Genomic DNA, 144,179 nt, shown 5'->3' on the forward strand with positions numbered 1-144,179 from the left:
TTTAGGGAATGTTGTATGCGCATACTTGATTGTACAGGATGTGATTGAATACACTTTGGCTATTTTCCTTTATTTTTTTATTTTTTCATAATTTTTTCTGAAAACCTTGGACGATTTTCAAAACTCTTATTTTCTATTTTCTCATATTTTTTTATTTCTACAAAGATGCTATAAAACTCTAGATGATTTTTCAGAAAACTCTTCTATTTTTCCTCAAAACTCTAGGCGATTTTCATCCTTCTGTTCATCTGGATCTCGAGTTCCAGCCTTATTTTGATCCTGCCTGCAAAATTTTTTTTCAAAAAAAATGTGTGCATTTCTCAAGACTTATCTTGATTTTCTCTTTATTTTTCAGTTTGTCCTGATGGCATCCAGTCAGCTTGATTCAGTCTTTTCTGAGGGCTATATCTCTTACGAAGTGTGGCAATGTCTCCTTGAACACCGGACCTTTTTTTCTCCGATGGTACTATTCCTTGCTGAAAAACTTCTCCCGTATGTTCCCAGACCATCTAAGCGACTGCGGATTGGAACTGGCATCATAAGTAGGAGAGTAGATCATCAACGACAATTTGATTCAAGCGTTACAAAGCTGTGGAATTCATGCACTTGTACCTTATAGTTCCCATGGGGAGAGATGACTCTATTACTGGATGAATTTTCAGAGATTATAGGTCTACTTGAGTCAGCTGGTCAGCCAAAGGATCCATTAGAGTAGCAGTTTCTGATCAATGTCAAGGGACTCAACCCTCGAGATGCTTTAGCTCTTATGACTGGACGCAGATCCTGGCTGCTAATAGAAGTCTATGATACTCAATGTGTCGACTTGTTTGAGCTATACCGGCAGTATGGAACGTTTGAAGAAGTCGATTCCTTATCCTAAGCAACGCGAGAAAAGATTCAACATATAATGGTCTTATGCACAATAGGACTAGCCTTCTTCTAGGATGGACAAAACTACATTGATATCAGAATAATACAACTTTTGTGAAGATGGGGAAGTTGGTAGACTAACCGTCTCTCGATCGCCATGACAACACTTGCCTTCTTATACCGTGGATTGACCTGCTTCATGTTCAAAGATTTGATCTTAGTAGAAGGGTGCATCTATGCATTGCAGTCTTGGTTCTTCCAGCACGTGCCAACTTGAGCAATTTCATTCAGATATAACGGTAAGGAGCCACTATCTACTTCTCAGTACAGATTCTTGATCGAAAACCTTCATGAAGAAGAAATCGTATGGTATTACTTCGACCATCGAGAGTCACCCCCTCGATACACTTATGCGCATGGTAAACAACTCAAGTTACTTAGACCATTCTTTTCTATCTATTACCAGCTAGAGCGATGCGTCCGGTAGTTCTCACAAAGGCAGAAGTGAATTGATGCTCGATTATTATCAAGCATTGTGCTAGAGTTCGATCTAAAGTCTGCTCAGTGGTCTGGAACATATCATTCCGCTAAATATAGTTGGGATTTTTTTGTTGTCCTTACTGTTTTTCCTGGTCCTCAAGTGTCCTTTGATTATCTTGAGTGTTGGCAGATTGTTTGTCCACCCCCTATTTGTCAAGTCTTATCAATAAAAAAACATTTCCTTTTAATAACTTTTCATCTTATCATGGTTTGACGACCTCGCCTAGGTAACAAGGCTTATCTTAGTGGCTTACTTCTTTCATCAAGGTAACAACACAATTGTCGCAATTCCAGCGATGACCCAATCCCTGGTAATGGGATATTCTTCAAATTCTTGACCTGATCTTCACCAGATATTTTCCCTCTATTTTTATCCTAAATCGTTCTTCAAATCTAATCGTCTGTCTTATCCTGTAGAGAGCATTCATGATTCCATATGGTTCAAACAAGGTCCGGCAAGAAAATCACACCCGTCCAGCATATCAGCTACTCTTTCGCGTTTGAATAAGAAATGACCTCTCTGCGATCTGTCAGGGACCAAAGTCAACAAGCCAACGATGACATTGATCCTCATATGTACTCGTTGTTCCAAAAGATTATGAATAAGACGATGACTGAGCAGACAGGGGCCGGTTCAGGTAAGGTTTCTGCTAAAAAGAAGGTCAAGGGTCGTACTGTGAAAAAATATTTAAAAATCTCGAAGAAATGGGTTTAGTACGAGGACACCTCTGACGAATCTGAATTAGTGAATGACACCGATGAAGAGTGTAAGGCTCAGCAGAAATTTTAGAAGTCGATTCAAAGGCAAGGGTCGGCCAACAAGCTAAAAGACTAATCTGTGGATGACCCAGTTCAGGCACAGCTGAAGGAAATGGCCAAGATGGTAAAAGATCTGCAGGTTCATGATAAGGGCAAGAAGGTCTTCACGAGTGAGGACTTTTATGATGGTTTGGAAGGAGATGACAGTCTCGAAGACCTTCCCAATAAATTTATCAAGTTCGATGGGATTGGCAATCCCAAGATCCATCTTGCAATGTTCTTCGTCGAGTGCACTAAGTTTCGAAGAAACAATAGCACTCTCTTTCGATGTTTTCTGTACATTTTTGAGGGTATAACTATCAAATGGTACTCAAAGCACATCAACCCCATTGATTTAAGGGAGTTCGACAAGGTGGTCAATCTATTTATTAAATATTTTTTGTTCAACACCGAAGCACTGCCAACATTAAATCATCTGTGCAGTCTGAAGCAAAAAGACAATGAGAAAGCCAAAAACTTCATTTGCAGGTGGAGAATCACCTGCAGCAAAATGAGAACCCCCATTTCAGATGAGAACGCACTCCAGATTATCCTAAACAACTTCTCACAACCTCTCAGAAGTCTTATTTTCACCTCACCCTCAAAGTCTTTCATTGAGCTCGCTAAACGAGCCGAATGGCTCGAGATGGGAATGAAGAACGAGGTCTATGAGGGCAATACCATTGCAAAAAGCAGTCAAGATGCCAAGAAGAAGACTCACTTCACTCTTTCTGCCAATTCCTCCAACAGTAACAAAGACAAAAAGAATAATTGTGATAACAATTCAGAGAGATTCAAAGGCCAAAAAGGAAAGTTCTTCAACAATGATAAGTCTCTCCAATCTAGTCCACAAAATAAAGAGAAAGATCAACAAAAACCAAAGTGCAAGGACTGGAGTACTAATCGAAAGTTCACTCCTCTGGACCAGACACTCAAGAATATCAGCGAGAGATATGATTGTAAAACCCACGGTTTTAAAAAATAATAAAAATAAATAAAAAATAAATAAAATAGTATCGGACCCGACCCGGGCCCATTCTTGATAGGGTTTTAAAACCTGACACAGGAGAAAGGGTTTTGAGAAAACCCTTTCCCCTGTGCGCCGCAACCACCCGCGCCTTCGACCCGATAAGGGAAGCCAATCGGGGTTTCCCCGATTTTTCGCCCCCTCGAGCTCTTTAAGAGCACTGCAGGAGGGCAAGGGGAGGCACGCCGCCCTTCGAGTTTCCTCCTCCTCGCTCTCTTCATGCCAGCCATTCCTTCGTTCCCTGCGCACGCCGTCGACATCGATCACCGCCGCCGCGACAACCACTACCGACCGACGACACCAGCGATACTCTTCCTAGGTACGTCATTTTCTCCCTTCACCTCCCTCTCTGTCACCTCGTCGGAAGGCACGACAGGAGTCTGATGGCCCCTGTCGTGCCCTCCCTCTTCACCCTGTTCTTGATGGTTCGTCGGGAGGCCGACAGGCGGTGCACGGCCTCTGCCGTGCCCTCCCACTTCCTCGGTGCCCATCGGAGGCCCGACAAGTGGTCTACGGGGCCCCTGTCGTCCCCTTTTCTCTCTGGGGGGTCGCCGGAGTGCTGGTAGGGGACCAATGGCCCCTGCGACACCCCCCTCTCCTCTGCAGGTGATCGGGCAACTGACAGGAGGTCGGTCGTCCCCCTGTCACCCCTCCTCTGTGGCCTCCGAAAGGGTCGGCAGGAGGTTGGTGGCTCCTGTCGCCCCGGTCTCTCTCTCTCTGGCAGGGGTTAGTCCCCCTGCCGCCTCTCGATCTCCAGTAAGCAGGGGCAGTGCCTCTGCCTCTTCCTGGATCTCGGCAGGCAAGGGCTAGTCCCCTGCTGCCCTCGTGTTTCTGTAAACACCCCAAATTTTCACTCACCTCCTTGACATCTCCATTAATCATCACATTTCAGTTCTCTGAGATCACTGAAGGGCAAAATGGTCATTTTTTTAGATTGGACCTTACAGAAACTCCAAAAATTCATTCCCAAGTCTCAAAATTTTTCTATTTAGGCTCAGAAATATCTTCAAGCTGCAATTTTTCAAAATCCTATTCTTGACAAGAAACTAGAATTTCCAATTCTTGATTCAGAGTGGCATTTCATGAGACATGTCTTTGCATATCATCGCATGAGCATTTCATATCATTTCACTGCACAGCATGTCATTTCGAGATCCAGAACTCTCGATTTTCAAAATTATCAAATCCAGATTCGGATTTTAACTCTTTCAAAATTGATTTCAAATCCTTGGGTTTTTCAAAATTGTCAGTTTCCCTCGTCTTAACCCCCAGGACTCCAAACTACAAAAGTTTTCTCAGGAAACCAATCTGGATATTTTGATATTGATTTTAAAATTTTGTCAGTTGGAAAGAAGGGGACACAATTCTAAATTTAGAAGACTTTATTTCAAACTTTTGCAAAAGGGCTCTGAATTTCTTTATAAAATCTCTGCACTTTTTTTATGTTGCCCTGAAGGACCATTTTTTTCTTCTAAATCTTTGAAATCAAACCAATTTTTTACTTCATATTTTCTAAACTAGCCCACAATTATAAAAATCCCAAAAAGAATTTATTGCACTTTTACTTCAAAATGACGTGGGACCCACCCTGAAGCGGCGTCACACTCAAATTCTCAAGTATTTCTCTTATTTTCAAACAACGCCCATCCGGAGGTGGCATCAATTTATAAAACCCTCTTTTTATTTTTTATTTATTTATTTTAATAAAATAATCAGTGGGCCCACACATAGGTGGCACCTCACTAAAGCTCCTTGCCAAGAAAAACATTTTTTTTTCAAAAGGTTTTCAAATCCGGTTGAGGTGGCACCACCTTAAAAAAAAGGGAAAACAAAATTCGTACTTTGGACTATGGCCCTTGGACAGGGAAGGATCAACCCAAATAGGTGGCCCAGTTGTGAGGCTTTGTCCCGAACTATAGTTCTGGAAGAAAGCCCAGCAACGTGGTGGCCAGGTAAAAGTAGGTGGGGTTGTTTTTGAAATATGATCAACATGCAAGAAAACAGAAGGCTCTAATAACCTAAAGAAGTAGATTTTTGAAAAAATTATGAGAAGCAAACATTGTTTTCAATCAAATCCTAGATTGAGGAGGATTGTATTAGACCTAGGTCTAAGTGAGCATGAATAGTGCCTCCTCAATCAGTCCTATCAAACCATGCCTATGTCTACATGTTTCCATGTCAGTTGGGTTTGATTCTAGGCTCCTAGGTTCACAAGATATAAAGTTCACATTATAGAACACGATTTTGACAAGTTAAATAGAACAAAGAACTAGATTGATCAAGCAAAGACAGGTCTCATCTTGGTCACCAAACCTGCTATTATTGCAAAATTTTACTTTTACAAGTCAGACTAACCTTTGAAAAAGATTTTGAAAATAACATGCCTCCATTTTAAAATACAGGATAATTTTGAGGAATGGGACTCGCCTGTTGGTACGAGGTTCAACCATTCCAGGCACCATAACCAGGGGTAATTGAACCAAGGATCAACCATGTGTTTTGCTTTGCTTTACTCAACTTGTCTAAATCGATGTTCTATTCTTAAATACACAATAAATCAGGCATGTGCTATGACTTAGAAAGATTTTGACTTAAAAAACATGATGTATGCTTGAAATACTTTGAAATATTTAGAAAAGGGAACACCTTAAAAATCGTGAACGATGTTGAGAGAACCTTTTTGAAGAAATCTTGATGTGTTGTGAAAATCAATTTCTGAGGAAAATTTAGCAACTTTGAGAAAATTGATTTCTCTAAGACGAATTTGTGAAGTAAATCAGAAGAAGGGGCGTGTGACCCTATGAGATATTTTCATGATGCAATCTAACCTAGATGAATGAATAAATGAAATTTGAGAAAGTATTTTCTGAAGAATTTAAGAAAATCATTTGAAAAAAGAATTTATATGCCTTATAGAATTTTGATGAAATAAATTCTTTACATATCCCTGACTATGGCCACAAATATGTATTGAATAATATCTCATTTGGTTCTAAAAGAAGAAAATACTTGAAAAACTTTGAAATATGCAATGATTTTTTAAGATGCCTAAGAGTGTAGGTCATTTGTGGCTTAGAAAAAGATGATAAATCTGGATTTTGTTCGTATTCTGACTATGACCACAAATATGAAACCCACCGAGTTTATCAACTCCTTAGAAGCGTGGGTGCGTGCCATTCGTGTAGACCATGGTGAGTTTAAATATGCATGAATCATCATCCATCATACATTGGCATTTATATGAAAAATAAATAAATAAACTATATGTAATACAACCTTGTTTTAAGCAGGAAAAGTAAATTCTTATTCTAAATTTATATTTAATTTACATCACTAATTGAATTGAAATAAAAGAAAATGAAAATAAATACAATCTTGAATATCCTTGCAAAACTAGAAAACTTGTTAGTGGAAATATGTCAGCTTTTCTGGATTTATCCAATAATATCTGGAAATTACTAGATTTATCCAAATATAAGCCTTTTTCCATGTTTTCTTGAGATAAATATAATAAAATATGATATAAAATTAAATAAATAATAAAAACAAATAACTTTAAAATTTGGAATTTTGAGAAAAATGACAAAAATACCCCTAAAAACAAAACTATGGTCTTAAAATCAGGGTTTTCAGAAAAGATTTTTGTAAAACTTTGGATTTAAGGATTATTTAGATTCAAATAAACACCAAATTGGGTGTGAAGCACCCTAGCATGATTATAAACATGATAAAACATTAAAAACATGAATTTTTTTATAAAAAAATTGAAATATCATAAAAATAGTGATTTTTGCTGGTGTTTTACTCGAACCGGGACTCCGCGGGCACCCTATTTTCATGATTTAATCAAATAATATATCAAATGAATTCAAAAATCTGTAAAAATCGACATGGATAGTTATGATAACCCTAAAATTAAACTTCATTCAAAAAAATATGCTTTTGACATTATTTTAATATGAAAATTAAATAAAACCCTAAAATACGTGATTTTGACTATAGGCATGTACCAGTCATAGTGTCAGACTCGAATCGGGTATCAAATCACCATGGAAATTTATAAACTTTTACAAAAAGATATTAGACAAATAAACAGAACTTTTTCATTTTACATATTGGAAAAATCATCTTCGGTTAGGGAGATATCATTCTAGCAATATACGTTTGATTCCAGTGAATAAATAATAAGTTGAAATAAATACATCCAGTTTTGGGTGCAAGGAAATATATCAGACTGTGTTCAAAAATTATGAAATTTTAGCAGATGATAGTAGATACACAGATGAAAACACTCCTTTTTACGGATTATTGATCGTATCTTTAGTGAGGGAGATACGATCGATACAAGTCGATCTAGGGTTTAGATAATGCATAACAGGCTCTATGAAACCGATTCTGATTTCTGTCAGAAGAAAAATAGCAAACAAATATATAAAACTATGAAAGTTTTACAGAAATACTAGACATGATAACGAAGATACTGAAACTTACGGATCTTCGACGAGGGAGATATCACCTTGGCAAGTCATTCTCGAATCCATATAGCGTTTTTGTGGGTCAAAAATCAGGGTTCGGTTTTCTGTTTTTTTGACAGGGTTTCAGAACCCAAAATAATCCATTTTTTTTATAAAAAAATTCTGACATGTTCACGGTTTAACCCTGAAAAATTTATACTTTTTTTATAGAAAATCAAGTATGAAATAATGTCGTTCCTGCATGCCCGGTATTGAAATTCATGGATTATCGATAAAGCATTAAAAATCCTAATCTAAGCATGAAAAATAATAATAAAACTTGCAAATAACATCACGAATTTGGATTTGATGTTTTAATGGATAGAATAAACATGAATATGATAAAAAAATAAAAAAAGTCAGGGAATACATGGTTAGAATTTGATTTAGCCTTTAAAAATAGGAATTTGACCCATTGAATGGGCGAATCTCTTCTTTTATTTGGCTTAAACATAAAACATGATAGTTCAAATGATTTCAACGGTTTGAAATCATGAAATATGCCCTCACACAGCATTAGATTTCTTTCTTGAATCAATTCCATGATTCTTGAATGAAAACTAAGTTTGAAATCCATATGCAAGGGGCGGCAAGGGTGAAAATATAAAAAAAAAACAAGTAATGAAAGTAATAAAAAGCATGAACTTACCTTGGAGGTTGCTGCACCAATGGAGGAAGGAAGGTTGTTGGAGGAGAGCAAAGAAGCAAGAAAATAATAGGGGAGAGAGAGCATGGGTTGACCCCCTATGCCCCCCTTTTTATAATATTTTTCAAAAGCTATTAATTAAGGATAATTAATGCCTTTTGACTTTTTCAAAATTTTATCTAATGAGGCTAACTAAAGGGGGTGATTTTTGATAAACTCCTAAACTAGGTGGGATACTAACCTAATTAGATTAACTGACTCCTAACTAAACCTTAAAACTCCATCAAATGTGGCGCCATCCATGGGACCCACATTTGGTTTCTTTAAAACTTTTAATTTAAAGGTTTAAATGAGTTTAAAAATGCTAAGGTGAAAATGGACTTTTAAAAAACCAAATTTGACTCTTTTAGACAACTAACCTAATTGGAACACTAACCAACCCTAGGCTAACCCTAACTCTTTCAAATGTGGCACCACCCAGAGTGGGTTCCACTTGATTCTTCAAAAGGATTTTAAAATTTGAAAATATAGGTTTTCAAAAAGAGGTTTGAAATGAATTTGGCTTTGAAATTGAAAGTTTTGAATCCATCAGAGTTTTGAATGGATCAGGACTCTTCCAGATGTGGCGCCAACTGTGTGGGCCCCACATCAGGGTTTTGAAAATTGAAATAAAGACTAAAAAGGGTTTTAAAACAAGGTTGAAAACATCAAATGACAATCGAAGGTTTTAAAAATAGAGTCCTAAATGAACTAAAACTCTAGATTGAGAGTCCTAAACCAACTAAGACTCTGAAATTTAGGTTTATGATTGTCAAACAAAGAAGTTTTTTGAAGGATTTTCTCAAAACTAATGAAAATAAGTCAGAAAATGCAGTCAAGGTTAGATTCATAATTCAATCGAAACTCTGAAGTAGAGTCCTGAATCAACTGGGACTCTGCAAATGGACTAATTTTTTGAAAGTTGAATGAAAAGATTTTCAAAACAAGTGGAATTGAAAGTGAAAATAAGATTCATAATAGAATCTTAACCCGATTAGGACTTTGGAACATAGACCTGAAATTTTGAAACTCTTTATTTTTTGGGGTTTTGAAATAAAATAAAGAGGTTTTGAAAGATTTGTTCTTAAACTTGTGAAGATTAGCAAAATACGAGACCAGGGTTAGAGTCCTGATCAACTGGGACTCTATTATAGAGTCTTAGAATTTTAAATCTCTATGATAAAATTATAGCAATTTTGAAATTTAGTTTCTGAAAAGATAAATAAAGAGATTTTTGAAAAATTCTCTCAAAATTGAAGTCAGGGTCAGAGTCCTAATTCAACTAGGACTCTTGAATAGAGTCCTAGTTTGACTAAAACTCTAAGATTTTGACTTTTTTGAAAGATTTTACAAGGTTTCCTCAAAAATAGGTGAAAACAATAATGAAAGATAGAGTCCTAATCCGACTGAAACTCTGAAGTAGAGTCCCAGTCCAACTAAAACTCTAGAATTTTGACCAAAATAAAAGATTTTGACAAATTTTGTTGAAAATAAGTAAAAATAGAGATGAAAGACAGAGTCCTAGTCTGACTGAAACTCTGGGATAGAGTCCTAGTTCGACTGAAACTCTAAGATTTTGGCTCTTTTGAAAGTCAGATGATAAGATTTTCGAAAACAAGTGAAAAACAACAATAAAGGATGAAATCAGGATAGAATCGTAATCCAACTGAAACTCTGGGATAGAGACCTAGTCCAACTGAAACTCTAAAATTTTGGCCAAAATGAAAGATTTTGAAAAGTTTTCTCAAAAATAGACAAAAATAGAAGTAAGAGGTAGAGTCCTGATTCGACAGAAACTCTGAAAAAAAATCTTAATCCAACTGGGACTCTAAGATTTTGGCAAAAATAAAAGGAATGGACAAGGGGTAGGATTACTTCTAGTTTAAAACAGAAATGGGATTTTAGAAAAGGCTTAAAAAGGTGAAAAGACAGAGTCCCGATTCAATTAGGACTCTGAAATTTTGAGAAATCTAGATGAAAGAAGTAATCTGAAAGCGACACCACCTAGATGGGTCTCATCCGAGAATTAAGACCAGTTAAAATTGAGTTTAAAATGAATCCATATCATTTTCTAAGAAAAATATTTTGAAAAATAAGATCCTGGGGGTTAACAAATGGCAAAATATCGATTTAAAACCTCAGGTTTTGAAATTGATTTCGAAAGAAAGGTTTTAAAATCCAAATCTGGATTGAAAGGTTTTGAAAGACTAGAGTGATGGATCTCAAAAATGAGATACAATGCAATAAAATTACATGCAATTACATACAATGATACGAGATGATATGAAATGAGATGCAAAAGGCAAACCCTGGATGAGGGATTTGAAGTTTCGGACCCTTGGTGGAAACAAAGAGTTGAACATTTCTGTTCGGAGATAAAGATTGATGATTAAAATTGAGCCATAATGGAGATTATCTTTTGGAATATTTGAATTTGGGGTAAAATTCAGGCTCTGAATAGCCCTGGCTCAGATATCGACCAACTGGTTCCCTGAAGGATTTAGAGAGTGGGTTCCAGTGGTAAGATGAAAGGGTTTATGAGCGAAGGTGAAAATTTTGGGGTGTTTACACACGGCAGGCTGGCCTCAGGTCAGATGGTGGACGAGAGAGAGAGATAAAGATCAAGGAATTAACAGCGATCGATGGTACCCTAAAATCACAAAAAGGGAGAATCTCGGCTTTCGATAGGAACCGACCCACAACAAGAAAGTGAGAGTGAGAGAGCGTCGGCTAGGCAGTCGTCCAATCAAGGTCTTGGCAATGATGGCGTCGCTGGTGGCGTCGACTGTGGGGGGGGGGGGGGGGTCGCAGCAGTGGCGGCCTCTGGTCGTCACCTGAATGGGGAAGAGAAAAGGAGAAGGGAAGGGAAAGAAGGTGATGAGTTGCGAATAGTGAAAGGAAAAGAAACAAAAAAAAGAAACGGGGATTTAGGGTTTTTTTACCGCGTGAAGGGTAGTGGGTCTGGATCGAACCCGGTTCGGTCCCAACCCTAAAGACCCAAACAAAAATATGTGTGTGTATATATATATATATATAATAGAGAAATAAAACCTAGACCTATTTAACGAATAAGAATATATTTTTAGACAAAAGTTTTGGTTCTAAAACAATAATTTATTCAATTAAAATATTTCCCTTAGTTAGTTTTATGATTAAAATACCCTTTTTATGAAATTATTATGAGAACCATCAAAATGTATTATGTTACATTCAAAACACCTCAACAACTTTTAAATGGGTTTGTGATTCATTAAAATGATTAAATTTGATACTTTAATGATATTTTATTTACCATAATGATTTAAAATGACCATTTTACCCTTCTTTATCAGAAACATAAAATTAAACATATAAAACATACAAAATTGACAATAAAAGATAAAAACACATTTTTATCTCAAATTAAATTAATGCTTTTATTTATTTTCTCTTAAAACTTTACCGATTTTACAGATGTGCTTACCGAAATATCTCGTTGCCGATTATATCCCGAATGCTAAAAAGTCATCGATGAAGTGCCACAAAAAATAGTTACTCAAAAAAAGCCAAAAAAATTGTCAAAGAAAACATGATGGGGCAAAAGGGGTTGGGGACCACAAACAAAGCCCTAAAATAAGAAAAAAAACCTAAAAAATGAACCATCACTTTTTAAATATCGAAGTGTCACATTTAATGCTAGTACAAACATTCATAATAAAATGGAGATATTCACATTTAAGTCTTTCGAAAAAATATGAATCTCATATCCAATGTACGAATATTTAAAAAGTTTGCAAATGAGGCACAAGATCCATATATACAAATATTTGTGAATGTAAGCACACGTTTGTGTATCTCCTCAAGAAATATTTACATAACAGAGGTTCATAAGTTATATTTGCAAAATTTATACTGTAATTGCAAAGTTTGTCTTATATTTGGGGACCTCCTCGAGGAGTATTTACTTAAAGGAGGTTCACATGTTATATTCATAAAGGTCGTATTATATTTGTAGACTTTGTGAAAGACTTTTTGAGGTAGTAGGATTCACATCCCTTATGGAGATATTTTGTGTTGCAATCCCTCTTGTTTTGTTGCCAACTCTGATGCCTTCTTTTGGGTTGCCTCAATTTTTTTCTTCTTCCTCATTTTCTTATATTAATTGATCATATTCTTCCTATACTTTGCTGCATCAACTTGAAAAAATGGTTATTACCAAATAACTAATTAGCTAATATCACAAAAATAATTCAAAACAAGACAAACATGTACCTACATAAAATTGAAGTTCATATTTCTACCCAAGTATAGCATGTACATCATGACAAATATACCATAATCTTTGTTGTAACAGTCATATAAAAAGTCAACAATATGTACAAGTATGTATTGAGTTTGGACAATCAATACAAATATATCATAATCTTTGTTGTAACAATCATATGAAAGGTTAACTTTTATGAGTACATATTGAATTTAGACACATGTGCAAAGTAATTACTCATTTTATTGTTGCGGAATACCATTTATAGGACAATCCATCCAATCTGAGTAAGTGTTGTAGTTAAAACACCCTGCAAAAAATTTAACCTATAACCCAACATTAATCATACCTAATATGAGAGAAAAATAAAGACAGTATTGAATAAGTAATAAGTTCATACTAGATTTTTGATATTGGTATCTACATTATATACGGATCCCATGGAATTATAGATCCTGAACTTCTTTTATTTCATGGTCATCTTCTACAAAACCTAGTGTTCATTGTCCCAATTGAGAGAAATTAAGATTTGCAACATATATCGAGTTCAAGACATAAGTATTTGATCTATACGCAAACATAAATATAAGTATGCATTATTGTTCAATAGATACCTTGTCGCATTCCTGAAAAGGATACAACATGTTTTGATTCTTCAAGAAAGTATGAGCCCCTTCTTTCATGTTAGGACATTCGACCATTTGTTGTGAATAATGTTAAGCAGTTAGTTACTCTTAGTCGATAAAAAACAAGAGGACTATCAGTTTGGAGAGTTATCAAAAAATAAGAGGCAAGGTAAATGGTGTTTGTTTGTTTGTTTCTTGTTGTCATGTCCTGATTATGATTTTAAATGTCTTTCTATGAATATATACAGATGTTACACAATCATCATATGTGATACATTCATGTTATATTCAAATCAGTCTACGTACAAACATAATAAAAAAACAAACAAACACATAAACCTAACACTTACATTAAAAGTCATGCTCGGGCTTATCTACAGACAGACTCTTTCCATATGGCTGGTTGTCATCAACCTTTTTTTTTTCTTTTTGTTGTCATGTTTCTCTTTAAGTATCATATCATGAAAGGCTTAAAAAACACATAAGATATTAGAGCAGTTAATTAAAAAACTCTCGATAAATACATAGAAGGAAACCATTCTTAACAAATACATATACACATACAAACACACACTCATTTCGCAACAATAGGAATTTCAACATACTTTTATGTGTGCTTTTGCCTGTTGTGGCTAACCTCACTACATATATTGCACTTGTATGACACATTCTTTGTTGTTGTTATCTGTCTCTTTACCTTAGGTCGCACTGATTTACGCATCACCTTTGATTGATAGACTGAAATAAGAGTAAACAGAGTGTTGTCTAGGACACTATCTGTCATAGAAAGGAAATAAAATATATGATTCAACTTTGAAGTACTCATCACAGTAATCCTCTGGTAGCTTTACCTCATACAAAATGCATGCAACCACATGTTCATATGGAATCTCAGTCACTTGCCACTCTTCATAAGGGCATGTATCTTCTCAAGATCAATACTGTAATTATAAGATTGATCATGGGTCTTGTATAAATGTCAATGGCAATGTATAACAACCACACATAGTTGTGTCTTTCTCTTTCGTGCCTCTATATTTTTTTATCATAGATACAACGCCTGACATTTTCTGCTTGATATTCTTTCTTTTCTCAAATAGTGTCATCAACATGAGACAAAGCCTCTATAAGAGGCACTAGGGGATTGTTACGTATAAGAAGAATTCAGGAACTGAAGTACTCTACTATACTAAATGTCAAACACCTATACCTTTTTCTTGGAAAGTGAGATATAGCCCAAAACTCTGGTTTCACGTAGGTGGTAATCATATATGTTTGTATCTTTCTCCTAGTTTTTTTAAGAAAATATGTGCATTGTGGTTTCATGGTTGATCGAGTTGCCCTCCACCAAAGTGCACTGAGTAATGAACCAAATTTCTTAGAAAAGTTTTATGTTAAGTTTTTATATAATATTCAACATGTCATTTAGAAAAGATATGGGGGACTGCATACAATAACCCATGGGGCCTATCTGAGATAATAGTTAATTTTGTTCTCTCTAAACTTGTCGAAGTGTATGAATTTGTGCTTTAAATGCTAAAAAACCCTCAGACACTAAAAAATTATGCCTATGAATCCTTCGACTCTTTATCTAGAACTACAAACGCTGCTAGAAACATCTCACTATAAGGATCAATATTATTAGCCGACAATAATATACTCATGTATTTTTCTTTTATGAATGTACTATCTATTATAAGAATTGGAGGGCACCCTTTTAGAAATCCATCGATGTATAGACAAAAGAATAACAATATATACTTAAATTAATTTTTTTCATCGATCTTAATGAACCCTATCATTCTTTAGTTTCTCTTCATCAAATGATCCAAATAGATAGGAAGCTTGTTGAAAGAGTTTATATAAACCACATAGCTCTTCTTTTGTGTGTTCACATCCATGCCATACTTGTTTATAACTAATCTCCACACATTTTTCATGATTAATGTCATTGATGATTTCTATTAGAGTCATCTTTGGGTTATCATGCATGTGTTTGTGAATAACACTTGCAATCCATATTGTAGACTATTTTTTTACTCAAAGGTTGCCCGATGATCTATCATATATACGCTCTTTCATACTTCTTCAATTGAAAGAACGTTGCTTCGTGCACATTTGTGGAATGGATCTTCTAGGAAAAATCGTTCATAGTTTGCGAGTTCTTTCTCGTGCATACAATAATTACTCTATTATTGTTTCTCCTCATGAATTTTGATTTATAGTTATTTTTTATTACATGATCTTTTAATAACTTACAATAGCACTTTAGATCATTAAACATTTGCCCAACAATAATGACTCCATCATTTGAGCTCGTTGTTCGACATTAAAGAGTCTTGATCATTAAGTTTTTCGTTACACAACTCGTTAATCAACTTAGATGCCTATGCTTAGATGATTTTCAATTGTTGTTTATTGTATGAAAATCCATTGAATGATAACATATTCAACCACATCCTATTAGTATAAAATAGAAAACAATTCTATTGTCCAATAAATGTTCATATAGTTTGTACAACATATCAATGATTCGACTTTTTAATTATCATTTGTGCATTATTTTTATGTGTCATTAATTATCACATGTCATCAGTGTATTCGTCTTCTTCTATTTTTTATGAGTTATAATTATCTGACATGGTATAGTCATCATCTCATTTTTCATTGTCAATGTGATCGCTTCTATGATTAATTGATTATTTATATGCACAAACTAAATCAAGTCACTATATTATTTAGCACTTCATTTGCTTTCATGCATGCAACATTCTTGCATTTTCAAATTATATGATTAACCATAGAAATAACACCTTCATCATCACACCTATATTTCAAGCATAAATTACAAAGTCTAACTTATACCTAGTCATGTCATCTACATTCTTTGCAGTGATCCTATAATTATGTACAACATCAATTATTTGTCAAGGTTCTTCATTGTCTGCACGTCAAACATCTATATCCCTAATTGGTTCGGTTTGCATGCCCTCCGCGTGCATATTAAGAACAAAAATATTGCCTATTGTTTGGGATAGTTAAGAACAAAAATATTGTCTACTATTTGGGATAGTTAAATGTTCATCAAATGAATGTGCTCAATAGACAGTGTCTGAGATAGGTGCACATTCTCTACAAGATTACCATCATTCTCATCAGCAACTGCTCCTTGTTTAACTTTGTGAGCCTTCAAGTAAACATCACTATTAAATAATATCAATTCTACATCATCATTATTCAAAACATCAATTCATATTTGTTGATTTTCTATATTTGAATAATAACTACACCGGAGGTTCAATAACTCTTCCTCATGTATAATTTTTTGAGAAATCAAAGCCATAAATTATTTAAAGCTATTGTTTTTTAAGACCATTATAGACCTCTAATTAGAATAATCAGACTTACGATAGTATACTTTGTTGAGAAACTAGGTTTTGATGACACATAATATGATATACTGTCATATAGGCTTTAATATGATATGATAATATGCCTTCATGAATAATGTTATATTATGACTGGATATGATTTGTCATGTATTTAACGAGTATTTGATGCAAGGTTATTTCACCCAAAAAGGATGGAGACCTCCTGCTCAAGTACAACCTTTGGTACAATCATACTCTCTGAAGAAAAAGCTTGATGGGCCATTCATTCTTAAAGATCATCCAAGGAGATCGGCTACTTCAAGATAAAGATTTTTTTCTTCTTTAGAGTCATATCTAACAGAACCTTCAGAAGGATGCATAGTGCATATTTCATATTGCATGCTTTATCATACAAAGCCATCTATTTACAAAAGCTATGTTTCATAAAAGCATACGATATTTCAAAAAGCACCTTTTTGAAAACTAATCATTGTACTTTCGTACAAACTTTTATTTTGACAAGATATAATAGCTCATGATTTCAAAAGCATTAATTGTACCTTCTAACATGCATTTATGAATAAGACAACTTGAAAAGAAATAAAAACTAATGATTTCAAGTATGAAAGAAAAAGACAAAATGAATTTAAGTCATAATATAAAATCATCTACCTTGAATTGACAATGTAAGAAAACTAATATCATTATATTATGTTTGGAAAAGACTTTAGTTACTTTATAAAACTCAAGAATGTTGACTTATTTAAAGTCATCATTCTTTCTGTAAACATTAAATACCACCTCAAAAGCATTTAAGAAATAACTATTTATTTAATCCCTACTCAAGAATGTCGACTTACTTAAAGTCATCGTTTTTTCTGTAGAGATTAAATAACACCTCATAAAGCATTTTGAGAAATGACCATTTACAAATAATGTACTCAACAAAGCATTTATTATACTTACATACATTTAAGTAAAGAAGTGACGATTTCTAATAAAAATACTAATATACTACAAATCATTAAATTGAATAAAGACAAAACTGCATAATGATTTGCAATCCAACGTTCAATGTACTACAAATCATTTATTATAAGAATAGACCTTTTACAAAATATATCACACCTTTAATACTACAACAAATAGTGTACCCCAAATGCTACACTTATAGAAAGAAGACTTTTTCAAAAATATAATACAGTACACATATTTTTTTACACAAAGTTGTTTTTGAAATGACTTGACATCTCACATTCCAAAAGGACAATCATTTCAAAAAGGCAACGACTATTTTCTGGAGGCCATATAAACACAAACAAAATAGTTTTTCACAACAAGACATGTGAGCTTATAACGAGAAAAATTCTTATTCGATATTTGAAAAAGAGAGCCTAGAAAAAAAAAGAGAAAAAGTCAAGAATAGCTCTTTGACAAAGAGTATTATTTGAGTGAAAAGAACATAACATTCTGAGAATCCTTCATTCGTGCATTCATATCATTTTGAAGGTTCTATAGGAAGTATTGTAACTTTCTGTTATTCACTGTATCCCTTCTCTGTTGAGAGAAATAGACCTCTGTGAAAGAGGGTGTTTTCCTTCTCTGGTGAGAGAAGTAGACCTCTGGGAAAGAGGGTGTTTTCCTTCTCTGTTGAGAGAAGACCTCTGTGAAAGAGGGTGTGTTTCTTCTCTGTTGAGAGAAGAAGACCTCTGAGGAAGAGGGTGTTGTACTATTTATCCGATAACTCGGATGTTATAGTGAAAGGCTCAAGTGTTTTGCTTGGGGACTGGATGTAGGTCAGTGACATGACCGAACCAGTATAAATCTTGTGTTTTGTGTGTTGTGCCTTATTGCATTAATATCCTTTTAATTTATCGATATATTTCATATTTCACTATTCACCCCCACCCCTCTAGTGGAATTTCATTTGATATCAGAGCAGGTTTGCTGGTTTCGACATAACAAGTCTTCCAGCACTTATGTCCTCAACCTCTTATGCTTGTGATATTGAAGGTCAACACGCATCTCGTCCTCCTTTCTTCAACGGCTCCAACTATGGATACTGGAAATGCAGAATGGCTATATTTCTAAAGTTCATAGATTTTGCAGTATGGAAAATTGTTGAACATCCATACACATCTCCATCCTCAGACTATAGTTTATGGTCTGATGAAGAAAAGAAGATGGCCAATCTAAATGCAAAGGTTATGAATGCTTTGTATTGTGCCATTGATCAAAATAAATTCAACAGAATATCTATTTGTGAATCTGCTCATGATATTTGGCATTCTCTAGAGGTTATTCATGAAGGAACCAACAAAGTGAAAGAAGCTAAAATCTCATCTCTAGTTCGAAAATATGAGTTGTTCAAAATGAACAACGATGAACCCATCACAGAGATGTTTACAAGATTAACCAACATCACCAACAACCTGAAATCTCTGAGAGAAACTTATTCTCAGACAGATAAGGTGAAGAAAATCTTGAGATCTCTCACAACTGATTGGGAGAAAAAGACAACAACAATTGAAGAAGCTCAAGATTTATCCAAGCTTACTCTGGATGACTTAATAGGCAATCTTATGGCCTATGAAGTCCATATGAAGGAAAGAAGGGAAGAGAAACAACCTACAAAGAAAACTCTAGCCTTCTGAGCCCTTTCTGAGAATGAGGACTCAGAAAAAGAATCTGAAATTGCGCTACTCACTAGAAAATTCCAGCGCTTCATAAGAAAGAACTGGCTTCCAAATAAGCACAAGGAAAGAAAAGACTCTAAGGAAGACACCATGTACTATCAATGTAATAAGCCAGGTCACATGAGACGTGAGTGTCCTCTTCTAAAAAGAAAATCCAAAACCGAAGAACCAAAGAAAAGGTTCTTCAAGAAAAAGGCTTTGCATGCTCAATGGGATGATTCAAAACCATCCACAAGTGATGATGAAGCTGAAACCGCCAACATGTGCTTCATGGCAGAAAGCTCTATAAGTGAATCTCTCAATTTTTCTTTCGAAGAACTTCAAAATGCTTTTCAAGAACTTTTTGAAAAATCAAGAAAAACGATTCTCAAAAATAAAAATTTGAAATCTGAAAATCTAGAGCTTGTGCAGAAAAATGAAAAACTCAGTATTGAAATTTCTGAGTTGAAAAAGAAAAATTTTATGATTACTTCTGAAATCTCTTCTACTAGCACCAAGACTAAAAAATCTTCAAGTAGAAATTTCAGAATTAAAAAGTAAAACTGAAAACCTTATGAAAACGGTTTTCAAGTTTACCAACGGAAAAGAGAACCTGGATAAACTCCTATTCTCTCAAAAATTCTCTTTTTACAAAAATGGTATTGGTTACTCTCACATGAATAAACCTTCTTGTTTAAATAAAAAGACTGTTTTTGTCAAAGGTTCTGTTGAACCTAAGCAGGAGTATTACAACTTTCATGCTATGTACTCCTCTAAAGTTATAGACAAACCCAAATCAAAATAGATATGGGTTCGGAAGTCTAACAAAAAGGGACCCAATTGGGTACCACAAAGAATTTTTACTTGATGTTTTGCAGACTCCAAAGAAGAACAGATGGATACTAGACAGTGGATGTTCAAAACACATAACAGGACATCCAGATCTTTTTACTGTTCTCCATCATAAAGAAGGAGGAACCGTCACCTTTGGAGATAACAACAAAGGTCTGATAATTGGTATTGGCAATATTGGTAATATCAATAAACCTCTTATCAAAGATATTCTCCTTGTTAAAGTCTTAAAACATAACCTCTTAAGTATAAGTCAAATGTGTGACACAGGTTATAATGTTAGCTTTAAACATGATGTATGCCTTATAGCAGACACCAACGAAAATATCATCTTAAAAGGAATAAGAAAAAATAATATTTATGAATTATACCTAGAGAATATTATTGAACACTGCCTTATAGCTAATAATGACACTCAAAATTTATGGCACATGAGAATGGGTCATGTCAACTCAAAATACATGTCTAAATTAGCTAAAAACAATTTAGTACGTGGGTTACCTAAAATATCATTTAAAAAGGACTATTTTTGTGATGCATGTCAACTAGGAAAATTGTCAAAATCATCCTTCAAATCAAAAATTATTGTTTCAAGTAAAAGACCTTTAGAGCTTCTCCACCTGGATCTTTTTGGTCCTTCTAGAGTAGCTAGTCTTAATCATAATAAATATGCTTTTGTCATTGTAGATGATTACTCAAGATTTACTTGGGTAATATTTTTGAAAAATAAAAGTGATACGTTTTGTGAATTTGAAATTTTATGTAAAAAGTTACAAAATAAAAAATCTTCTTCTATTATCAAAATTCGTAGTGACCATGGAGGAGAATTTGATAATGATCTTTTTGTAAATTTTTGTAACTTGCATGGTATATCACATAATTTTGCCCTTCCTAGAGCTGCACTTCAAAATGGTGCAGTAGAAAGAAAGAATAGAACCCTTCAGAAATCTGTTAGAACTATGCTCCAACATAATAACCTTGCTAAATATTTTTGGGCAGAAGCTGTTAATACTGCATGCTATATATCAAATAGAGTTCTTATCATGCCCTTATTAAATAGAACTCCTTATGAATTATTCTATGACAAAACTTCAAGGATAGACTACTTTAAAGTCTTTGGGTGTAAATGCTTTATCCTTAACACAAAAGATAGCCTTGATAAATTTGATGCTAAATCTGTTGAAGGCATATTCTTAGGATATTCAAGTCATAGTAAAGCAAACAGAGTTTTTAATAAGAGTTCAAATACTATTGAAGAATCTATGCATGTCAGTTTTTGTGAATCTATTGATCAATCTGTTCATAAGCAGACTAACGATGATGATGTTGAAAGTACAGATTTATTCTTAGATAACACAGCTAAACCCAATGAAGATAATCTTCAAAGAACTTTTGCTGAAATCAGAGATCATCCTCAAAAGCATATTTTGAGAGACCTGACCAAGGGGGTTCAAACTAGAGCTCAGCTGGAACGGATTGCAAACATGGCATTCATTTCTCAACTTGAACCAAAGAAGATTGATGAATCCATCATCGATGAGTTCTGGATGCTAGCCATGACTGAAGAACTGAATCAATTCCAAAGAAATGATGTTTGGGATCTTGTACCAAGACCAAAAGATCATCAGATCATTGGGACAAGATGGATCTTCAGAAACAAGCTAGATGAAACAGGTAATGTTATAAGAAACAAGACAAGGCTAGTAGCTCAAGGATACAACCAGGAGGAAGGTATTGATTTTGATTAAACATTTGTTCCTGTTGCTAGACTTGAATCTATTAGAATGTTTTTAGCATATGCAAGCTATATGGATTTCAAACTATATCAAATGGATGTTAAAAGTGTTTTTCTAAATGGTTTTATAAATGAAGAAGTTTATGTAAAACAACCTCCAGGTTTTGAAAATGAACAATTTTCTGATCATGTTTTCAAACTAAAACGTGCTTTATATGGATTAAAACAAGCACCTCGTGCTTGGTATGACAGACTTAAAACCTTTTTATTAAAAATTGGATTTTCTGTAGGCAAAGCAGATTCTACTCTATTTGTAAAAATAGTGAATGATCATACTCTAATCGTTCAAATTTATGTGGACGATATCATCTTTGGATCTACTAACAGCAGTCTTTGTGAAGAATTTTCTAAGTCCATGCAGAAAGAATTCGAAATGAGTATGATGGGAGAACTCACCTACTTTCTTGGACTGCATATTAAGCAAACCAAGGATGGAGTCTTCATCAATTAGTCTAAGTATGCTCATGAACTTCTGAAAAGGTTCAACATGAACTCAATTGCTTCAAAGAATACTCCTATGAGCACAACTATTGTATTGGACAGAGATGAAGATGGTAAGACTGTGGATACAAAGTTATACAGAGGTATGATAGAATTACTACTGTATTTAACTGCTAGCCGTCCATATATCATGTTCAGTGTTTGCTTGTGTGCTAGATTTTAGTCAAATTCAAAAGAATCACATCTTAAAGTTGTAAAAAGAATAATGAGATATCTAAAAGACAGTTGATTTTGGGTTATTTTATTCAAAATCATCTACATTTGATTTAATCTCATACAGTGATGCTGACTTCGCTGAAAGTAAATCTGACAGAAAAAACACAAGTGAAACATGTCATATGCTAGGGCACTCACTAGTTTCATGGTTCAGTAAGAAACAAAACTGTGTATCATTATCAACTACTAAAGCTAAATACATAGCTACAAGCCTAGCATGTACACAGGTCATTTGGATGAAACAAACCTTAAAAGATTTTGGTTTAAAATTTGAAAATACAACTATTTTCTGTGACAATACCAGTGCTATAAACTTATCTAAAAATCCTATTTTACATTCTCGAACTAAGCACATTCAAATTAGACACCACTTTTTAAGAGAACAAGTCCTAAACAACATAATCAAACTAGAATTTATTCCCACTAATAAACAATTAGCAGACATTTTCACTAAACCATTAAAAACTGAAGACTTTATAAGAATTAGGAGAGAATTAGGAATATGTAAATTAAGTGATTTATAAAATGTAGAAGGATTAGTCTACTCGAGTTCACCTTTACAAAATATTAAAATATAATCTTTACTTGACAAAATTCATCTTAACCAAAGATTAACAAGTAAGAATGATAAAAACACTTTATGTGAAATCTTGTTTTCTTTTACAAATTATTTTTGTCATAATCGAGTGTTTGCATTTCTTACTATTTTTTATTTTGTCATCGTTCCATTCACCACCTTTTTCAAAGTTGAAAAAGAGTCTTTCATATTTCACGTACATCATAAAGTTTTTCTTTTAAATTAATGCTTTATGTCATCTTTTATATATCATATCTCAAAGTACAATCTACTTTTTGTCCTATCATCTTTCACACTTTTCTATAAAAATATATATATATAATCCATAAAAAGACTCCTTCTCGACAAACTTGTCTTTCATTTTCTTTTTTAATTATTAAATGTTCTTTTCATTAGTACTATTAGTACCATCTTTCTCTCTCTCTCTCATACGAAATGTGCCTCCATTCTTTTCAATTTGTGACTTTGACTCCTTTACAAGTTTAGAAAAACTTAATTTTATTCTTCAAAAACTATGAACTCCCTCCAATCGAGTTTCTTTAAAAATATGTTTATCAAATAAACATTAATTCATGTCAATCATAACTTTACTTTATGTCATTTATCTCATATCAATCATGAATTTTTTTTATTTTATTTTTTGTCCTTTCCTATCCTACTCGAAAATCCATATATGTCATCACTTTTTTCTTTATGTCTACTCTTACTCCTTCCACGCATATCCATAAAAACTACTTCTTATATAAACAATCATTACCTTTCACTCATGAATTTCTTTTGGCTTCTTCTAAATTCATCTCTCACGAATATAGAATTTATTCTCATAAAGTAAAAATATTGTTTAAAGTTGTTTGTTCTATTAGGCCATTATTCATCTCACATGATAACACTCTTACACTCCTTCCTTTCACGAATTTTTTATCTCATCACATCTTCACATAAAAACCTTTAAAATCCATGGATCATAATTCACATTGTGAAACACACCTCTTTGACTCTATTCTTCTATCATATTTTTATCACACTTCACAATTCGATGGACTTTCCTCTATCAAAAATCTCCTTATATAGAAACTTTTTTTAACTATGTTCTTGTCATATACTCTCATCAACACTATCTTCCAAAGAATGATTTGATCTATCATTCACAAGAGTCTTAAGTTACAACTCACGAATTCTCTTTTTAACTAAAATCTAAATTTCATTCACTTCAAGTGTCACTCATTTCTTCTCATAATAATTTTCTTCTCTCTATTTAATGAAATGATTCTTTTCTCACCAATTCGTTCGAATACTTCTAAGTTCTTATTTCCATCAAAACTTCTTACTCTCTCAAGATTACTTGAAATGGCATTCTCTTCAACATCCTTCGATGTCAACATGATTGAAGCAGCTGAATTGAGATATCCATATCTCATTCACCACTTTCACTCTATCAACTCTGCCAATTCAAACCGGTAAACTAGTTCACCTTGAAGCATTCCTTTCATTTGACCTACAAACCTCCCTTTCGGATTTTGTTCATATTTTAGCATCTTCCCAATCTATGACCCTTTATCCTCAACTTATCAAAATTTTCTATACAAATCTTTCAGTCGACCATGATCATTCAACTATCAATTCCATGGTTCATGGAAAAATCATTTCTTTCAGCATTCCTCAATTAGGTTGCATTCTCAATATTACTTCTTATGGCATTGAACTCCCCAACATAGTTCCTATAGATCGGACTGTGTTTAACACCACAACAAAGTCGCGGATTAGCAATGACCACATTCCATCGCTAACAGGTTTAGCGACGACTAGGCGACGGTATGCTTATATCGCGAATTTTTCGACGCTAACTGGCGATGAAATAAATTCGTCGCCAGATCCGTCGCTAATTGCGACGGAATAACGAGCGATATATTCCATCGCCAATCTGCCGGTACTAAACGGCGACCACGGCTTGGCGACGGATTTACGTCTGTCGCTAAGCCGTCGCTAGATTTATATGCATAGCGACGGATGGTTCTGTCGCTAATCCGTCGCAAACACGAAAAAAAATAAAAAAATTTATTTGAAAATTAAATACCGAGAACGGTACAATTTATATTTCCTGTAGAATTTATATTTCCTGTAAATAAAAAACAAACCACACAAAAAAAATCATATAAAAGGAATCTACAACAATTAATCGTTTCGCCTTAAAATTAACAAGTTCAATTAACTATAATTCAATAATTACATTTAAGAAACAAAAAAGAATAGAACTTCAACACAGTTCTCTAATCATCACCAAGATTTTGTGTGTCCTCTTCTTCATTGCCTTTATCTGTCCCTTCAGCTCCGCTACGCTGATTATCGCTAGCAGCCTACACAAGAAAAGAACAATCAGTATTGATAAACAAAATATAATGAAATAAATTACACACTATATGTGATTCTATCATGTGCTCATATGTGTTCTAAGGCAATAAAAAAACTTTATATGTGATTCTATCATGCTCATATGTGCTCTAAGGCAGGCAAAAAACTATATATGTGATTCGATCATGCTCATATGTGTGCTAAGGCAGTCAAAAAATTGAATATGTGATTATAGCATGCTCACATGTGTTGTAAGGCAGACAGAAAAACTCTATATGTGATTCTATCATGCTCATATATGCTCTAAGGCAGGCAAAACAAAAAACTTTATATGTGAATATATCATGAATGATATATGTTCTAAGGCAGTAAAAAAATTCTATATATGATTTTGGCATGCTCATATGTGTTCTCAGGCAGTCAAAAAACTGAATATGTGATTATAACATGCTCATATGTGTTCTCAGGCAGTCAAAAAACTAAATATGTGATTATAGCATGCTCATATGTGTTCTAAGGCAGTCAAAAAAACTTTACATATGATTCTATCATGCTCATATGTACTCTAAGGCAGACAAAAAACTTTATATGTGATTATAGCATGCTCATATGTGCTCTAAGGCAGGCAAAAAACTCTATATGTGATTCTATCATGCTCATATGTGCTTTAAGGCAATCAAAAAAACTTTATACGTGATTCTATCATGCTCATATGTGCTCTAAGGCAAGCAAAAAACTTTATATGTGATTATAGCATGCTCATATGTGCTCTAAGGCAGGCAAAAAACTATATATGTGATTCTATCATGCTCATATGTGCTTTAAAGCAGGCAAAAAGTTATATATGTGATTTGATTATGCTCATATGTGTTCTAAGGCAGACAGACAAAAAACTGAATATGTAATTATACCTGAGAGGGACCTACAATCGAAGATCCCCTGTTCAGCACAAGATTGTTGATCTCATCTCGAAGAAAGGGGGCGACAGTGTCATGGAAGTAGTCATTCATTGTGTCCTTAATGATCTGGCGTACATCATCACCGGAAAGAATATGCTGCTGCTTGGAGCTTATGTCAGCGGAAGAAGTCTGTGAGCCGTAACTGGAAGAAGCAATAACTGGTGAAGTGTTCAGATTACTCCCAAACCCGAACACGCGACCTTTTTTGGGTTCACCTGCTGCAGGATCAAATGATGGATGCTGAGTAGCGTCATTGCCATATCGCTCTACCATCTGATGCTCATATGCCTCCTACAAAATAATGTTTAAAGTATGCATTAATAATTAATGATAACATTATGATAACTTGCCTATTGCAATGATTATTAATAGAATAAATACATACCCTTGTCGTTCTCGCCTTTTCTGATACGAAGATTCCCGTGGTCTTCCGTTTATGTGTTTCAACAAACACATCCTTACATGGTACAATGCCTCCTTTTTTTGCTTCCTACGAAGTTAAAGGATAAAAGATTTAGTTCACAAGTTTGCAACAATACTTATAAAATTAATATGATATATTGATGAGTTACCATTTTCTTCAGGTGGCTCCCAAATGTCTTAGATCCACTTGTGTGTAGATGGGCTTCGGGCATTTTCGCTCGATTTTGTGCAGCCTTCGCAGAGCGATTTTGAAATGCATCTCCCGCGCACTTATCGCACATTTCATCCCAATAATCTCGCCTGATAGTAATAGGGCCATGGACCTTCCACTGTAGTGGATCATCTATTACGCCAGATGTTTTTTTTGCTGCAGTCTTCATATTATGCAGCATGTCTGCAAATCGATTGGCAGCCACCTTCTGCCACACCTTTCTTGCATCATTTTCTTTCATCGTAGTTGCGAAGCGATTCGAAACCTACAAATATTTTCAGAAAGTTAGTAGACATTACTTAAATAAATTAAATATGAAACACATTAACTATGAGAAACAACTGTATACCATGAATGAGGACCACAATCTGTCTAACACCTCCTTTGGGTACTCTTTCCATTGAGCCACCAGTCCTGGTAGATGTTGAAAAAATGAATTCTTAATCTCCCGTACTACTTCTTTTGGCTCAAACCTCGTATTGCGCATGAATTGGTACACAAGAAATATAAATATAAAATATTTATAAGATATGCAATAATTGAAAACGAAATACTTACGGTCGATTATCGATATACACTATTCGAATGAGTCTTCTTGTGCCAGACTTAGAAGACCCTACTTCCTGTGTTGGCTCATGACTTGTGTGATCAACTGGTGTAGGTGGGTCGTGTACAGGCGAAACATCATCTATAAAAAAATACATTAGACTTTCTCAGAATACGCATTTGAACTAATCAAGCATCCAATTAGTTAAATGATATACATATCACAGGAGCCCATGAAGATGAAGGCTGGGCCTGGCTACTACTAGATGAGCGACCATTGTAACCTCCACGAACCATATTCTAACAAATAACATGTCATACAATACTTTCAAATAATTCACATCAAGTATTACAATACATTCAAGTCATTCGCATCAAGTATTACAATAATTCAAATCATTTGCATCAAGTATTGCAATACATTTAAATGATTCACATCAAGTATTACAATACATTCAAATCATTCATATCAGGTACTGCAATGCATTCAAGTCATTCACATCAAGCATGGCAATGCATTCAAATCATTTGCATCAAGTATTACAATGCATTCAAATAATTCAAATCATTCACATCAAGTATTGCAATAATTCAAATCATTTGTTGCATAAATTACAATACATTCACATCAAGTATTGCAATGCATTTGAATCATTCGTATCAAGTATTACAATACATTCAAATAATTCAAATCATTCACATCAAGTATTACAATGCATTCAAATAATTCGTATCAAGTATTATAATACATTCAAATAAAATTTTTAATCATTCACATCAAGTATTGCAATACAACTCATTCATTCGCATCAAGTATTACAATACATTCAAATAATTCAAATCATTCACATCAAGTATTGCAATGCATTTAAATAGAGGTTTGTATTACAAGATTTTGCTCACTAGCTTGAGAATTCTTCCTCGTCACTTGTTTGACTTTCTTCTTCTTCTTCTTCTTCTTCTTCTTCTTCTTCTTCTTCTTCTTCTTCTTTTTCTTCTTCTTCATTGTTTGCCCATCCACTTGGTACATCATTTGGATCACATTCCTCTATGAATGTTTCATCGGCCAATGGAGATATGACATGCATATCATGCGCAACATCGTGACCATAAGCGAAGTCATAGACATCATTTGATTGATAGTAATCATTGTCTTCAGCTAACTCATCTTCATGTAACTGATCATACTCAGGGTATAGTTTGGACTTCACCTTGCAAACTGCCCACCATTCATTTCTATCTGACTTTTTTATACTCGGATATGAAGTATAATAAACTTGTTGAGCTTGCGAGGCTAATATGAATGGTTCATATGTTCCAAATCTGGATTTATGATTCACCTCCACAATGCCTGAAGCTTTGTCGAGTCTTGTTGCAGTTGGATCAAACCAATGACACTTGAATAAAGTTACCCTCTTATTTATGCCTAAGTAAGTCAACTTCATTATTTCCTCTATAACACTATAGTAATCATGTTCATTTTCACTGTAGCTGCTACCCTTGACACACACGCCACTATTCATCGTTGATTTGTTTATACCGTAATCTTTTGTATGGAATCGATAACCATTTACGATGTACCCGTTGTAGCATTGCACAACTTTGGTCGGACCATTTTCTAAATCACATATTCCTTGATCTTTAACATCACCATGGCGGACCTACGCACAGACATAAACAATGATTGTGATCACGATCAATTAAGTAACTTAGTGTTGTTTATAAGTACAAAATTTATGTTAGCTTCTTTACTAATTGTTTCAACCACTCCACAAACTTAGTTTCACGTTCCTTTTGTACTTCTGCATCAGTGAGATGTGAAACTTCTCTTTGCAACTCCAGATCAAATCGTCTGCAAACCACAAATACTTATATTACCGAGCCATGTATCCACATATAAAACATAAAAGGATTTATAATTGTGTTGCGTCTACATATACTTACTCGATGTATATGTAGATACATTGTTAACCCTCTGCCGCGGTCGACCCCCTGCTGGAAAGGCAGGGGTTAAACCCCCTGTTGTTCCGGCAAGGGGTTAACCCCCTGCGCTATTTTCGTAAACTTCATTAATTATAGAGACGGATGTTTGTCGCCCGTTAATCTGTCGCTAACTAGCGACGAAAAGATTCCATCGCTAACGTCCGTCGCTAACAACGTATTTTCTTGTAGTGTAAGAAGATTCTCCTCTCCACTCGTTCAACCCATTTTCCGTGGCATACAAGCAACTTGAAGCCCCATGCTCTGTTATTGTCACAGATCCTCTCATCCAACGTATTCCCTAAATCGCCATCCAAGGGATTCATTGCTAATGAAATCTCTCTTCTTCTCTATGCAATTTTTTGTGCCTTTCCCATAAACTGGTCCAGTATCATCTTTAACAACATGATTAACTTTCGTTCTTTTCGCTATCTTCCTTTCGGGTATTTCATCTCCCTTATTCTTCAATACTTTCAAGTGCCCCTCCGAACCGATGTCGTCTACTACTCCATCCATACTTTTGATGACTCCTCCCTCCCTGGGGAAGGATCAACTCAACACTTATCTGATGACGAAGGCCATGAAGAAGCAGATCCAGCAGTAACTTCTCAACTGGACATCTTTTCAGCAATTGTCGATGTCCAGAACACCCAGAATCTCCTTCTGAAGAGTCAAGCCTCTTTGCATCAAGCCTTCGAATCTTTGAAGATCGCCCAAGATGCTTTGCTTCGGAAGTTTCATCCCACATCCGACTCTAAATGAACATTTTCTATTCATTGGTCTGTAATAACTTTTTTATATACTCTAATCCCCTCCTTTTTGTCCATGACAAAGGGGGAGAAAAACCTATCTCCTATGATGGAGAAAAATACTCTTGCTTTATTTTTTTTTAAACTTAAAACTTTTATGTTTTATGCATTTTTATAATATCATTATTATTATTATGCATATGACTAGTTGACAGGGGGAGCATATTTTGTCATCATCAAAAAGGGGAAGAATGTTGAGAAACTAGGTTTTGATGACACATAATATGATATACTATCATATAGGCTTTAATATGATATGATAATATGCCTTCATGAATAATGTTATATTATGACTCGATATGATTTGTCATGTATTTAACGAGTATTTGATGCAAGGTTATTTCACCCAAAAAGGATGGAGACCTCCTGCTCAAGTACAACCTTTGGTACAATCATACTCTCTGAAGAAAAAGCTTGATGGGCCATTCATTCTTAAAGATCATCCAAGGAGATCGGCTACATCAAGATGAAGATTTTTTTCTTCTTTAGAGTCATATGTAACAGAACATTCAGAAGGATGCATAGTGCATATTTCATATTGCATGCTTTATCATACAAAGCCATCTATTTACAAAATCTATGTTTCATAAAAGCATACGATATTTCAAAAAGCACCTTTTTGAAAACTAATCATTGTACTTTCGTACAAACTTTTATTTTGACAAGATATAATAGCTCATGATTTCAAAAGCATTAATTGTACCTTCTAACATGCATTTATGAATAAGACAACTTGAAAATAAATAAAAACTAATGATTTCAAGTATGAAAGAAAAAGACAAAATGAATTTAAGTCATAATACAAAATCGTCTACCTTGAATTGACATTGTAAGAAAACTAATATTATTATATTATGTTTGAAAAAGACTTTAGTTACTTTTTAAAACTCAAGAATGTCGACTTATTTAAAGTCATCATTCTTTCTGTAAACATTAAATATCACTTCAAAAGCATTTAAGAAATAACTATTTATTTAATCTCCACTCAAGAATGTCGATTTCTTAAAGTCATCATTCTTTCTGTAGACATTAAATAACACCTCATAAAGCATTTTGAGAAATGACCATTTACAAATAGTGTACTCAACAAAGCATTTATTGTACTTACATACATTTAAGTAAAGAAGTGACGATTTCTAATAAAAATACTAATATACTATAAATCATTAAATTGAATAAAGACAAAACTGCATAATGATTTACAATCCAACGTTCAATGTACTACAAATCATTTATTATAAGAATAGACCTTTTATAAAATATATCACACCTAAAATACTATAACGAATAGTGTACCCCAAATGCTACACTTATAGAAAGAAGACTTTTTCGAAAATACAATACAGTACACATATCTTTTTACACAAAGTTGTTTTTGAAATGACTTGACATCTCACATCCCAAAAGGACAATCATTTCAAAAAGGAAATGACTATTTTTTGGAGGCCATATAAACACAAACAAAATAGTTTTTCACAACAAGACATGTGAGCTTACAACGAGAAAAATTCCTATTCGATATTTGAAAAAGAGAGCCTAGAAAAAGAAAGAGAAAAAGTCAAGAATAGCTCTTTGACAAAGAGTATTATTTGAGTGAAAAGAACAAAACATTCTGAGAATCCTTCATTCGTGCATTCATATCATTCTGAAGGTTTTATAGGAAGTATTGTAACTTTCTGTTATTCACTGTATCCCTTCTCTGTTGAGAGAAGTAGACCTCTGTGAAAGAGGGTGTTTTCCTTCTTTTTTGAGAGAAGTAGACCTCTAGGAAAGAGGGTGTTTTCCTTCTCTGTTGAGAGAAGAAGACCTCTGTGAAAGAGGGTGTGTTCCTTCTCTGTTGAGAGAAGAAGACCTCTGAGGAAGAGGGTGTTGTACTATTTATCCGGTAATTCGGATGTTATAGTGAAAGGCTCAAGTGTTTTGCTTGGGGACTGGATGTAGGTCAGTGACGTGACTGAACCAGTATAAATCTTGTGTTTTGTGTGTTGTGCCTTATTGCATTAATATCCTTTTAATTTATCGATATATTTCATATTTCACTATTCACCCCCCCCCCTCTAGTGGAATTTCATACTTTAGCCCTTTCAGACATCATCATTAACTATTTATATCAACTACACAATATATCATTTATTTAATAAAAATAGTATGTGACAAAAAGGTCATTCATATATCCTTCATACATTCAATTAATAATAAAAATCCTAACCCATAATAAATGCTTGTGCACAGTCAACCCTTCTCCTATCACACTGATTAAATGCTTATGTACAATCAACCCTAAACTCATTACCCCAAGAGAAAACCATCAAATATTAAATCAAAGATAAAAAACAAACATAAGTTATATACAACACCAACAAATATATATAATCATCTATAACACCAATAAATATATATCTATAAAAAGCCCAAAAATAGTAAACTTTAAATGGAAAATCCAATGCTAAATATTAAATAAAATACATGCAAACATACATAAATGTATGATCAATTTAAAATGCAATGCATAGCATGCTTAAAAGTCAAAAATATTTAAAAAGAGAGTGCCAAAAAAATGTGCTTACTGAAAAAAAGAATGACAAAATAACATAAGCAGGCAAAATATGAATCAATTTTTAAAACTGTATATTTATTTATTCATTTAAATGCCAAAATAGCTTATTCATGCCAATGTTTAGTTAAAACTACGGAGGTTTCATAAAAGTCACGGACATTCACAACATGTTTACGAATGTCACACACATTTGTGGAGCTCCTCGAATAGTATTTTCAGGTTATCTTCGTGAAGTTTGTGTTGTATTTGTGAATGTTGTACTGTATTTGCAGGTGTTGGCATAATCTTTTTTATTGAAGAGTAGTGAACTTCCTACAACATAGCTATATATCGCATGAACTTTATCAAGTTTGTATGTAAGAAGAGCAACAATGTCATAAAAAGTTAAGAATCTGTGATTTTGGATATGCGAAGGATTTTGTCAAATTGCTAGATATTTCGAGAAACACATCATTTTGCAATGACATCATGATCATTTTTCATTTTGGGGGGTAGGCTAAGGTTTTCCGCATCACCAACCGCATATTGGCAAGCCTTCGATTGTAAAACCTTTGAGGTCTCCATTGCCTACCGAAGAGTACAACTAGATTCCACTTTGTGGCAAGGGACACTCCCTATGGGTTTCGAGCTTGTAGTGTCATGTCAACTTGGTGACATCTACAAGAAGCCCATGCGTGGAGCCCTTGTGGGATTTTGACAAGAAAACTTCTAATAAAAGTCTAGCCACAAAAATGCAGGCTCTCTTGGCTCTTATAAAGTTTTAAGCACTTCAATTGGGCATAAACAAACATAACAATTCAGATTAATTTTTCATTTTCTACTGCTATTTTTTACAAAAAATGATAGTACTGCCCTTGTAAAATGGTGTATTCTCCATAATGCCTCACAATTTTCCACAATCCTCCCCATATCCATAATTATGATTCTCAAAATTTTTACCCTTTGCCAACCTCCTTCACACACACACACACACACACACACACACACATATATATATATATATATATTTGCAAACCCCTTTTGAGGTTCGCACAAATATGTGGTAAACCTCCCAACGTTTGAACAAATATATTGCTAACTTAGATATTAGCACAAATATGTTGCTGATCTCTTCTATGATTTGTAACATACCACACAAATATATTCGAAGGTTCACAATATATTTGTGTGAATGTCAAAAAGTTGTGTAATCATCAAGAGGTTTGCAAAATATTTGTGCAATTATCAAGAGGTTCGCATGCGAACGTCAAGAGGTTCATAATATATTTGTGCAAATGTAAGGTGGTTAACCACATATTTGTGCAAACCTCACTAGGAGGTTTGCAACATATTTGTAAGAACATCAGTAGGAGGTTCGCAAATATATATATATATATATATATATATATATATATATATATATATATATATATATATATGGGAATGTCAGTAAGAGGTTGTCATGCGACCGTAAGAAGAGACAAATACATGTGAATGTTAGTAAGGGTAAAAATGTCTTTAAAAATGAAAACTAGAATTTTGGATTTTGGCAAATTGTGAGGCATTTCAAAGAACCCACCATTTTGCAAGGTCAATACAGTCGATTTTTGTATTTTAATTCCCACAAATAATGATACTTTACATCAGAATTGCCATCATATAAATGTAGATGGCAATGTACATGCGGACTAAAATGAAATTCTTGAGCATCTTTTATTGCAAAAGGATTTCTCCTATTCATAGATGCAACTTACAGCACAATCATTCTCACAGCTTATTGGTCTTTTTTCTTCATTTTAATCTCAAGAACCATCATATACAAGTAAGCAGATTCCAAATAAGGTAACAGGTCCGCCCATCAGCAGATAAATAAAAACACCAATAACAAAACAAGTTAACGTACAAGGTTCCAAAAAGATGATAAGCAACAATGTATATGCAGATCTGAATAACCGCAGGATATATCTCCCCAAGAGAAAGCCCGTTTATTTGTTGTCATCACCACCATACTGAGTAGAATTCCCATTCCAAAATGCATTTCTGTCACGGAATGGAGCGTCTTCATCCTCATGTCCCAATGTATGAACATTACCTCTCAAATGTGAGGTTGCCTTCTTCCCCTTGTTGCCAATCGTTTCACCTGAGGAAGGCATACCAGCGCTGAACGAGGAGCTCTGGAAAGATCTTCCTGAAGTTAGTGGTGCATTTCGGAGAGCAGGATCAGGTCCTATGAACAAGAAAAATAATGTGATTAAGAAGATGGTACTTTACAAAATGAAAATGAACTTAAAGTACAAATAGAAATAACATCTTTAAGCACGGGACAGCTTGAAGGTTTCTCCTTTCAAACTGCTGCAATGATTACATACCAGGAAATCAAAGAGCAGTCTTCCAATATTAGAGAAACTATAAAAAATGGTATGGTCTAGAACAATGGAATTGACAGCATGGTTGATCATTCAACAAATTCTATGTTTGCCCTAGGAGGATTGGCATAGTGAGGTGGGGCCTTAGCTGCTTGACGGGCGGCCAAGGTTCAATTCCCATGGGTGTCCCTCCCTTGTGCAAGTTGATGCCCAGCATAGGCCCAGGGGCAGGCATCGTGCGTATTATGCCACCAGCATGACAACCATAGGTATGGCAGGTTGAGCCTGTGCAATCAGGTCTTCATGCCAGGTGTGGTTTCTTTGGGTTACTAATGAAAAAAAAAATTATGTTTGCACCTAGTATCACTATCCCACTAACTACCACCAAGTGTACCTCCAGTGAACTTACATAACATCTTTGGCCACCATCATGTGCAAACACAAGGACCACTTATAGTTACCATGTCAACCATAATCCCCACCACTGCTTTCACCTCCCACAAGCTCCCTTGCACTACTCACAGAATAACTCGAAAAAGGAAAAAGAAAAGAAAAGAACATTTGGAAAAAACAAAATGACTTACGATATTGTGGCTGTTCCTGATCTGGGTTGGCAGAACCATTGAAATACGAAAAGGGATTGAAGTATGACAATATCTTCCAGGCAAATCCAAATTGCCCTCCACTGTTATTAACTGGTTCAGAAGGGTTTGCAGTGCTGGTGGCAGAAACTGATTCTCTTTGATGAGTCATGTTGGAATTGTGACGTGGAACAACTATTAGTGCTTCTCTGCCAACTAATCCTAATTCCGATAATTCTTTGCTCATATCTGCACCAAGCAAGAAAAATGTCTAATAGAAAGGAAAAAAAGAAAAGGTCCATGTTTCATACAAGAGTACTGGATTAATGGTTGCATGATCATGGACACATACTGAAAATTCTGGTGAAGTGCAAGACTGATAATGACATTTAAAGCAGTGTATCACATTCATAGCCTTATGACATGGACTTCAAAAAAATATTTTGAATGTAAAGGAGGATATAATGCTTTAAAGTAATGTATCAATATTCATAGCCAGATGACATGGTCTTCAAAAAAACATTGTGAAAGTAAAGGATAAATTGTTCAGAATTGTAGTGGTGAAACTGATCAAACATTATAAACTTTCATAGAGCTACAATATTAGACAGTCCACCAGCCCGTAGCAGTCAAACCATCTTAACACGCCATCAAGTCAAACAGACCCATGCAAGAATGAAAATAAGATGACATTAAAGAACTATTGCAAAAAATAATTGGTCACCCAGCATAGCAACTCTCAGTAATGGGATGATACAAGCTTTCGAACTAGTAGCTTGGAACCTGACCACATTATTTCCTGTCACCTACTGCCTAGTTGTAGTCTTGGTCATCATTTCATTCGAGGCTCCATGCTTTAGATTGGGCTGGGCAGAATTGGAGCTTGACTTGAACCTCACCACGTTATTTCCTGTCACCTACTGCCTAGTTGTAGTCCTGGTCATCATTTCATTCAAGGGCCCATGCTTTAGCTTGGGCTGGGCAGAATTGGAGCTCGACTTGTGAGTGTGCTATTGGGAACCTTCTTAGGAGGAGCTCAATCTTGGGGCTGACCTTGATTTTTTCTCCCTTTGTATTCACTCTGATTCAACCTCAAAATATTCACATGTCCTTTCCCATTTTAACTAGCAGAGGATGAAGGAAATCTTGACAGTATTAATCATAAAATCCAATTAACTTCACTTGGATAAGAAATAGAAGTAAAAACCTCCCCATCTTTCTATGATATGCTTTTACAAGATTGATTTATACATCATGATCAATTTCTAGAATTTCTGGTCCATTCAGCCCACTTTGCAGAGGAATGAGACAACTATAACTTAGTTGAGACTGAAGTAGTCCATTTTGTTCATGTAGTCAGGAGCACACAAGGAGAGCACATACTGAACAAATTTATATTTTACGATATTAGAGTTAGCTTTCTTCCATAGCTGAAAGGAAAATATTGCAGTAATAAGAAAGCAACATTCATCAAAGATTTAAGAATTCTGAAAAGCAGTCTTTTATCCAAATAAAAAAAACTAAGCAAATAAACAGTGACTGCTCATCAAATGTCGCTATGGAAAGAACCGTGAAAGAAAGCCACCGGATTTATGATCACAAAAGGCCTTTTTTAAGCAATCTACTACTTGAGGTCTTCATCTCTCTGCTTGTGCTGAAGTATGGCAGAGTCCAACGTTGCAAACACCATACTGCTCTGTGCCACCAAAATATGCACCGTGTTGTCTTAATCCACAATCCGCCTGAACAACCATCCAAGCTAGGTGTAACTGAGAGGGATAAAAGGCATCTAACAGATCTACTCCTCTATTCTGCAAATTTTCAAGCTTGAACCCCTACAGTAATGAGACAAACAATGAAAATGATGCTCAATCGCAATGGTGCTCTGCATGGGAAGCAATTTGCTAACTCAGTGATATTCTTTTTTGAAGGTACATATTATTTTCATTTAGGAGTCAGTCTACTTTCTGGCATGGGCCAGTGGCCAGGCAAACTTTTTGGCCCATGGAAAAGGCCTAAACATCCTATATTTCTCAAAAGAGGACCAAGAAAAACTATTAATGTATTTGTCAAAATTGGACTCCCCAGCACCCAATTGATACAGCTGGCTGTAATCTACCAACCTAACCTCCATGTACATTCCCCAAAATAGGCTGAAAGAACCAATTAATTCTCAAGATTTATATACCACTAGTTCCTTCTCTGTTCTTGGCATGAAAAATCCAGTCTCTCAATTCATCTGCTGATGGTCCTAACTCTTGGTGTTCATAGCAGCTAAAAGTTTTTCAAAATGAATAACCCCTCAAACAGCAGTTGAGCAGGGCTCCATCCATAATCCAATTAGATCGACTACACCCTAAACAGAAAGTTGTTGGCAAGATGTAGGTCATGTTTGCTTTGCCGACCACAATTCCAAATCACATTTGATTTTGAATGGTATGAACCAGAACCACAATGGGTCCCTTGTGATTCTATTTCTGGTGGAAATTGAGAAGACTCTTATTTGAGAGTCGTTTTCTCATGCTCCATTCTCTCAAGTTTGTTTTAAGGTGAGAGAATGGAGCCAATGATAATCATTCTCTCATTTGGGAGAGAGATTGATTCTCACCAGGGTTAGACAAATGTCCCTATAGATTCTGTATTCTACCAACCCTTCCATAAACTGGTCACATTATAGATAAGCCTCTACTTTAAAATATATAGGGATTGTAAAGCCTATTTGCATTTAGCAATTCACAAACACAAATTTTTACTAAGGCCAATCTTCAGAACCACTATGAGAGGAGATCAAGATTGAAAGTGGAAATTCTATAGGAATGCCAGCGTCACCATGTTCCATGGTCAATGAACCATGGCATTGATAGCACTTACTAAACTGTATTGGCATTCCATTGATATATTCATTGGTAAAAGGACCAAATGGAGACAACCTTGGCCACCCTCCCTAAGAGGAATACTTTGTACAGAAAATCTCGTGTAGGGACAGAATCGTGATATTGCCCTAATGGCTAAGAATGTGTTGTTTCAGTTTCAGTGGTTTCATACACCTTGTGGACACTTCTTCATGTGATGAGTATGGTGAAGTACAGTTACAAATGAAAAACCAGTAGCCTTTAATTGATTTGGATATTTTGAGTTAGGATCAAAAAGCTTCAGCCAATATGTTACAGGTCCAAAACAAGAGAATGGCCTCAACAACTCTTGGTACAAAGCAATGCAGTCTGCATCCTAGTGAATTAGCAGGTTGGCCCCACTAGATGCAGCTACAAGAAATAAAAAAGTTGAGGACTCACTCATCTGCATCAAGGACCAAGCCCAGGGCCGAGTCCCATATTTCCCATTGTTTGGCAAGCATGCAGGTTTCATTGTATCATTAAATTTAACAAAATTTGAAACATATCAACGTAAGAAACAACATTATGTTTTTGTAAGCAATATATCTAGGAAATCTATTATTCGTTCTAAGAGGTATTATGCTTTGGTGAGTGATTATATGACCATCTGTTGGAAGCTTGAATAGAGCAATTTGTTCACACAAGAAGAGTAATCATCTGCCAATGTATAAGTGAGTAATTTGAACAGCACATATGAAGGAAAGCAAGGACCTGAAATTTGATGGCTTCCAAAAGCTACCAATATGCATAAAAGTTTATAAAAACCAAGTTCAAAAGCATACCTTGTTCACTGAATAGTTTTCGAGGATAAGGAGTCCCAAGAGAATAAGGGCCACTATCATCTGTTCGGTTTTTATCAACATAATCCTTGACCATTCTCAAGGTATCTTTGGTTGAGAAGGTCCCTCTAATGCTGGCACCATTTGGCAATCGAATATTCAGATGAATTTCACTTAACACTTTAGAGGTTCTGATCAATTTTTCACCTTCAGAATCTTGAACAATGGAGCTGGTTGGATCACTTTCAGCAACATGAGGCACTGTCTCTGAAGAAAACCCTGAATTATGACCAAGAGTTGCCATTGATACAGACTCCTTTATTCCATCAGTGAGGAAGACATCAGAAATTACTCTCTCCTGAAGTGCTGGAGAACTGGGTCCAACATTAAAGGACCGAGTATCACATTCTGAGCATTCTATATCTTTCGCAGGGCTGGGTAAAAGGTTAGCATTTAAACTGATCAAACCCAGGCCATCAGTACCACAATGTGGCTGATCATTATGGGGCAATTCTGAGGGAGGTGCTCCACTAAATTTGCCATTGCTCTGACCAAAAATAAAAAATAACAGACAATGCTCATAACTAATATGTTAATATATTTAAAGTTGATAGATCAGTAATTTACGAGACAGTACCTCAGTTCCAGATGTGCAATCTCCACTTCCAGATGTCGACTCTGAGAATTGCATGGCCTCCACTCCATCAATTACTCTACTGTCTGAAGATGATATATTAACTGCCTCTGGGCTTTCATTTCTGAGTACAGAGGCATCCACACTACTACAACCGGAGTCCATGGGCCTATTTGATACCAATGCTGCCGTCAAGACTGTTGCAGCTGTTTCCTGTAATCCACCCAGACAAATGCTTTAAAAGCATGTACATTCAAAAAGGAAGCAGAAGGCAAATTGAGATATCTTCAAATGCATGAAAAAACTGTAATATACTAGCATATTATAGCCTGTATTACAACTACCTGAAAATGCAGGTCCTGCCTTGCCTTCTGGATTCCAGTTAACAGCTCTTCAACAGTGGCATAACCTTCTACACAATATGAAAAGGAAGAGTTATTAAAAACAAAGCATATATCCATGTACAACTAAACCATGAAAACTGTTCTAAGTGGAAGTCAGTAAGTACCATTCTGCCAAAGTAACACTCCATTATAGCCAACAGCTGATATACATGGTACAGAATTTGTGGGATCTATTAATGTTTGCATCAAGGATTACATAACTAATAGAACTGCTACTTACTATTAACATCAACTAAATGGAGATGAACTTGCAACTAGCATACAGCAAAACAAGAAACTTGTAGGTTTTAGAGATTGCAGAACTATATCTGGACTCAACAAAAAGAACAGGATGCCAAACTTGGGCATAAACTCAATAGCTCAGAAAAGAAATTCAGCCATGCTTAATCCCGTGCCTCAATAAAAAAATCCAAGGAGGGCTGGCAAACGAGATGAGTCACTTGACAAATATATTTTACATTTATTTTATGTTGAAGACTGCATATGGGTGTTTGGCTTGCAAGCAATGAGTTTAAAGTTCAAATCCTATTGCTTACAACTTTGAAACAACAACAACTACGCCTTCATCCCAAAACAATTGGGGTCGGCGATATGAACCAAAAAAGAAAATCATTCTGGGTCTTCCACATGAATCCTTCTCCTCCAATCATTTCTATCCAATGCCATGTCCTCGGTGAGGTTCAAAGCATTCAACTTTTTTGTAAATGAGCCAGTTTGACTTGGTCAGTAGGTTTAGAGTCCAACAATCATGAAATATGCATTTTTCTTGTAAACGAGACAGTTCGACCTTGGCCCATTTAACTTGGGCTTGCCATAACCTCAAGCTCGGCTGGGCTGTTAAAATACACATGTAATCAATATATTTATATATATATATATATATATATATATAAATATATATATATAAGTATATTCACCCATACCCGATAAGGGGTATTTCTGTAAAATCGCCCAATAGGGGCAGTATAGTCTTTTTCCTTTATTTTTTACTTTTTCTTTTCTTTTTCCTTTTTCTCTTTTTCTTATTTTTTCTTTTTCTTTTTTGTGCATTAAATGCACTTTCATTGGGCCCCCAACGGTCACAATTGTGACCGTTGGGAGCCCAACGACACCTTGTTGGGTCTCCCAATGGTGCCTTTCCCTCTCTCTTCTCTAAACCCTCTCTCACTCCTCTCTTGCCTATAAATAAGTGGGGTCTCCCCCTTTGTAAGGTGGTGGCTTCTTCAAGCCCTTTAGTGCATTTATAAGATTTTATGCTTTCTAGCCATTATTGGCTTTTGTGTATGTCCTCTTTTGGACTTGTTCTTTGATTTCTATATGTGAATGTCCATTGTAGGACATACATTTCTTTTCCGCATATTTCATTACATGGTATCAGAGCCTTGGTTGTGCTCTTGATTCATATTGCTAGTTGTCTTGTTCTATCTCTCTTTGCTTGTCCTCCATTGTTGATTATATAATGGAAGGAGAACAAAAGATTGATCTCTCCTTCAAGCTCAATGGTACTAACTACATGATGTGGGCCGCCGCCATGGAGAACAACCTCAAAGGTAAAAATCTTTGGGGATACGTTATGGGCACCATTAGGGAACCTCAACTTCAACTTACAAAAATAGATGGTGATCAAGAAAAAACTCTAAAAGGAAATGCTCACATGAAGGCTATTGAAGATCACTAATCCAAGGTAGAAGATTGGGAAAGTAAGCATGCAAAAATTCTTGCATGGTTCATGAACAACGTGGAGCTAAAGATTTGCGCCAACATTGCTAAATTCCGCCTAGCAAATGAAGCATGGTTCTTTATGAAAGGTATGTATATCCAAAAAGACCTTGCTCGTCAATTCTTTATCCAAGAGAAAATCCGTACCATTAAGCAAGGTGAAATGAGTGTAAGAGATTACTATAGCACTCTTGGCCCTTTGTGGGATGAGCTATCCCTTCTTGAACCCAAATGGGTATCAAGTGAAGATGTGGAAATGCGAAGAGAACAAATAGAGAAAGAACACTTTTTTCAATTTTTACATGGGCTTAGGCCCGAATATGAACAAGTGAGGTCCTCCCTCCTTCATAGATCCAAACCACTTCCTTTGGAAGATGCCATAGCCGAAATATGCCAAGAAGAAACACGTATTGGCATGATTAAAGGAGGAGATGAAGTTCTTGCCGTGTCTAAACCCGGCAATCATATGAAAGCCTACAAGCCTCCACACTTTGGGAGGCAAAATAACTATAATGGCAATCATAGGAAAGCCATTTGCCATCATTGTCAAGAACCGGGTCATATAAGACCTAATTGTCCAAAGATAAATGAACCTCCAAAAGGTAAAGTTGCTATTATTGAAGAAATCCTGGTACGCCATTGCCTCAACTTCGGGATCCGCCATTGCCTCTTCTTCTCCTCCAGGTACGCCTTCTTGGATTCTTGACTCTGGAGCATCTTTTCATATGACCCCAAATGAAAATGGACTATCCAATGTATGTAGCAACTCCAAAAATTCTTTTGTTTCCACCGCCGATGGTACCTCTTTACAAGTTAAAAGTTTTGGAACCTTAGATTTTTCAAAAGATTTTTTTGTGCCAAATGTAAGAGTAGTACCTCAACTTAATTTAAATCTTTTATCTGTCTCTCAAATATGTGATCATGGATGTGAAATCTCCTTCTCAACCAAAGATTGCTCTATACAGGATCTCCAGTCCGGGAAGCGGATTGGGCAAGGCCATAGGAGGGGAGATCTCTACTACATGACCAATTTGAAACTTCCTACTAACTCATTTTGTAATCATGTCCAGGATAAAAATATAGAAACTTGGCATCAAAGACTTGGACATCCAAGCTTCTCAAAAATGTACTCCTTTCCTTTTGAAAAGAAATTTTGTAATGAGAAACATTTTGTTTGTAAGAGTTGTATTTTTGGAAAAATGAAATCCACCCCCTTTCCAAAGAGAACATTTGTGTCAAAAAGACCTTTTGAACTAGTTCATTCGGATGTTTGGGGTCCTTCTCCGGTCATATCAAAAGGAGGATACTCATATTATGTTACTTTCATTGATGATTTCACTCAATATGTGTGGATCTATTTTCTTAATCTAAAATCCGAAGTTTTTAACTTCTTTAAAAAATTTCATATGATTGTCAAAAATCAATTTTCAACTAATATCTCCATTCTTCGATCCGATTCCGGTGGAGAATATCTATCAAATGAATTTCAAGAATATTTGGAAACCAATGGAATTTGTCATCAAAGGTCATGTCCTAGGACTCCCCAACAAAACGGTCTAGCCGAAAGAAAGCATAGACACATCTTGGAAACCACTAGGACTCTTCTCATTTCCAAAGAAATTCCAAAATGCTATTGGGCCGAAGCCGCCTTAACCTCCACTTATTTGATAAATAGAATGATATCCTCATCTCTACAAAATATATCTCCATATGAAAAACTTTTTGAAAAAACACCCGATTTTAATAGATTAAGAATTTTTGGGTGTAAGTGTTTTGTCCTTACACATAAAAGAGATAAGTTATCCCCCAAAGCTATCGAATGTGTGTTCTTAGGATACGGAGAAAATCAAAAGGGTTTTAGGTGCTTCGATCCCAAAAGCAACAAACTATATGTATCCAAAGATGTTACCTTTTTAGAAAATGAGAACGGTTTTGAAAAAAATAAAGACATTGATGAAAGCGAATATGCTTTCTTATTTGATCTTCTCTCTCAAGAAGATGTAACTCCCTACGTAGAGGAGGTTTCTAATGATTTAGAGGATATTCCTCTTAGTAATGTTGAAAATGGAAGTAATGATGTTGAAAATAGGTCAATTCAAACCTATGCTAGGCGAGGTCAAGAAACTCCCATTAGTGCGTTAGAAAAATATTCTCAAAGTTCCAACATAGAGGAAACCTCTTTAAGGAGATCTAGCCGGATCTCCAATCCACCAAATAGGTTTGTTTCCTATGAGTCCCTAACACCTAAATATAGGGCATGCCTAATTGCATTACACTCTTATCATGAACCATCACACTATAATGAAGCCAAAAACATTCCTTAATGGGTTGAAGTCATGAAACTAGAACTTAGTGCCCTTGAAAAGGCTAAAACTTGGGAAATAACTTCATTACCCACTAGAAAGAAGTCTATTGGATGTAGATGGGTCTTCAAAATTAAAACTAAAAGTGATGGGTCATTAGAACGTTATAAAGCTAGGTTGGTAGCCAAAGGGTATGCTCAAGAGTACGGAATAGACTATGAAGAAACCTTCGCTCCCGTAGCTAGAATGACTAGTGTTAGGACTCTTATTGCGGTTGCATCCGTTAAAAAATGGCCTATCTATCAATTGGATGTTAAGAATGCATTTCTTAATGGCGAATTAAGTGAAGAGGTCTATATGGATCCTCCACCAGGAGTATCTATTGGTGAAAACAAAATTCTTAAACTAAACAAGGCACTATATGGGCTAAAACAAGCTCCGAAAGCTTGGCATGACAGATTTAGCAGTGTAATGACTGGTTTGAATTTTCGTTCATGTTATACTGACACTGCGTTGTTTGTGAAAAGTGCAGGATCTTCAGTAGTGATTTTACTACTATATGTTGATGATATGATCATCACTGGAAGTGATGGACAAGGAATCCATGATATTAAGAAAGTTTTAAAAGAAAATTTTGATATGTCTGACCTTGGTTTCTTAAGATATTTTTTAGGTATTGAAGTAGCCTACTCTCCCCGAGGGTATATTCTCTCTCAGATGAAACTTGTTGCTGACATTTGTTCTAAATCTGGAATTTCCGATGATAAGAAGGCAGACACCCCTGAGGTCATCAATGCAAAGTTAAGGTTAGAAGATGGAACACTTCTCGAGAATCCTACTCTCTATCGTCAACTTGTTGGGGCTCTGACATACTTATCCATCACTCGGCCAGACATAGCTCATGCAGTTCACTCAGTCAGTCAGTTTCAACATGCACCTACATCTGTGCACATGAGTGCAGTCTTAAGAATAGTCAGATACATTAAAAACACCATAACTAAGGGAGTTTTTATTTCCTCTTCATCATCTCTTGATTTAATTGCTTATACTGATGCTGATTGGGGAGGAAATCCTAATGATAGAGTCTCAACTACAGGTTTTTGTGTTTTCTTAGGTGACTCTATGATCTCTTGGAGATGCAAGAAGCAGCAAAAGGTGTCATTATCCTCAACTGAAGCGGAATATCGTGCAATGGCCACTACAACCATGGAGCTTGTGTGGCTTAGAAGTCTCCTCAAGGATATGGGCATAATCATCTCTAATCCTTCGAAGATGTGTTGTGATAACAAAAACGTCATTTACATTGCAAGCAATCACACCTTCCATGAACGAACTAAACACATAGAGATGGACTGTCACTATGTTCGAGATGAATACTTAAAAGGAACCATCGCACTGCCCTACGTTACATCCGAGTACCAGTTGGCGGATTTCTTCACTAAAGCTCTTGCTGCTCCTCGTTTTATGTTTCTTCTCAACAAGCTTTCGGTTGTATCCCCGTAAAGCTTGAGGGGGGTGTTAAAATACACATGTAATCAATATATTTATATATATATATATATAAGTATATTCACCCATACCCGATAAGGGGTATTTCTGTAAAATCGCCCAATAGGGGCAGTATAGTTTTTTTTCCTTTATTTTTTACTTTTTCTTTTCTTTTTCCTTTTTCTCTTTTTCTTATTTTTTCTTTTTCTTTTTTGTGCATTAAATGCACTTTCATTGGGGGCCCCAACAAAGAGTCGTTGGGCCCCCAACGGTCACAATTGTGACCGTTGGGAGCCCAACGACACCTTGTTGGGTCTCCCAATGGTGCCTTTCCCTCTCTCTTCTCTAAACCCTCTCTCACTCCTCTCTTGCCTATAAATAAGTGGGGTCTCCCCCTTTGTAAGGTGGTGGCTTCTTCAAGCCCTTTAGTGCATTTATAAGATTTTATGCTTTCTAGCCATTATTGGCTTTTGTGTATGTCCTCTTTTGGACTTGTTCTTTGATTTCTATGTGTGAATGTCCATTGTAGGACATACATTTCTTTTCCGCATATTTCATTACATGGGCACCCAGTTAAATATATATATATATATATATATATATCATGTTGCTTGGTTTGTAATAGATTATGCCCTCTAGAGGGCATTTTGGTCTTTTTGTATGGTTGTAAGAGGTCTTGCCCATTAGGGGCAGATTTGATTTTTTTTTTTTGTGTGTAGGGGCTTTATGGTCTTTTGACCATATAGCCATTGGGGCTCCCCAATGGCTATATTTCTAGCTGCTGGAAGCTCCCATCGGCTAGAATGGGCTCTCTTTAGCACTTGTGTTTGGTCTATAAAAGGGACCTCTTGTTTACATTTCATGTATGCTTTTCTTAAGCATTCTCTCAAGTGAATAAAGATTATATTTTTTATTTTTGTGCTCCTTTGAGTGATATTTGTGGTGTGTGCCCATTAGTGGCTTTGTACTTATGCTTGCATTAAGGCTTCATTACATGGTAGCAGAGCTCCTTGGTGATTACACCCTCGAGCCTTATTGATAGTAGTGCTCATGGAGATCGTGTTGGTGGTGATCGTGTTTGTTGGCATTCTTTCACATCGCTTCTTCTCTTATCTCATCTCTTTGTCAAGGCCGAAAAAGACTCAAAGATTGAGCTTTCTTTTAAGTTTAACGGATCAAACTATATGATGTGGGCAGCCGCAATGGAGAACCACCACAAAGGAAGAAAACTTTGGGGTTATGTATGTGACACAGTTCTCAAGTCACAACTCAAGCTCACCAAAAAATGAGATCAAGAGAAGGCTCTTAGTGGAAAAGAAAGAGAAAGAGCTATTCAAAAATATAAAATAAAGATAAAAAACTGAGAAAGTGAGCATGCCAAGATATTGACATGGTTTAAGAGCAATGTTGAGCTAAAAATTTGTATCAACCTTGTCAAGTTCAAAACGCCAATGAGGCTTGGATTTTTATGAAAAACATATACATTCAAAAAGATTTTGCTAGGCAATATTTTTTGCAAGAAAAAATAAGATCCACTAAGCAAGGAGACATGAGTGTACGTGATTATTATAGTATTTTATCCCCATTGTGGGATGAGCTTGCACTACATGAACCTCAATGGGAAGGAGCAGTCACTTACTTGAGGCAACGATAAATCAAGGAGTATTTCTTTCAATTCCTTCATGGTCTTTGCCTAGAAAGAGCATGTTCAAGCTTCTTTACCTCATAGAACTTCTCATGCTCTAAATGAAGCATTAGCCGAGTTATGTCATGAAGAGACTCGTCTATCAATGACAAAGGAGGGAGATGAGGTACATGTGGTTTCGAGACCGGGGAACAATCTAAGAACATATAAGCCTTCTCATTTTGGGAGGCCAAACAATGGAGGTACAAAGAAAATCATGTCACTTTTGTAATGAGTCAAGACATATCAAACCCAATTGTCCTAAACACAAAAAAAAGTGGCCACCAATGGAGGAAAACCAACCAAATCAAGTGAAGATTCAAAGAAATAAGATCTTAAAGACTTATTCATTGTGCAATTGGCAAAAACTCCCGAACAAATTTTAAAATCCAATACCACTACACCATCCACGTCCGGAACCACAGTCTCATCCTCAACTCCTCCTGATATATCTTTATGGATACTTGATTCAAGTGCTTCTTTTCCCATGACACTTAACACATACCTACTATCTGATTAATGCACCAACTCTCATACGGTCATACCTTTTTTGTTTTAACTACCGATGGAACATCTTTGAAAATAAAGGGAATTGAAAATTTTAAAAAGATTTTGAACTCTAAAGAATTTTTTGTTCCTAAAGTTAGAGTGATTCCAAAATTAAATTTAAATTTATTTTTTGTTTCTCAAATTTTCGACTATGATTATAGAGTTTTTTTTTCACCTACAGATTGCTCTGTACAGAATCTTGAGTCAGGGAAGCTGACTGGGCAAGGCCAAAGGAGAGGAGACCTCTACTATATGGATTTTTTGTCTCGCATATCTAAATATTTTTGTAATCACGTTCAAAACAAGGATATAGCTACTTGGCACAAAAGACTTGGTCATCTTAGTGTCTCAAAATTGTACATTTTTCCTTTTTTGGAGACATTTTGTAATGGAAAAGAGTTTATTTGTAATAATTGCATTCTTGGTAAAATGTGTACTCCTTTTCCAAATAGTAACTTTGTTTCTAAAAGACCTTTCAAGTTGGTGCATTCAGATGTATGGGGACTGGCGCTCAAAAAGGAGGATATTATTATGTTATTTTTGTTGGTGACTACGCTAGATATGCATGGATCTACTTCCTTAGGTTTAAATATAATGTTTTCTCTTTTTTTAAATATTTTCACATGCTTGTCAAAAATCAATTACAAACCAATATCCTATTCTTCGATCGGATTCGGGTGGAGACTATATGTTAAATGAATTTCAAAATTATTTGAAATAAAATAGGATTATACACTAAAGGTTTTGTCCAAAAACTCCACAACAAAATGGCCATGTGGAAAGAAGGCATAAGCATATAATTGAAACAACTAGAACTTAAATCATTTAAAAAGATGTTCCAAAAAAAATTTGGGTTGAAGCCGCGCTTAGCGCTATTGAGAATGAAATGTACGGGTATGGTTCTAGACCTATAATGTCTTTCTTGTTTTATATTTGCAAGTTGATATTATTGGATCTGGGCCGACAGACCCGATCCAATTTATATTGCTTATATAACACTGAAGTAGGGCACGATAGTTTTTGTGTGCATCGTGATATCCACTACCGCCTCCCCTCCTTCCAATCCTTCTTTCTCTTCTGCAGTGTACGAGGTTCAGGCTGAAGGTACATGATTTCTCACATGGTATCAGAGCAGGGTGAGGTCCTCTAAATTCCAGGTTAGGATTCCCTTCTTCCCTTCCTCTATTCTAAATCTGATCTCGTTAGATCAGATTTCATCCTCTTTTGTAAAAAAAAATGATCTCTCAATATTGGGTTGAATCTCTTTTCTTCCTTAAAACCTTTACTTAAATTTCTTTCTTCCTCAAGATTCTGCTTTCTTCTTCCTCAATATTAAATTTGAACTTGTCGAACAATCTGTTCACGTCAGACCAGATCTGTTTCCTTGAAAATCCAAAAAAAAAACGTTATCAATAAGATCGGATTTGTGTTTCTCCTCTCTGTTTCTCTTCTCCTCTTCTCCTCTCTGACGCTAGTGCTTTCGTTTCAAGCTAGACCAAATTGAATTTGGTTGTGACAGACTGATTCTCTTTCTTCAACAGGATTAAATCGAAATCTGATCGTATAAGATCATATTTGTGTTTCTCTCTAATTTCCCTTGTCTTCAAGTTCATTTTTATTCTTCAAAATCTTTGTTGGATTATTTCTTTTTGTTCAGACCATTGAATCAGATCTGAATAAGATTTCAACGCCTCAAAGTGAAATCTGACCTAATCGAGTTCTTTGTTTAAAGGTGATTTTTTTTTTCTCATCTTCATGTTTGTTCCTTCTAAACCCTATTCAAAGTTCCGTTTCAAAAAAAAAATCACGTCATTGTCTTCTATTACTAATTTCTCCGGACTGTTTACAGCAATATAATTTTTGCAGCAAAAAAGAGTTTTATATTGCTGAAATCAGACTGTTGGTCAGTGTATTTTTTTGTTATCATTCCACATGGATTATCCTTCCCTTCCTTCCAGCTTCCTTGGACAACTCATATCTGAGAAATTGAACTCAAACTACTTGACCTGGAAGCGGCAAATTTTGCCTTTTATTAAGAGCTTGGACCTCTCTGGATATCTTGATGGAACAATTCATGTGCCACCAGAATTTGTCCTGCAGGAAGAGCGAGATGATAAAGGGGAGGTTTCCAGCAAATTAGTTAGAAATTCAGAGTTTGCAACATGAAAAAGAAAAAATCAGGCGGTTGTGGCCTACATTACTTCTACTCTTTCCCAAGAGGTATTAGTGGCTATTCCAGATGAATGTTCACCCAAAGAGTTGTGGCAAATATTAGCTCAGACCTATTCTCAGATTTCAGAAGCTAGGATTTTGCATTTAAAGAGAGAATTTCAGCTCTTAAAGAAAGAGGGTTTATCGGTTACAGCGTACATGAACAAAGTCAAGAGCATCACAGATCAACTAGCCATGGTGGGTTGCGTAATTCCTGACAAAGAAAAGGTTCAACTAGCATTGAATGGTTTGGGATCTGACTACCACATGCTAGTCACCTCTCTTCTTTGTCTCCCTTTATTAGTCAGTTTTGAAGATCTACGGGCTAAGCTTCTGCAATATGAAGTCACCATTAGAGGTGAGGAAGCGGCTCTGAACTTCAACAATCATGAGGTTCTTCTCAAAGGAGTAGCATCAGGGCGAGGACGTGTGGGTTTTAGAGGTGGACGTGGATATGGAAGAGGCAACCACGGAGGTCGTGGGCTACTTCCCACACCCAACATGTCACTCAATTCATATCCAGGGAATCAATACTCCAGAAATATACCGACATGTTTTCAGTGAAATAAAAGAGGGTACATTAAAGTGAATTGTTGGCATAATCCGCAAAACAAAGGCAAATTTAATGGTGTCGGGCCTTCTAATAGAGGACAAGCAGGGGACGGTCTTAAAGGTGATAAAAAGGAAAATGTGAAGAATCTCTTGATTTCTGCTCTTTCAGAATTAAGCTTTAAACAAACTGAGCAAGGGACTTGGTATATTAACTCAGGGGCTGCTACACATGTGACAGGTGATGTTGGTAAGATTTTGAAACCCATACCTTGTCATGGTAAATTTAGTATTAAAACTGGAGATAGTACTCTTCATCCTATCTCTCATGTTAGAAATATTTCACTTCCACTCCTCGGTTCCTCGTTACCTTTATTAGATGCTTACCATTCTCCTAGCATCGTTAAAAATATTGTTTCTGTTTCTAAACTTGTCGATGATACTAATTCTTTTGTCGAATTTACTCCTTTTGTATGTGTCAAGGACCTTCTCACGAAGAAGACGCTCGTTGAAGGAGTACGACAGGGAAACATGTATGTCTTCAAGGAGTCTCCTCCAGTTCGTGGTGCATCAATAAATTCTCAGCATGTTCATCCAGTGTCATTCAAAAATTATTTCAGTTTATCTCAATGTAATAAGCCAGAGATTTGGCATCGTCGTCTTGGTCATTGTAATCATTCATTTATTGAGAAACTTGCGTTCAGAGGATTTTTTCCGCAGTCTAATATGAATGTTGAAGTTGATCTTCATCTTTGTTCTAGTTGTCAATTATGTAAGAGTTATATTCTTCCATTTCATTCAATAAATCAAAGAGTTTTTGTGCCTTTTGAAATTGTTTATTCTGATGTTTGGGGACCTGCACGCAAATTTCTTTATCGGGCAGTCGTTACTATGTTACTTTCATTGACAGTTACTCTAGATACACTTGGATTTATTTTATGAAACATAAATCTGAAGTTTTCAAGTTTTTCTCCTCGTTCTGTACCTTAGTTGGCAATCAATTTTCAACTAAAATTCAAAATTTTCATTATGACGGTAGAGGAGAGTACCTATCAAAAGAATTTACTGAATTTCTCTAAGATAATGGGATAGGTCATCGAATATCGTGTCCACACACACCACAACAAAATGGTGTGGCGAAAAGCAAACACAGGCATATTATAGAAAGTGCGTTGAGTATATTACATGACACTCGTATTCCTTTAAATTTATGGACGGAAGCCTTTCATTCAGTTGTCTATGTCATAAATCGACCGCCGATGAAATTGCTAGCGGATCAGTCTCCTTTACACTCTTTGGGGTTCATCCTGACTACAATGAATTGCGCGTGTTTGGCTGCATATGCTATGTTCACATTGACAATTCTCAACGTCATAAGTTTCATAACAAGGCATGCAGGTGTAGGTTTATTGGATATGCTTATCAGTATAGAGGATTTCAGTGTTATGATCCCATCACCAGCCGCATCAAAGTTTCACGAAATGTCGTGTTTGACGAGACTATTATTGATGATTCAGAAAGCGCAAAGGGACACAGTAAGGATGCTAAAAGTTATCAGCCATGGCTTGTTACCGAGGTGCTTGATCAAATGACCACACATGACGTACCCTCATGTCATACACCATCCGCAGAACGAGATAGTACAAATGTACGCCAAGAAGAGGAAAGGTCGGCAAACACACAAGATACTAATATGCCTGTAGTTTCAGATGTTACCAAGTTTCAAGGGATTACCTATGTGCGGCGAAACAAAGACAATGTTCAGCAGCGACCCATTATGCAACCCAAGAGGCTTGAGAGGATTCGTCATCCTATTGAAAGATGGGTAAGTTATGATAACTTCTCTACAGACTTACAGCGGTTCATTTCCCATATTGAAAAGCATGATGAACCAATCAGTTTCTCACAAGCATCTATGTCAATCAAATGGGTTGAGGCCATGAATGAAGAAATGCAAGCTTTACATGAGTGTGGGACTTGGGAGATTGTTCCCAGACCATCGAAGAAGAATGTTGTAGGATCTAGATGGGTCTATAAAATCAAGTATAAACCCGATGGATCCATTGAACGCTATAAGGTGAGGCTTGTAGCGAAAGGGTTCACTCAAGAATATGGGCAAGATGACGATGAAACCTTTAGTCCTGTGATTAAGATGGGAACTATTCGATTAGTTTTGTACGTATCAGTTCAGTATGGATGGACTCTAAGCCAACTTGATGTCAAAAATGTTTTTTTGCATGGCAGTCACAAAGAAGAGGTGTATATGGAGCAACCCGCTGGTTATACAGAACATAACCCCGATACATATGTGTGCAAGCTACGAAGAGTCATCTATGGGTTAAAAGAGGCCTCCCGCTCATGGTTTGATAGTTTCTCTGTTGAAGTTCAGAGACATGGATTCATTCGATCTCATCTTGATCGTCAGGTACGCACCTTGATTCTTATATATGTGGACGATATCATTATTACTAGGAACTCTGATAAACATATAGAAGCTACCAAGATTTTACTGAGTCACCAGTTTAAAATGAAAGATTTGGGGGTTTTACATTATTTCTGGGGGGTTGAGGTAGATCAATAAGATGAAAACCTCTCATTAACTCAACACAAATATACTTTAGACCTATTGGATAAGGCCGACATGAAGGATTGTAAACCCCTATCCACTCCTAGTGTCCTCAATCATAAACTTGGTTCTCAAGACGGGGAAGCATATGAAGATTCCAAACAATAACGGAGCCTTATGGGTATGCTTCAATATCTCACCTTCACTAGACCAGACATTGTATATGCAGTGAATCAAGTCTCTCAATTCATGCATGACCCACGAACGGAGCATATGAATGTTGTCAAGAGAATTCTTCGATACTTAAAAGGAACTCTTGGAGATGGTCTAGTTTATCATCAATCCAAGTCCAAAGGAGAACAACATCAACTGAATGTATACACAGATGCAGATTAGGCTGGAGATCCAGATCACAGGCGGTCGGTTTCTGGCTATTGTGTCTTTCTTGATGGGAACTTGATAGCGTGGAGTAGTAAGAAACAACGTGTAGTTGCACGATCCAATGCAGAAGTTGAGTATCGATCTATGGCAGCCGCTACAGCAAAGGCCACATGACTGAGGCATCTTTTGACTGAAGTCGGAGAATCTATTCTACCCACCACTCTCTTCTGTGATAATCAGAGTGCCATACATATTGCGTTTAATCCCATTCACCATAGTCACACAAAGCATATAGAGATCGATCAACACTTCATTCGACAAAAAATAGAAGATAGAGAAGTTGATCCTGCTTATGTTCCTACAGCTGATCAAGTGGCAGATTTATTCACTAAGGGTCTTACCAGTATGCGCTTTTGGTTCTTGAAGAGCAAGTTGTCCATGGTGCAAGACCATGCACAACTTGAAGGGGAGTATTGAGAATAAAATGTATGGGTCTGGTTCTAGACCCATAATGTCTTTCTTGTTTTATATTTGCAGGTTGGTATTATTGGATCTGGGCCGATAGACCCGATCCAATTTATATTGTTTATATAACACTAAAGTAGGGCACGATAGTTTTAGTGTGCATCGTGATATCCACTGTCGTCTCCCCTCCTTCCAATCCTTCTCTCTCTTCTGCAGTGTACGAGGTTCAGGCTGAAGGTATGTGATTTCTCACAACCGCTATATATCTAATCAATAGAATGCCTTTCTCTTTTCTAAAAAAATGTCACTTTTTGAAAAATTATTCAAAATATCTCTAGATTTTAAAAGATTAAGAGTTTTTGGATGCAAGTGTTTTGTTCTCTTTCAAGAAAATGACAAATTTTAACTAAAAGCCAGTGAGTGCATTTATTGGTTATGGAGAAAATAGAAATGGATATAGATGTTATGCTTTTAAAAATGATAAATTATATATCTCTAAATGTTATATTTTTTGAAGATCAAAATGGGTTTGATAAAAGTAAACCTGAGGAAGTCGACTACTCTTTCCTATTTGATTTATTACCTAGGAAGGGTATCGAAGCATCTAGTATAAATAATTGTGATAATGTTGAATGTTTTAATAAGGAAATCTCTATTGATATGAAGGGGGATAATCCCCTTAATAAAACCTCTAATGAGATTTGTGTTTATACTCCACGTGAAAGTGAGGATCAACAATATGCTTTTGAAAAATACTCACAAGGTCAATCATTAGAACCTATATTAGAAAACTTACCTAGAAAGACCCTCTAAATAAATTGTGTTATATGAATCATTTTCCCCAAAATATAAGGCTTGCTTAAAGACTATTCATGCTTATCATGAACCTTCTAATTACAATGAGGCTACACAACGCTCCCAATGGATAGATGCAATGAACTTGGAATTAGATGCTCTTCGTAGAACCAACACTTGGGAAATTGTAGCCTATAGGGAAAAGGGTCATAGGTTGTAGATGGGTAAGTCAAGACCAAGGGTGATGATTTCTTAGAAAGGTATAAAGCTAGATTGGTTGCTAAAGGATATTCACATGGGATTAATTATGAAAAAACTTTTGCTGTTGTTGCTAGGATAACTAGTATCAGAACCTTAATTGCCTTAGCATCTATCAAATAGTGGCATATTTAGCAGTTAGATATCAAGAATGCATTTCTTAATGGTGACCTTTGTGAAGAGGTTTATATGGATCCTCCGCTCGGGTTTAACATTGAAAAGAGTAAAGTTTTCAAACTTAGAAAGGTTTTTTATGGTCTTAAACATGTCGCAAAGGCCTCTTATGATTGGTTTAGTAAACTTATTATTGACAGTGGATCTGTTTCATGTTATATTGACACTGCTATTTTTTTTAGAAATGCAAGAATCGGTATAATTGTCTTATTATTGTATGTTGATGATATGATTATTGTTGGAAGTGATAAAAGGGGTAAAGATGAAATTAAAAATATTCCTAAAAAAAATTGATATGTCTAATCTTGGTTTTATGAGGTATTTTTTAGGGATCAAGGTTGCCTATTTCACAAGAGGATATGCGCTTTCTCTGATAAAACTGACATCAGAAGTAATTGCTAAATCAGGTCTAACGAATAAAAAGGTATTGGATACTCTAAAAAGTGTTCAATGCAAAGATGAGGGCTAATGATAGCACTCCATTAGAAGATCCTACTCCGTGTTGTCAATTAATTGGATATCTTACATATTTATCTATAATTCGACCTAATATAGCATATACAATTCACAATGCAAGTCAGTTTCAGCATGCCCTTACTTTAGTCCATATGGCAGCAGTTACGAGGATTATCAGATATTTAAAGGGTAATCTAACTAAGGTTTTTTTTATCCTCTTCTTCTTCCCTTAATCTAATTGCATATAATGATTCAAACTAGAGAGGCAATCTTAACGATCGTATTTCTACTACAGGTTATTATGTGTTTTTTGGTGACTCGTTTATGTCATGGAGGTGTAAGAAGTAACAAAAGTTGTCACTCTCATCCATTGAAGTCGAGTACACGACAACGACAACTACCACCACTGAGATTGTTTGGCTATGAAGTCTGCTCAAAGATATAGGTATCACCATCTCCACTCCATCGAAGATGTATTGCGACAACAAAATTGTTATTTATATTGCTAGCAATCACGCATTTCATGAATGAACAAATCACATAGAGATGGATTGCCAATATGTTCGAGAGGAGTTTCTTAAGGGCACTATTGGCATTCCTTATGTCACATCGGAATACCAACTTGCAGACTTCTTCACCAAGGCCTTGTCGTCACCTCAATTTTCTTTTCTCTTTAGCAAACTTTCGGTTATCTCACCGTCAGTTTGAGGGAGGTGTTATATATATAATGAAACTAGAGTGTGCACAAGGAAATGGCACTTAATGGCTACAAGATACAAAGTGTGCACAAATACAAAGTCACACAAGGCAAATACAAAGAGCCACAAAGGCATATACAAAACAATCACAAAAGAGAGCTCACAAGTAAAAAATAAACAAGAATGTATTCATAAAATGCTTAAGTTTATCATACCCAAAGAGGGGGGCAAAGGCCCCTTTAAATAGGCAACATATGAAGGGCTTGGGAGGCTCATAAAGCTGTTGAGAAGCTCCCAACGGACCTATGGTCATTTGACCAAAAAGCCCTAAGTCCAAAAGTAAAGAAAAAAGAAAGAAGAAAAATAAAAATAAAAAAGGACAAATCTGCCTCTAATGGCTAGAACCTATTACACATGTAAAATGACCAAAATGCACATATAGGGCATGAGCTATTACATTTGTACATACATGATATATACATATACACTCCCCCTAAAACTTACATTGTGATCACCAAAATTTTGCTAAAGAAACACATGAAGCAAGGTAAAAGAAGTGCTCTAGTGAAGAAATCTGAAAGCTGACATTCTAAAGTCACATACGGCAACTCAATTGTCCCTATAACGCCCCGAAATTTCTCAACTTGAAGAGTAAAGTTTCTCTGAAAGAATTCTCTTAAAACTTGAACTCTGCCTTTTTGAAAGCCTTTCAAAAGTATCTTTCTATTTTAAGAATCAAGTTTGTCAAATCCCAGGCACGTTAGCTCGACAAACCAAAAGTGACAACAACGGAAGATAGTAGAAAGTTGAAAAGAGTGCTAAATCCTTAATTTCAAAATGTTAGTGTACAATGAAAAACAGGAGGCCCAACCCCTATTAAAGCAAAAACCCAAAACTTAAAACCCTGCAACGGCGGCCAGAAATCTGAAAGGAAGAGTACAGCCTCGAGCCACGTCGCATGCACCATTGACTGTCTGCTGCCGCTACTCGTCACCTGCCCATAAAACGGGTCAGTCTTGTAAAAAACTAATAGGAGTGTAAAAGAATAAGAACAACTAACAGCTAAAGCAGCTAAGCATACTACAAGATCAACAGTGAGAAGACACAATATGATGCACAAGAAACTCACATGTATGCTAGCACGTGATACCACAAGTACGCAAAAACAACAGTTGAAGGACGAGCATGTTTAATTTAGTTATCATTTGTTAACCGGCCATGCAGGTACGTACATGGCACACGAGCCGAAACAGCCAAGACCAATCCGAGGGTTTATTATGTTATGTATTTTAAGATACCTCAGTTGATTGACTGAATCCTAACCTAAGGGGGCGTCCGGTGGTCGAGAAAGCAAGCCCCCAAAGGCCCAGTAGGGATGCATCCAACTTTTGCAGAAGTGTTAGGCTATTTATTGCAGCCCCTTTCCCCTAACCTCCGATGACTGGGGAAGCCAAGTCTTTTGCCCGTATATAGCCATTAATGGTCTGTCCATCGGAGTTGGTACCCTTCGTCCTCCCTCTTGGCAAAGCTAAGTCAAATCGAGTGCGACGGGGGTTTCTTAACCGCTTCCTCATTCTTCATGCTCTGATCCATTAGACCCAAACGAGCATCTTGCCTGTGAAGGCGCCTGAGACCATTTATGTGTGTTTTTAAGCTAGTGCACTTGCAAGATTGAGGTCTTATCTACCTCGTGGTACTCATTGCACCGTGCCAATCATATTAGCGCTGCAATTGTACCAAAACCCAATCATTTAGGGAAAATGAGTATCTCATTTTGTAACTCACTGCGGAGTTTGAACGTTGATACTTGCGCTCTTATCTTTGGCTAAGTTGTCAATCCTGCCAACAACAGCAGTGGTTGAGACTACTACAACAAAAAGAAGTGACATTTGCTATATATATATAAAAGAAATAGCTAAGGCAATAACGAATGAAATCAACAGTGACCAGGATCGCGAAACCGCATCCTGGATGTAAAGGCGTACATAAAAACATGTGTCAAGGCGCAAAGCGCGAGGCTAAGACAGAAAGTACAATAGATAAGGATCAGGATCGCGAAACCGCATCCTGAAAGTAAAAGCGCACATAAAAACATCTGACAAGGCGCAAAGCACAAGGCTAAGAAAGAATAGACAGAAAGTACAATAGACAAGGACCAAGATCGCGAAACCGCGTTCTGGAAGTAAATGAACAAGCATGCGTGAATAATTGCCACAGCGCAAAGCGCGGGGCGGAAGGAAATTAAAAGACTGGAAAGGAAAGAGCGAAAGCAAAGGACTAGGAACGCGAAACCGCGTCCCAGAAGTAAAAGGCAAGAAAGGAAAGTACGAAAAGGAAAGCCTTGGCACATATAGCGCGACGGCAATGAAAAGTAAAATGCAGAAAGGGAAAAGGACAAGGATCGTAAAATCACGTCCTGAAAGTAAAGACGTACATATTTATATATATATATATAATGTCTTAATTTCTTTGTTAAGTCCTTTGCTTTTCAGTAGTTCATTGTTCCAGTCCTTTTTGTGCAAACCCCTACCTAGAAGGGGTGCGAGGGTTTGTACGCTTGCGAGCGTAAGTGAGCACTGTCTCGGGTCGCATAGCACGAGAAGACTCTGTGGTGCAACCTGCAAAACCATTTTGTCAATACGTCGCACGGTATAAAGATAACCTCATTAGGTCGCCGAGGGCGCCCAAGTCAAAACGAGAACAAACTGAATAAAGCAGGGGCTTGCCCCTTGCCGAAAAGCAAACAAGGCAGGGGGGCTTCCCCCTGCCGAGAGCAGACAGGGCAGGGGCCCTGTCCCCTGCTAAACACAAACCAGGCAGGGGGGGCTGCCCCCTGCCGAAAGCAGACAGGGCAGGGCCCTGCCTTGCCCCCTGCTGAAGACCAACAGGGCAGGGGGCCTCCCCCCTGCCGAAACCGATCGAGGCAGGGGGGGCTTGCCCACTGCCGGAAAAACCTCAAGGCAGGGGGGGTCATGCCCCCCTTGCCGGAGACCCAGCAAGGCAGGGAGTACACCCCCTGCCGAAAATCAAACAAGGCAGGGGGGCCATCCCCTGCCGAAAATCAAACAAGGCAAGGGGGCTACCCCCTACCTGAAACAAAATGAGGCAAGGGGGCACCCCTTGCCAAAGAAGAAGCAAGACAGGAGGTGCCACCCCCTTGCCGAAAACAAGGCAGGGGGGGCACCCCCTGCCAGAAAACAAGCGAGGCAAGGGGGTGCCACCCCTTACCGGAGAAAACAACAAGACAGGGGGGGGGCACCCCCCTGCCGAAGAACACAACAAGGCAGGGGGGGCACCCCCCTACCGGAAAACACAAGGCAGGCGGGGGGGGCACCCCCCTGCCGGAGAACACAACAAGGCAAGGGGGGCACCCCCCAAACGGAAAACACAACAAGGCAGGGGGGGGCACCCCCCTGCCGGAAACACAAGACAGGCGGGGGGGCACCCCCCTGCCGAAAAACAAAATGAGGCAGGGGCCCCGCCCTCTACCGACAAAACAACAGGGTAGGGGACCATTCGACCCCCTGCCGAAAAACCACGAAGGGCAATGGGGGCTTCGTCCCCCCTGTCGTAGAAAGAAAAAGGGGCAGGGGCCCTTCCCCCTTGCCAGAAAACAAACAGGGCAAGGGGACACCGTCCCCCTGCCGCCAAACAGAGGGAAAGGGGGGCCTGCCCCCTTCCCTTGCCCGAAAACCCCAAGGCAGGGGGGCACGCCCCCTGCCGGAGCAGGCAAAGGGGGGGTTTGTTCCCCTCTGCCGGAAGACTGGAAGACGAGGGAGAGGGAGACTTATACCTGGAAGTCGCCGGCAGTCGGGGACGTTGGGGACGGACAGAGGCGAACGACACCGGACAAAGGCGAACAACGAGAAGGAGAGGGAGCCAGAGGTGAGGAGAGAGAGAGAGGGGCGAGGGGCTTTTTGCCCCTCGCACAGCCTCGCCTGAGCCTTTTAAAGGCTCAGGTGAAGGTTCTGGAGACCGGGTCCGAGTCGAACCCGATCCGACCTGGACCCGACCTCTCTCGGATCCGCCCAGATCCGGATCGTGTCCAGCACACAGAGTCTGGTGTGTTGGACACGCGACGCGTCTGACACGACACGCGATTTTTTTTTCTTCACGGTTTTTACAGTCCCTCTCAGATATTCTTCTCGTACATAATGACAATCTTTTTCTATGTGCTTTGTTCGCTCATGTAAGATGTTTTTGTTGACAATGTAGATGGTGTTTTTGTTGTCGTAACACATCTTTGAAGGTTTAAAGATGACAACACCCATGTCTCTAAGAAGGCTTCTTAACCATACAAGCTTGAGAGTTGTCATACTCATGGCACGTTACTCAGCTTCGGTTGAAGATAATGAGACTTGTTGTTGCTTTTTGCATCTCTAAGATATTAAAGAATCCCCTAAAAATACACAAAAACCAATTTTTGAGATTCTATCATTAAGGTTTTCTCTTCAATTTGCATATATATATATAAGCCATTAATTATAAAGAAGAAGATGAGGATAGGAAAAGCCCTTGGTTATGAAATTTTTAATATATCTGATGATCCCTAAGATTGCACTTATATGAACAGTGGTTGGTGTGTGTTAAAATTGGCTTGTTGAGTGCTGCATGAGCTATATCTGGGCTTAAGATGGGCAAGTAGGTGAGAGATCCGAATTGACAACTTTTTGAGTATTTACTTTCTTGTCATAAAAAATAATTGATTTAGCAACAATATCAGCAACAAGCTTCATTTGAGATAAAATGTACCCTCTAGGTGAGTTGCCACCTCTATAACTAGAAAATATCTCAAATAATTCATGTGAGACATATCAATTTTTTTTAAGAATAGTTTTGATTTCATCAACTCCCCTTTTGTCACTCCCAGTAATTATCATATCACCTACGTACAACAAGAGAATAGCAATGTCAGTACATGTATTCTTGATAAAAAGAGTAGTGTCAGTACTACAAGATCAATAACTCAAACTTATCATAATTGTAATAAATTTATCATCCTAGGCTTTAGGGGCTTTTTTAAGCCCATATAGTGTTTTTATGAATTTGAGAGTTTTACCTTTTTCAACATCAAAACTCAACAGAGGATCCATATATACTTCTTCATTAAGTTCACTGTTAACCGTTAAAAAATGCATTTTTAACAACTAATTGATAAATAGGTCATTGTTGAACAAAAGCAACAACTATTAAGGTTCTCACACTAGTCATTATTACATGTGCAAAGGTCTCTTCATAATTGATTCAATACTCTTATGAATACCCCTTAGCAATTGTTACAACACGAATTTCAAAAAATGATGCAGATCCGAGCTCCAGGATCCCACATGACTTTCTTATAATGAAATTAGCAGAAAATAAATACAAGCCAACTAAGGGCATACAAACACACAATACAATGTGCACAACCACAAATCCACTTAAGAATAACACAATAAGCCCATTAGGGCTTGCAACACAATGTAAAAAATATAGATTTTATTGATAAAATGCTTAATGAGAAGCATAAAATAAATGGGGACAATGTATCCCTATTTATACACAATACAAGAGAGAGGGAGCCTTGGGAGCTCTCATAGAGACGTTGGGAGCTCCCAACGGCTATATTTATAGCCGTTGGGTGCAGCCCCAATGTCTCTATGGGTAATCCCCATAGAGCCCGTTATAGCTATTAAAAAATACATTTATTTAAAAAAGTAAAAAACTATCTAACCTATTTCTATTGAAAAGTTGCATATGAGGACAAATGACAGAATACTTCTAATTTATACGTGTATATATATATATATATGCTTTCAACTCAAGGACGCAGTTTTGTGTATTCTTGTCCATTTAAAATTTATGTCATTTACTTTGTCGTCGCGTTGTTACGTTCACAGGCTACTGCTTACGCAATTTACTAAGCCGATGTATGATTTCATACATCGTGCACTGCTTATGCAATTTATTTAGCCGATATACGATTTCGTACATCATGCATCGCTTATGCAGTTTATTAGCTCGATGTGTAGTTTCGCACATCGAGTCTGGCTTTATGTATGGTTTTGTACATCGTGCATTGTTTACGCAATTTATTTAACCGATGTACGGTTTCGTACATCATGCATGGCTGACGTAGTTTATTTAGCTTAATGTGTGGTTTCATATATCGAGTTTGACTTTATGTCATTTACATTGTTGTTGCGCTGTAATGTGTACAGACTTATGCTTTGATATATATATAACTTGGTAAGGTAAGCAATTTTGCATACTCCTGCCTACTTTGCCTCACACTTGCATTTAAAGACACAGATTTGTGCATACTCGCCAAGTCTTTAAAGAAAAAGGGGATTTCACATGCGAAATTCTAAAGCTCATAATATTCGTTGTTTCGAAAAGCAAAAACAAATATTTGGCATTTGCATATTCGCAATCAAGTCTTTCCATCAACCCTGGGTAACGAAAGAGCTTGGACTGCATAGCCCTAAGTGGTACGTACGGTTCTTTGTATTGATATCTGAAATGACTCGGATATCCCTGGCCTAAAGCACGAGAATTTGAGATTTCTAAAGAATGTTGGAGTTTCTTTCTGAGAAACTGATACCCCTCTCATCGTAACGGTACTATCAGGCATGCACAGCATATTACTACTACGATGATTGGATGAGAGGTTTATGGTAACCTCGTAGCGTGCAAAATGCACAATGATGAAAAGAAAATCATATAAATGGTGATACTTGCCTTCTTAGGCAAGATGCTCGAGTGGTTTAAAAGACCAGAGCATGTAAAGTTCTCAGTAAAATAGAGCCTGACTTATCCATTCGTCTCTTTGGTTCCATCAAGAGAAGATGGGATGGTATAAAAACTCTGATGGACAGGTTATTAACAACTACGCTCTTCGAATAGCAATTGACTCGGTGTCCCCGATCATCGAAGTTAGGGGACGAAGCTACCAAAAATTATCTTAGGTGGTAGATCCTATGGACTTCTGCAAAAGTTGGATGCATCCCTTGCCACGAATGCCTCTGGAAAATTCTCTCTTAGTCACTAACCGTCTCCTTAGGAACAGACTCAGCTAGTAGTCCGGGGTATCAAAAAACATAGAATAACAAATCCTCGGGCAGTCTCAATTGTTTTTACGTTTATCAAAACATACCCTCAGAACAATTAATATCGAAACAAGGTTATCATGCTCATTTTGCTTATTCTGAACTACACATCACGAAAGAAGCAACGTATATGTTAGTTTTGTTCTAAATTTTGATATTTATGCACCTACCAGATTTTTATAAGTTTGACACGTTTTATGGGTACAGGTGATGATTAGGTGAGAACGGCAGGCGATGGCACAATGATGCCATGATATCAAGATTTCACTCTTTCCCTGATGTTTTGCTCCAGAGGACATTTTGTAATTTTGCATAAGGGTTTCCCTTGAAAATTCCTCTTTTGTATAAACTCTAAATTATTAAAAACCTTGTTTTGAATCTATATGGTTTCAATGATTATACGGAGATACAAATCTGTTGTGTAAAGGAATGTTCACCTGTAATGCGCCCAAGGTCCATTGACTTGTTATTTCAAACACCATTTTTTGCAGAACTGCTATTTTAAACTCTAAAAAATGAATGATTACAAAGCTTTCAAGATTTTCCTAAAAAGTTACAAGTCCAAGATTTTAGGAGCATTACACTAAGAGTTCTTTATGAAGTCACAATTACTTTAGGATTGGACTTCAGGCCTCCACTCTATTTTCCTAAAAAGTTACAAGTCCAAGATTTTAGGAGCATTACACTAGGAGTTCTTTATGAAGTCACAGTTACTTTAGGATTGGACTTCAGGCCTCCACTCTATAAATAGAGGGTTAAGGTTCCCCTTTTATGCATAAAAATATATTGAAGTTTTTCAAGCTCTCTTTCTCTCCCTCTCTAGACGTCTCTCTTTTCCCTTCTTCATCTCTCTCTCCTCCCTCACGTTTCTCCCTCTCTGTGATTCACATGAGGTCAAGCCTCCATAGGAGGGTCCTTTATCCTTTCCAAGAGCTCAATCCCTTCTTGTACCCTTTTAGCGGAGCACCACCTTACCTATGGAAGCTAACATTAAAGCCCTGTTAATCGTGGTTCTGCTCATCAGTCATCCTCCTAGCTTTGTCCCAAGTATTTATACACTCCCTGAAACCCTATCATACCTTAAAACCAGTTCATAACCTTCCCATAAGTCGTCTAGAACAAAATTGCACTCGAAGGAGCAGTGCAGTCTCATTCTGCGAGCTGTTTTACCTTTTCTAATCTCCTGAAGATATTTGAAGGTATAAACCCCTTTAGGACCTCCCTAGACCTGCTACACAATCCCTGGACTGATCCCAGTCTTAGCTAAGACTCGACCCACATCTGGGACCCAAAATACCAAAATTGCACCCTGTTAATTCAACAGAACGTCTAGTTTCTACCGTTTGAGCATCCCAACCACCCAACGACCTATTTTAGTGACCCCTGACCTCCAATAGCCTATCCTATAGGTGTCCAACAAGCCCTTGTCTGAATCGAAACTCTTTCCCGATTAGCCTCTCAAGTCATTTTTAGCCTATCTGATTTCCCTGATTCCTTAGGTATTTTCTCAGAACCAGTGTTGTATGTACCGTATCGTACGATATTGTACGATATGTATCATAAATTTGGGGGGAAACGATTATGTATCGTACTTGTATCGAGTGTATCGTATATGCATCCTGTATCGTACGATACGATACATATCTTTTTTTTTAATCATATTTCAAAAACTTGGTTATTTTGTTTTTGTTTATATAATATGAAAATATGAGTCTTGTGGCATTGTTCTTATGAGATATGCATGCAATATTATCTATGATTCTATATTAGTTGATATTTGATGATGTCTTATGTAGCTCATAGAGACATAAATGTGATTTTATTGTTGTATTTTGTGCAATTCATCATTGTTTCATGTGTTGTGATTTTTTTAGAATTTTTCTTATTTTTTTCTGATTTTTGTTGATTTTTTATTTTTTGAAATTTTTTTATTAAAAATTTACAATACTCTATTATTTTGGGTCCGACCAATATGGGTAACGATACGAGACTTACAACCATGCCCAGAACCACCTAAACCCTACACCATGGTTACCCTTAGGCCTCTACCCCACCGTGTCCAGTGGGGGTCAGTACCCCCCTACACGTCCATCCCAGCCTCAAAAGTCTAAGAACCGCAGGGACGATCCTCTCGCTTCCGTCAGACTCATACTAGAGTACATGTCTGTTGCCAGCCCAGGGCTCCCTTCTGGTCTAAGCTCCAAACTGATTCAACTGGATCTTGGAGAGGGTGTAACAACAACTAACCTAGCTTTGTACTTTTATAAAGTTTCATCACTCTTAGTTTGCACTTTAAACACCCATCTACATCGTATGAGTTTCTTTCCAAATGGTAGACTAACTATTTCCCAAGTGTTGGCTTTACAAAGAGCATCGAGTTCTATGTTCTTGGCTTCAATCCAATGAGGATAGTTTTTAGTTCCATTGTAATGTGATGGCTCATAATAAAAATGGAGTGATATCAAACAAGCTCTATAATTGGGAGAGAACTAGTACGATACAAACCTATTTGGAGGTATGGAAGCGCGGTTAGACCTTCTAAGGTTTGGTTCCTCTATAGGTAGGCCTTGAGAGCATTTTTCAAGTGCACATAGTTGATCTTTTCACCCATGCCGAGTATAAGCAGGCATATCATTCGTCGAACCCCCAATGGAATCATGTATGTTATGAGATGAATATAACAAATTATCATGTACCTCATTATGTCCACCATTAATCTCATTATCTAAAGAATTATCACACTGTGTCATGTTTATCATCAACATGATCTTTTTCACAATTATTTGATCATGTGAATCATATTATTCCTTAGGCAAAAAGATCAAATAGGAAAGATTAGTCTACTTCCTCTTTAATATTTGTTTTATCAAAGCCATTCTCATTTTCTAAGAAAGTCACATCCCCATAAACATATAATTTATTATTTTTGAAATCAAAGCACCTATATCCTTTTTTATTTTCTCTGTAACCAATAAAAACACACCCAATAGCTTTTGGAGATAATTTATCATTCTTATGGGTAGGAACAAAACATTTGCAACCAAAGATCCTTAACCTCTTGAAATCCAGTGTCATATTAAATAATTTTTCAAAGAAATATTAAGAATGAAGGCGTTCTATTTAACAAATATGTTAAAGTCAAAACGACTTCAGCACAAAAATTTTTAGGAACATCCTTTGAAATAAGAAAAGTTATAGTGGTTTCTCTAATGTTTATATTTTCTTTCTGCTAGACCATTTTGTTGTGGAGTTCTAAGACATGACCTTTTATGACAAATTTCATTTTGTTTTAAATAATCTTGAAAATCTTTTAACATATATTCTCCACCTAAATTGGATCTAAGGATAGAAATGTTACTTTGAAATTGGTTTGTAACAAACATGTAAAATTCTTTAAAGAATGGGAATACTTCAGATTTAAAACTAAGTAGATTCACACACATCTAGTAAAGTTATCAACAAACACAATATAATACGAGCAGTCACCTTTAGACATGACTTGAGATGGGCCTAAGCATCTGAAAGAATTAATTCAAAGGGTCTTTTGGATACGAATGTTCTATTTGGAAAATGAATAAACTTCATTTTTCTAAGAATGCAATCTCTACAAGTAATATCTTTTTCATTCCAAAAATTTTCCACAAAAGGAAAAAGATACATCTTTGATAAGCTTGGATGTCCAAGTCTTTTGTATCAACTTACAATATCTTTATCTTAGACATAATAACAAAAAGATTCAGAGGGAAGAGACAAAAAATCCATGAAGTAGAGATCTCCACTCCTATGTTTTGGCCCAATCAACTTCTCTTACTAGAGATCCTGCACTGAGCAACCCTTAGATGAGAAGGAGATTTCGCATTCATGATCAAAAATTTGTGAAATGAAAAATAAGTTTAAATTTAATTTAAGAACTCTAACTCTTGGAACAAAAAAATTGAGTTTTTAAGATCTTTTTCTAAAGTACCAACACTTAGGACTTTTAGAGAAGTTCCATCGGCGGTGGAAACGCAAGACAAGAAGTTCCATTGAGGCTTAAGATGTGCTACTCATATCATAGAGGGGATAAGACACTAAAGTAATCTCGGGCACTCATGTCACCGTGCTTAGTTAATCTAATCTTATCTTGTAAGAAATATTGTCTTGCAATATCCTTTTGGGTAAACATACCTTTCAAGAAGGACCATGCCTCATTTGCCTTTTTGAATTTGGCAATATTCGCACATATTTTAATTTTTAAATTACTCATGAACCAAGCTAAAATCTTTGCATGGTTATTGTTCCAATCTTCCATCTTTACTTGGTATTCATGTATTGCTTTGACTCTATCATCTCCTTCAAAAGTCGTCTTTTGGTCAACTTTTATCTTTGTGAGTTTAAGTTGAGGCTCAGGATGCCACTAACATAACCCCAAAAGCCTTTTTCCCTTGAGGTGGTTCTCCATCGCAGTGGACCACATCAAGTAATTGATCCCATTGAGCTTTAAGGAGAGTTCGATTTTGAAATCGTGCTATATGATGATGAAGAGAGAGAATAGAAGATGGTGTTAGGAAGAATGAAAAGGGTCATAAACACACCAACCAAGATCACCGCAAGCAACAAGGTTCAAGGGTCAAGAATCCAACGGCTCTTATACCATGTAATGAAACTAGAGTGTGCACAAGGAAATGCCAATTAAGGGCTACAAGAGTAGTAAGTGTGCATAAATACAAAGCCACATAAGGCAAATATAAAAGCCACTAATGGGAAAATACAAGGATCTGCAAAGGCATACACAAAACACTAAAAATAAATAAGAATTTATTCATAAAATGCTTAAGATTAGCATACACAAAGAGGGGGGCTTAGGAGGCAAAGGCCCCTTTAAATAGGCAACACATGAGGGGCTTGGGAGGCTCATAGATCCATTGGGAAGCTCCCAACGGCACTATTGTCATTTGACCAAAAAGCCCCAAGTCCAAAAATAAAGAAATAAGAAAATAAGAAAAATAAAAATAAAAAAAGTACAAATCTGCCCCTAATGGGCAGTACCTACTATGTATATGTAAAATGACAAAAATGCCCCTAGAGGGCATGACCTATTACATTTGTACACACACATATATATCATATTTCTTGGTTTGTAATAGGTTATGCCCTCTAGGGTCATTTTGGTCTTTTGTATGGTTGTAATAGGTCCTGCTCATTAGGGGCAGATTTGGTATTTTTTATTTTTTTTCTTCTTTTTCTCTTTTATTTTTGGTGTAGGGGCTTTATGGTCTTTTGACCATATAGCCATTGGAAGCTCCTCAACGGTTATATTTCTAGCCATTGGGAGCTCTCAACGGCTAGAATGGGCTCTCTTTAGCCCTTGTGTTTGGTCTATAAAAGGGACCTCTTGTCCCCATTTCATGTATGTTTTTCTTAAGCATTCTCTCCAGTGAATAAAGATTATATTTTTTTTTTTGTGCTCCTTTGAGTGATATTTGTGAAGTGTGCCCATTAGTGGCTTTGTACTTGTGCTTGCATTAAGGCTTCATTACACTCCCCACAAGAGCAAGCCGAGCTTGAACACCCTCCATTCAGTTCGTTCGGCTCGTTTACCAGACCTATATCCAAGTCCTAAAGTATTTGGGCACCTTCTTTTATGGCTATTGGCAAGTTTAAGATAACACAGAATGCAGAAAGACAACAATGGATGGTAGAATTTCAGTTATAATAGCAATCTAAGGATGAGAATAAGTGGTCAAAGATTAGGTTTACAAGGAAACAAAAAAATTTGTCTCTGGTCCATAACCTTTTTTTCTCCTTGTGAAGTAGTGTGTGTGAATGCATGTGCATGTGCGCATATCTGCACGAACAACTTCACAGCAGATAAGCAGCTAACTTAAAAGGATACAACAAGCAGAAAAATGAATTGAGTTGATGCTTCCTTGCACAAGATGCAGAAAAATACAATGCTTTAATACTGATTCTGCCACCTGCAAGACAGTGTATGGTTTCCATTAGAACAGCATGTAGAAAAAATTGCTTACCAGTTTAAACAGACTCCATTAAATACAACAATAATAAGAAATCAAACTCACACTTCTATCTGCCAATGTGGACTTCTCTAAACGCATTGATTCTTCATCGGTGCCTGAAAATGGTGAAGACGGGACATAATTAAACTAACAGTTCATACATTGACTGTTAAAGCAGTTGCAGAGTATAAAGAAGAAAAACACGAGTTATATAAAGGAGAAAAGAACAAGTTAAGCATCTGGACTGAACTACACAAGAAAACATTATAGGGGAAAAAATAAAAAAGGAGAGACTAGACAGTTGGTACCATGGGCAATTCTTTCAAGTTCAACAAAAAATTAAGCAGCAGTTTCTCCACACATAAACCAACTAATGGAAATATCATCTTCAAGACCATAAACATAGCATCAAACTTCATGAAAAGAACATCAAAGAGGAACCTGTAAGAGGACTGCATATTCTTGCAATCTATGAACCAGAGAAACTGTGGGGGGGGGGGGGGGGGGGGAGAGAGAGCACATCTTCAAGACCATAAACAAAGCACCAAACTTCATGAAAAGAACATCAAAGAGGAACTTGTAAGAGGACTGCATCTTTTCGGAACCTATGAACCAGAGAAACTGTCAAGAGAGAGGGAGAGAGTAATAGAATACCTGCAGAAATCAAAGACGAGAGAGGGAGAGAGAGAAAGAGAGAGCTCTGATATTGTTGTTGAGAATCGGCAGCCTATTTCATTCACACGTCTGCGCTAATACATCATTAGTTTAATAGGGTTACAATAATTCACACGTGGACAAAAATGCCCTTGTATTAGTAACTCATTACATTAAAATACAAAGCCTGAGAATGGATATGGATCTTTTATTAAATGGATCCATATCCAACCCATATTCTAATACCCTCCCTCAAGTTGTGCATGGGAGTGAACCATGTGCAACTTGTTCTTCAGATACCAGAAACGTTGACTTGTAAGACCTTTGGTAAACATATCAGCAATTTGGTCTTCTGAAGGCACATAAACTGGTTCAATCTCTTTGTCTGCTATCTTTTGTCTGATGAAATGTTGATCAATCTCAATATGTTTAGTTCGACTGTGATGAATGGGATTGAATGCAATTTGTATAGCACTTTTATTATCACACATAAGTGTCGAATTTGAAATATCCTCCCTCATTTCTGTAAGTAGATGCCTAATCCAGGTCACTTCTGCAGTGGTGGCTGCCATAGATCTATACTCTGCCTCTGTGCTAGACCTTGCCACAGCTTTCTGTTTTCTGCTACTCCATGAGACAAGATTTCTTCCAATGAAAACACAGTATCCTGAAACAGACCTCCTCTCATCTGGATCCCCTGTCCAGTCTGCATCTGTATAGGACAGTATGTTATGTTTTGGGGACTTCCATGAAGATTGAATATACGTAAGTCCATCGCCTACTGTTCCTTTTAGATAGCGAAGGATGCGTTTGACAGCATCCATGTGACCAGTCTTTGGTTCATGCATGAACTGAGATACTTGATTAACAGAATATACAATGTCTGGTCTAGTAAAGGTAAGATATTGCAACCTATGTCACACGGACTCGACTAGGGAGGTGCCGCACCCGAGTCGACACGCCCCGACATGGGTGCGGCTTCGGACTCGGCCCGGACTCGGTCAACGCCGAGTCGGACTCGGTCAACGAGTCAAGGCCGAGTCCGTCCACATTTTGGACTCGGTCAACTTTGACCGAGTCCAAAAATGTCCATTTTTAAGACAAAAAAAACAATTTTTATATATCTTTTTTTTTAATATATAACCAGACTGTGCAATGCAGTTGCACAGTCACAGACTGTGCAACTGCAACTGCACAGTCACTGCACACAGTCTGTGTGACTGTGCACAGTCTGCACAGTCACAGACTGCATTGCACAGACTGTGTGCACAGTCTGTGTGACTGTTTCACAACTTATGTAAAAATATGTATAAAACACGATAAAAGGTAACCCAACCATTTGAGGTAGCTAAATAAATGCTTTTCCAGTTTAAAAAAATACTAGTTTCACAAGTATTAGAAAAGCTAGCTTAAGAACTACCATAAAGAAATGGGAGTGCCAAATTGAAACTTTCGAAAAAATTAAGGTCATAGTTTTGGCTACTTAATTTACTGCAGCCTTGAAGTTTACTATTACAAGTCAATTTAAATTATATTTGTACAATGATAATATCCTTTTATCTTATATAGTTTTGGCTACTTAATTTTAATTGTTTACTAGAATTATTGTTATATATATATATAGCCGAGTCCCCGTGTCCAAAAATTTTGAAATTGCGCCGCACCCGTGTCGCACCCGCACCCATGTGACATAGATTGCAACATACCCACTAAACTGCGATACTTGACTGCATCAGGATATAACTCACCATCACAAATACTGAGCTTTTGGTTGACAACACTGGGTGTAGGTAGAGGTTTACAATCTGTCATTCCTGCTTTAGCCAGAAGATCAAGAGTGTATTTGTGTTGAGTTAATGACATTTTGTTATCTTGTCTGTCCACCTCTACACCAAGAAAGTATCTCAGTTCCCCAAGGTCTTTCATTTTGAACTGCATACTCAATAAAACTTTAATTCGTTGAATGTAGTCTGGAGCATTACCAGTGATCACAATGTCATCAACATATATGAGTAAGAAAACCAGGGTGGTATCATTTCTGTATATGAACAGAGAATGATCTAGTTGGGAACGAAAGAAACCATGTTTCTGAATTTCTAAGGAGAAGCTTTCGAACCATGACCTGGAAGCTTGCTTCAAACCATACAAGGCTCTGGTTAACTTGCATACATACTCTTTTGGGTCTCCCTCTGTATAACCTTGAGGTTGCTCTATGTAGACCTCTTCCTTTAAATTTCCATGAAGAAATGCATTTTTAACATCAAGTTGACTAAGGGTCCAGCCATGTTCAATGGCCAAGCCAAGTATGATGCGAATAGTTCCCATTTTCACCACTGGGTTGAATGTCTCATCGTAATCCTGACCATATTCTTGAGTGAAACCCTTGGCTACGAGACGTGCCTTGTAGCGTTCAATGCTACCATCCGGTTTATATTTAATTTTATATACCCATTTAGAACCAACAACATTCTTATCTGGAGGACGCCCAACTATCTTCCATGTTTGACACTCATGAAGTGCCTCGATCTCCTCATTCATCGCTTCAATCCATTTGTTGGATTGGACAGCTTGATGAAAACCAAGTGGTTCATCATGTTTTTCAATCTTGGATAGAAAATTTTGAAAGTCCATAGAAAAGTTGTCATAACTGACCCATTTTTCAATAGGATGTCTTATCCTACCTGATCTTCTTGGTGCTTTTTTGTTATCAGGCAAAGCAACGTGTTCTTCAGCAGGTACAATTGTTTGCTCTTTGGGTCTCCTAGTATACACATTACCTTTGTATCTTAGACATGTTTGTGATGCATCATCTGAAACTGTCTCACCATGTATGTCTTCAGGGATCAAAATAGTATCTTCGGCAGTATGTGAAATAAGTTCAGCACTAAGCCATGGATCATACCAATTACCAGCTGCGTCACCGTGTTCTAGATTGTGATTTGCTTTACTTTTCAGAAAACTATTTTCATCAAAAACAACATTTATGGAAATCCTAACCTTCTTATTGGCAGGGTCATAACACCTGTATCCCTTATGTTCATCTGCATAACCAACAAATTGACATATGGAGGCTTTGTCCTGAAATTTAGTTCTCATGGATTTATCAATGTGTACATAACATGTGCATCCAAAAACTCGTAACTCATCATAATCAGGATGTGCACCAAAGAGAACGTAATAGGGAGACTGATTTTCAAGGATAGACATAGGAAGACGATTTATCACATGAGTGGCAGTGTGAAAAGCTTTTGTCCAAAGACTAATGGGCAAGTTATAATCATGCATCATACTCATTGCACTTTCCACAATATGTCTATGTTTACGTTCAGCAATTCCATTTTGTTGTGGAGTGTACGGACAAGAAACTCTATGATGTATCCCATTATCTTGGAGAAAATCTAAAAATTCTTTGGAGGAATACTCACCACCTCCATCACATTGGAGAATTTGAATGTTTTGGGAGAATTGAGTTTTAACATAGGCATGAAAATGACGGAAGATGGAAAAAACCTCTGATTTGTGTTTCATAAAGAATATCCAGGTAAAACGAGAGAAACTGTCAATAAAAGATACATAATATTTGCTTCCAGAAGAGGAAGGATTAGGGGCTGGGCCCCAAACATCAGAACATATTATTTCAAAAGGCATGGCGGCTCTTTTATTTATTTGATGAAAAGGAAGTACATGACTTTTGCAGACCTGACAACTGGGACACATTTTATCCTTCAATGAAGATGAAACATACTCTGAAAGAAAACCATTGGACACTAACTTTTCAATAAAAACTTGACTACAATGACCAAGACGAGAATGCCAGAGATCTGGCTTATTACATTTGGATATACTTAAGACGCTTTTGGAGACATGATCAGACTTGGGCTTCAGGACACTGGAGGTTGAATCTTCATTGAAGACATACATGTTTCCACGTCGCTCTCCTTTAGCGAACATCTCCTTCGTTTGAAGATCCTTGACAAAGACAGAAGTAGGAGTAAATTCCACAGATGAATTGGTAGAGTTAACAAGCTTAGAAACAGAGATAATATTTTTCTTTATATTTGGCGCATGAACAACATCAGATAAAGAAATAGATGACTCAGACAAAGGAATGAGGACATTGCCAATGTTTGAAATAGGGTGGTGAGTCCCATCTCCAGTTACAATATTAGATTTACCAAGATAAGGATTCAAGGTAGAGAACTTACTTGCATTGCCAGTGACATGAGTTGTTGCCCCAGAGTCAACATACTATATTTCATCATCACTATGTTTTAGATTCAAGTTGGCCATCGCAGATAAGAGAAGATCCTTGGCATCATCACTGACTCGAAATGTACCTGCAGTTCCTGATGTAGCATTTCTATTATTTTGTGTTATGTTCCGATTTTGTGGATTGAACCAGCAGTTGGCTTTGATGTGACCACGTTTGTTACATTGGTAGCATGTGGGAACATTCTTTGAAATACTGACATTAGGATTTGGTGTAGGTAGTAACCCACGTCCACCCTGGATTGGAGTTCCCTTGCTTCTGCCACGTCCTCCTCGTGAACGATCAGCTATTATCCCTGTGGCAAGAACTTCATGCGTAGATGATTTTCCTGTTGAAGCATCAGACATGCTTTTCAGAGTCATCTCGTACTGAAAGAGTTTAGCACGTAATTCTTCAAAACTGAGTAGCGTAGGTAGACACAATAAAGACGTTACAAGAACATGATATTCTGGTCCCAGAGCATTCAGTGTCTGCTGCACTTTTTCTTTATCTGACACTGGATATCCAACCATGGCTAACTGATCTGTGATGCTTTTGACTTGATTTAAGAATTCAATGATGCTCATTGCCCCCTTTTTTAGCATTTGAAATTCGCGTTTGAGAAACAACACTTTGGCCTCCGATATCTGAGAGTAGGTTTGAGCTAAAGCCTCCCACAAAACTTTGGATGTGCAATCATCAGGAATGGAAATCAGTACTTCTTGTGATAACGTGGAAGTGATGTATGCAACAAGTGCCTGATCGCGCTTCATCCAAGAAACAAAGGCAGGATTGCGAACAATATTCGGCAATCCTCCATCCTCTTTGGCTTCGGTTATGATGGATTCTGGGGGCATTGGAATGGAGCCATCCAAGTGACCTGAAAGGTCTTGACTTCGAATAAAAGGAGCAATTTGCCTTTTCCAAGTCAGATAGTTGTTTGTAGTTAGCTTTTCCGAAACTAGCTGCCCCAAGAAATTGGAAGAAAGACCCGAATTGGTTGAAGTATCCATTTGTAGGCTTGTTGACAACCTTTTTTTTTTTAGAGAAATAATACTAGTGACTGAAACTGAGCTGTTTTATTACAGTTGGCAGAAATCGGCACAATGTCACGACAAGGGAAATGAGAGCTCTAGGATATGGAAAGTTTGACAGAGAAGGAATGAGGATATCAAAAACAGATTCTTGGTTGGAAAACCAGGGAACTCGATTTTACTGAAATCAGAATACAAGATGTTAAATATGATGAATCAATCAGGAAACTAAAGAATAAATTTTCACAACTAGAGAATAAAAAGAAGAAATATTAGAGGCTGATGGTGTAAAACAAATGGAAAACTAAAAAAAAAAAAAACTTCGACCAATAGATTTTCACAGCTGAAGCTAGAAAGATAGGTAATCTTTTTCTGTCAAACTAGAAACTAGAAAGATAGGACTCGGCACAGGGAATAAAACAAATGGAAAACTATAAAAAAAAAAACTTTGACCAATAGATTTTCACAGCAGAAGCTAGAAAGATAGGTAATCTTTTTTTGTCAAACTAGAAACTAGAAAGATAGGACTGAAGAATAGAAAGGGAACTCGACCTGAAGAATCGTGCTTTTCACGCACAGGGAACTCGACTTGAAGAAGGTGATCTGCTGCAGAGGATGAAGGGGACTCGGCACAAAGAACTCAACCTGAAGAATCGTGCTTTTCACGCACAGGGAACTCGGCTGAAGGATCGTGCTTTTCACGTTACGCAGGATAAGATGAAGGATCTACTGTTGGGTGTGGCTGAAGAAGATGAAGGAGACTCGGCTGAATGATTTCAGCCTCTGAATGGGAAAGACTCGGCTAACTGGAAGGAGAGATGGAGCCGATGCTGAATGAGAAAGATTCGGCTGACAGAAGAAGCTGAAGAGATTCCTTATGCCCAGACCTGCCGCTGCTCTGATACCATAATAGAATACCTGCAGAAATCAAAGACGAGAGAGGGAGAGAGAGAGAGAGAGCTCTGATATTGTTGTTGAGAATCGGCAGCCTATTTCATTCACACGTCTGCGCTAATACATCATTAGTTTAATAGGGTTACAATAATTCACACGTGGACAAAAATGCCCTTGTATTAGTAACTCATTACATTAAAATACAAAGCCTGCGAATGGATATGGATCCTTTATTAAATGGATCCATATCCAACCCATATTCTAATAGAGAGTACATCTTCAAGACCATAAACAAGGACTGCATCTTTTCGGAACCTATGAACCAGAGAAACTGTCAAGAGAGAGAGAGTACATCTTCAAGACCATAAACAAAGTACGAAACTTCATGAAAAGAACATCAAAGAGGAACCTGTAGGAGGACTGCATCTTTTCAGAACCCATGAACCAGAGAAACTATAAAGAGAGAGAGAGAGAGACTGGATCAAAGCACGATATATTCAACAACGGTATCATGTTACCCAATCACTAGAAGTAGCAAAAAGTTCAATGGTGAAGACTACAACTGAGACTGGGTGACTATTGACTAGTTGTTTCCTATCAAGAGCTATTATGTGAAAATCAGCAAGCAGCATTGCAATTAATCCAATCTCCTATGATTTGATGAAGCACAAAAAGGTCGGCCCGTCAGTACACTGTGTTATGAACTAACTGCAAGAACTGTCCATAAGAAAACCTTTACATCATAGCCACAGAGACTGGGACCAAATTGCAGCATCCCCTAAAGCAAATGCACATCATAGCACGTTCTACTTGAGCTGAATCACATCCCAGTCAATATATTGACTGGCATAAAGCACAAGTAGCTTCCACATGTAAAACCATGTTTAAACCAGTGTCACAAATCTCATTTCAAGTCTTTTCCGGCAATGGAAAATCTCAGGAGATTTTAAAAGAACAAGTTTCTCTTGGTAAAATGTCGGTAAATTTTCAGTTTATACAGTATCTAAACATTAATGTTGGCAAAATAATTAGAACTTATTTGTTGTGCCTTCATAAAGGATTTTAATCCCACGCTGAAGGGACTAGGCGGAAGGCCTACTTATATTTGCTATAAAAGCAAAGAAACACCCCACAAGTGTAAAACCCTCGTTTTCCAAAAAAAAAAAATGGAGCCGGGTCGGACCCGGACCCGCTAGGGTTATCGGGGGCAAGGGTTTTCTTTAAACACTTCTTCCCCCCCCCTGCGCCGCACTCCCCCTTCCTGCCTCTCGTTAAACAGGGAAACCCTCGAAGGGGTTTCCCAATTTACACCCCTCGGGTGCTTTAAGAGCACGCAAGGGTGAGGGAGGAGCCCTCACCCCTACGCTCTTCCTCCACCTCTCGGCTCCGCCCTCCCTGCGTACGGCAGCACCGACGACGTCGCCAGCCCCCACTCTTCCAGGTATTTTTCTTCCTCCCTTCTTGTCTTCTTCTTCTCCCCTCCAGTCCGACCTCCAGCCGCCAACCGACGAAGCGTCGACCGACAGCCCCCGCGTCACTCCCTGTTGGCAGGGGAGGGGCTGAGCCCCTCCCTGCGCCCTCCCTTTCTATTGTTGGCAGGCAGGGGCTCGCCCCCTATCGCCTTTGGGATTCCGACAGGCAGGGGTGATGCCCCTACCGCCTCTCACTTTTCTGGCAGGCAGGGGCTCGCCCCCTATCGCCTCTCTTTTCTGGTTGACAGGTCGCCCATGCCTGATCCCCCCCTTTCGGTAGGACCAACGGGGGCTCCGCTTGTCTGCCCGAAGCAATTAGTGCACGTCACCTTGTGTTGGGACTTGGCAAGCTCGAATCCCAGTGATATAGTTGTATAGCTGATAGGGGTTTGCTTAACCTCAGCCTTCGAGTTAGTCGATCAGGTCTGGGCTCGCCAGGTTGCCGAGCCCACACATGTCGCCCCTACTTCCACTGCATGGGGTCAACCTTGACTCGGTCAAAACTTCTTGTATGTTAATTATCATCTTTATTTGGTTACAGTTGGCGCAACAGAGAACGCTCGCCCCCGCGTCGATTTTGAGGTACGGATCTCCTCTCTTGATTTCAAGTGAGATATTGAGTATGGAGGGGTTTCATGCATAGTTTTAAAGGAAACTCATGGGAAATGAGTAGATCTCTATGTCACATGGGTGCGGGTGCGGGTGCGGGTGCGGGTGCGACACGGGTGCGGCGCAATTCCAAAAAATTTGGACACGGGGACTCGGCTATATATATATATATATATATATATATATATATATATATATATATATATATATATATATATATATATATATATATATATATATATAACAATAAATTAACACATAAAGATTGTAAATTTTAAAGCAAAAATAAAAAAGCAATTCTTAACAACACAAACTTACCAAAATATAACACATAAAGAAGCTTGTGAGTGTGATAAACAACAAAACTTATCATAAATCTGCCTCATCGTCTGAATTAGAGGGAAGAACAGGATCGAGGTAGTCCATGTTGAGAGTATGTAAATTATGTTCTCCCTCCAAGTCAAAATCTTCTGGATTTACATCCCAATTCTTGGATGGTCCACAACTGCATCAAAAAATCACTATATTAGTATCTAACTTAAAACTTTGAATACAAATATTTAAATACAAACTTTGAATACAAAGAAAAAAAAGTACCTATACTCTTCTTTGGTGCGGCGAGAAATTAATCGTAGATTTGAGTGAACATATACCAAATCCTCTGCTCTTTTACTAGTGAGTTTGTTTCTTTTAATGTTGTGAATTTGAGCATATGTACTCCAATTTCTTTCACAACAAGATGATGTAGCAGGTTGGGATAACAACTTCATTGCAAGACGTTGCAGATTTGGTGTCTCTGATCCATATGTTGCCCACCAATTAAGGGGATCTTCCTCGTCCCTTGCCACAAGTGCTGCTAAAGAATCAAATCTCCCAGTAGAAAACTTGCCAAACTCACTATTTACAACCTTAAACATGTGAGGATCATTAAAAAGTCTTCCCAAATATATCATTCTATTTCTTGATATCTCAGGATCTTAATTTGGAGAAACACGACCAACACCTGCTGTCAACCATTTTTTTGCATAGTATTTTGGATTGAGAGAGTGTGCCATGCAATGCAAAGGTGTATTGCTTTTATCCCATCTTCTCACTAAAACTGAATGTACATGATTATAAAATTCTGAATCATCAAGTGCAATATCTTTCTTCTCATGTTTAAAAATGATACTTTGAACTTTTTCAATCATATTGTCTCACATTTAATAAATTATATGAAGCATGGGTACATCTCTGTCAACTTCTCTCAACATTTCCCAAATAGGCTCTGTAAATTCAACAAAATATGTAATTTTGTCCCACCAAAAATCATCACAGATGCATTTTTTGATAGCTTGAGCCTTGACATCATCTTCAGTACGATAAAAATTTCAATCTTGATCAGCCACCATCATCATCAATGCATTCTTGAGTTGCTTAATTCTTTTTATCATAATAATGAGAGAAGCAAAACGAGTTTCAGCAACTTTCAGTAACTTGAGATCAGAATGCCTATTAAATATAGAAAGGGCATGATGATGGTTTACAACAAAATTTCTAATATTTCGAACATCATGTTCTATTTCCTCAATCCATAAGCACATTTCATGTGCATGTGCATCATCTTTTGATGGATTGCATATACTCTTAAGTGCCAAATTTAAACTGTGTGTTGCACAAGGAGTCCAAAAAATATGTGAATATGTATCTTCACTTGCCAAAATTCATTCCTGCACGACTGCAAACTGGAGCATTGTCAGTAATGATTTGCACCACACTTTCTTCACCCACTTCTTTTATCACTTCGACAAATAATCTCTTTAAATATTCAGCATCTTTATACTCTCCAGATGCATCAACAGTCTTCAAAAAGATTGGCCCATTAAGTGAGTAAGCAATGAAGTTTATCAGTGGTCGCCTTTGTATATCAGTCCACCCATCAGAAACAATCGATACTTCATGTCGTTTCCATGCAAATTTTTGAGTCTCTAACAAGTCTTCAATTCTATTTTTTTCCTCTGTAAGAATGACTGTTCTTAGTTTTTCTGAACTAGGAGGCACATAACCACTCAAATTGCAATTAGCCAAAGATGTAATCATATCTTTCCAGTATGGACTTCTAGCTACATTAAAAGGAATTGAGCTTGAGTAAAAGAATCAACCAATCTTTTTATCAATTTCTGCTCTTGCCATGTTTTTGAATGATGCTTGTATTGTTTTATTGCTTTTCATCTTTCTTTTCTTTAAAAGCTCTTCTTGTATATCACTAGCAGTAGGAAAAGACAAATTAATTGAATCGCTTCTCATCTCTGCAATTTTCTTCTTTTCAGCTTCCTCTTGTTCTTTTTTTAATTGCTTTAACATGTCTTTGTCAACCCTAGAACATGCCCTAATTCCTTAACCACGAATATGCAAAATATATGCTTTCACACGCGTATAAGAACCTGTGAAAATAGTCTTACATAGATTACAATGAAACTGCACATTCCCACCACCACCACTACTAGCTTTTACCCCTTTTGTCACAAACCTCCAAAGTGGTTGAGAAACTTCTAATTCAGGGTTAGAACTTAAACCAAATGTATTGACACTACCGCTAGAACTCGACATTATATCTGAAAAGCGAAAACTGAAAAGAAAATAAGTAAATAAAATAAAGTTAATAAACACTTCAAAATAATAGTAATAGGAGCTACCCCTTATCTAACGCAAAAAAGGAGGGGCAAGGCAAGCCCCTGCTGAACCTTATCCGTGCCAGGGGCTTCGCCCTTGCCAAAAAGTCGAAGGCAGCAGGGGAAACGAGTTTGGCAGCCCCCCACCCATCCCCCCTCCCTGCACCCTCTGCTCGCATAAGAGGGGCTCGGCCCCTCCCTTTGCCTTCGATTCACAGAAGAGGGGCTCGGCCCCTCGTTTCCCTTCTTCCCCCACTCCTTCTTACCCCTGCCGAACAAAAGGAAAACGAGGAGAGGCTCGGCCCCTCCCCGTTTCCCCTGTTGTTCGGCGTGGCAAGGCTCGGCCTGTCAGTCGAGCCCCCTCCTTCCCCCACTCCTACTTCTTACCCCTGCAATAAAAAGGAAACGAGGAGGGGATGAGCCCCTCCTCTATGAATCGGAGGCACAGGGAGGGGCCGAGCCCCTCTTCTGCGAGCAGAGGGTGCAGGGAGGGGGGTCGAGCCCCTCTTCTGCGAGCAGAGGGTACGGGGGGAGGGGCCTGCCTGACATAAGTGAAACGAGGAGGGGCCAAGCCCCTCCTCTGTGAATAGGACGCACAGAGAGGGGCCGAGCCCCTCTTCTGCGAGCAAAGGGTGCAAGGGAGGCTGCGAGCAGAGGGAGGGTCGATCGACATACCTGTTGAGTGTTGACGAAGGGGGAGACGGTGGCTGCCTGTGCGTACCGTCGCCGAAGTCTGGATCGCCGGCGTGGTTGTAGGAGAAAGTTGCAGGGGCTGAAGGGGAGAGGCAAAATCGAGAGGGTAAGCCCCTCCCCCGGTCGATAAACCCCTTTTAGGGTTCGGCTGCAAAAGAAATTTGGATCTGGGTCGGGTCCGGACCCGACCCGACCCAGATCCAAAATGTAATTTAAAAGTCGAAATGGACATTTTTGGACTCGATCAAAGTTGACCGAGTCCAAAATGTGGACGGACTCGGCCTGGACTCGTTGACCGAGTCTGACTCAGCGTTGACCGAGTCCGCACCCGTGTCGGGGCGTGTCGACTCGGGTGCGGCACCTCCTTAGTCGAGTCCGTGTGACATAGTTAGATCTACAAGTCTACTCAAACATATATGAAAGAGGACATATGGATCCTCTTTCATAGATGTGGTTTTGACTTTTATTTGCTTTCTTGAAAACAAACTTCTCTATAGTTTCAAAACAGAATTTTTATTGATGTAGACACGCTCCTTTAGATGTTTTTTTTTATGATGCATATCGGTTTTCATGGGTAGTCCATGATGGGTGCTATTAGATGTATGGGAGTGTGCGATAGAATATTTAAGAGGCAGGCATTTTTCGTTGAAGCTTCGTATAATAGCGTATGAATCGGAATGTTTTCTTTAATGTATTAGCATGTTTAATTTCAAATGGTTAGATGAATTGTATGTCATGCTCATTTGGATGTTAACCCGCATACGGAAGTCTACATCTAATGAAAATTTGTACATGTTATTTATTTGACAGCATGCAACAATATAATTGAGTTCGACTTAGGGGCGGTTTTAATTTCAGTAACTATTCTAGTCCATCTCTGTAGTGATACTGTCAAAATCATTTTTCAGCATACTATATTCCTGTCTGGCCTGTCATGCCCTGACAGACCTGCACAGGCTCGGCCCATGCAGAGTAGTGCAGGGTTTTGAAAACCCCAGCCGACTGGGTGTTTATAAGATATTTTACCTTGGGCCGGGTCAGCCCAGCCATGTGTTGGCTGGGCATGATAAAAAAAAATATCCTTGGGTTGGCTGGCAGCCAGACGAGTAGGGCTCGACTGACTGCCAGGCCTTGGCAGCCTGTGATAGGCGGTGCACAGGCATGTGTCACCCTGCCTGGCTATGTTTTAGAAGAAAAAAATTCTGAGTCTTAATTGACTTGTAAAAATCAGTTTTAGTGGATTAATTAAACTGGGTTTGCCTGGGCTGGTTCCTGTTCAGCAGGACACAGACCCAGCCGACCTGGTTCGGCTGGGTGTTGAGTCCATAAAAAAAAATATGTTATATATATATATATATATACATATATATATATATATAATCTTTAAAACATGATTTTTTTCATTTGGTGACAGGCGGGTGGCCCGTTGCACCCAGCTGATTGGGATCAGCTGGATTGGGTTTTTTTGAAACACAGCCGACAGGTTCGGCTAGGTTCAGGTGCCTTCCAAAGCAAATATATATATATATATATATATATATAATACAAGAGGGGTTTAAAAGAGTTTTTTTTTTTTGGACTCAGTGTTGGCTTAAACCTGGAATTCTAAAGTTATAGGTATGTTAACTTTCAGTTTGCTTTAAGTGTAGGTATTTTAATTCTGATTACATGCTAAGGATGGAACCTGGTTTCATATGCTTGGACTGAATATGATGTGCTGTAGCAATATGTTATTGCAAGCAGTTTCAAGAGCAAGTGTACATATAATAAAAGTGTGTTCAGTTATGTGATCTAGTTTCCAGATTTTGTTAGGGTTTATCTTTATGCATGCCGACATTGGAACTTTTCACATGCCTACTTGGCTCACCCTGCTTGCTTTTGTTTTGAATGCAAATTGACTGTCACATGTATACACAACTTCAAAGGTGGAATGTTACAATATGTGCTTACATGGGAGTGTGTCTCATGCTTAATAAATGAAAGCATGTACATGGCATAGTGGGGCCCGAACCTCTAGCCGACGGGGTCAGCAAGGCAATATGCCTATTTCAAAAAAAAATGTGTATATTTAACACCTTATGTTTATTGAATCTGGAATTTGAAAGTAATAAGCATGATGATTCCCAGATTTACTATGTAGATGTATTACATGCTAAAAACGAAAGATTTCACATGCTTGAACTTACATGACATGCCTAAACATTATGCTATTGTGAAAGTTGTTCCAGTGCATGTGCATACATGAAATCGATGTGTGTTTAGCATGTACAATCCAGTATAAATGTTCACATGTACTTATGAATCATGAATGAATGCATGTCTGTTAAGTGATTACATGAAAGCAATTTGACATGGATGGTGAACGCATGCATATAAATGTGGTAGCCCATGCATATTGTTAAATTGGAATGAATGAATGTGTATTTGGAATCATGTTGGTATCATTGCATAAATTGCATATTGTTATGATTTTTGCATACGATGCATCGATGTTCGAAATGAATCATCATGGGTCTAGTGGGGTTCGAGCTTTAGTTTGCTCTTCCTTTATGTATTTTAAATGCATCACAAAAAGCACATTTATTTTTAGTGCACTATATTCCACTGTTCTTTGTGTTTTCACAGGCGGGAGTCCCATGATGGTTCTCGCAGGGGTAGATGCGAGCTTTTGCCTTTGCTTTTGCATGCTGAATTGCAAAACTCAATAATTGGCTTTTAATAAAAAGATAATGAATAAAAACAGTGTAATATACATTCTAGGATCTCCCATCGAAAGAATGAGAATCTTAGAGTTTTGGTTTTCGGGAACCTCGATGATACAAAAACTCTGTGTTTTTACTTTGACCCCTGAACCTGATATTGAGGTCATTTCTCCTTGCCACAATTTTAGGGAGAGTCTGTCACTTTACTTGGGAGTGGTGTGTTCGACACAGCTGTTGTTTTGGTATACCAAGGAAGTGGCACTTGTGGGTGTGGAGTGTTCCTATTGTCCTCGACATTAGATGTGAAGGTCTAATGTTCTGAAGGTGATTCAATCGAGGGCTAAGTTTGAAACTCAATAATAAAATACAACTTGTGTGTTAAGCTACCTTAGGAACCTAACTTGTCCTCAAGAAAATTATGTCTGTTTGGTGCATCCGCGGGCAACGGTAATTAAAAAGAGGAGCTTAAATTGTATGCATTTAATAGAGCATGCATGTGGAAAAGGAAAATCTTAAGGAAAGATAATAAAGTGTTCATGCATTGCACATAAATCATGCATAATCTTGTTATGCATTGGGACATGCATATTTTATTTGTTTCCTTATTTGTTACATGTTGGTGGATGCATGATGTTTAATTTCTAATGCATGTTAAATATCCTGCTTACTTACATTGTGATTCCCGTTATTGATTAATGTTCTTCATGCTTAATAAATACTCCCTGTTGCATGAATGCTTAACTGAATTATGTAATCGTCATAATTGCATTCCTCTGAATTATTGTATGAAATCATATCAGTGTTCTTTATACTCATTTATTTCATTAGTCATCTTTCTATGGTTTTTCGCAGTCGCAGGTGATCAGTGAAGCGACTGACTTCTGGGAAAGTCACGAGTGTCACACACTTGCTAGGCAGATCATAGATGGATATCGTAGCTCTACTTTTATTTCTTTTATTTGTTTTTTGTTTCATTTAGTTGATATTGCACTCTAAATATTTCCTTTATGCAATTGTCTCGAGACTTATCACTCATTAGTTCAATAAAGGTTTTGTTTGGTGTAGATGATAAGTGTAAAATCTGTTGTGGTTGGTTGTTTTATATTGGAAGTGGAACTGTAAAGGCCTCGGGTTTCGGGGATTGTTTTCTCACTTAAAAAAAAACAAGGGGTATGAGTTGGGGTCGTTACAACAAGAACACATTCTAAAAGGATAAAGCAAAAGACAAAGTAAGCATTGAACATGTCGCCCTTCAATGCAACGTGTTTTCAGTTTTTTTTCATGATAACTTAAAACTCTGATGCTACGATAAAAATATTGCATTTTACTCATTTATTTATCAGCTTATGAATAAATTGCAATGAAATCACAATGAATTCAAGTTTGAAACATGTCTTCAGTTCTTCCTCCAAAAGGTCCAACCAACTCTTTCTCATTACAAGATGCAAGTAAAAACAAGAAATAATACATGCTCCAACCATTGAGAAACTTCACATTAAAAAAACAAAAGTAAAAAAAACAGATCATGCATCAACAGAAACATTACAGAGCCCTTTGTTAAATCCCCTGCCACTCACATGGGTAGGCTTCCTAACTTAACTAACATTGTGTTTAACCTAGAGTTACCAGAAGCTTCTTAGATAGGTGGGAAGGCCGCTTCCCGCAAACTCGCTTTGGAAGCACGATACTCCTCGCTTCTGAAACTTTATGAGAATCTCGATTCACTCACGCTTCTCATATGCTTTCCACACTTCATCTTATTTTTTATATGTTCTCTCACTCTACTTTTCATGTTTTTTATGTGTTTCCTCTTACGCTTCTCACTCACTTCCATGTGTTTTCTCTAAATTGGCAGTCAACATTTTTAGATTTTGTTAAAAATTTAATTCTTATACTAAAAAAATCATGAAATTTAAGAAGTCACTTTTATTTTAGTTTTTATGTGTTCCATTTTGATTCTCATTCAATTTTTATATTGTTTTTTTTATTCATCGCTTCCCGCTTCCTATACATTTTAAAATGCATCGCTTCTCGCTTCGGCTTCCACTTCCTAGTCTGGCAACCTTGGTTTAACCATTTGCTATCACTTTTCCAGCTTGTTCTCAGTTTAATATAAGGGATTCTTCATTTACATGGATGCAATAAAAATTCCTTATCAATGAAATTTTAGGCAAGATAGCAACAATACCTAAACCACTGATATAAACTAATGATTAACTGTTCCATTCATGTTGTATGTTAGAGTTCATATGAAGAAAAATGAAGCTTACCTGAGACGTAAACAAGGAGGATTTTATTCCTCTGTTTTGCTTCAGTAATTGCTTCAGAAATGGATCCTTTGAATGCAAGTGTAGATGCACAGGACTCCATCTATCACAAGTATGCTACATGAAAAAGTAATACAGAAGCACTGACATAACTATAGAAATTAGAAAAGCATAAAATAGTCAAAACAAGAAAAATAAAAAACTCTGAATAGGATCCCAAATTGACGGGTTGGAATGAGCTCATCCATGCGGTTATGCACTCTTTGAATGGGAACCCAAAATTACTCTACAAAGTGTTAACAATTTGCAGAGCACGTAACTACTTTGACATAATCATCACTCTTCCATTGAAATTTAGATACAAAATTTAGCAAAACAACATTACTAGAAAGTACCTACAGCTAGGAAATGTTAAATGAAATGGCCCGCATGCAAGTTAATACAACGGTGATTAGAAAAGAGATACAACAATTGGATAGTATTGGGCAATCGTGCATTTAAATCATACATAAGAGGAACATTCTTTTATATCATAATATAGCTTATAAAAATGGTATAGTAAAATTTTTTCAGAAACTGGCAATAGAATTCAAAGCAGATATACATGGATATGATTGCCTGATTCAATTGGCACATGATACTTTTCTAATGACAAAAGTTTTAACATTAAGCCTGCCTTTTAGACGAATAACATGAAGTAAGAGTTTAGAATCTTTAGATCATGGTTTTAAAACCCACTGACTCGTCACTCGGCTCGTCCTTGAGTGACCCGTGAATCGGCCGCGGGTCAACTCAGTGACTCGGCTGACTCGGACATGTTAACTTTATATTTTATATAAAATATATAAATATATGTATAACTACATTTTAATCTATAATATACATAATATTTATATTACATTTCATATAATATATGTAATTATATATAAAATATATTATATATGTATATATATGTATGACTCGCCCACGACTCGGCTGACTCGGACAAGACTCAGCCGGGTCAACTCGGTGACTCGGACATGACTTGTACAAAACGAGTTTGTACTCGTTTTTGACCCAGTGACTGGGCAATCCAGACCGAGTCAACCGAGTCACTGGGTTGACCAGGCAAGTTTTTAAACTATGGTATAAATGACATAACACTATGAGAAAATAGATTCTAACATACAAATTACATTTTAAATTGTACAAGATTAGCATATATGGACACCAATATAATATACCATGCACCCTGCTATATTAGGGGGCTAACTGGGTCCAGTATATCCTAATCAGAACGATGTCCCAAACCGACCTGATTTTGATAGACCCATGGGTTTGGATTAGGTCTCAAATCTAGAATCATTTAAAAAAGTGTGGCGGTTCTAGGTATGGAAAATATAGACCTGAAACTGACTAGACCTTACCCGGATTTTATACCAGACCCTAGCGGTTCTATCACTCTATGTAATTTATACCTGAACCGTCCCGAACCCAAATCCGGTATACACCCAAAATCGTTTCATACCCGACCAAAACCCGAACCTAATGTATACCGATTATGAGAAATTTAAATATAATTATCATTAATAGAAATGCAATCATTAATAATCCAATATGTTCCATTTATGATAACTTTTCTAACTCCAAAAAGTTAAAAAACTAATAGAACTTATTTGAATTAAGACAAAATCACCCATTTATACTCGACCTAATTTATACCTAACCCAATTAACCCATACAAGTCTACAATCTTAATATCATCTAGACCCAACATGAACATAAATCAAATTAAGACCCGACTCATTTAAAACCAACCTATTTTTTATCTAAATCCATTAACCCAAATAGGTCCACCACAATTTTCAGCCATACCCAAACCTTAACCCGGACCTGAATCAAACAGGGTTGGGTTCGGGTCTATTTGTTAGACTTGATTAAAAAACTGATCTATTTAAGACTAAAACAGATTTGCACCTAAACCCTTTAACCCATAGGGGTTTTAAATTTTAGTCATACACAAACCTGAGCTCGGACCGAATCAACTGGGGTCAGGTTTGGATTTAATTTCTAGAACTGATTTAAAGAAAGTCTGACAAAACCCAACCCAAACCCGAACTGAACCCGACCATGTTACAACCCTAGGCTATATTCTAGCAAACAAACATACTTATGGTTCCAAAATTTTAAAGAGACACAAGATTTCCACAGTTGGCAAACTCGTGACTCGGGCTCAGATCAGACCCCTACTGGGTCACCGAGTCAGTGGCTTGACTCAGTGACTCGGACAAGTCAGGACTCTATATTTTATAGTGTAAGCACATGAATAAGACATAGAAATAACTAAACTTCAAGCTAATATGTCAATAGCTAAGTTACAAAAATATATAATTATACATGATTATTAACTTTTTTTCATTGAACAATATTAGATTCTTCATAACAAGTGACTTTATATAAGAATTGTGCATTAAAATAATAAAATACATGATAAAAAAATTTATTTAATGGGTTGGATCGACAGTCCTGAATTGTGACCCAGTTGGGGTCCAATCCAGGTCGACTTATATGATTTATCAGGAAAAATCACACCAATGAGAATGCCTCCAAGAAACTAGAAGTACAAGAAGCCTATGATCTATAATATTATATTTGTCACCAATCAAACTATGGTGACTTCGGTTATCTCAACCTTATTTTGTTATCAAGGTTGATTTCTCTAAAGCATTTGTCTTAATGTCTTGGTGGTTTCTCCTTGATACCATGTCAAGCATGGGCTTTGGATCACCATGGAGAAGGTGGGTTGAGGAGCTCATTTCTTCAGTCTTCATTGAGGTTCAAGTTAACGGGGTTATAGGACAACACTTCCCGCCCCATTGTGGGTTGTGGCAAAGCTGCCCACTGTCACCATTGCTCTTGGACATTGTTGGAAAGGGCATGACAGCCATTTTAAGAAATGACATGGCCATGAGTTTCATTCTCCTAGTTTATTTTCATGGTTTGGACTTCTCACTCCTTCAATATGATGATGACCTAATCATGTTTGGTCATGCTTCGGTAGAACAAATGGCTAAAATTGCGTTACTTCTCAAATCCTTTTCGGCAATTTCAAGTCTTCACATAAATGAACACAAATATAAAGTGTTCAACTTCAAAAACACCAGTACTAATGTGGTTCTTTGGGATTATTTTTGGTGTCATCATGGATTGTTCCCTACAACATATCTCGGCCTTCAGCTGCACATTTCTAAAATCAGGGCCCCCTATGGAGACCTGTGGTGGATAGAATTTGAGGAAGGCTACAGAGTTTGAGGCCTCGCTATCTTTCCCTGGTTGGTAGAGTTACAATGATCAACCTATTTTGATTTACTTCCTGTCCATTTACAGAATCCCCGCTACAGTTGAACACAAGATCAACAAAGGCATAAGCTCCCTTCATCTCATGAACTCTTCCCTACTCATGCACTGGTTGTGGTTATTATGCATTACAGACTCTAATATCGGTCTGGTGCACCTTCTATGTGCCAAATATGGCCCCTGGGACTACACTATTTCATGCCCCCCCCCCTCTCCCGGTTGGCGATTGATCTCTGCTACTTGGGCTGCTTGGTTCAAATTATGGGATGACTTTAGGGAGCGAATTTCGCAGGACAGTAATTCTTCAAGTGGGATTCATTGGAGTTGCTCAAGGGATGGTATTTTTTTCACCTCTTCCTGCTACATTTTGTTATTAGCACTAGGTATGCCTGTTCTCCCAGAAAAATGTATTTGGAATTTTGGAGACCTGGCCACACCCCCACATCAAAAGTGTTTGCATGGTTGCTATTATTTGACAGAGCGCAAACTTAGAATAACCTTAGTAATTAGGGTTTACAATTGCCAAGCCAATGCAACCTTTGTGGCGTTCATGAAGAGTCCGGGTTACATATGCCTTGGGAATTATGTCACACGGACTCGGCTCCAAGGTCGCCGCACCCGCGTCGACACGCACCGACACGGGTGCGGACACGGGTGCGGCTCGGACTCGGTCAACCCGACCCTGGGTGTGGTCAACGCACCCAGGGTCATTTTGGTCCATTTTTTGGAAAAAAAAAATTTGAAATTTTTTTTTTTTGAAATTTTCTGGGCTACAGCTGTAAGGAAAAAAACCCATCACAACTAAAAAACCTGTACACTTTCAAGTTTTAAGTACAGAATGGGCACAACTCAAGTTTTTGTGGTTTTTTCCTGTATGAAGAAAGTGAATTATTACAGTGTATGAAGAAAGTGCCCAAAAGTGAATTATTCCTGTATGAAGAAAGTGTACAGAATGCCTTCACAACTCATCACCTGTCCCCTAGTGGGCACAACTTTGACCAAGTCTTCTATATATATATATATATATATATATATATATATATATATATATATATATATATATATATATATATATTTTTTTTTTTTTTAATATATATATATATATAGCCGAGTCCCCGTGTCCAAAATTTTTGAAATTGCGCCGCACCCGTGTCGCACCCGCACCCGCACCCATGTGACATAGCTTGGGAATGTCCATTCTTCCAATCAATCCTTTCTTGCTGATGGAGGTCAGTTACAATTCAAGATCGACAAGAATCATGGGCCTATGACCTACTTGTTGGTCCTATTTTTACTGCATGATCCAAACATTGGGCCTTCGTTTGGAGATGTTGGATCACTTCAGCATGGTGGGCCACCTGGAAGGAGTGTAACTCCCAACTTCACAAGGATGAACCACATGATCATGCCACAATCTATAAGCAAAATTTAATTGATATTTTTTATATGGCTGGCATCAAATGGGGATTCAAAGCCTTTCATTGGTTACAGCGATTGTTCTCAAGTTTCCTTGAACTCCTTACTACCCCGATTGTCGACTTGTAAAACCTATAAATTTTGAAGAGAAAATAAATAAAAGAATTGTCTTCTTTCGAGTTAAAATTTGTGTTTTTATCTTTTATTGTAGATTTTGTGTGTTTGCACGCTCAATTTTATCTTTCTGACAAAGGGTAAAATGGTCATTTCAATCATTTATGTAAATAAAATACTATTAAAATATTCAATTTAATCATTTTAAGGAGTCACAAAACCATTTAGGTGTGTTTGAGGAGTTTCAAACTTAACAAGACACATTTTAATGACTTTTGGAATAATTTCTTAAAAAGGGTATTTTGGTCATAAAATTTATTTTGAAATATTTTAATTGAATAAATAATTATATTAGAGCCAATTTTTTGTCAAAACAAGGCGAATATTCGCTAAATAGACTAAGTTTAGTTTCTATGGATTCCTACTTTAATCTCCTTTAGATATACAAAAAAAATATATATATTCTCTTGTATTGTGCTTAAATTTGTTTTTGGGTCGGGCCGAACCAGACCCAAATCAGGTCCGATCCGAACCCGACCCCTTACCGAGTAAAAAAGGGAGAGGTCGGGCCATTAGGGCACCCGACCCCTCTTCTCGTTCTTACCTTCCCCTCTGTCCGAGCATCGATCGGAGGCCGCCACCACCCATTGTTGTCGGTCATTGTGTTGGCCACCTCAGATGTTGAGTTTCCCTGCGTATCCTCCACCGACGCCGGAATTTTTGGTAAGCCGCTACCCTTATCCGAATGTCCCTATTCTTTTTCTCTCCTCTGATTAGCAATACGTGCCCATTTACAGCTATTTTTGTTTCTGGGTTTCGATTTCCCGATCTAGATAGAATCTGAGCCACCGTAGGTGGCCGGATCCTCGCATCGCCGGGAAACAACCCCCAGCCATGGGGGACTTTACTGTTTAGTAGAATGCTATTTAGATTCTTATTGTTTCTTGTTGCCTGGCCCTAATCAGGGTTTTCTCGAATTTTTGCATGTTCTCCGCTTAGAAACCGAACCCCTAGCCGATCGGGATTATTTTTTTTTCATGTTGAACTGCATATATGTGTTAGTTTTGATTTCTTGTTCTTGTTTAGTTTCTTTAACCCACTTTTGATTTTATTTTTACCTTTATGTTTCGAGAAATGCCTCGTTTGCGTGCTGATTTCCAACATTGGGAATCGTGCAGGGCTGTTGTACATGACAGCAGGGGTATCCTTTGCATTGTTGGTTTCCATTTTGTTCCCTTGGTTTGGATTTGAGTCTAATGAGTGTATATATATACATTTCATTGGAATCGGATACCTCGATGTGTGTGCCATCACTGGGTTGATGCACGGGCAGTGTGCGACCATAGGGTGCTGTCCAAACTTACTTTGAACTTGTTAGTGTGTCGCTTCGAGGTTTTCGCCAATCGGGTTACCGATTTGTGTTTTGATTCTTATCGCTCGTGAGTGAAAGCGTATTTAGAATTTATCATTGTATGTACAGTTGTAGCGCTCTCTCCTTATGAGAGGGACGAGTAGAGCGTGTCGTGTAGCACTTGGACTGGACTTTCAGGATCTCGAATTTCGTTTCACTTTTCGTCGCATCGAAAAGATAGGATTCCTAAACTAAAATTTTAGAATGTTATTCATGTTGTATCATAGAATCTAAAAGTTAGTTAATATGCACACCGAGTTCGTAGCACAACCATATTACTAGCAAATGTTAGAAATGTATTGTATTGTCTATATATTTGTGCATTGCAGGTGCGTAGCTGAGCAAAATTGCGCGATGCTTAATGCTAAGCATCGCATACTGTTAAAAATGTCATGCAAAAGAAAAGGAAAAAGAAAAAAATGCAAATGCAAAAACATGCAAATCGGGTAACTACCTGTGGTAAGTAAGTGGTGCAAGCGCACCACAGGTTAATTACTTCCTTGAATGCAACACTCTCCTGCTCACATGCTCACTTAGTTGTGGATATCTAGGACTATTGACAATTGTAGTTCGGAGACCATGCTAGACATGGTTGTAGTTAGCGGGATACTGGAGCGTGTTTGTTCCAGGTACATGTTTGACATTGTTGTGAAATGAATGGTTGAATGTACATGTGAATTGAAAGCATCAAATGCTGGTATAGCATTATTTTTATTGAGCTTGTCATACATGTGAAATTTGTATCATGAAAAATTGCCTAAAATGAATGTATCATGCTTGTGATGATGATGATGACATTTTTCTGTAAATCCTGTTAATGTGTGCAAGTACGATGTTGTGTGTTTTGCGCATGAACGAATGAAATTATCTATGTATGCATAATAGCTCATGTGAGTGCATCTTGTGTTAAACATATTAAGATTAAATCATGCATGAAATCATGTTAGAATTGAATAATGCATGTGAGCATGTATAATGGAATTGAATCATGACATGATAGGGTCATGCATGAAAGTAAATACAAATTGTTATGAACATGCATGAGAGCATGTAAATTTGAATTATGCAAGTGGCATAGATTTTTATATCATGCATAAGAGTATGTAAATTTGAATTATACAAGTAGCATAGATTTTTATATCATGTAAATTTGAATTATGTAAATGGCATAGACTTTGATATCATGTAAGATAGCATGTATGTTTAAGTTATGCAAGTGGCATAGACTTTTGAATTCATGCATGAGGGCATTAGAGGGTTATCTTGTGAGAATATAATGCTTGGCTCTGACCTATGACTTAATAATAAAGATAACCCCGAACCATGGGTCCATTTGATGTGTCGGCAAGGCCAGGCTCTCTGAGATGACTGGATCTGTTCCGATCTCGTGTCCTCCCGGGAGAGAAAAGGGTGGTACAAGCTTAGTGGGATATGTTGTGTTTCGAGGGCCGAAGGCGCCTCTTGTCCCCGTCCCACGGAGGTTAAGGGACAGGTCTACCAGTGAGTCCTAGGTGGTAGTACTACAGTTCAGCAGAGTTAGGGATGCATGCCCGATTTTTTCGCCGACGATTTTGGTTTGGCGTAAGCCAAGACCTATGACTATGGGTCTGCTCTCCCAACCGCTGCACTATAGGGTTGAATCGCTCGGGAAAGAACCAGGTAAGTCATAAGAGGGTGATAAAAAAATACATAGAATAATGAATACTCCTATGGTTGTTTCTGGATGTCTATACCCTCTTTTGTACCAGATGAGTTTGAATAACAAGAAAAATAATTAATTAGATTTTTATGATAACTGCTTCTATATGAATAATCATATATTGTGAGCATGTAGAAACTTATAAGGTTTTGCATGATTATTACATATGAATTATTACAAGACATGTTTATGATTGGTGATGTGATTTTGACATGTTACAAGTCAAGGGCTTGGTTGATGCACGTGAGGTGCTTGTGTGTGCGAGGCACACGAGAAGGGTTAAGATAGGACATGTTCCATTATTATATTTGAATGCAAAGTGCATAAATATTCTGATAAATGTCATGTGAATATGTATTTGAAATAATGCATGCCTTAGTCATAAGTTGGACATGAGCATGTTTCTTTTTAGCATAAAGAAAGTGAATGATGGCATTTCATGATATATTGCACTTTTACTTCACTTTGGGATATGTTATAAACCATTAGTTTCATTCATTTATGCAAATGATTATCATGTACATGAATGAATATGAAATTGAATGCCATGAATTAAAATGAGAATGATTTTGAGTTTCCATGCATACAAGTGATGTGATTATGAATGTCATGTAATGAATGATGGTTTATGTAATTGAATATCATGTTCTTATTATAATGTGGCTTCCCTTGACTCTCATTTCTAAAATGATGGAAATTACACTTGATTACATCATTTCAACTTGAATTGCATTCTTCAAGTTTAGTTTCGGTTTCTACGGGCACGTAGTTAATGTCCTGCAATATTTACAGATAACCTCATAGAGGATTGAAGCGAAGCGCGGATTGCTGCATGGTTGAAGACTCCACCCTTACCTAATACGATTCCTTGATGGATCAGGCAAAAGTTTAAGTTGGTTAAAAACTTGTGTAAATTTTACTTTTTGTATGAATCCTTAGATTTAAAGAAGTATAATATTTTAGAATGAGAAAATTTTTAAATTCTTTCATTTCATTCCTATTATGGTTTAAAACTTTAAATATTTACATAACTCCTTATTTATCTTAAATCTTGATACATTTTGTCTTCCGCATTTCCTTTTTTCACATGTGAGAAGCCCTTAGAATAATAGTCTCAATCAAGTTGTGTCTATGAATGATTCCGTACTGGATCGGATACAGGAAGGCTAATATACACTTGCGCTTGCGCTCAGGTAGGCCGTCTAGTATTTGAAATGGTTGGAATGTGGTCATAGATAAACTTGTTGGCATATTACTTTTGGGAACCATGTAAATTGTTTATATAAATAAAAAGTTTTAAATTTTTTTCAAAATTTGGGGTTTGGGAAAGTTTTAAAAGGTTAGATTTTTGAAGGATGTTATAGTTGGTAACAAAGCATGGGTAAGAGTAACCTCAAATCGTGAGCAAGACCACGTTTGCAGGTATGATATCTGTTATGTAATTATTAATGAGATGCATTTGCATATTATGTTGTTATATATTTTGTGAAAACATGTGATGTTTGTTGAAAAACCTAGAAATATACTAGGACTCATTATTATGTTGTGTGTGGTTGCTTTTCTGTCCAGATGGCTTGGGCAGGGCGAGTTAACGACCTCATGGAAACTCTGGCAACAGGGGTTGGGGTGGTGCAGAGGCAGTCTACAACTATGGATGCCATGAGAGCCAATTTACAGAATTTGGCAGATCGTCGACAGGGCACAGAAGGAGAGGTCAGATATAAGAAGTTTATAGACATAGATCCTCTGGAGTTCAGAGGCAGAATAGACCCTATTGTAGCCGATAACTGAATTAGGAAGATAGAAAGGATCTTCCATGTTCTTCGTGTTCCTGAGGACCGAAAGGTAAATTTTGCCACCTATCGATTGAAGGAACAAGCCTTGCAGTGGTGGGAGACAGTCCACCAAATAAAGTTCGAGAGCGGACCCGTCACTTGAGTGCAGTTCACAGATGTATTTTTCAAGGCCTACTTCCCAAAGCACGAGAAGGCCAAGAAGATGCAAGAATTTCTGGAGCTCGTCCTTGCCAAATTACATCTCCAAATTTAGAGAGTTAGAGCATTTTTGCCCTCACATGTACGTCACTGACGAGGAGAGAGCACCAAAGTTTACAGGAGGTTTGAAGTCTGCACTTCAAACCAAGGTACTTATCAGAGGACCTGAGACTCTCGCTAAGTCCATTGAGGTGGCAATTGTGCTTGAGGAGGATTGGGTAGCCAATTCGAAGGTCTAGAACAAAGCAGTGGGGCAAAAATCTGAAGGTGGACAGTTTTATCAGAAGAGAAAATTTTGTGGTAAGCCGAGATTCACACCACCTGCAAAGAACCCATTTAAGAGAGCTAAAGGACAGCGTCAGCAGACTCAGAGGCAGCATGTTAGTGACGAGAGGTGTAGTAGGTGCTCTCGTATTCATGTGAGAGAGTCGTGTCCCGCAGCTTCAGCCACTTGTCATTATTGTGGCAAGGGTGGACATTTCATTCAAAATTGCTTTAAGAAGCAGAACGATGAGAAGAGAGCAGTTGGGCAGGTAACGAAAGGGAAGCAGCCTCAGTATCAGAGAGAGCAGCAGAATTCGTGTTTATGCAGTATCTAGGAGTGCCCAGCAGGACAGTGATTTGATCCAAAGTAGTATTTTGGTTGTGGGTCGAGCCGCTCTTGTATTATTCGATAGTGGAGCTACACAATACTTTATTGCCACTCGTTTTGCTAGTCAATTATAGTTGCCTATAGAACCTTTGAATCATGTGCTTGATGTTAGTAATCCTATAGGCGATAATTGTATATGTATTTATTATTTACCTCATTTGTCAGTTGAGTTGGGTGGGCAAAATCTGAATATTAATCTGATTGTGCTTGACATGACAGCATTTGATGTTATTCTGGGCATGGATTGGCCCTACGAGCACTATGTCGTTATCCGTTGTCGTGAAAGCAAAGTGGTCTTATGACGACCGAATTGTCCTAAGATTGCTTATCGTGTATTTAGACCTTCTTTGAAACATCGTGTTGTTTCATCTCTGAAGGATCAAAGGTATGTGAGCAAAGGAGATATTGCTTTTCTTGTGTGTTTGACTTCCAAGGAGCCTAAGGTCGCATCTTTGGAGGAGTTGGAGGTAGTGCGTGACTATTCCAGTCTCCAAGACTCTGTATCGTATGGCGCCAGCTGAGTTGGAGCTGAAAAAGCAACTCCAAGAACTTTTAGAGCGCAGATTTATTCGACCGAGTGTGTCACCTTAGGGAGCACTCGTTCTCTTCATAAGGAAGAAGGATGGATCTATGAGGCTATGCATCGATTATCGAACGCTTAACCAGGTCACTATTAAGAACAAATATCCATTACCCTATATCGAAGACGTCTTCGATCAATTGCAAAAGGCAAAGGTAAATATTACTTTATAACTATGTGTGTATGATTGTAGTGTTGCTTGTTTGTGTGATCGTGGTGGTAATATATGTGTTACTTGTGCTTTTGCGTAGGTCTTCTCAAAGATTGATTTGAGATCTGGGTATCATCAACTTCAAATTAAGGCAGAAGATATATTTAAGACTGTGTTACGCACTTGTTATGGGTATTATGAGTCTGTGGTAATGCGATTTGGACTCACAAATGCTCCTGTCGCGTTTATGGATATGATGAATCGTATTTTTCAACCATTCCTAGATTCTTTTATGATCGTGTTTATCGACGACATCTTGATCTATTCAGAGAATGAGATCTAGCATCAAAAGCATCTACGTGTTGTTTCAGGGATTCTTAGAGAGCATCAGCTCTATGCTAAGTTCTCCAAATACGAGTTTTGGCTCAGGCAAGTCTCCTTCCTTCGCCATGTGATTTCCGCAGATGGCGTAGCCGTGGACCCTGCCAAAGTTGAGGTAATGTTAGATTGGCAACAACCGCAGAATGTTCGAGATATTAGGAGTTTCCTTGGTCTGGCAGGTTACTACCGACGCTTTATTCAGGATTTCTCTCGTATTGTGTTGTCGATGACGAAACTTCTAAGGAAGGGAGTCAAGTTCGAGTGGTCAGATGAGTGCGAAGAGATCTTTCAAATGCTTAAGCAGAAGCTCACTTTAGCTCCAGTTTTGTCTTTGCCATCAGGCAGTGGTGGCTTTGTGATTTTCTCAGATGCATCTAGTACAGGTTTAGGTTGTGTTCTAATGCAGAATGATAAGGTGATAACTTATGTATCACGTCAGTTGAAGGTTCACGAACGCAATTACCCGGTGCACGACCTCGAGTTGGCCATTGTAGTCTTCGCGTTGAAGATATGGTGACATTATTTGTATGGCGAGCAGCTCGAAGTGTTCACGAATCACAAGAGCTTGAAATATTTGTTTTCACAGAAAAAGCTAAATATGCGGTAGCGTAGATGGTTGAAATTCATTAAGGATTACGACTTTTCTTTGTCTTATCATCGAGGTAAGGCAATTGTGGTAGTTGATGTGCTTAGCAGAAAGACTAATGGTGTTTTATTCAGTTGCCTTAGTGGTGGATGGAAGCTACTAGAGGATTTTATTGCGTGGAGGCCCTTTATTGTGGGTCAAGGCACGATTAAGCTTGCTAGCCTAGTCGTGCAACCAGATATCTTCGACAGGATCATCGCAGCGCAGTTGAAGGACCCTCAGTTTGAGAAAGTGAAGGCTCTTACCCTAGTAAGTGACACCTCTTTCCACCTTAGAGAGGATGGAGGTATCCGTATGAGAGACCGTATTTGGGTACCCAACAATCTTTATTTAAGGCGTAAGCTCCTTGACGAGGCTCACAAATCCCGATATACCATTCACCCTGGTACGACCAAGATGTTTAAGGACCTTCAGAAGAGGTATTGGTAGAACGGCATAAAGAAAGATGTTGCAGCTTATCTTTCGAAGTGTTTGACTTGCCAGCAAGTCAAGATCGAGCATCAGAGACCTGGTGGTCTATTGCAGCCTATAGAGATTCCGCAGTGAAAATGGGAAGAGATCACTATGGATTTTGTCGTGGGACTACCCAAGACTCGCCGTCAGCACGATGTCATTTGAGTAATCGTTGATAGATTGACTAAGTCAGCACATTTCTTGTATATTCGTGTGACTCAGACTCATGAGAGTCTTGTAGATCTATATATTAAGGAGGTAGTTCGTTTGCATGGCGTGCCTATATCGATCATATCCGATTGCGATACTTGTTTTACTTCACGTTTTTGGGGTCAGTTTCAGCAAGCTTTGGATACGAGGTTGAAGTTTAGCATGACGTTTCACCCTCAGACTGACCATCAGTCTGAGAGGACCATTCAGACCCTCGAAGATATGCTTCAATAAACAACTATGTTTCACAGTATGCACTCAAAAAATTGTGCAATAGGCTCTTATAATCACTATTTGGCTCACTGAAACCAATTTCCTGCTACACCAACTGACTACCAAACACCAAATTTCACTGTAAATTCAATATTCCCAACATTCTCCGATATATTAACGATTATAAAACAAAAGGGATCATTAATAGCCATATGAACCGAAGAAGTAACCTCAACTACAAGATACAGCGGTTACAGTTCAGCATCAATATAAAAAAGTCAGGATTTTGAACGATCTTTCTTTGGACAACAGCATATTATTCATGAACAAGAATCTATTAATCAAAACATGAAGACAAAGCAGAAGAGCACTAAAAACACCACAACTTATAGAACTTCAATCTGATTGTCTACGAATTAGGGTTTCACGGTGCGATGAGAAACAAAGGGCATGAAAATCCAAAAGACACCGAATCAGAAATCGAACCGATGTGAATCGATCTGAGGAGCGAATGGTTCTCACCTGAGAGTAGGGTTTCGAGAGGGAGGATTCGACACCACGGAGTCTCTGTCTCTCTCTCTCTCTCTCTCTCTCTCAATAAAGACAGAAAAACGAAGACGCATGTATGAAACGCCAAAGTTTTCAAATACCAGCCACACTTTCGACTTAAATTGCTAAACCCCCTATGATTTTCACTATTTCAATTGACCCCTAATTTTTCGCTACGTTTAACTAATGTGTGTATGTGTAATCGACTTAGCAAAGCAGGAAATTTTTAGTTTTTTGTTGGTTTTGCATCTAACATTGTAGATGTGATCTACATGTCTGGTCTGTTTTAGAGGAAACAGACTTTTGGATCATCGTCCGAACTTGTGTACAGGTTTTTTGTGCAATCCAAAAATCTGCCACCTACAAAGGCTACAATGTGTGATATTTTCTCAAGTCAAAAAAACATTTTTTTCATCCAAAAAACATGATTTAAGGGTCGTTTTCCACTAAATTGAGCATGTTGAACACATGTACAGGATAGATAGAGTCAAAACAGCTTGCATATCATGAGACTCCAACTAAAAGTACCTACAATCGATTGTGTTAAATATAAAGCCAATATTTAAATGTTATGTTATTATTAGAAAATTCTTGGGAAAATTCTGGCAGCATAAGCATACGTAAAAGTGCATAAACTTATTAAAAAACAAAAAAAAATGTCATTAAATTTTCTATTATATCAATAACATCATAAAATTGCAAAAAGAAATTTGCAACATTTTTAGAATAGGTAATTTTGAAAATATCATGCTTCCTCTGGAAAATATTGTTCTTTTAAATTTTACAATAAATAAACTTGATATTTTTTGTCACGGGCCTATTTCTTTTAATGGGCTAGCATGACGCGACGATCCTTCCTTACCGTCGCAAGCCTACTTGTCAATCGCGAAAGCTTGTAATCATAGTGCAAGAGAGTAAGAGAGAATAGACGGAGAAGAATTGCAATCACAAAAAGCAATTACAATGAGGGTAAACAAAAAAAAGTTCAACGCATTTAATCTATTCACAATTTTGCTCGACAGTTATTACAGTTCAAGCATACGGGCTGCCTCTTCAGGGTATTGATTCACCTAAACCGGACAGCTTACATCAGACTCAACAAAAGCAAAACGGACTCTAAGCGCAACTTTATAATGTAAGTCACAAGGGAACATTTTTAATATTGTTGATTATTACCCTTCTTTTCTGTCATTGTGTGCTAAATCTTGTAGTATTCTACAAAAAGCCGGCTAACATGTGAGTTGTTTACAAAAAGTTGTCCAACTTCTCGATTATTACACATCTAACTACTTGCTTTTTGTTTACTATATCTTATCTTATTTTACATATTATAAACGAAAAAAGATTATATTGTACAGGTAATTTGATATATTTTCATAAAAACCCTATAATTTTTTATATTTTTCTCATATCCAAAATTGCAAATATCATAATTTAAAAAGGCCTTTTTACCTTTCGCACATGCAAACTTTTCTTATATATGTGAACTTTCTCTCAAATATGTGAATTTTTTATGGTGTAATTTGTGTTCTCATATTTATAGTTCTCTGATCAAATGTCAAAAACTTGTATTTTTATAGTCTTTGAAAAGCTGAGACTATGGCATATAACTTTTATGTTTTGAGTCAGAACGGAAAACTCCTCGAAAACCTCTTTATGGTTTTCATCTTTGTGTTTCAAAACCGAAATATAAACAATTTCTGCACCTTTTAGAGTTACACATTTATTGTCTGTTCTACACTATTTTTTCGCCATCTACATCGAAAATCTAAAGAAAGAAAAAAAAAAGAGACAAATCAGGACATTAGCCTTCAACTAGTACAAAGGTCACTTTGATCTAATTAGCGATTGGGGATAAATGTCATTTAGAATATAGATTATTTCTCCTAAACATAAGCGATCATGAATAAGTCTACAAAATATAAGCAGATCTGCATAACACATGCAAACTTGAGAAATTTCATATAAAATATGTGCGGACTTCCTCAAATCCACATAAATTATATGCAGACTTGAGAAAATTTGCATAGGCATTCTTAAATCCGCATAAAATCTATAAAGACTCGAGAAAGTCTGCATAAAATATATGCAAACTTCCTCATTTTGTTTATGTTTTATAGGAAGTTCGCATATTATTTTATGTGAACTTCATGAAGTCCACAAAAAAAAAGTGTACAAACCTCATTTTAAGCGAGCATATGCGGGACCCAAGGATCGAAGCGATATATCATGCTAACTTTGTCAATTTTGCGCATGCGAAGGATAAAAAAGATATTGTAATGCTGGCTATTTGCGATTTTGAACATGAGGAAAATATAAAATTTGTGAGATTTTTAGTAAAATATGTCAAATTACCCATATAGTACGATCATTTTTCATAATATAAAAACAAAAGTGAGGGTAATAGGTGCCAAAATTTCGGTACTTCTTTAGCTTTTTTAAATTATCATCCTTTGTCATGTGTTCTAACAATGTTATTAAAAATTTGTTAACCAATTTTCTATATAGTTTTTCCCAAAAAAAATATCTTACTTCATGGCATATTAGAATTTTTTCAAAAACTTTTCAATTACCATATATAACCTTCTCTCTTTTTCTTAATTGTGTGTGTCTCTCTCAACACTATACCAATGAGAATCTCTTTATCTTAGCGCTTGGATGGGCATTTATGCATTTGGTCTTTTTGAGGCAAAATCTTGGTCAAATGCCAATGGTGGTCCCGTTTGGAATCTCTGCATTAGGATGGGCATTTATGCATTTGAGATGGGAAGTGAGGCCCTTTCTCCTTTGTATTTAAGGATGGATTTGGCAGCTACCACCTCCTATAAAAGTGGTAGCTAGCAAAGCAGCTGCCAGTTCCTTAAATGCATAAAGTCCATAAATGACCATCCCAGCTACAGGCCCTTAAAATATCTCTATAAATCACTCCTCTCTGCTTTTTATACACATAAAAAATATTAAATGCAAATGAGAAATCACATGTAAAAAGAAAGAATGCTGATCTCTCTCTCTCATATTAGTTTCCAATTTCAAGTTGATTCGGTTGTAGTAACTATAGCAGTTCACACTACCCGAAGGAGAAAGAACCACGGTAATTACCAATATTTTTATATTTTGTTACTAAATTTGACCCTTTAAATGATATTGAATAAGAAAATCACTGGTCTCAGTTAGGCAGGCTTAAACCATCACGATTCCATTCCATTTCTCACCCATTAATTTAGATAGAAACTAAAAGTTTTTTTTCATTTCATAGTCTTTTTCGTCTTCTTTTTTTTTCGGCTTCTTTTTCTTCCCTCTCCAACACTGGTTTTGGTAGAGGTTCCTTTTCTACTACCAAACTTACTCTGGTCGATAACACGACTTTGTGAGCCTTGGAGGAGCTCATCTTCTTGACCGTAAAGTGCAGCCATGCGAAAAAGTCAACTTGCAAGTTTCCCTGAATGCCATTATTTTTTCAACAATTTCTTAAACAGGATAGTATATCATTGCGGGTGTCAATGGTCTGGTTTACCTGAACCCGACCCGAACCAAACCTTATAGGATCCGGGTATGGTGATAAATAAGAAGACCTGGGTTCACAGGGGCGGAGCTAGGATTCATGTGAGGGGGAGGCAAACAGGGGTGTAGGAAAAAAAAATTATTTGTGCGATAGTCGGGGGTTTGGGGCAGCACCCCCGAAATTTTTTTTTTTGAGATAAAATAAAAAATGGCTACAATTATTAATAAAAATTTATTTCATATGGACAAATCAAACAATTTGCTGCAGTCAGGGCTGGGCTAGGACTGGACTGGGCTACAAAAATGGATAAAAATCTATTTCATATGGAATCAGGGCTGGGCTAGGACTGGGCTTTAAAAAAAAAAAACAAAAAAAATTAACTGTTTCAGGAGGCAGGACTGGGCTACAGCCCAGTCCTGCCCCCCCCTAGCTACGCCCTTGCGGGTTCAGACCCGAAGGTCTGATTAATACATGAATCTGGCTATAGTTTGTGAAATTTTATACCAGACTCGAAACCGACCCGAGTTCCAATTAAGACTCACAATTTTTCAATGTAAATATGATATAAATATTATTTTACCATTCATGTAGTTCTTATCGGGTCCGGATATGATTTATCTTATAGTGAACCTGATTAGACGTGAGTCCAGACCTGATACTATACCCTAAAATTGGGTTCAAGTCTGGTTCACCTGGGTCTGAACCAAACCCGACCAGTTGACACCCTAATTGCATGACATCACATACACATATTGGTTACAACCATGGGAATGATTGGCGTCATTGCGACATTCAAGTTCCACGGAGAGTCTGTCACCACTAACGTATACAGTTTGCATTCATGGCTAGGCATGATCAGAATTTGCCTATTTGGTTTGCAGGTATGTTGTCAGTATCCAAAATCGGACCTGTATCGTTTGGCCAACGATTTCGGGTGAATCAGCCTATACAGATTCTCAAGTGAATCGTTCTGAATAAGCCAATAAATATTACGCATCAATCATAACATGACACATGTTAAAGCCATTAAAATAATATTAAAATTTAATTTTAAGCTGTTTTTTACATTTATTAAAAAATAACTGATTCAAGTCAGTATCTATCGATTTTCTGGTAATACTATACTTATCAGCCTATTCAAGCCCATACACACCGATACTAACAACACTGGTTTAAACTTCTGCTCCTCATATTCATGTCGATGACATGCATGCTATTTCAATTCACAGATGTGCCACTGGGAAAAAGTCGTGCAACTGATTCCAGGATTCGACTGCAGAAGGTGGTTGGTTTCATGACCTTCTAGTATAATGGTGAATTAATTTTGACAATCACTACAAGGATGAGGGTCTGTAGCGGTGACTCAATAATGGTGACACAAAAAGTCGCCGTTGAATTGTCGCAACAACAATGACTTTATATATCGCCGTTATAGATATATCTATAATAATTATTTTATATATCATCATTAAAGATATGTTTCTAACCATGATTAATAAATATCGCTGTTATAGATTGTCTTTAATGGCAACATATGTGGCCGTTAAATCTTGCTGTGGAATCACTTTTGACGATAATATTCAATGACCATTAAATGTCATCGTTATTGATCAATAACGATAGACATTATGACATTATCGTTATAGGGTTTTACTCTATAATGGTGACCTTGTATGTGGCCATTATAGATGTGTCATAAACGATGACATGTGTGATTGTTAAATATACATACAAGGATTAGGGTCAGTAGCGGTGATGCTTTAATGGCGACATTTATGTCATTATTATAGATTACTCTATAACAGTGACATAATTTTTGCCGTTATTGAGTCTATAATTAGGGTCCGACGAACCCTTCTGATATTTTTCGCTCTCTCTCTCTGACCTCCCTCCTCCCTGCTCGAGTAACGCCACTAGACCCGACCTCTCTCCTCCTTGCTCAGCTGACGTCGCTGAACCCCGACCACTCTCTTGAATGTCTCTCCATATTCTTCCTCTTCCTTCTCTTCTCTTTCTTCTTCTTCTTTTTCTCCCCTCATTGTCACCTCTGTCGAACCCAGCCTGGGTTGGGTTCGGCTTTGTACTGAATCAGTTCACACTTTTCTTTTTCATTTGGGTCATGTTTCAGTTTCTTAGAGTTATTGGATGATGATTTTTGATATTTTATTAAGATGATATCTATTTGGCTACGGAAGAAAATTATTTTCTCTGTTAATGGTGCACCCTTTCTTCTATTTCACTTTATGTTCTTCATTTTATCTTTATTTGGTTTGAGGATAGTTTTCTTGAAATGATTGCTAATCAGTATATTCCTATTTGTATTGAAGGTTTATTCTCGAAACGATATGGTGTCAAAGGAAAAGAAACCATTTGAGAGGAAAGATCATCATCACCATCTTTGTAGTCTATGAGGAAAAGGACATTCTATTTCTATCTGTCTCTCTCTTTCCCTCCACTCTATGAATATAGTGTTGCTTGTTTGATTTGAGTGTGCATCGTCTTTTTAAGATGCCCATCCAAGTATATTATCCAAAGATGTCAAACATCGATTTAAACCAAATGACAAATTGCTACGCGGTCCACGCTCGTAAAGGAAAGATGTTATTTTCAATACATCCCTCAAACATTTAATCACTCGCAAGTGAATCTAAGAAACACATGTCAAAACAGCAGATTCAGGGAGCACTTACTACTATTCTTCTTCTCCTTGTCCTTGAGACTTTTAACCAATTTAACGACAAGAACAATTTAAAGCAATTCTGACAGGCCCTTCAACACAAGATTCAAAGCTATTTATGAGACAAAATATAACATTTATGAATTTTGTTTTAACTTTTTAATTCAAGAGAAATTCAAGTTAAATTCAAGTTAAAATCAGGTTAAATTTAGGTAAAATTCAACAATTTAAATTGAACTAGGACTCTAGTTAGGTCCGTTATGAGCCGTAGATCTCGTAGAAGATCAGATTTGGTGATTTTGGTTATGGGTTGGTTTAAAAAATATAATTTTTTAAAATTGACCAACCTCTATTTTTGGGTTTTTCAACTTCGATAAGGTTTAGAATTTGGTTGTTTAAAATTGATCGGATCGTATTTTGGATCTAACCCAATTAGGTTGGATATAATCTATGACATTTGGATCAAATTAGGAATGGATTGGATTTGATATAACTCAGGATATTTTAGATCTAATCTCATTAGATTATACCCATAAAGTCGGATGCACTGAACAACTAGAATTATTGTTTTGACAAAAATTCTAGTTGTTCAGTGGCTCGCGTATTAAATCAGTGTCGACCTTAACGTTTCTCGCTTCGAGGGCATAAAAATTGACTATCTACATGCCCAAATTGGTATTGATTTGAGCATTTTATCATCGACTGAAGTTCATGCCTAATTGTACATTGAAAATCAATAATTTTCAGCATCGATTAATTTTTTTTGTCGATCCATGCACGCACGATTAAATATAATATCACTACGATGATTTACATTTTTAGTACTATCGAATCGACTATTTAAAAGTCGAATTCAATTAGGACTTTGGGTCTGTAGGTCAACTGAAAGGTTACCATGTCAGTAGAGCCCAAATCAGGGCAAAAAGTCTCCACATTTCTTCACTAGCTTAATCAATTTCGAAATTTAATATGTTAAGACCTATACTTTTTTTTTTATTTTTAATAAAGAAGATTAATAGATATTAACCTTTAATATTAGAGATGAGACTCTTGCCTAAGCCCATCTATAAATAGAAGCCCTCATAAGAAGGATTAACATGGTTAGTTTTCTCCCTCCCTCTATTGAAGTACATATCTTTCTTCTTCTTCCCAACCTTTTAGATTGTTCAAACCTCCATTAGAGACCTGTAACTACTTTAGTGAAGGTTTAAATTAGCTCACAATGAGGTGAGTGTGGATGAAAAAGGGACGGTCTCATTGCAAAAAATATATTTTCAGTAGAAAATCTTTACTTTCATGATGTTCGATTTTGGGATGCATTAAAATATTCTCTTTTTTTATCCAGGGCTTGTATCTACATGTAATCTATCCTAGAACATCTATGGTTATTAGCTCTAAATGAAAAAGATTTTCAAAAACCCAAAACGATATTTTAGAATATTAGTTTTGAAAAAACGATTTGGAAAAGACTCGTTTCAAAACCCTAAAAAGAAAAATTCGTGTGAATAGATAGATCTATATTTTATTGGACAGTTCAACATATATAATGAATATATAAGGATGTTTTTTAGAGTTTTTCTATAGATCTTGATGCTGTAAATTTATCTTTTGCATATATCTTGGTTAAAAATACATGAAAATTGTTTTAAAGAAGGTTTTGCCAAAAAATATTTTAGGGTTTTGATGTTTCATGTTAAATAAAGTTAATATGATCATATATGGTAGATTAGTACACATGCAACATGATTAAACATCATGTTATTGCATAAATGAATCATGATTTCATGTTGTTTTAATGTTTCTTGTGATTCTTGTATAGATGAAATTATATTTGAAATATTCTATGAAGGTTTTGTGATTTTTGGAGTATGATTGTTAATGTTTGAGCAAGATTAACATAAATATGATTAAAGATGTATTGTATGATGTTATAAATATGTTTAGAGCATAAAAAATCATGATTATACGAATTTCACCATGATTATTGTTCTTGCCTAATAGATCATGCATGAGTTTGAATCTTGGCTATTCTGTCTTCATTTTTTGTTCCAACCAGTTTCAGACAAAAATCAATATCTCTATGAAAATGAGGTCAATAAATAAAAATAAAAATATTGAAGCGTTATACATATCTAGGCTTGAATTTAGAATCTTGTTTCATTCCATTTGGTTTTTTTTTTAGGCCAAAATGTCTATTACAACAGAGTACAGGTTTTCTACCCTATCAGTAGGACTGTTCCAACAAAAGATTTTGAAAGCTCTAAAACCTTAATCAAAACTGATCAAAATAAATTATAAAAAATCTAGGTGAAAGATAATATGTATAACAAGATTCTAAAAAAAAGATTTTGTCAATTTTTTTTTGTAAATCTTAAGAAATTCCTCAAACCGAAATAAATTTATGTAGTTGACAAGATCTGTCTGATATTTTTCCTAATTAGGGTTCAGTCCCAAAATTTTATTGATTTTATTATGATGAATTTTGCAGTTCTGTTTCTTAGCTTGTGTTCCTAAGATGTTGGGGCAATCTTAATAAAATATTGAGAGTTAAATTTTATTCTTGTGATTTGTGGTGGGTTTTCTAAAGTCAGGTTACCAAGAATCTGAATTGCATAATATGACATGTATTGATGCCTAGTTGTATTTTACATTATGAAACATGTTTATTGATGCTTAAATGAGATATTGGACTGATATGCATGTTAAATGAATAGATTTCAACATTGATTGAATTTGGCATGCATAAATATCAATGATTAACCTACCTTGACTGTGTAAATGCATAATGATTGCATTATTGTATTGATTTTTATGGTAGAGACTAAGCAAAAGCATGTATAGAGTGCCATGAATATTATTGCATATGAACCCTAAATGTGGTTGCATGTTTGCATTGGCACGATTAACAAGATTATTAATTAAGAAAATAAAAAAAATTGATTTTTTGGGGCTTATTGAGAGAGTAAAAATGACACTGATGGTTCTGTGGGATGTTGGCTTAGCACAAAAGGTTGTTTTTGTTCCACATCCATAGGACTAGTAACCGGCGAAACTACCATGATTTGTCTACAGTGTGGTAGGTAAGACTTATGAGAAAAATCTGATATATCGGGATTGCAGGTGTAAAGCCCGTGAAAAAAAAAAATCATGTCCGACTCGTGTGAGACACGTGCCAGGGGTCTGGGCAGCTTTGTTGGGCCCGGATCCGGGTCCGTACCGGACCCGAGCCCAACCCGGATACATCTTTTAAAAAGATGCATGCGTCTCGGGCGAGGGTTCAAAACCCTCGCCCCTTCTCTCTCTTCTGCTCTGTCTCCCTCTTGCTGTCGCCGGCGATCGGAGACGTCGGCGAGCAGCTCCGACCGATGATCCTCGCTACCGACCTCCCTGCTTGGCTAGCGGCTGCGCCAGGGACCTCGAGCACCGGCGACTCGCCATCGACCTCTTCCCCCTTCCTACTGTTTCTCCCTGCGGCTGCTGTCGACAGGCACTGTCTCCCCTTCAGTCGCCGGTGACTCGCAACCAGCATCCCAGCAACCAACCCCGTGCGTTGGCGACCTTCGAGCCTGGTCGGCCACCCTTTCTTCCTCTCTGCCTCCTCGTCGCCGGTGGTTGCAGCCGGCGACAACCTTTCAGCTTCGGCAACGCCACCACCCTCCGTCCGGGTGTCCTCAACCGACAGTGGCCCTCGACCCTCCAGCCTGACGACTCCCCCCTTTGCGGTTTTTGGAGGTAAACCCTCCCCTTTTCCTCCTTTGTGTAGGGTTGGTCGATGGGGGGCTAAGCCTCCTGTCGCCTCTTGTCGGCAGGGGGTTCCACCCCCTGCCTCTTTCTGTCTCGACAAGGGGCGCTGTCCCTCTGTCCTTGTGCCTGCCGGCAGGGGGCGAGGCTCCCCTGTCGTTGCTCTTGCTTTTCGGCAGGGGGCTTCGCCCCCTGCCTTATATTGTTGTCTTGGCAGGGGGCAGAGCCTCCCTGCTCGCCTGATTGTTTTTCGGTAGGGGGTGAGGTCCCCCTGCCTTTGTGTTGCTTCTCGGCAGGGGGCTTCACCCCCCTTGCCTTCTTTTGTTTGCCGACAGGGGGCTAGGCCCCCCGTGCTTTCTGTTGTTTCCCCTGCAGGGGGTGGAGCCCCATGCACCCTATGTTGTCCGAGCAGGGGGGGGGGCTCTCTTGCTCCTTCTCGGCAGGGGGTTCTGCCCCCTGCCTCTTGCGTTTTGCCAGCAGAGGGCGAGGCCCCCCTGCCTTTTGCATTATGCCAGCAGGGGGCGAAGCCCCCTTGCTTTTCTGTTTTCGAGCAGGGGCTTGCCCCCTGCATCTTTGTCTTTGTTCTCCGGCAAGGGGCTTTGCCCCCTTGCCTTGTTCTTGCTGCCGGCAGGGGGCTGCACCCCTATCTCGTGTTATGGCAGGGGGTGTTTCCCCCCTGCCTTGTTGCAACAGGTGTGGTGGGGAGCCTCTGCTCCCTCCTCTGCCTTTTTTCTTGTTCCTGCCTGACAGGGAGCTTCTGCTCTCTGCCTCTGCTGCTGTTGCCAAGCAGGGCTGAGGCCCCTGCTTCTGGCACCCTTGTCTGCAGGATGCAAAGCTCCTGCCTCTGCCTCCTGCAGGCAAGGAGGTCTTGCTGCCTTGTTGCTTGTTTATATTTCGGCATATACTAACGATCTGAGCTCTCCAGGTTGAACGGTAGATCTAGCTCGTCCTCTGTGGCTCGAGCTCTTGTTTGCCTACGCTGCATGCGTACGAGGACCGCAACCCCTTAAGGTAGGAGATTTTTGCGTGAAAGGACAATGAACTGACAAATGCTCAAATAAGAAAGATAACTAAAAGAGGATGATATATGTATATACGTATGTCTTTACCTTTAAGGACGCGGTTTAACGATCCTTGTCCTCTTTACTTTCCTGCACTTTCCTTTCTGTCGCCGCCGCGCTATATGTGCCTAGGCTTTTCATTCCCGTCTTTACATTTTATGTCTTTTAATTCAAGGACGCGGTTTCGCGATCCTTGTCCTCTTTACTTTCTCGCACTTTACTTTTCTGCTGCCCCGCGCTTTGCGCCCTGACATTTACTTGCTTATGTTTGCCTTGTTCTCCAGGATGCCTGGTCCTCCTTTACGTTCTTGCACCTTACTTCCTGCAATTACTTGTTGCCCCGTGCTTTATGCGCCATGGCCTTTGCTTCTCGCTTTACTCTTCGTGCTTTACTTTCTTGTACTGTCGTGCTTGCTCTTGCACTTGCCTTTTGCTTGTGTTCGTCCTTACCGTGCTATTGCCCTTCATGCATGTATTCTTATCTCTGTCGTATGCTTTCTCTCTTGCTTACGCTTATCGTTATCGAGGTGCAATCCCATGCCTCGTGAGTCGTCCTTTTCACTTGCGTAGTCAGTATAGGATCTCATACCTCATGAGTTGCTCGCGTAGTTGCCTGCTTATGCGTTAAGATGATCGAGGTATGATCTCATACCTCGCGTGGAGCTTTAGCGTTCTACCCTCGCGGTGCGGCTTCGCCCATTGTGTCTTGCCCCTCAATTTGCCTTTGTATTAGTTTGTACACGGGTTTGCCCCTTGTTAGCTTGCACTCCCTGAGTGCAGCTTCGAGTGTATAGTGTATATCGTTTCACTTGTCTTACAAGCCTCGACACACACTTATGCACTTCGGTCCTTCAAAGACATTGTCTTAGGTGCGAACGTATTTTTAAGAATGTATAGCTTTGTAAAGCAGTGATAGCAACTAGACCTCCCAAATCGATGTATTTGGGATAGACGTGTTACAACCTCAGTTCGCCTACTGGATACGACTTAGATAACCTTGTTTAGGATCCTGTGCACGAGTAGGGCGGGGATCCTAGCGAGGTACTTGTGCCATCACTTGATTGGTGTTACCTTACCTTTGATGCGAGACCTAGTTTCTAGGCTTTCTGGTTCAACCAAGATCGTAGCGCCTTCCCTCCTTCGTGAAGGTATTGTTGGATCTCTTACAAAGGATCCATGTTCCTTCTCTTGTAGTTGTACCCTTAGTCACGTACAATTTGTTTGGACTACGAGAGCAGAACGAGAGGTTTATAGTAACCTCTAAGTGTGTATTAACACATTAAGCTAATCCTGTTATGTTGATTTCGCCTAATAGGCCGATTGCTCGCAATTGTCTAAAGGACCCAAGCACGATCAGTTGGAACTGGAATGAGTTCACTGTGGGCTTCTGTAAAGCAGAAGTATTGGGATTTCCTGCAAGAGATCCATACCCCTCTCATCGTGGTTGTACTTTTGAACAGGTACGTTGCGTACTACGATGAGCAGGATGAGAGGTCTATGTCTGCCTCGAACATGCAATGGCATGTGTTTAAGATCACAAGAGTGATGTTTCTACCCTCACTGGGGATTGACCCCTTTCATCGTGATTATACATTTGAATAGGTATGATGCGTACTGCGGTGAGTAGGATGTGAATTGTGTGCTTGCCTTGAACGCGCAATGGTGCGTATAACTCACCTAAATAATAATCATGCGCCTTCACAGGCAAGATGCTCGATTGGGTTGAAAGACCAGAGCATGAGAATGGGACGACGGTTAAGAAACCCTCCGTCATGCTCATTCGGGACGGTTCATCAAGAGAGAGGATGGATGGTACAAAACTCCGATGGACAGTCATTAATGGCAATCTCGGGCAAAGATCCGACCTTCTCCAGTCATCGGAGGTTAGGAGAAATCCTTTGGGCCACTTATGCAGAAGTACGGATGTGCATCCATTGGGCCTTTGTTTGCCTTTGGGGATTTACTCTCTTGGTCACAAACCGTCCCCTTAGGAAGCGGACTCAGTGTGATCATCGCAAAATTTTTCCTCTCTTATTGGTTTCTCTCTCTTCCTTCTCTTTTCCCTTTTCTAACCTCTATTCTCCTCCTTTTTGAAGGAAGAAGAATAAAAGAAAGAAAGAGAGAAGAGAAAAGAAGAGAAAGAGAGAGAAGATGAACTCTTTTGCGCGGTTTTCACTTGACCTTTATTTGAAAACATTTAGAAAATTACTCGCCTCCGTTTTGAAAATTCGCGGGAAAAATGGAGAGACGGGATTCGCTCATCGGTACGAGGTTCGACCGTTCCTGGCGCCTTTACCAGGGGTAATCGAACCAAGGATCGAATCTATACCTTTTGCTTTGCCTAAATATAATCTAAGAATTTATTCTAACTCTAAATGCACAAAGAATCATGCTTGTGCAAATGCAAAAATGTATGCTCCTTTTGAAAATTGATTTGGAAATTTCCAAGTATTCTGAGATGAACTTGGGAGGGAAGTGAAGGAATGATTGAATCTAACTTAGAACTTGGGATAGATCAGAGAAGTTCTAAGTTTTTGAAGTAAATCAGAGTTTTGGAAGAATGAATCTTGACTTGGAGAAAGAATGATCTAAAGCTTTGAAATGAAAAGGAAATGAATTTTCAAAGTCAGAAATGGACTTTGAATTTAATCATGGGTTTAGGAGAAGAAGATGAAATTTTAAAGTGATATTGGCTTTGAATCTTAGAATGGGTCTGAGAAAATCAAATGGTATTTAATAATGGAAATGGATTTAAGAAATCCGGATTAGATCCGAAAATGGAATTGAAATCTAGAATTGGAATTGGATTCTGAATCCTAAAAAGAATGGGATCCAAGGTTTTAGAATCTAAGATGGATTTTTGGGTTCTGAATCCTGAAATGGAATGGATCTGAAATCTGAGATCCAATGTGGAGTTAGGTTCTGGATCCTAAGATAGATTGTGGATCTGAAGTCTGAGATCCAATGTAGAGTTGGGTTCTGGACCCTAAGATAGGTTGTGGATCTGAAGTCTGAGATCCAATGTAGAGTTGGGTTCTGGACCCTAAGATAGGTTGTGGATCTGAAGTCTGAGATCCAGTGTAGAGTTGGACTCTGGATCCTAAGATGGATTTGGATCTGAAGTCTGAGATCCAAGGTGAGATTGGATTCTGGATCCTAAGATGGTTTTGGATTTGAAGTCTTAGATTCAAAGTGAAATTGGAGTGTGGATCCTAAAGAGGAATTGGATCTGAAGTCTGAGATCCAATATAAGTATTTGAATCCTGGATCCTAAAATGGATGTGGATTTAAATTCAGAAGATGAATCAAGAACTTTTAAAATTGAACTTGAAATTTAGAATTTGAATATACAAAACGAATTTCAAAGTCAATTTAGACCTTGAATTTTTTTGAATTTGGAATTTGAAATGAAGATGGAAGGAATCTCAAAGTTAATTTGAACTTTGGATTTGATTTGGAATTTTTGAATATAAATGAATTTGGAATTTCAAAGTTAAATTGAACTTTGAAATCTGATTTGAATATAAAATGAGTTTGAAATCTCAAAGTTAGATTGAACTTTTGAGATTTGAAAATGAAATAGAATTTTGGAAATTGAAAGAATGAATTGGATTTGAGAAGAATTAAAGATAGATTGAGGAAGGTATTTACATTACTTGGAGTTTTTGAAAAAGACATTTTGAAAATATGATGCGAATCTATCCTGAATGATGAATGAATTTGAAGATTTTGAAATTGGATTTTTGAAAAAGCTATCTTATTCTTGAAATGAATTAAAATAAGATTGAAGATATAATACGTCCCTGACTATGGTCATTGAATGTATTATATAATAATCTATATTTAAATTCAGGTGAAGAATAAAACACATTTGGTGCTTTTATAGAATTTAAAATGAAATTAACTCTCAACATACCCTGACTATGGCCATTGGTATATATTTTGAGTCAATTTTAAGTTAAATTCTAATAAAAGGAGAAAATATTTAAGGAAAATATGATGAATTTTGAAAACGGATCCAGTGTGGGTCCAGTGTTATTTCGTAAAAGATAAAAATCCTAAGTTTTGTCCACACCCTGACTATGGTCATTGATATGGATCATCAACTTAGAATTAATTTACCTCTTACGAAATGGTGCACGTGCCATTCGTGTTTCACCAATGTGAGATTTTGAGAAATAAAGAAAAAATGCATGAAGAACAAGTAATTCATGATATTTACAATGCTCATTCATTCTATCTAAGAGCTAAAAATATAACATTTTCATTAATGTTTAGCTATTACAATATTGAATTGAGATCAAACTCCTAAAGAAAGAAAAATGATTTCTATCTAATTCCTGCAAAGTCCCAGGTTAGTATAAGCAATACGGATGGGGAATGTTATACTAGAGGCTGAACTACATGTATATGATTAAGGGACAAGATGGAATGTGTACATTTGAGATGCATGGATGGCATTCTAAGTTGATGGGAAAAATAAATGTGGTCCTACCTACCTATGCTATCATTGGAAATATACACATGTTAATCTTTGAGCCCAATGAAAACCTACATGAGGAGGTGCATGTAATGGTATAGGCTGAAACTAAATCAAAATTCATACAGTTTACAACAAATCAAACATCGATTATGAGCTGATGAAACAGAGCCTTTCCCCCCCCCCCAAAAAAAGGGGCTCAGTCAATATTGCAGCAGGATGCCAAAATAGCGATCCAAATGGGGCTGAATAATGCAAAGAGATATAGGCCGTGATAACCTGTGCACTGAGTATTGTTGCTAAAGGTGAGCATGCGGGTACTGTTTATGTGTTTGCAACAGGTGGCCGAAGAGGGGTTAGTGACAGGGTATTTACAGCAAAGCAAGTGATGAGATGATTGTGGTGTAAAATGGCGAAAATGCTTGTGCTAAGAATAATCGAATTGTGAAGATGACTGGAGATATATACAGTATCTACAGGAGGCTAAGTGTATTTTACAGGAAGTGTGAACATATGGATGTTATGGGTAAGATGCAGGGGACTATGTAATGGGCAACAACGGGGTGTTGTTGAGATGCCTAAGAGTGCTGGTAGAAAAGAAAAATGACGGGCATGATGCTATTAGTGCAATGTAATGAAAATACACACAGTAAGAAGACGTCGGATATCAATATACCCGAATATATGATATACTCATGAGTATCTCTAATGGCGGGTTATATGCTATAACTTAATGGAGTTACTGTCTCACAATCTATCCAACCAAAGTTTTTATGACGATGTAATCATCAAAATGAGGACCTTTCTCCCCTCCTTTTTGGATGCAAATATCTCAGCCTTTCCCAGGGCCGGTGGCATGATCAGAGACTGAAGGAAGACCCTGATGACTTAGTGTCAATATTGGTGACAATTTCAGAATGTCACTCTCCGGCGGGACTCTCGTGGATTGGATCCACATCCCAGAATTTCTTGATTTGGTTTTAATGTAACTATTATTTGAAGAGAAATTTTGTATTTCTATATCGAAGCATTCGGCTACTTGTGAATTGATTATACCCAACAGATGTCATAGAGTTAAGCCAACATAGCACTAATCTATACAGATCTGAAATTTTACAAGATGGTCTACACAGATTATAAGAACACAAATCCAGTTTCGTGAGATGACTGAGTTTTAAAAAAAAAAAATCACCATGGCCTTATGGCAATTTCTAAACAGAAATTAGGTCAGGAAGTCAACAACAAAGAGAAGAATGGACACTGGAAAGGAAATTTTCAAACCTGTTGTAGGCTGATATTGTTTGTGAGTCACTGATAACCTGTCATGAACAGACATGCACCCGATCAGAAATCAATTTGCAGTAGTATCAGCAAGATGAATTTCAATGATATTAATAAATAAGTCTTAATGCAGTGCAGGCAAGCTATGAGCTATAACCAAGAACCGAATGGACTGTTTTTGTAGGATCTGAAGCTGGACTATTGCCGCGGCCGAATGGGGACAATCATCATTCTTGACATTTTCGTCCATCCCTTACCTGAGCAGAACTGATACTTTCCTGGTTCAGAGGCTGTTGAGGTATCATTGATCTATCGGCAGCTGAACCAATCCCCACAAGTCGACGCAAGACAGCAAGAGATCCCATAAGACCATCAAGGGAATGCATCAGTCACTTCTAAAGCTTTTGTAGTATATCATATCCGATCTTGGGAGGCTGGTCCAGTACGGTGATAAAAAAAATGTCGACATCCATAGGAGTCACGGAATTGGTATATTGATGCTAGAGAGAATAAAGTGGAAGTGAAACTAAAAGAAACAGATGGATAATACTGTATGTATCAGTTTGAAATACGCATACCATGATACCCAGGGCATAATATAATGAAAAGAAAAGGGAAAAGTGAATATGCATCAATGGCAATGTAAGAGATACTCAAAACATCGAACATGAGTATTCGATTTTATCATTATAATAGCCTGATTAGGATCATTTACTCAGACATCTTCATGAAAAATAAATATCTCCATAGAACAGAGGCATTTACTTAACCCCTTTCATGGAATTCTGACAGAATATCCATTTGAATATCTTTAATGGAGACTCCATTTCAAGCATCAACAGCAGCTCTTACCCAAACATTCTTATGAAATCGAGACATGACTTAGGCATCTCTCATGGTAAAAAAAAATGTTCTAAACAATTTAAGAAAAGATACGGATGCAAGGGAATCTATTACTCGTAGAAGAACTTTACATTGAATCTGCAGAGCTGAAAGCATAAATAACCCAAAATTCACTAAACAGGGGAGGCAAAACATGATAAAAATAAACCATACGTAATGAATAAAGTTACAGGAATTCACAAAGAAGGCAAGCCGTAATGGTATTGAACGTTAGTGCGACCTGCAATCGTTAATGCCTGTTGCTGGAGATCGCAACAACAACCTTAGTGAGAATAACAACATTATCAAAAATATGAAAGCAAAGGAGGGGTCACAACAGATAAAAAAAATGATCCGACGCCGGGTCAGATAGGGTATTACTTGCAGAGGCCATCTTTTATTTTGAGACAATCGGTGCTAAAGTGGCTATATGATGGAGGAAATATAGTGAACAATAAATTTCATGCCATATAGCAGAAAAAGCATCAAAAGAAGACATAACCCAAGCGTTAAAACCAGAGATAAAGTTATGCAATATAGCCTGACAATGCAGTGAACATTTAAACAGAGGCAATGTTTGTTGTTGCAGTGGGTATCCACGAGTCTGCGATAGGCAGGTCAGCGATACCAGTCTGCCTTTCAGTGAGCAATGAAATGAAAGAAAGAAAAGAAAAGAAAAAAGAAAAAAAGAAAAAAAAGGAGAGGCGATGGAGGCTCACCGGATGGAGATTTGTTAGATGCCTGGTGTTGATCCTCCCAAAAGGTAAGCAATCGGGAGATCAGAACTGAATACAGGGGCCCGATTGGGGCTTTTCTTCTGAGAGCGTCAGGTGGTAGAGATGCTTCTTAGGCCAAACGAGAGACGCCTGAGTTCAGCGAGCGATGATTGATCAAAAGGGATGTGGAGAACACCTTAATCACTGATGCGAGGATGATGGATGAGAAGAACAACTCCAGCAGAAAGGCCAATGAAAATGGGTTGTAACGGATGCCAATGGGTTCCTCCTCTTTTTCACTCCCCTGGCTCTGTTTATATAGGGACGGAAGAAATATCGAGAGAGAGGGGAGGTTAGGGATCGACGGTCATCCCTGGAAGGTGATGATCGGAGGGTAGATGAAGGTGAACGCACCTGTTGGCGTGCGATGTTGTTGATGATGAACGAAGGGGATTGAAGGGGAAGGCCTGTGAGGCCGTTGGCCATCGACGGTGCTGGGGCCATCGCTATGGAGTTTGAAATGAGGGGAGTGCGGAGGATGGGAAGAAACTTCTGGAAGAGGGCAGAAAGACGCCGCCCCTGGACCTCCGACCCTTTCTCGCTAGGGGTTCTCAAAACCCCTAAAAAAAAACTTTTCCCCGAGCCCCTTTTGGGTTAAAAATATTTATGACAAAAAGGGGGGCTCTTTTCGGGATTTTTCAAGAAGGTGGTTTTTCTTTTCAAGTTTTCCTAAAAAGGTGGTTAAAAGGTGAGTTTTTCGAAAAAGTTTTTTTTTTCCAAAAACCACGTAGTTTTTCCTAATTTCTTTGATTTTTTTGCATGATTTTTCCAATTTTTTGTATTTTTAGAATAAAATCCTAAAGAAAACAAGGATTAAAACTATTTTTTTATATATTTTTTTTTCATTTTTTGTATTTTTGTAATAGAAAAACTAAGATTTAAAACACTAAATTTTTGTATTTTTCTAAGAAATATTTAAAAATGTTTTCTCAAGAATTTCGGGCCATCTTGGGGAAGATCTCTTCAGAAAAAGGGGTTTTGGACCCAGGTTTTGAGGAAATGTTCGAGTTTTTAAACCTCGAATCGAAAAAAACACAACTCGATGGATCCAAACGGATACCGGACGAAGTGTCTGAGCTTTGCAAAAGATTATTTTGGTAATTTTGAGAATTTAATTTAAAATTGGATAATGAAGCTCAGATTTGGATTTTGATAATGGATCCGGATCCGAAATTGAGTCAGATATGGAAAATGAATTTAATTTCAACCAAATTTTGAGAAACAAAAGGGGATTTAGATTTAAAACTGACTCAATTACCCAGAAAATGGGGACAAAGGGCAGAAAGGGGATATTTACAATATTTTGAAAAATTTGGGGTGTTGACACTCACTCAGTCATTCGGGGTATAATAAAATACATAGCATAATGGACCCCCGAATCGATCTCGGCTGTTTCTACGTTTTGCCTTGTGCGTACCCACAACGGCCTGCTCAGTAATGAGACAAGATATAACTTATACACATGATCATGAGATATGCATGTTGTGACGTGCATTGCTTGCTTGCTTGTTAGCTTGGTAGTTTGGTATGCTACTCGTTGAGCTAGGTACGCCTGTCGAGGCGTTACCCTTGTTGGTTAAACTGCTTACGCAGTTCCTTACTTAGTAATAACTAGCTTCTCATACTAGTTGATTGCTTATCCTGTGTAGCTTATGAATTGCTTGTGATGCAATAGCTTGTGCTTCACGATTAATGTAATCACTTGTCGATGGACTGAGCCATCCTATGGTACTTGTATATGTATTACGAGTGTTATGAATACTTGTCTTATGCAATTGCTTTGCTTGGCTGGTGGATAGAGTTAGTTACTCTTCACCTATTATATCTGTGAGATTGCTATAGTTGTTTGTTTAGCACTCTGATCCTTTCTGCTCTTGTGTGTAGCTGTTTGCTTTACTAGAGCTTTGCTTACTCCACAACACATTTGGTTAGATCTGCTAGTCTTGCTTGTTCCTGCTTGAGCTAGCATTTATCTTGCTTATTACAGCCTTTGCTCTTTCTTGTCCTTTGCACCCTTACTAGTCTGTTGTGAGACTGACCCATTTCATGGGCAGGTGGTGAACAGGTTGAGACAGCTTGCGATGACACGATGACGCGATGCATTCAAGGCAATGCCCTTTCCTGACGTTGCGCTCCTGGGAACTCTTTTGATAGATGTGGTATAAGGATTCTTTGAAAGCATCTCTTTTGATTATAACTCTGTATTTCTAAAACTGTATTACCAAAATGTGGTTCTTCTTTTCATTTCAATAAAATATATATTTGAATTGCAAATCAATTTGTAAAGGGTAATCTGCTTTTGGTTGTAATGTGCCCAAGGTCTAGGGACTTGCTGTTTTGAACCTGATCTTCCGCTGAACTTCTGTTTTAAACTCTGATAAATGATTGATTTCAAAGCTTTCAACCTTTTTCATAAAAGGTTTCAAGTCCACGATTTTGGGGCGTTACAGCAGGAGTTTGGAACTCTCCCTATAAAATTATATTCCCTCTACGATGTTTGGACAGTTGGGGCATCACGCAGGTTAAGTGAAAATACAAACCTGGGCCGTACTTCTATTTAAGAGAGTCTATGTTGTACCCAGAGGCAGCTATTAGTAAGTGAAAGAAGACTGTGAATTGCATATGTAAAACCCATAATTTTTTGATATTTTATAAGAAATAATAGTGAATTAGAGCTAAAATATTATTTATAATTAAGATAAAATTTAAATTATAATCCAAACATTTATTAAGATTCAAAATAAATTTTTAGTGGAGAATTTATTCTAAATAAGGGTTTTGATTTTTAATTGGATTTAGATTTTTTTATAAATATGTCTCAAATATTATAATTAGATTTGAGTTTGATTCGAATCTAAATCAAGACTTAATTAAATGTTAATCCAAGTTTAAAATATATAATAATTTTTATTTTTTGTTGAAATTGAATTTAGAATTTTAAAATAAATCAAGAAGGAATATTGGCAGATTCTTGAGGGTAATTTTAATAAAGAAAATAATATTAATAATAAGCTTTATGAGAAAGAAGTGTACAAATATAAAGTATCCTAAAATAAATTATAAGAAATATTCTATGAAAAATTAAAGTTAATTTGATTTGATTAGAGTGAAATTTGCATTCAGAATCAAATTTATGAAAAATATAGAATTTGAAAAAATATCTGATAAATTTCATCGAAATACGGTCGAATAGGATTTCAAACAAATTTATGATAATTTGATATATATGTAATATAAACTCAATAAATTTGAATTTAGTTTCATGAGTTTGAAATCTAATTTACAAAAAACTGAAATAAAATATTCAAAATGACAATGTGTCCTGCCGACCCTGGTAGAGATTGCTTTCAAAGTTTGTTTTTGAGAAAAAAATATTTTTAAAAAATAAATTAAACAGTCCAGATAATGATAATTTAAGTTGAGTATAGAGTATGTAGGTCCTAGACAAAAAATTTTAAGCGTATAAAATACACCCACACACCCCAAGGGTCTCATCGACTCTACTGAATTCCATTTTTTAGAAATTATTTCTGAAGAATATGAATTAGCCTTATAAAGAATACATGAAATAAATAATTGAAATACATGGAATTTCGAATTTCAACAAATGAAATTCATTTACATTTAAGCCTAATTTAAATTTCATTTAGAGTTATTTTATTAATTTCATATTTTTAATTGAATTTGAATTTAAGGTTAATTACTTTAGAATTTATTTAATGGAATGGAACTTGTAAATAAATTAAATTTTATAATTTTGTATGAGTTCATAGGTGGGCCATCCCATCCTATGTGGCACTCCACTTTAACTTTTTAAATAAGAAAAAATAAAACTTAGTCTTTTAAAACAAAGTTAAATTAAAAGTTTTTAAAATACAAGACAAGTCTTAAAGTCAAGACTTGCCTTTTCAAGGTTGGGTTATCTATGAGAGGGGCGTCCCCCACCCCCCAGAGAGTTCTAAGAAGGGGGAATGGCTGGACCAAAAACAAGAAAAAAGAAGGAAAGAAAAAAGGAAAAAAAAAGGAAAGGGGGCCAACCCCATGGGGGTTGACCAACCCATGTGGTCTCATACTATGTCTTATATATTGTGTATATACTATAGTGTGGAAATAAATATAAACCTAGCTAGATAAATATAATATATAAAAAAAGAAGAAGAAAAGAGCTAAGAAAAAAAAGGAATGTAGAAACCTTAGAAGAAAGGAAACTAACCCTAGATTAAGATCATGGGTTGGGATTTTCTCCAGCCCTTGACCCTTCCCCAAATCCAATAAAAATAGAGGAGGGGCTCATGCGCCCCCTATTTGCTTTTTTTTAGATTGCTCCCCTTTTCTTCTTGTTTTCCCTTGCTCCCTTGTGTTTCCCTCTTCTTCTCCTCTTCTTCCATATGTGTGCCCCTCCTTGGCCTAACAAGGAGCACAATTAAGTACGTGTGAGGAGTGGGAGGAGATCATGGCAAGGTCGTTGCACACGTTGGATGGCCCGTTCATGCTTGGAACTTGTTTTCGTGCACGTAGGAGCTAATTTTGCCAAAAAGGTAGGGGGTTCTGTACTCTACATGTAAATCAGAATTTGTAGGCATGAATTTCTTCGATTTTTCATAAGAACATACCCTAAATTGTGCCCCCCACACGTGGGTTTGGCTTAGGGTTGTCGAAATATAAGGAGGAAAGGGGTTTTCAAAAGCAAACCCCTCTAAAAATCGATTTCCCTAAAGCCCAACTTCTTAGAAATAAATTTTGTAAATCTTAAAAATTGCATTTATTACTTATTTATTTTCTTGCAAATTTTAATTAAAAATAATAGATAAGGTTCACATAAATGTTTTGTAAAAATTTGCATAATTTTTTATGTCCTTCATATAAAAATACATATTTCATGTTATGGGTTTTCTTAGAAATAAATTCTGTAATTTTTAGAAAAACCATGTTATATTTAATTATTTTTTATAAATTTAAGTTAAAAGTTTATAAAGATTATGCATATGAGTACTCTGTAATTGTAGCATGACAATCTGATTTCATTTCATAGAAAAATTATGTGTTTTACATGCTTAAATGTAAAATTTACCGAATCTGTTTATGAGGAAATAGGCTCCAGGGAGACGAGTTTGTTTTTTGACCCAACGACTGCGAAAACAAGGTTTGTCTATTGTTGTTTAGTCTAAAGTAGTGTAGTAAGGTTTTTATAATTTTTTTTATTTAATTCATATAAGAAAATTCAAAAATATGAATTCAGATGGCCTGTTTTGGCCCCACCCGAATGTATATACTCGTTAATTCATATTTTTGGCCTAACACCTGACCGGTAACTTACTTGTATCTTTCTTATCTGGAGGACTTTTAATGAGCTATTTATTGCATTGAAAAGTTAACAAAATTTAATAGGTACATTGAAATTTTGAGCTCTGTTAATAGAATGAGTACTATTCTGTGACAGTCAGAACAAAAAAATATATGGCTACACCAAAATGTTTATAACTCCCTCATACGGATGATTTTTTATGAAGGCTTACAGCATCAAAAAGTTGACAAAATTTTCTACAAACTATAAAAAATTTAACTTTGATCGTCGAGTAACAAATTTTCTATAGCCTCTATAACAGTCGAACATAGTTCGATTTTCACAATTTGGGACCTGACTAGCTATTCATTGTGAAACTTATGTGTTTGTATGCGTGCTGTTATGAATGAATGTTAATCTGTTATAGACTGTTAAAAATATGAGTTTACTACAGGGAATTAAAGTGTCCACTTGGGGGGACATGATATGACCAATGGGCTAAGGCACAAGCATGTCTTATGGTCTCTATTGAATAAGTGAGCCGAAGTGTACGTTATGCCAATTTATGCATATTTTATATAACGAATGCATACGGTCTTTTTTTGACTTAATATTGCCATGTACATGTTGTTAAAGACTCCAGTGTTGAATGCATTTAACTGCAAATAAAACTTTGAATTCCTTTAGTACGCGTGGGCTTCAAACTTGAACCGAATTAAGCCGATATAGTGTTATTGAACCAATGCTAAAACACATATTTTAATGAATTGAGCATGCAAAAATTTCTGCAGATGACTGCCATGTACAAGATATGAATTATGTGAATAAATGGATGCATCTACTGTTTAAAGAATATTCATTGCCTTGGTCATGCATTCACATATGTTTTGAAAAGAATATGGCATATGCAGTGATATCGAATTAAAAGTTTCAAAAGTGCATCCATAGGGCTTGAAGTGGCTGAATTCTTTGACTAAGACTGTTATATGAGTGTTGCATGTAAAACAAGTAATAAAAAGTCAAACATGTAACATTAAATGATTGATACTCACTAAGAAAAGGCGAGTGATACTAGTCTGGCTTCATGGGTATATCACAGAAGGTTGCACCTCCTCAACTACGAAGATAGAGAAACGTTGTACATTAGACTGCAGCGTGGAGGCACAAAATCTCATGAGTAAAGTCCAATGCATCAAGACGGTAATGTGGGAACTTCTCTCACTTTTTGCGTCCCTCACCATACACTAGCAAATGGTGCTCGACCAGGATAAAGCCACCCTTAATTGAAAGCACAGCCTGCGTCGTAGCCTTGACCCAGAACTTCTACCTATGTTTGTACCCATAGGGTTCTTAAAACTATAACTTAAATGATTATGCATTAGATAGGCATTGCATGCATCATATAAGAAAGAAAAGATAATTAAAGATAAGAATTAGTTCATGCATAAGATCGACTTTTGTAATGGTAAGTGCATGCATTCATAATTGTTCATGCATTTTTTATTATTTATGTTTGAATAAAGGGTTGATTGAAATTAGTTTCACAAATATATGCATACATGAGATATCAACAATTCGTGTTAAATTTTGTCGTATTTACTTTTGTTAAATGCATGAAAATTTATAGTAATTTATGTTTATTGGTTTCGATTTATATGTCCTGTATAGTTCTATCCTACTGAGATAAGTGTTGTCTGACCCTATAGATTTTGATATTTTTCAAAAAGTGAGTGAGCTCATATAGGATGGTGGGAGGTTGCAACGAGGACCAAACCATGCCTTTCCCAAACCTCCGAGTGTTTTGGATTAAGAGAAATTTTAGTTGTTCAAAGACTGATAATTTAATTTGTTAAATGGATATTTATATTTAATTTGGACATGTATGGACTTTTAATTCAAATTGTAAATGTTGATTTCAGATTTAAATGCTCGTATGGTTATGAATGTAAATGAGAAGTAACACGCCAAGTTTTTGCCTTGTTTGATTTTTTCGTTGCAATTTTATAAAAGTATTTTAAAAGCATTTAAAAAAAATTCCATGATTTTTGGGACCCAAAATTTTGCGTATTACAACATATAGATAGAACATGACATGCATCATTTAAGCAAGAAAACAATAATTAAAGATAAGAACTTACTCATGTATGAAGGACTCACAACACTGAAATGGTAGGTTCATGCATCTTGTATATGTTCATGTATTTTGTAAATGTTCATGCATGTGTATAAATTATTGTATTAATGCAAATCTTAGCATGAATGAATGTGCATTAAATTGACTTGCTAACTTGTTGTTAGCATGATTTTTATGTTATTGTCTGTTAAGATATGTGTTATATGATTGATATATGAAGCTATTTTTTAATGTATGTTGATATCGTGCATTTATTGCAAGTATGTTATTTTCTATCAGGCTTTCATGAGTTTGACCCATTTTATGGGGTTTCAGGTAAATTATGATGTGCAACTATGAAGCAGATGCAGAATGTTTGGTCAGCGTCAGAGCCAATCTTTTTCTTTCCCTGGAATAGTTTTAAAAAAATAATTATTGTTATCAAAATACTCTGATATGTATTTTAAATTATTGAAACTGAATTAAATTTTAATATTCACATTTTAATTTAGTTATGATTATTGACTATACTATTACCCACCCGAAATGTTTAACTAAAGAAAAAAGTTCTTTTCATTGTTTAAATTTTTTTTCCTAAAATTTTAGGGTTAAAATTTTGGGGTGTTACACAACATAGAATCATAATCTTCACTTACAGTGATCCAAGGAAAAACTTTATGGCATGTGCCTTCTCTTCATCATTTCTTGCAATTCCTTTCTTTTTGTTTTTTTATTATTATTCTGCGTTTGTCTATCAAAGAGTGGTTGTGTGTGAATTATTTATGGGTTTTTTTGTTTTTTTGAGGTGTGAATTTATTCAAATGTTTTGGCAACCAATTTTTTGTGTTTGAGTGGTGAATTAAGTGTTGGGGGCATTCTTTCTTTCACTGTAATCCAGTGTTTATGTAAGTTCACTGGATTCAACCAACCATGATTTTTCTTTCTTATTCTTCCCCTTCTTTCCTTTTCTCTCATTTGCTCTTGTGCACTTGCCAATTGCTTTCTAATTTGCACATGTTGATGCTCTATAATTAGGTACCCTACTTCACGTAGCAAAATACATATAGAGCAAATGAGCATGTTACCTAGTTATTTAGATATTTTTATGGAACACAAGTTAGAAATCTATTTTCAAAGTACAAGTGTTGGGAGGTAGGATTAGATTTGGGATTAGGATTGGAGTATAACAAACATTCAACTTCAGAATTTCTAAACTCGTAACCATCCCTACACTTCTTTGTTGTAGTTGGGTACTTATAATTGCAATTTCATTCTTTAAATCACTCGTACTATATTGTGCTCTTCATAACTCACATGATGTCTATGAATGATGTTTTCTGGTAATTCAATTTTCATATCTATGACACATGTGGAAATTTGAACCAAGATTGTCGTATGTTGTGGGACCAAAATGGCTCTTACACAACATTGTGTAAAAGAAATTGTATAGTAGCTACTTCTAGGTTCTTGCAAATCCAAAACAAGTATATAATGAGAGATGCAAAAACATTTCATAGACCTAATTACCTAAATGAGTAAATAAATTTGAACATATTAGCTAACTGGTACATATTAGTTACCTTTGTACTTGCAATTTGCATGCAAAGTTGGAGGCATGCAGTATAGGAAATGGGTAAAATCAAGAACAAGAATATTACACGAAGTTAAGAACACCTGGGACTTTTACTTCAATTTTAACTTAAAATTAACTTTAATTTCAAATCAACAAGAATTGTAAGACAAGTGCATTTAAAAAAAAAGGTTTTGGATAGATCCAACCTGGATCCGGGTCATAGACCCCCCTCGTGGTCTACTTAAACCTCCACAGGGGGGTGGTTTCTTTTTAGGAAATGAGAACCCCCCTCTCTCGACTCTTCCTTGAGCACCTGAAGCGTGACCCGGCCCTCTTATCTCTCTCTCCTCGTCTCCCTCTCTCTCTCATAGTGACTTCTTTCCACCCCTCTGATTTCTCCCTAAGCCACACTAGGCCCCCGGTGCGCTGACCAAGCCCCGACCTCCCATTGTTCTTCTGACGCTGCCCCCTCAGGTACACTATTGCTCCCTCTTCCCTCTTCTTCTCGATAGTGGCAACACTGCCGCCCTGCTAGAAGGAGTGACACCATGCATGAGTTGTTGCTCCCTCCTCTCTCTTCTTCTAGGAAGTGGCAACACTACCGCCCTGCCAAAAGCAGTGACACCACTCGGGTGCTGCTGCTCCATTTTTGGAGTTGGCGGCACCACTTGGGTCTCGCCTCTTCCACTTCTATGTTTTCTTGATGGAAGGAAGAGGAAGGCCAACCTCCCTCTTCTTTCTCTGTTGTTTTCGTCAGCCAGCAGAGGGTCGACACCCTCTGCTCTCCTCTCGCCCTCTATGTGTTTTTCGACAGAAGGGCAGCAGAAACCGTTGCCTCCTCTTCCCTCTCTTATTTTATGGCAGAAGGGCAACAAGCACAATCGTCACTCCCTCTCTCCTGTGTGCTATGTAGTGGTGCAGACCACCACTGTCTGCACCTTCTTCCTTCTATGTTCAGTCGGACAGTGGGTAGACACCCCTACCGCTCCCCCTCTTCTCGACATTTTAGCCTGACAACATGCCGACCAAGCCAGCCACCCTACTTCCTCCTCATCTATATTTTTTCGTTGGATAGCAGGCGAGAGGGTGTTGTGTGTTCTCCCCTGAAGATGCACAATTTTCTACAGTGCATGTTTGGGGGTCTGAATGAGCGCCACATATATAAGCATGTGGGGCTCGTATCCCCATATATGTCGGCATCACTTAGCATTAGAGTTTGGTGTGGTTGCAAAGACTTAAGTACCCTTTCCCGCCATTCTTGCCATGAAATGATGGTTCGAGAAAAGTAAAAAAATGTCCTCCATCTAGAAAAGGGAGTTCTGATCTTAACTCTTCAAAAAGTTCAAACATTCCATTTTCGCCCTAAGCAATAAACTCCTATGCTGCCAGTGGATCACCCTTTGACGATGCACCATCTGCTGTAACAGGAGCTCCCTTTGACGATGCACCCTTCACTGTCGTCTGCTGCCGTCAGAGCACCGTTTGTAAGATCCATGAATTTTTTGAGAAAAATATTCGAATTATAATGGAAATTTTAAATTTCATGTACGAGCTTTTGTGTCTATATGCGTATAAGAATGCGAACGTAAAAATATATGTATACGTATGTGTTAGCCTAAAACACACACACACACACACACACACACATATATATATATATACGTATATATATATATATATTCAATTAATATCACACACTTGAAATCTTCTAACAATTTATTTAATAAAAGAGTTTTCTTTTGCTTAAAATATCTTAATAATAATAGAAACTTAAGAAAAGGGATTTAAAAGCTTAATTTAATTCCATAAAACATAACTTAGAAATGATGCTTTTAAAGATTTAAAAGCCTAACTTTAAAATGAAAACTAATGAGGTTTTTGAAAAGATCCAAATTGGAATTTTTCAAAACCAAGTGGGGGTTTTTCAAAAAGTTCAAAAAGTAGGTTGTTTTTAGGCATTTGAAAGAAGTAGTTGTCATGGGGGCCCACATGAGCATGGGTCCAGCCCATGCTACTTCAAAAAAAAAAATGAATTCAAAAAGGTTATAAATGTGGTTTTTGAAAAGTCAAGAACAAGACCCCCTAAATCAAGGAGGATTTAAGGGGGAGTTGGTAGAGAGTGGGTGAGCAATTAATGGAGGCCTTTCAAGGTCTAACCTAGAGGGTCAACCTTAGAGGATTAGGGGGGGGGGGCATGAGATGGGAGGACCCTCCATCTCCCTCTCCAATTCTCAACCCTCCATTTCTACTTAACCCTATTTAAGAGTTTGAAAGGTGGAGGAGAGAGAAAAGCCCTTATCTCTTTCGCTTTTTCTCTCCTTTTCCTTCCTCCACCAATTTTCTTGAGTGTGAGAGTGAGTATGTGAGAGTGTGTGGCGAAGTTCCAGCTCAACCACAAGTAGCAAGAAGGTCACACCTCTTCCTACCTCCTGAAATTCCACTAGAGGGGGGGTGAATAGTGAAATACGATATAGATCGATAAAAAAAAATAATCAGGCAATAAGGCACAACACATAAAACACAGAATTTATACTGGTTCGGTCAGTACCCAGACCTACATCCAGTCCCCAAGCAAACCACTTGAGCTTTCCACTATAACATCCGAGTCACCGGATAAATAGTACAACACCCTCTTCCTCAGAGGTCTTCTTCTCTCAACAGAGAAGGGGCACACCCTCTTCCACAGAGGTCTTCTTCCCTCAACAGAGAAGGACAACACCCTCTTTCACAGAGGTCTTCTTCTCTCAACAGAGAAGGGCAACACCCTCTTTCACAGAGGTCTACTTCTTTCAATAAAGAAGGAAAACAGTGAATAACAGAGTTACAATACTTCCTATAGAACCTTCAGAATGATATGAATGCACGAATGAAGGATTCTCAGAATGTTCTGTTTGTCACTCAGAGGATGCTCTTTGTCAAAGAGCTGGACTTGACTTTTTCTCTTTTCTTTCTTTTCTTTTTCTCTTTCTTTTTCAAGGCTCTTTTTTTAAATATCGAATAGGAATTTTTCTCGTTGTAAGCTCACACGTCTATTCCATTCCATTGTTGAATAGTTCATTTGAGTGTGTTTATATAGCTTATGAAAAAGTAGTCGTTACATTTTGAAATCGTAGCCTTTTTGAAATGTGAAATGTAATGTCATTTCTAAAATATCTTTTAGAGAAATTCGAGAATGCCTTTTTCCATAAAAGTAAAATATAGGGTACACTAGTCGTTGTAATATTTTAGGTAATACATATTTTATGTAAAAAGTCTATTTCTTACAATAGTACATTGAACGTTGTGTTGTAGTTTTGTCTTTATTCTAATTAATGATTTGAGGTACATAAGTACTTCTTTACTTTAAATGAGTGTAAGTACAATGAGTGCTTTGAGATATTTATTTGTACATAGTCATGTCAAGTGTTTTCTTTATGTTGTGTTTTTCAAAGTCTTCAGAGAGAATGAGGACTAAAAGAAGGTCGACATTCTTTGAGAAGGATATTAACAAGGATTTGTTACAGGAGGTATTTAATGCTTTGTACAAAAGAGAATGATGACTTCAAGTAAGTCGACATTCTATGGTTTTGTAAAAAGGTAACTAGAGTCCTTTCAAAAACATATTATATTTGTTTTTCTTTTGTGTAGCCGATTTTATGTTTTTATATTCTTCTTATATTAAAAACATTTCTTTAAAGAAGGTAACTAGAGTCTTTTCAAAAACATATTATATTTGTTTTCTATGTAGTCGATTTTATGTTTTTGTCTTTTTCTTATATTAAAAACATTTCTTTAAAGAAGGTAACTAGAGTCTTTTCAAAAACATATTATATTTGTTTTTCCCTATGTAGCCGATTTTATGTTTTTGTCTTTTTCCTACATTTCTTTTTCATGTTGTCTTGTATATAGTGTAAGGTACAATTATTACATGACAAAATATCTTTTTCATAAAGGGTTGTAAGAAGGTACAATTATTGGTTTTCAAAAAGGAGCTTTTTGAAACTATCGTATACTTTTATGATATAGTTTTTATGAATGAGTATGTAATATGCAATATGCAAGTTCCTGAAGGTTCTGTTACATATGACTCTAAAGAAGAAAAAAGTCTTCATTTTGAGGTAGCCGATCTCTTCATTTGAACTTTAGGAATGCATGGCTCATCAAGCTTTTTCTTCAAGGAGTATGATTGCACCATAGTTGTACTTGAACCAGGAAGTCTCCATCCTTATTGGGTGAGATATCCTTGCATCAAATACTCGTTAGATTTATGGCAAAATATATTCAGTCATAATATAACATTTTTCAAGAGGACATATTATCATATCATATAAAATCAAATACGACAGTGTATTATATTATGTGACATCAAAACAGAGTTTCTCAACACCTCCTTCCCGAATCGAGCAAGGTGAGATTTTGATCCATATGGCATCCTTTTGAAGGTTTTCACATTCGGGTGAGCGTGAAGCTCGAGACCACCTTTCATCCATCGTATGCAAGGGGTTTATCGGTGGATTTAGCTAGTAAGATGATTGTTATGAACAAATGTTATGCACACTAGCATGCTCACACACACACTATGTGTTTTTGCATGTAATGGTTCGTGTTTGCTTTTCTAAGTTGTTAGAGACACCTCTGATAAACTGACTATATCTCCCAGGATACAGGTCAGATCAAAGTGTTCTTAGACCTTCTGAAAAGCATAGACGTAGTCTTTCAACTTTGCAGTTGAAGACTTTCCCTGGTTCGGTTCGAAGAGTCATAAAAAACCCTTTTCATTGGTGGACAACCATAATTTGGTTAGTAGTCCAGAACATCCCAGATGGTGTTTGGTATTTTCAAAATATTTCCCGGCTCCCTCCATGAAAACCTGATATTCTTATTTCTGTGAAAAGCTAACGCGTAGATCTACACCTTTCATGTTTATTGTCGTCGTTGAAACAATGTGTAAACATCCCAAGTTTGTCAGTCTTTCGGTTAGGGCCGACTTATAGTGTTCTTCAGCAAATCAACATCCGATTTGCGACTTTCATCAACAAGATTGCTATTTCAAATTGCAGTGTCCTTCGGCAAATCACCATTGTGATTTGAAGTCCCCTTCAGTAAATAGATATTGCGATTTATAGTGTCTTTTGGTAAATCGTTGTGCGATTTACAACTTTCTTCAATAAATCGCTATTCAGTGTCTTCAACAAATATCTATTGTGATTTATAGTGTCTTTCGGTAAATCGTTGTACGATTTACAACTTTTTTCAACAAATCGCTATTCAGTGTCTTCAGCAAATCTCTATTGCAATTTATGGTGTTATTCAGCAAATTGTTGTGCGATTTCCTTAAATCGCTACTTGAATCATGACCAACTTGTTAGGAGCATATCTCCCTAACCGGAGATCGCATTTCCAATCCGTAAAAAATGTTATCTTCGTAATTGAATCTAGTATATTCTTGCCAATTTTTAGCGATTTATATGGTTATTTTATGCCCCAATTTGATTAAAAGCCAGAACCCTATCTTTCTGCATTTTTTGAGTTGCACAGTTTTTAGTCTATCTTGTCAGAGTCATATCACCCCAACGGGAGATTATTTTTAAGATCTGTAAACAAGGTTCTTCTTCAATTTTTGTCTAGTTTTTCTATGTCAAATTTTATACCTCAACACTTGTATATAGTGTCATCGCAAATTCTCTATGCAAATGGATGCGCGATGCGAAATTTGCCTATGTATAACGTTACAAATGCGATACTTGAAATTTTTACGATCATGGCTCATGCACAAGATGTTCGACAACTGTCTTGTCATATATATATATAAAATCATGATCAATTTACATATTCTTGAATAGTGTATCGCATATGAATGCCGAATGATACACCCACACACATTTTCACGTATTACATAAATATGTGTAGTGCCATTACTGTTGCTTTCGATACTTGTGCAAAAAGAATAAAATTATGTGTAATATTGCTTCACACATACACATTGACATATTTTGACACTTGTACTCTTTAGTACGTACCTTGAGTGGTGCACCTTAGTCTCATGCTCGAGACATTGAGAAGTGCACTAGGTGCATATTACAATGTTGATATAATGAATGATTGAGACTTGAACACCATAAGGGTATTAGCATAGAACACCTGTTGAGGTTTTTCGACTCGGTTGGAGTCTTTTGGGCGATGGCTCCATGTTTGTGAGAGAGCTCACGTATTGTGATACCCTATAAATGAAAATAAAAATAGTGTTGTATCGCCTTCACCGGCGATGTGCTCGTTTGAGGCCTTGTGAGGCGAAGCACGTGAATGGGCAGGCCAAGTCCTCGTTTGCATACCCTGCAGGGACCACGAGGCATATACACCTCAGAAGGAGGTGTGAGTGTTAAACCAGCCTAAGAAAGATAAACCGCCACGCCCCATTCGTAAAATGGTTCACCCAGGGAGAGGGTGGATGGTACAACCCTGAGTGACACGTCATTACTATGACACTTTTGTTTGTAAGAGCTGTAGCGTCCTTTGACCTCCTGTCACTTAGAGTTAGGGAAGTCGAGGTTACCCTTTTTAGGGACCTCTACTACTGCAGTAGTACGGATTGCAATCCTTTGCCCCTGCAAAAGGTTTCTCCCAGTTGCGCACTACCCGCAGGTGGTTGCTCGGTCTGTAGCATCCCCGGTTACCATATTAGAAATTGAATAACAGACCCCGGGAGCATGGCTCACAGAATGCAAGGTTTCTTCACGTACCCAAAAGAGTAATCAGAAGAACATAATTACTAACTAAATAGACTTACTTTAGTTGTTTGCTTATTTATGATAATACTACTCTTGTTCTTGTTTTGCTCGTTGTACCTTAGTTGCACGCACAATAGTTTCTTTGCTTGTTTTCCTTGTTCTGTTCGTCGTAGCCTATTGTGCTTGTTACTTTTTTTGTTGCTTAAACTTGTAGCACGTGCACTTACCTGACACATGCACATATACTTGTTACTTGACCTATTTCCATGTTGTATGTTTTTTCCTTATAATGATATTGCATGAATGTTTTATGTCACCAACTCACAAGAGTATTGACCCCATTTTATGAGGATACATGAGATGAATAGGTTCAATGGCGATGCTATGGTGCACAGTTGGAGGCTTGGGACCCACATTTAGTCTACATATCCTGGCTTCTTGTTTTGTCCTTTGAGGGGAGTTTTCCTCTCATTTTGAGAGACTGTTTGAATTGATGTATAATGTCTCATTTCGTAATTTTGAAACCTTATGGCATTGTATATATATTTGGACTTGACTTATGGTATGTATCACTTATTGTGGCTCGCTCAGACATGCGGCCTTTGCATACCCTTTTTCTTTTTATACTTCCGCTGTTTGATTTAAATCCATATCTATCTAAAAAAATGTTTTGCTAAAAAACCAAAGGTTTTTCCAAGGTTGGGGTTTGCGGCATCACATAGATTGGTATCATAGCAGTGTTAAGTGTGGTCCAAGACTTCAGCGTGCATCATCCATCATACTATAAGTATATCTTACTTAGTGAATTTTGTTAATTATTATTGAATTATCCGTTGGAAGTTCGTACTCCGACTGATAATCAGTCTTTGCGTGTTTTGTATATTTTGAGCATCGAGGTATTAGTGGCAGGACAAAACTTGCCAGCTGACATAATCCTGCTAGACATGACGAAGTTTGATGTCATTCTAGGCATGGATTGGTTATTTGAATATCACGCTCAAGTCCTATGTAGAGAAGGCAATGTAGTTTTATACCCTCCTGATCGTTCGATTTTGGAGATCAGACTCTCTCGGCCTATTCGAGACAGTCGTTTGATTTCATCGTTCAAGGCTCAAAAGTACTTATGGAATGAGGGTACTGCGTTCTTGGTCAATATCACCCCAATTGAACCAGAGATAGTCCCTATCGAGAACTTAGACGTAGTTTGGGAGTTTCTTGATGTGTTTCTTGAGGAATTGCCCAGATTATCTATGAAACGTGAGATCGAGTTTTGTATCGAGTTGTTACCTGGAACAACTCCGATTTCAAAAGCATCGTATCGTATGGATCCAGAAGAACTTCAAGAACTGAAGTGTCAGTTGAAAGAGTTGATGGAGCAAGGATTCATCAGAAAAAGTGCATCTCCATGGGGTGCACCTATTTTGTTTATAAAGAAAAAAGATGGATCCCTGAGGTTGTGCATTAACTACAGGATGCTCAACCAAGCGACAATTAAGAATAAATATCCGTTACCGAGAATCGAAGATCTCTTTGATCAGTTGATAAGAGCGAAGATATTCTCAAAGATCGACCTCAGATCGGGTTATCATCAACTCCGAATCAGAGAGGAAGATGTTTTGAAGACATCATTTGAATTAGATACAGGTTGTATGAGTTCGTTGTGATGCCATTTGGGCTCATGAATGCACCGATAGCGTTTTTGGATTTGATGAATCAGATCTTTCATCCGTATGTAGATACCTTTGTGATCATATTCATTGATGACATCATGATCTACTCGGAGAGCCCTAAGCTGCATTGAGAGCATTTACATATCGTTTTGGGAGTACTTCAGGAGCATAAATTGTTCCCCAAGTTCTCCAAATGTGAGTTTTGGCTTAGGCGAGTCATGTTTTTGGGTCATATGATATCTAATGATGAAGTGTCAGTTGATCTAGAGAAAGTTAAAGCCGTGTTAGATTGGAAACAACCTCAGACTGTTACCAATATCCACAGTTTTCTTGTATTATCTGGTTAATACCGACGTTTCATTCAGGATTTCTCCAGAATTACACTACCGCTGATGAAGCTTTTGCGTAAAGGAGTCAAGTTTGAGTGGACTGACTCATGTGAAGAGAGCTTTTAGATCCTGAAGACGAAGCTGACTACCTCTTTGGTGTTAGCTTTACATTCTGGTAGAGGTGGTTTTGTGGTGTACACAGACGCCTCAGGAATAGGATTGAGATGCGTGTTAAAGCAGCATGGCTGAGTCATTGCGTATACATCAAGTCAGCTGAAGATTCATGAGAGGAATTATCTAACTCACAACATGGAGTTAGCAGCTGTGGTGTTCGCCTTAAAGTCTTGGCGACATTATTTGTATGGAGATACATTCGAGATCTTTTCCGACCATAAGAGTCTCGAGTATTTATTTTCCCAAAAGGAATTAAATATGAGACAACGACGATAGCTCAAGTTTATCAAAGATTACGAATTCATGTTATCTTACCACCCTGGTAAGGTGAACGTTATAGAAGATGCACTTAGTCGCAATTCGAGCAGTGTTATGGCTAGTCTTGTGTGGAGCCAAAAGTTGATTGAAGATTTCGTAGCTTGAAAACTATTTTCGATTGGAGGCGGAACTATCGGATTGTCTGGTTTGACCATTCGATCAGAATTTTTGCCTAAGATTATTGAGGCGCAGAAGCAATGCACACATTATAAGAAGTTTGTAAATAGAGCTCGCGAAGAGGGCTCAATTTTTTTTGTTGATGACGACGGTAGTATCCTTATGAAGCATCGATTTTGGGTGCTAGAAGACTTTGAGTTGAAGAAAGAGATTCTTGATGAGGCACATCTATCGAAGTACACAGTTCATCCTACTGGTACTAAGATGTTCAAAGATCTTCAGCGAAAGTATTGGTAGACGGGATGAAGCGAGAAGTAGCAGCATACGTATTCAAGTGTTTGACTTGTGAGTAAATAAAGATCAAACACCAGCGTCCCGGAGGTTCCATGCAGAGGATTGAGATTCCTCAATGGAAGTGGGAAGATATCACTATAGATTTTGTGATAGGTTTCCCGCGAACTCGACGAAAGTACGATGCGATTTGGGTAATTATGGACAGACTCACCAAGTCTACTCATTTCTTACCTATCCGGATCAGTCAGTCGCTTAAAAGCCTAGCTGACTTGTATATCCGTAAGATTGTATGGTTACATGGTGTACCAATGTCTATTATTTCGGATCGTGATCCTAGATTCACATCACGACTGTGGGGACAGTTGAAGACAGCTTTGGGAACAACGTTGAAGTTTAGCACTGCCTTTCACCCTCAGACTGATGGTCAGTCCGAAAGAACGATTCAGACATTAGAAGATATGTTGTGAGCTTGTATGCTCGATTGAAAGGGTGAATGGGATTCACACTTATATTTGGTCAAGTTTGCCTACAACAACAGTTATCACGCTATTATCAAAATGGCTCCGTACGAAGCCTTGTACGAGAGACCTTGTCGATCACCGTCATATTGGAATGATATCAGCGATAGATCGAGCAAATCACCGATTGTTATTCAGCACTACACTCAGCAAGTGTAGAAGATTCGAAAGCATTTGAAGGCAACTCAAGATAGACAAAAGAGTTATGTCGATAAGAGGTGACGAGAGCTTCATTTTGATGTTAATGACATGGTTTTCATGAAAGTATCACCGACAAAGAGCGTCTTTCGTTTCAGAAAGAAAGGAAAGTTGAGTCCTAGATACGCTGGACCGTTCAAGATTCTCGAGAGAATCGTAGGAGCAGCTTATCGGGTTGAGCTACCTCAGCAATATGCTTAGATTCATAACATTTTTCATGGGTCGATGTTGAGAAAGTACATTCTTGATCCATCACACATCATCCGATATGAAGACATAGAAGTGCAAGAAGATTTGATGATAGCCGAGAAGCCTATCGAGATCATTGATCGCCGAGATCAAGTTTTACATACTAAAACCATTCCGTTGGTCAAAGTATGATGGCAACACCATGGCATCGAAAAATGCACATGGGAACCTGAAGCGAGCATAAGGGAGAAATACCCTGATCTTTTTGTGGATTGATGTTTGAGATTTCGTGGATGAAATCTCTTTTAAAGAGGGTAGGATGTAAGATCCGTGAATTTTCTGAGAAAAATATTCGAATTATAATGGAAATTTCATATTTCATGTATGAGCCTTTGTGTCTATATGCGTATAAGAATACGAACGTAAAAATATATGTATACATATATATTAGCCTAAAATACACACACACACACACACACACACACACACACACACACATATATATATATATATATATATATATTCAATTAATATCACACACTTGAAATCTTCTAACAATTTATTTAATAAAAGAGCTTTGTTTTGTTTAAAATATTTTAATAATAATAGAAACTTAAGAAAAGAGATTTAAAAGCTTAAATTAATTCCATAAAACATAAGTTGGAAATGATGCTTTTAAAGATTTAAAAGCCTAACTTTAAAATGAAAACTAACGAGGTATTTGAAAAGAGCCAAATTAGAATTTTTCAAAACCAAGTGGAGTTTTCTCAAAAAGTAGGTTGTTTTTAGGCATTTGAAAGAAGTTGTTGGCATGGGGGCCCACATGAGCATGGGTCCAGCCCATGCTACTTAAAAAAAAAACGAATTCAAAAAAGGCTTTAAATGTGGTTTTTAAAAAGTCAAGAACAAGACCCCCTAAATCAAGGAGGATTTAAGGGGGAGTTGGTATAGAGCGGGTGTGCAATTAATGGAGGCCTTTCAAGGTCTAACCTAGGGGGTTCACCTTAGAGGATTAAGGGGGGTGTGTGTGTGTGTGAGATGGGAGGACCCTCCATCTTCCTCTCTAATTCTCAGCCCTCCATCTATACTTAATGCTATTTAAGAGTTTGAAAATAGGAGGAGAGAGAAAAGCTCTTCTCTCTTCCACTCTCTCTCCTTTTCCTAACTCCACAGGTTTTCTTGAGTGTGAGAGTGAGTGAGTGAGTGTGTGGTGAAGTTCCAGCCCAACCACAAGTACCAAGAAGGTCACACCTCCTCCTACCTCCTTCCCGAATCGAGCAAGGTGAGATTTCGATCCATATGGCATCCTTTTGAAGGTTTTCACATTCTGGTGAGCATGAAGCCTGAGACCACCTTGCATTCGTCGTATGCATGGGGTTTATTGGTGGATTTAGCTAGTAAGATGTTTGTTATGAACAAATGTTGTGCACACTAGCATGCTCACACACGCACTATGTGTTTTTGCATGTAATGGTTCTCGTTTGCTTTTCAGAATTTTGGAGTTGTCAGAGACACCTCTGATAAACCGATGGTATCTCCCTGGATACAAGTCGGATCAAAGTGTTCTTGAACATTCTGGAAAGCTTAGACATAGTCTTTCAACTTTGCAGTTGAAGACTTTCCCTGGTTCGGTCGCAGAATCATCAAAAACCCTTGTCATTGGCGGATAACCAGAATTTGGTCAGCAGTCCAAAACATCTTGGATGGTGTTCAATATTTTCAAAATATTTCTCGGCTCCCTCCATGAAAACCTTATATTCTTATTTCTGTGAAAAGCTAACGCGTAGCTCCACACCTTTTATGTTCAGTGTCGTGGCTGAAACAATATGTAAACATCCCAAGTTTGTCAGTCTTTTCGTTAGGGTCGATTTATAGTGTTCTTCAGCAAATCGTCATTCAATTTGCGCCTTTCATCAGCAAAATCACTATTTCAAATTGCAGTGTCTTTCGGCAAATCACCATTGCGATTTGTAGTCTCCTTCAGTAAATATATATTCTGATTTATAGTGTCTTTTGGTAAATCACTGTGCGATTTATAACTTTCTTCAATAAATCGCTATTCAGTGTCTTGAGCAAATCTCTATTACGATTTATGGTGTTATTCAGCAAATCGCTGTGCGATTTGCTTAAATCGCTACTTGAATTAGGACCAACTTGTCAGGGACATATCTCCCTAACCGAAGATCGCATTTCCAATCCGTAAAAAGTGGTATCTTCGTAATTGAATCTAGTATATTTCTACCATTTTTTAGTGATTTATATGGTCATTTTATACCCCAGTTTGATTAAGAGCCAGATCCCTATTCTTTTACATTATTTAAGTTGCACAGTTTTTAGTCCATCTTGTCAGAGTCATGTCTCCCCAATGGGAGATCATTTTTTAGATCTGTAAAAAGGGTTCTTCTCCAATTTTTGTCTAGTTTTTCTATGTTAAATTTTATACCTCAACACTTGTATATAGTGTCATTGCAAATTCTCTATGCAAATGGATGCATGATGCAGAATTTGCCTATGTATAACGTTACAAATGGCATACTTGAAATTTTTACGATCATGGCTCATGCACAAAATGTTCAACAACCGTCTTGTCACACACACACACACACACACACACACACACACACACACACACACACACACATATATATATATATATATATATATATATATATATATATATGCAATCATGATCAATTTATATATTCTTGAATAATGTATCGCATATGAATGCCGAATGATACACCCACTCACACATTTTCACTTATTACTTAAATATGCATAGTGCCATTACTGTTGCTTTCGATACTTGTGCAAAAAGAAGGAAATTATGTGTAATATTGCTTCACACATACACATTAGCATATTTTGACACTTGTACTGTTTAGTATGTACCTCGAGTGGTTCACCTTAGTCTTGTGCTCGAGACATTGAGAAGTACACTAGGTGCATATTACAATGTTGATATAATGAATGATTAAGACTTGAACACTATAAGGGTATTAGCACAGAACACCTGTTGAGGTTTTTCGACTCGGTTGGAGTCTTTTGGGTGATGGCCTCATGTTCGTGAGAGAGCTCACGTATTGTGATATCCTAGAAATGAAAATGAAAATAGTGTTGTATCGCCTTCACCGGCGATGTGCTCGTTTGAGGCCTAGTGAGGAGAAGCACGTGAATGGGCAAGCCAAGTCCTCACTTGTGTACCCTGTAGGGACCACGAGGCATATACACCTCAGAAGGAGGTGTGAGTGTTAAACCAACCTAAGAAAGATAAACCGCCGTGCCTCATTGATAAAATGATTCACCCAGGGAGAGGGTGGATGGTACAACCCTGAGTGACATATCGTTACTATGACACCTTTGTTTGTAGGAGTTGTAGCGTCCTTTGACCTCCAGTCACTTAGAGTTAGGGAGGTCAAGGTTACCCTTTTTAGGGACCTCTACTACTGCAGCAGTACGAATTGCAATCTTTTGCCCCTGCAAAAGGTTTCTCCTAGTTGCGCACTGCCTGCAGGTTGTTGCTCGGTCTGTAGCATCCCTGGTTACCATATTAAAAATTGAATAATAGACGCTGGGTGCATGGCTCATAGAATGCGATGTTTCTTCACGTACCCGAAGGAGTAATCAGAAGAACATAATTACTAACCAAACGAACATACTTTAGTTGTTTGCTTATTTATGATAGTACTGCTCTTGTTTTTATTTTTCTCGTTGTACCTTAGTTGCACGCACAATAGTTGCTTTGCTTGTTTTCCTTGTTCTGTTCATCCTAGCCTATTGCACTTGTTACTTTTCTTGTTGCTTAGACTTGTAGCACGTGCACTTAACTGACACATGCACATATACTTGTTACTTTACCTATTTTCATGTTGTATGCTTTTTCCTTAAAATGATATTGCATGGATATTTTATCTCACCAACTCGCAAGAGTATTGACCCCATTTTATGAGGATATAGGAGATGACTATGTTCAGTGGCGATGCGACGGTGCACGGTTGGAGGCTTGAGACCCACACTTAGTCTGCAGATCCTGGCTTCTTGTTTTGTGGTTTGAGGAGAGTTTTCCTCTCATTTTGAGAGACTGTTTGAATTGATGTATAATGTCTCATTTCATAATTTTGAAACCTTATGGCATTGTATATATATTTGGACTTGACTTGTGGTATGTATCACTTACTGTGGCTCGCTCAGACTTGCGGCCTTTGCATACCCCATTCCTTTTTATACTTCCACTGTTTGATTTAAATCCATATCTATCTAAAAAAATTATTTTGCTAAAAAGCCAAAGGTTTTTCCAAGGTCGGGGTTTGGGGCGTCACAAAGATTGGTATCAGAGCAGTGTTAAGTGTGGTCCAAGACTTCAGCGTGTATCGTCCATCACACTATAAATATATATTACTTAGTGATTTTTGTTAATTATTGTTGAATTACCCATTGGAAGTTCGTACTCCGACTGGTAATCAGTCTTTGTGTGTTTTATACATTTTGAGCATCGAGGTGTTAGTGGCAGAACCGAACTTGCCAGCTGACGTAATCCTGCTAGACATAACGAAGTTTGATGTCATTCTAGGCGTAGATTGGTTATTTGAATATCACGCTCAAGTCCTGTGCAGAGAAGGCAAGGTAGTTTTATACCGTCCTGATCGGTCGATTTTGGAGATCAGACTCTGTCGACCGATTTGAGACAGTCATTTGATTTCATCGTTCAAGGCTCAGAAGTACTTACGAAATGAGGGTACTGCGTTCTTAGTCAGTATCACCCCAGTTGAACCAGAGATAGTCCCTATCGAGAACTTATACGTAGTTCAAGAGTTTCTTGATGTGTTTCCTGAGGAACTGCCCGGATTATCTCTGAAATGTGAGATCGAGTTTTGTATCGAGTTGTTACTTGGAACGACTCTGATTTCAAAATAACCGTATCGTATGGATCCAATAGAATTTGAAGAACTGAAGCGTTGGTTGGAAGAGTTGATGGAGCAAGGATTCATCAGAAACAATGCATCTCCATGGGATGCACCTGTTTTGTTTGTAAAGAAAAAAGATGGATCCCTGAAGTTGTGCATTGACTACAGGATGCTCAATCAAGCGACAAATAAGAATAAATATCCGTTACCGAGAATC

The 144,179-nt window shown here is 37.3% G+C and overlaps 1 protein-coding gene across 2 annotated transcripts; it reads right to left on the reverse strand.

Moving 5' to 3' along the window:
* Window positions 1-34,792: 34,792 nt before the first annotated feature.
* LOC149843148 (Ubiquitin-like superfamily protein) lies at window positions 34,793-101,230 on the reverse strand. Of its 2 annotated transcripts, XM_089999620.1 has the most exons (10): window positions 101,148-101,230; window positions 87,373-87,486; window positions 70,208-70,260; window positions 70,021-70,102; window positions 40,866-40,931; window positions 40,702-40,769; window positions 40,361-40,570; window positions 39,727-40,270; window positions 36,054-36,299; window positions 34,793-35,330 (listed from the first exon to the last, which is right to left on the reverse strand). In XM_089999620.1, the coding sequence occupies exons 2-10, from the start codon at window positions 87,470-87,472 to the stop codon at window positions 35,089-35,091; spliced, it is 1,611 nt and encodes a 536-aa protein (XP_089855746.1). In that variant the 5' UTR covers window positions 87,473-87,486; window positions 101,148-101,230; the 3' UTR covers window positions 34,793-35,088. The 2 variants fall into 2 exon arrangements, with proteins under 2 accessions (XP_089855746.1, XP_089855747.1); XM_089999621.1 differs by lacking the exons at window positions 87,373-87,486; window positions 101,148-101,230 and adding an exon at window positions 79,375-79,545.
* Between the last annotated feature and the right edge of the window lie 42,949 nt (window positions 101,231-144,179).

The sequence above is a fragment of the Nuphar pumila genome, chromosome 3 (assembly GCF_984573655.1).
Source record: "Nuphar pumila chromosome 3, dmNupPumi1.hap1.1, whole genome shotgun sequence".
In the NCBI taxonomy this organism is placed as follows: domain Eukaryota; kingdom Viridiplantae; phylum Streptophyta; class Magnoliopsida; order Nymphaeales; family Nymphaeaceae; genus Nuphar; species Nuphar pumila.

Excerpts from the sequence above, each read along its gene's own strand:
- LOC149843148 (XM_089999620.1), bottom strand. The coding sequence starts at position 87,472 with ATGGAGTCCTGTGCATCTACACTTGCATTCAAAGGATCCATTTCTGAA. Across the intron at positions 70,261-87,372 it reads CCTCCTTGTTTACGTCTCAG|GCACCGATGAAGAATCAATG; the intron begins GTAAGCTTCATT and ends CACCATTTTCAG. Across the intron at positions 40,932-70,020 it reads AATTCATTTTTCTGCTTGTT|ATCCCACAAATTCTGTACCA; the intron begins GTATCCTTTTAA and ends AAACATTAATAG.